Source organism: Pangasianodon hypophthalmus, chromosome 12, assembly GCF_027358585.1.
Source record: "Pangasianodon hypophthalmus isolate fPanHyp1 chromosome 12, fPanHyp1.pri, whole genome shotgun sequence".
Taxonomy (NCBI): Eukaryota; Metazoa; Chordata; class Actinopteri; order Siluriformes; family Pangasiidae; genus Pangasianodon; species Pangasianodon hypophthalmus.
The window spans coordinates 4,096,752-4,240,930 of NC_069721.1; the positions used below are offsets into that span (position 1 = coordinate 4,096,752).

The 144,179-nt window shown below is 39.2% G+C and overlaps 1 protein-coding gene and 3 long non-coding RNA genes across 4 annotated transcripts; 3 read left to right on the top strand and 1 right to left on the bottom strand.

The window, feature by feature from the left end:
* Window positions 1-1,616: 1,616 nt before the first annotated feature.
* On the top strand, window positions 1,617-80,718 carry LOC113527449 (uncharacterized). Its single transcript, XR_008302981.1, has 7 exons — window positions 1,617-1,922; window positions 22,857-22,912; window positions 66,996-67,124; window positions 72,012-72,127; window positions 73,058-73,138; window positions 77,322-77,986; window positions 78,101-80,718. It is a non-coding gene; the product is annotated as an uncharacterized LOC113527449 (long non-coding RNA).
* A 28,839-nt stretch (window positions 80,719-109,557) lies between these two features.
* sox9a (SRY-box transcription factor 9a) lies at window positions 109,558-115,752 on the bottom strand. The gene is made up of 3 exons (XM_026915800.3): window positions 114,933-115,752; window positions 114,299-114,549; window positions 109,558-114,075 (listed from the first exon to the last, which is right to left on the bottom strand). Exons 1-3 carry the CDS (start codon window positions 115,379-115,381, stop codon window positions 113,405-113,407), a joined length of 1,371 nt encoding a protein of 456 aa, XP_026771601.1. The 5' UTR covers window positions 115,382-115,752; the 3' UTR covers window positions 109,558-113,404.
* Window positions 115,753-117,094: 1,342 nt separating this feature from the next.
* LOC128319579 (uncharacterized) lies at window positions 117,095-127,884 on the top strand. The gene is made up of 3 exons (XR_008303046.1): window positions 117,095-117,455; window positions 117,771-117,841; window positions 127,433-127,884. It is a non-coding gene; the product is annotated as an uncharacterized LOC128319579 (long non-coding RNA).
* A 6,295-nt stretch (window positions 127,885-134,179) lies between these two features.
* On the top strand, window positions 134,180-141,632 carry LOC128319614 (uncharacterized). The gene is made up of 2 exons (XR_008303095.1): window positions 134,180-134,598; window positions 141,160-141,632. It is a non-coding gene; the product is annotated as an uncharacterized LOC128319614 (long non-coding RNA).
* Window positions 141,633-144,179: the final 2,547 nt, after the last annotated feature.

Sequence of the window (144,179 nt, forward strand, 5' to 3'; positions counted from 1 at the left end):
CGCACACAACATATACACATCGATGGACAGTTGTTGTACTAACCCTGAACATTTCCCCCATTACTCTGTACTCGGCGCAGGTTGCCAGCTAGAACACGGCGATGGCAGTCCCTTTCGGGTCAGAACCGGTGGTCCCGGTGGTCAGTGGCAACCTGCGATGCATCAGGTGCAACATCAGGACCAATTAATTGGCACAGCATCTCAAATGTGGGCCGTGACTTTCTAAAATGTTGCAGCCAGAGACTTTCTGTGAAGTGTCTCTCCACTACTAGCTCCCAGAATGCCCTATTGCATGGTCTCTCCCAGACCCATGGGCTGCGTTGCATAAAGGCAGTTACTTGAAGACCTATCAGACGAGCAACTGCTCCATTCTGAAGTCTTCTTCTGATATTTTGTACAATAATTTTCACAACTATTTGTGAAATTAAAATGACAATAACCTGGCCAATTTCAATGAAGTGTCTCAATACTCTTTCCATTTTACAAAGATTTGAGGACATGTGGGCCACAGAAGGTACACAGTTTGTGATCTACACAAAATTATGTATAGAAACAGCTCAAAGGCCGTTTCTTTTGCAATTCACCAAAACTTATGTGACAATTTTTTTTTTTTTTAAGGATGATGCTATCTTGCACACCATTTTTTCAGTAAAAGGCCAATTGGATGGAAACAGGCATCTGATGATGATATGGATCTGGTAATAATATGGATCTGATAATGATGGCTCTGATAAAGATGGATAACATGAGCTGGAGTTAGCTGCTAGTAAGATAGCAACAACAGCTAGCTATTCTGGAAACTGCAGAATGTAAGCTAACGAGCTAAGCTAGCAATTCACCAGCAGTGCTCAGACAGAGAGGGGATGGAGACACTCACAGTGGTGGAAGAAAAGGCACAGCTTTGGAAGACAGAAGAGACATGCAGGTGTTAAACATCACCACTGGCACTTAGAAAGGCTGAAACAGAACCTGATTTTCAGAAAAATGTTTTTAAAAATACAGTCTACATATTTTTTCAGTCACGTAAGAGTGATTTATAAGGATTATAAAGGAAATTAACACTTATGTTATAATGACCCATTGACATACATATCAGAAAACAAGCTTTTTTTCATCTTATGACGTGATCGTGCTGAGTGGGCGGAGCTTAAAGTAGCTAAATGTCAGATCTCAAATCTCAAGAAAACAGAGAAATAACTTGTTCTTCATTTTATTTCACGTTAACTGTTAAACAATGCAGTTCTTTTTGCTTCGTATTTAACCATGTTACTGAATTAAATACAATAAAGGAAAAAAAGGGGAAATAAACATTTGTCTTCTGTTGAGTTTTGATATTTTTAAGCTACAGTTTATCCAAAAGTCTGAAAAGTGATTGACGTGACAGAAATGGGCGTTTCTTCCTGCAGTGTTTTGTGAACATGGGTAGTTAATAGCACGCTGAAACTTTCCCCTGGTGTTTCCTGCAGAGAGTAGAGGTGAATGCAGTAAGACCTACATTTCCCGTCATGCTCCGGCTCCTGCTGCGCGCTGCTATTGGCTGCGCTCCGCTCAGTGGGCGGGGCTCGGGGTGAGTTTGGGAGCGCGCGTCTCCGCAGTTGACTCACAGTTGGCTGAACTGGAGGAAGGGGAGGTGAGCGCGAGCGCGAGCGCGGATTTAGTGCTGATTTTTCAGCGTGGAGTTTGTGAACTTGTGCTGCTCTTTGCATTGCACTGCTTCAGCCTTGGATATGCATGTGTGTGAGATGTAAAGGAGGAAACAGAGGCTGCTGTCATGCTGAAGCTGCAGTGGGAGTGCAGTTTGGCGTTGATTTCCAGGCGCACTGGTGATGAGCTCAGGAAAGAAACCTGAGCCAGGGCATGAGACCACAGCTCAGTGATGTGCTTCACTCTGAAGCGAGGAGAGAGCAGTTTGTCCTGACCAGGTATGAGCTTGTTTTATTAATTAATCCCTTCTGCAAACATTTACAGCATGAGCCTGAGGCTAGAGCAAAACTCTTTAAAAAGTTTGTAAACTGCACTGTTTCTTTTCCACTGGTGCACTTTAAAAGGCTTCAAGGCACAAGTTCCTCATCCTGTCCAGCACATGTGGTGAGGTTCTTGCTCTAACAAACTCATTTCATCTCAGGAAGAGTTGGTAAAGAGCTGATGAGTTGAATCAGGTGTGTGAAAGCAGAGAAAACACTAAACTGTACAGGACAGGGGCTTCTCTAGGACCAGGCTTGGGAACATGTGCCTTATTTATAGTGCTGTGCTTGTGCCTATGGCAGAACCCACAGAACCTTACGACAACATGTTTTCATATCAGAAAGGGTTCCAAGCAGAACCTTATCAGAACTTTTATCCAATGCACCTTTAAAGAGCCCTTGCAGGATTTAAAGCCACTTACAGTGCGTAACCGGACCTCAGGGTCACTGTGTTGAAGTTCGGGACTCCACCTGTGGGGCTGCACACCTGATCCAACCAGTCAGCTCATCATCAGGCCTGTTTCTGAGGAGTGCAGTGAAGGTGAATGCAAGGTTATTGGCACTGTTTCGGCACAGTGAAAGCACAGGTGCACCTTTTTTTAAAGAATGTACTGGTATATTTAGGCACCTTCAAGTTGTTTTATTGCCTCTGCTATAGATAAAGCACTTCTTGTTGTACCAATTCCTCTCTGTAAAACTGCATCCTTTTATATGCAACTGCAAATACATTTAACTACACGAATACATAGAGTTTCAAAGTCAACACAAGAACATCCGTGACATTTAGTTGACTGGGCATGGCCATGCCCCCAAACAACTGTCATCTCAAAGACATCCAAACTGACCAAATTTTCCTGACAATAATTTTGTTCTTTTCTTTTCTTTCTTTTTAAATCAGCATTTTCAGATGCACTTGGAAACATCTTCTTATTTCTGAGTATTAAAGTTAGATAAGTATTCAGTTGAATATAACCATTAATATTAATACCAACTACAAATTATTATTTAAATTAAATAGTGCATAATATTAGGAACTGATAATTTAATAGGCAAGTAATTGACTTTAATGATGTTTGTTGGTCTGATTTATTTTGGACTTTAAATATGTTGTTTCTACATCCTTTGATTAGTGAATGATAACTGTACTTCATTTAGTAAATGGAGGCTGTAGAACAGAGGAGAGCTACAACATGCAACTCAGCACACACTTCAGGGACTCTTTACACCCCACTTCTGTTCTGCCAGTAGAGGGCGATGCAGGGCTGCTCTTCATGTATATGCTTTTGTAGACTTTTTGACCTTTGTCCACCCCACCTAGGAGCCGAAATCACTTTGTCTATTAATGCCTGCGAGTAAGGGGAGACATCATATCATATATAAATACATAGAACAGAACACACGCTAGCTTCTGAACCATCTGATTCAGACCAGCTGTTTTCTGTCCGATCCATCTCTTCTGTAATTCTTTTATCTGAACGTCTTATTGAGCGTTAGTTAATCAGCACAAGTCAGCAATATGGTAAATCCTGCAGAAATATGGTATGTGTTATATTCAGGCTTGTTCTGCTTCTTGTTTGCTAAAGGAATCAGGTTGAGATGGGAGTTATTTTCATCACCATCTTTTAGCTATTGGTTAAAGCTGTTTTACTTTAGGGCACAATGTCTCAATCCTCAGAGTTTGTTGAAGCTCAGCAGTATGCTTAGGGAATCTTTGGATGGTGTTTGTATGAGCAAATTCCTGCAAGTGCTGTACCATAAACCTTGAGATAGTATCTGTCATCATATCAGCTACACTGCCGTGCCTGGGGCAGATGCAAACTGCTGTTACTGTGGTAGATGTAACTTGGCGATATCAGTGTTTCCTGAGACACCGCTGGTTGTGTTGCCAGTAAAAGAGGAAGCATCAGCGCTAGCGATTCTGGACCATCCAAAGGCTTTAAGGCCAGAGTGTCTGTTTTGTGTGTTTTCTGTATTTTTCTATGTAAGTTTTGTAGACTGTGGAGTGATTTAGGGATTGCTATAAGACAGAGGGGGTGGCACAGTGGTGCAGCTTGGGTTGAAGTGTGGGTGGAGTTTTCTATGTTTTTCCTGTGTCTGTGTATGGGTTTCTTCTGGGTTCTCCACCTCCTAAATTGCCACTGTGTGTGAATGAGTGTGTGAATGAGTGTGTGAATGAGTGTGTGAATGAGTGTGTGAATGAGTGTGTGAATGAGTGTGTGAATGAGTGTGTGCTCATGGTGCCCTGTGATGGAGTGGCGTCACATCCAGGGTGTATTCTTGCCTCATGCCCAGTGTTTCTAAGATTGTCGTGACCCTGACTGAAGATAAATGAATTAATATAAGACAAAGGCTCATCCCTAGATTATAAGTAGACTTTATTATGCTAGTAGTCTATTTGTAGACATGCACATATCACACTCAGGACACACACTGTGACTTGACATTCCATATGATACATAGTGCTCCAGGTTGATGGGATGGGATTGAATGTTTCCAGTGCAAATAAAGGGTTAAACAACTCAGATATTAAAGTAAACAAGCCCTTACTATAGCAGAATTCTACCATCCTACAACCACCACTAATCTCACATTCTAACACAAACAAATGACTATTTTAAAGAAAGGTTTACCCTAAACATACTTACAACAATATGGTGTTGTGCCTTGGCATAACCTGTATATTCTTGGGTGATTTATGAATTTAATTTAATAAGATGTACTGTACAAAGGGAATTATTCACTGACATACATTAAAGGCTTGTTAGTGACGTTGAGCAGATGTTGATGCAGCTGTACATAGATGGGGCTTTAGGGGATTCTGTTTTTGGCTCTTTGCTGCCAGCTGGTGGTCAGATGCTCTGTGCTGCTGCTTTTGATTCTGAAGAAAGAAAGAACTTGTCTGTGATTGTTGCCGTTAGTTGCAGTCAGAGCATTTCAGTGCAATTTGTGTGACTGGTGAATGTCATGCTGTGATTCGAAATACTGCACACAAAATACTTAATCAGGATTAAACCCAGACTTCCTGTGGTTCGCTGACTTGATGAGCGTTTCCGCGTAGTACCTAGAACTGCTTGATTGACAGTCGAGTGCAGAAGTGCAAGAATTTGCAACCCATTGGTTTTTTTATAAGCTACATAACATATGATCTAATGGATGTAAGGGCAAAGGGAATATTATATAAATAAAAACCTTATGTTTATTGCAAATAGGTGTTATAAACTTGCATCATATTTCTACCTAGTCTCCATTTTATTCAGTGCAGGTGTTCTCGCACTTGGTGTCTGGATTCCTCTAGAAAAACATTCAATTCAGTTCTAATTTATGTCGCACTTGTAAGGGTTTTTTTCTTTCTGATTTCATCCCACCTCCCAAAAACATGCTCGTAGGTGAATTTTCTGCACTAAATTGCCCCATGTGCAAATGAGTGTCACCCTAAAGCAGTGACTGAACATGAATAAATGACCATTTTTGTTTCTCCAACTCTTCAGCTGTCTTTTAACATAATAAATGGAAAACTCAGCTGCGGGAATTTACAGCCTTACTTAACACACCCATTCATATCACTATAATTCCCTGTCCATTATTCTGGCTACTTTATTTTCCCACATTTCATGCAAACATTAAAAAAAACCCTGAAATTCAGACCACTTTGGTGTGAAGGTCCTTCAGTGGTATTGTCCAAAAAAATAAGAAGGTCTACATGAGGAATGTAGATGAGATTGTTCCATTGTCCTTCACTTCAAAGTCCAGCTTCAACCTTGCCTTTTATCCTAACTCATTCACCCTCCTTTTCTTCTTTTTTGTATTGTGCAGTCTGTGTTCCCTATTGAGTCTGACAAGTGACTGTGTAAATGAATACACTATCACAGTATTATAGTACTATAATACCAAATAGCAGAATGTTCAATGACTCTTGACGCCTTGCACTTGACTTCTGAGGATTCATTTCATGATTAAATGACTTGTCACTTATAAATAAACACATTAGAGTTTATTAGAGAGATATTGTAGATATTAGTGAGACTATACACAATACATTTTTTTTCTTGATGTTATTTTGAAGTTTCTAGGTTTTTGCTAATACATTGTTTGTATATTTAGGTTGTGCAGCTGAGCTGCTGTATCAGTAAGAGTGTGTTATTCTTTGCTGCCATCTGCTGGCTCTTTCTGATTTTCACTTGGCTCACGCTAGTCTTTATGCTGAGGTTGCCACTGCCTGCCTGTGTAAGCAAGATCTACATAACCTTTCAGTCTTGTTGTACACATTTTACAGATATTTTGCACATGATCAATACTGGGTCGATATTACAGATGATAAGAATTAAAACTGATATAATGCCGTATTTCTGTTCCCCTGTTTTAGCCGGACTGTACTGTTAGCTCAATCCCGCGTCTCTGAGCCCACCAGAGTGGAACTTAACTTGAACTTAACTTAACTTGTCTCAAGTTAACTTGAGTCTTCTTGCTTTCTGCCAAGAACCCAAATTGGCACATTAAGTCTCAGTTGTAATACACATTAAGAACATGTGTTATGTCAGATGTGACTGTGTCTGTTGTCTGTTAATGGAAACTCAGACCACCGAAAACAGACCTTACAGAATTTACTTGTAGACTAAAAATGGATATTTCTTTAAAAATATATATTTCTAAAATACTTGACTTTAATAATTCACATCCATATCATATTCCCATAGCATTTAAAACTAGGTTACGGTTTAATTCACAGTGAGTCTTTTCTGTACAGTGAATTTCTAGCATTGTCTTAATAATAAAATTGTCTGATGTATAAAATTTTTTTTTTTTTTTTTGGAAAAACAGGATGGAACTGTTTGTAGGCCAGAGCAGAGACAGCATTTAATTACTCTTTTATATTTTTAAAATACATTTTATTTAATTTATTTAATTTAACTTTTTTAATATATTTTTTATACATCTGTATATATTATATATTTGGAATCGTTTTCCAAAAGATTCATAAGGGTAATGGGACGAGAGAGTGTTTCTTGTGATTTGGCCTACAGTCAGGTCTGTTTTGTGTTTTTCACTTCTTCTGAATATGTTGATGTCGGTTAATTAGTTTTATTCGGTGAGTTCAACACACCCTCTGACGTCATTTTCCACCTAATGAGATTTTCCATCTTGGAGTTTGTGAAAAATTGTTTTTTCATTACTCCTACTACAAATTTTGTCCAATCATCATCAAATTTATCATACGTCATCTTCAGAGTAAGCCAGAGTAAATTCAAAAAGGAATTTTGAATATTCCAAATGGTTTGTTTGTAAAGGGTCAGCAAATCTGACAGCAAAGCTGCCAAACAGGAAGTGAGGCTGTATCTCAGCAAAGACTTTGCGCACTGACACAAAACTTGGTAGGCACCTTCAGGATCATGACCTGAGGCTATGTAACAAATTTCATGCCAGCACCACCTACTGGTCAAAAGTTACAATAACGTGATAAAAATGCTTACATCTAATTGCCACTTTTGTTAGAACTTCACCACATTTTGTCCAATCTTCACCAGATTTGGCTCACATCATCTTGAGACCTGTCTGAACAAAAGAAATCAAAGAATATTGATATTCAAATCCGTTCTCCTGTAACATGCTGGCAACCCCAAAAAACCCCCCAAAACCCCCCCAAAAAACAAACAAGATGTGAAGGTGTATCTCAACAATCTATATATCATCACTAAACTGGATAACTGGATATGTATTTTTAGGACCATGCTCTGAATCTACCCACAAAGTTTTGTGACTGCACCACCTTGTGGTCAAGAACTGTAAGAACTGTCATTTTTTTCCTTATATCATTTAAAGAATTTGTGCTAAATTCACAGTTCTTTTTTCCTACGAATCCATGGAGTATGCTGAAGTGAACGCACACCAACATCTGAAATTTAAGTGTACTTCCTGTCAACCATCAAGGATTTTGTCAAAAACTGTTTTTTTTTTTTTGCTACTCTGCCTACAAATTATATTCGATCATCACCAAATTTGGCATACGTCATCTTAAGACCAACCTGGACAAAAATTATTGAAAGAATGTTGATATTCCAAATAGTTTGCCCATACTGAGCCAATAAATCTGACGGCGAAGCCACCAAACAGAAAGTGAGGCTGTATCTCAGCAATGACCTTGCACACTGACACAAATATTGGTAGGCATCTTCAGGACTATGCCCTAAGGCTATGCAGCAAATTTCATGACAGCGCCACTTACTGGTTGGTTACAATATCATGCCAAAAATGCTACCAACTAAGAGCCATTTTTGTTACTCCTCCAAATTTTGTCCAGTCTTAACCAAATTTGGCTCACATCATCTTGAGACCTGTCTAAACAGCTGTCTACTTCCATTCTAGCTGTTCAATGTGCTATTATACAGATAACACACAACAGACAGAGTTAAATATCAAATAGCATTTTTACTGAGCAATTTTCAATAAAAACCAAACACAATACAAGATAGGTATAAGTTTGGTGCAGATACTTGTGCAAAGTGGGGAAAAAAGTACCAGACTGATGAGAAAAAACATAAATATCTTAAATGTTTTTAAATTGCAAGAAAAAAATTATTAGGACAGAGCAGTAGCAATCATGACCACAGGTCAAAGTAGCAACAGACAACACCACAGGTCAGAGCAGTAGCAGCATCGGCAGCAGCAATGCCAACCTGCTACCCATCTAGACCTTTCCTCCTACAGACAGAGAATTCCACCAACATTTGTGGTTAAAACATACACATCATGAATGCGTATGTTGAATCCCTTTGTCTAAAGTTATGGCTCTGCTTTCCTGTGATTGCTTAGGCGACAGTTGTAGTGTGTCAGTGAATGTCTGGGTGCTTGGCCCCTGAAAAAGCTGCTTGCAGCTTTAATAATAATAATAATAATAATAATAATAGGAGGAGGAGAAGGATCTAACGTTAGACGGTGTAGTGAAAGTTTGAGGAAATATAATGAAGCTTTTGTTCATCTTTGTTTGAGTTACTTAATTCCAGTTGCACTTATTTCCTACTGAAAGCTGTAATCATGTTTTAATTGCCTCCATGGTGTTGTCTGCTTCTTCCACCTTTTTCTGACTTCAGTGTGGTCTGATTGCGACTGTGGGCATGACTCATGACAGGAATATGAAAAATTCTGGTTGGATATTCGCTTTTCATTTCCATAAAGTTGAGAAATCCTCTCACCTACTTCTCACCACTCTCGCTCCCACAGTCTCCTGCACAGGATTTTGCCCTGTCTCCATAGAAAATGAGTGGGAGACGGGACAAAAGGGAGCTCCCTCCATCAGTATAACCCTAAGATTATTTTCACCAACACACGTTTTAATAAAGACCAACATGTTTTTAAAACCATTTTTTCATTTTTATTTATTCATTTGTTGTTACTTTTCAATTTATAATTGAATGTTGTCAAACATCCACAAAACAACGTAGTTCCTGTTAGTACTTGCACTGTAACTGCTATAAACAGTTAACTGTACTCTCGTGAAGTTATTAAGACAAAAACGCAGCTTGTTTCTTACTGAGAAACTGCAAAGTGCAAACTTCTCTGTCCTGAAGCCTTTCCTGTGGTGCAAAACTCACTGACTGTTACAAAAGCTGACACTGAAGATTCCTTCCATAAATTTTAAATGAACATCTCTTACCAGAAAACTTCACCATAACAACAGTTAGACATTTTTTATTTGTTAAATACCATATTTGTAATCTGTTTATTGTTAATCGTAAATCATGTGGTGAGTCTGCTGTACCTGTCCCTGTGTAAGTTGTTACTGATAATGTATTAGAATGAGTGCATTAATATAAATCCGTGATAGAAATATAAACCTGTTATAGAAAATTAATCGACACCTTCTGACCAGTCAAAATCAAGAATTCAACAATGCTGTGGTGTAATGATGATGAGGAAGTAAACAATATGTTGTTGTTTTCTGTTCTAGGCCTACAGCATGTCTTTCAGTCATAGTGCTGCAGCAGGTTATCGGGTTAATTGGTGGTCATCACTGCACCCAGTTTGAATATGCCTGCTGTGTGAATGAGTTCGGCTTGCACATCCGTCCTGCATCCTCACTGCCGAAAAACATATCTTAGCATCTAAAAATATCTTGAATATTTGTCTTTATTAGATTGCTTTGAGAAAAAAAAAAGATTATTTAAGACTATTTCTAGATTTTGTTTTTTACTCATTTCAAGGTTGGCAGATAATGTAGCTTATTTCAAGCATTTATTTCTAAAGCAGAAGCAAAATTATGTGTCAACAGTGTAAGACAAGTTTAAGCTTGAAATTATTAAAATATCTAGAAACAGGCTTAATTGTGTTATAATAATCTCATAATGAGCAATATTAGAAAACTATTCCTTTATTTAAGATATCTTCTTGTGCTATACATCATTTTGTGCAGTGTTGTGTGTAATCAGGCTGAAGTGTATTAATGCTCTGCACTGTGGGAGCGTGAAACAGGGTGATAGTGGTGCGTTTGATAGGGCGCTCAGGTGCAGCATGCTGCTCATGTAATAGCAGACTTAGCCTGAAGCTATTTATGGTGCAAATAGCAATTTCATGTAATTGAAATGTAATTAACATTATGGTTGCTTCAGTTCATACTACACTTCTGCAGTTCAGTGATACACTGGGTACAGTATAGTTTACTGTAATATGTTACAGACTTTGCGCAGCTATGTCAGACTTTATAAGTGTGTAACAGCAACTAACCATGTTTTCCACCAGATGGCAGAAGTGTTCCATCAATAAAAATAAGTGAGAATGGTGTGGGTATGGAGCAATCCTAAACTCCGCAGTAACATCTGGATGCAGTATCATTTCATGTCGTAGTGAGTGGAGTGTGTCTGAGTGGAAACATTACAGGGAACAGATCTGAAAATCTCCCACATTGTGATCCTGATTGTAGTGTTTGGCAGCTCCCAGACTCGCAGTGAGGTGTGTCATCCTGGGGAATGTTCAGCACATATTAAATAAACTTGTTAGTAATCTTATACTAACAAGTACTCTTATTCCATGCTTTATTCAAAACTAATATATTTTGTTTAGTCAGTGTTTTATAAGTATACAATATTTAAACTGTTGGAAATAAATGAAATGAAATAAAATCAGCTCCTTGGTAGTATTGGTGTATGTGTTCCAGTGTTTGATGGTAGGGTGATGTGAATGATGTTTGTTATTGCATTTCATGCTTCATTGGATTGCTTGGCATTTTTCTTCCCTGTCTCAGTAAGGGGAAATTATACTTCATGTTTACTGTGCAAATGCTTTACAAGTTTACAAAAGTGTTTAAATGGTTACAGGTTAGGTTAGAATCAAACAGTAGTTGTAAACCTAGCATAAGCTATAATATCTATATGATGTTACATATTTGCTGTTTGATTGTGTTTAAATGATAACTTGTTCCTTATAAACATTTTCACAAGTTATCAGCAAATGAGTCCCATTCTCTGGATACAGTGAAACCACGGTCAGTGTGTGTGGGGCTCTACAGAGTTCAGGGCACTGTGGGACCAGTGCGCTGAGAAGACATAAGAGGTTTTTCAGTAAACACTACAGTGTAGTAGACTTGGCTTTAAACATGACCCTGTAGTACACTGTAGACCTGCGCTGAACTGCTCAGTACCGTACGATTGTGTAGAAACCAGAACTGTTCTGGCCACAAGATGGCAGGAGTGTTCCTTCCATAAAAATGTGTGTTACTGGAACAAGACCAGGAGTCCTATTCTATTTTATTCATTTCTATTACTTTTCTTTCCTCTCAGTCTGTCTGTCTGATTACTTTTATTATTATTATTATTATTATTATTATTATTATTATTATTACTAGTAGTAGTAGTAGTATTAAATAATTTTTCCCTGCATAAATCAATGGTCCATTTGCATTCAGTTCTGTCTAAAATCTCTTCCAGTGGTAATGTTTCATTGTTCAGTAACAATCTCATATTTCCTTATCTGTCTCCTATAAATCAGTGGCTGTTTTCACAGATAATTTTAAGGCTAATAATAGCTTCTAACTGGCTGATTTTGGAGAAACTCCTAACACAAATGGGCATATTAATATTAAGACTTGTATTTTTCTGTAATTCGCAAAGTTTTAGCACTAAAAACAGGTTCTAAACCTGAAAAAACCTGAGAAAAAGGGTAGTCAAAATGACTTACAAGTCTCTAAAGACCAAATCACAAACAGTCCCAAACAGCTGCTGCTGGTGATTAATGGTGCAATCAAGTTTGTGTGTTTGATATTGTTGATGTCAACGAGCTTTAAATATGTATTGTGTTGATTAATGATTGTGGATGAACTGCAAATATTATTAAACTGCATCAACCAATAAATGCCCTCTGCCACAATTCAGTTCCATCGTAGCCACTGATGAAGGCATTTTTCAGTATCTGAATATCAACAGTGATTGGCTGATGGAGAGGTTTTCACAGTAAATTCATCACATATTACATGTCATGTTACAATAAACAATAATAACAGTAATAAGAAATTGAAAGTTGTAGACTGACTACATGGAAACAACAACCAATGTCAGATGTTTGCATTTAAATTTTTTACAAACTACAAAGCCATGAAGGCACTGCAGTGCGGTCTGCTACATAAAGAGTGTGTGAATGAATCCTCTGATTATACAGTACATACAGATCCTACTATAAATACTATAATAAGGTATAGACTACGCTGACAATGTACCAAAAGCATGTTAGCCGTGTGAGGGTTTCGATGTTTTCATGTATAAAATCAGCATCATTTTTAATAACCTTGTGTAATGAGATTTTGCTGCACAAGCTGCTACGATGTTAGCCAATCACTGCGATATTCCCTCATGAAAGGGAATTCCCTAGTGAAAATGTCCTCTCGGCAGTTTTGTGACAAAGAGAAGGTTAGGAAGGAACTTTTTTAGTTTTAGTTAGGAACTTTTAGTGCCATGTAGGAGCATTCGTAGTGGTAAGATAATACACTCTATATATGTGGCCTGAAGAATCCTCAAAGAATTGTCGGCATTAAAATCCAATCATATCACACATTCTCCTTTTTCCTCCCAAAATGAGAAGCGAAACAGTCTGGTGACGGAAAGGAATGCCCAATAGCCAATATACTATCTGTAATTCAAATATTTTAGAGTAGTGTTGTGGGAGGGATATATATCTACACATATATCTACACACAGTTATACAGTGCACATACTGCAGGTCAAAGCTGCGGACTGCTAAATAGCCACTTTGAGCTAGATCCTTATCCTTCAAGTACAAGTACCTTGTTCTTCTCATGTAGAAGAAGCTCACATACATTACATTAAATCACAGGTTAGTGCTGCTCTGGACTTACATGCATCTAAATAATCTGTGAAGTGGACATAAAAGACAACACCCTGAAGACTGTGATGTGTAACCCCTGCTGCTTGTCCTGGTTCCCATGATATTGCTCTTGTATTAAATATACAGATCCAGGCTGAATGGAAGTACAGAAATAGAGTGTGTAAAAGTTACTTGGTTTATTTTAAACTCATGACTGTTTGCAAAAATCATCTGCACCTCTGACATTTTATTAAATCACCACAGGACATGTTAGCTTTCAGTATCCTAGATCAGGACTAGCAAAGTACGCAAGGTTTCACAAAAAAACAGGGCAGCAAGATATTTTAGACAAATATGTTTTAGACAAAAAGATCAACGATCTATGGGATCTATGTTCTGCAGACATGGCTCGGTCGTGGTATTTTCAACTTTATACATTTATTTCTCATTTTTCTACTCTGTAAAGAGAGACGAGTCCTGAAATTCCTCTCTCAGTGGATTAAGGCAGATTTGTGTGTGTGTGTGTGTGTGTTTCGGCATACTGTTCTCTCTAGGTTTAACTTGTACAGTATCCTTATTTGATACATAGGGATTTTGCCTGATGTGATTTTGTTAGCACGTTTCTAGCTGCATTGTGTTGTTTCTTGTATCCGTTTCAGTTCCCTGAATATCAGACATCCACATGCAGCCGGGGATTTCTTTCTTTTTTCCCCCCCCCGTTACCCTCTTCATTCCTCAGCAGCCATGAAAAGAGAAGGTCGGTATTAAATCTCCGTAATGGCTGCTCCAGCTTTAATAGGATTAAAATTCAGACAGGAGCGCGAGTCAGCCATGGCTGTTCCTGTCAGCTTAAGACCACCAAGGCTGATGCAGAATAATAATAATCATCATCATCATCATAATAATAGTAATAATAATAATAATAAACTGTTGTATTGATTAAAATGTTTTGTATAGACTGTAAACTGCTAAAAATGTTAACTGAAAAAACATACTGTACAATTCTGTCATATTTCTGTTACAAGGCCAGGAAACAAAAAAAATTTACATATTAAGAATGTGATATATCAGTTAAGATACTTCTTCAGGCAAATAAAAAAAAGTAAAATAATAATAATAATAATAATAATAATAATAATAATAATAATTACACACATTGTGTAATTCCATGTTGTATTCCATGACTCAGCAGATTTTTCTTTCTGGTCTATTTTGCTTTTGTTTCTTCAAGCCCAGTCCAACTGCATCCTAAACACCCTGAGCAAATCACACAGCTGCTTTCTTTCATCGCTACGGATTAAGCTGCGTCATGGAAACAGTGGCTCAAATGACAAGTAATATAAAGTCATTAAGTCCATCCATATCATGGCGAAATTTGTTTGCGGAGCATTGCTACCCCAATTCTAAACATTAAATGCTACATATTTGGATAGATTATTGATCTTGTAGATTGTATGTTAGCAATCAACAGCAACGAACATAAAACAAAAATACAACCAATAATAAATAAAATCATTAATAGAATAAATATGTCACAGGATGTATGGGAGAGTAGGTCCACATCTTTTCTATTCTAAGGCTATTTTAATTATAATGTATAATTGAACAATTATTGAAATTTCTGATATTTTTCAAAGCTCCAGGTGGTGCGAGATGTACAAGATCCATCTGTTGCACATTTATGAAATTTAATATATTAAATATGTAGTAACATGTAGCATATTTAATATATAAACACATGCTGTTTAGTCCCATGCTCATGCTGCAGTTTTAAAGAATTTTGTCATATTCCCAAAGGACTAGTGTGGATCGGGTGATTTGGTCATAGTATGGACTAACACTAACTCAGGCCGTAATCATCAGCCAAGACATGAGTTGGGTTTTTACCTTCTGTCTCTGCATTTTAGTTGAGCTATCATAGCTAGATCTGTCTGAATCTTGCTCTATACCTGAAACCACACCCTGTTCACCAGCTAGGGTTTTCCCCCTTTTCGTATATACTTTAAACACTTTTAGTGGCTTTTATGTTTCATATTCACAGTAAAGTAAACAATTCATTTCTACTGGTTCCTACCCTGACTAATAAAAGCTGAAGTATGTTTTTGTTGAATATAAGTAGTAGCGTTATTTGTGTCAGTAGAGGGATAAATAGTCAATCATAGTCATGTGATGTAGCAGGAGTGCATTCTCCTCTAAAGCTGCACAATCCCCACAATGCCTGACTCTTCAGGACCCACCCAGTCCTAAGACTGCTGCTAACTAAATAAACTCTGGCCAGTTTGTTATCTGCTGGTAAAGTTGGGAACTAACTGTCACCTTAGTATTTCATTTCCAGTGGCAACAGAGGATGAAAACACCTCACCTTCACCTCCCAGGCCCTTTCTAATGCTTCCTCTTGAATAAAGCTTTGATGCCTCAGTCTGCCTGGGCCTGGTGTGGGCTCCCTTGCATCCTGCCCAGTACTTGGTACGACTGGGGTGGGACTGGACTGTGAGATGGATGGTGGGAGTGCACTGCAGAGACCTGGAGCACCTGGTTCACTTGCCCCAGGGGAAATGCAGACCGGCAGTATCCTGGTCTCTCCGCGACCACAACAGACCTACATGGGACAGGTGGTCCTCTGCTAGCTGGGTTGTTATTTTTGTGGGAGAGCCTGATGCTCCTGCAGGTTCATAAGTGACAACGTAGTGCCCAGGTTTCAGCATCACCCTGCCAGGAGAAAACAGCAAACCCAGTTAAATTTAGCACTGTAACTTTAATTTTTGTGTCATGCCTATGGCACTTAAGGTGACAATTTAAAGAAAACACACGTATAGCTTTTTTCATGGTTGTTTAGTGGTGCTTGTAGACTCTGCCACACATACACACACATAGCGCACTACTTACTCTACAAACGGACAAAGGGGAAAAGCCCATGTAAATAATGGTTCAGGTGTGCTCCCTTAGCCCTTATCCATCCAGCTTGTCCCTAAATTCCTCTTCCTGATGCAGACCAACCCATGTTGAAGAGGTTGAACGTGGAGGCTCTTGAAAACCTTGGCAGATAATTTAGAAGATTCGCACTTCCATTATCCTCGCTGGAAAATTAGAACTCCAAAAACCATTGATACATGGCCGCCCCTCCTGCAGCCACCGTGTACCTGCGCTCACTCTACATAGCTCCCTGGCATTCCCAATAGTGGTGCCTTGTGATACGTTTAGCTAACTAAGTTTTTCCACTTACTATATGGTAACCACGAGAGTCATTAACAGTATTAATCAGTAGTATTAGTATTAGTGCATTAATGTGCACAATAAAGTTTTTACTTTCAACACGATTATGAAAACGTGAGTTAATTACTGGTGAGGATTACATGCTCGGAATACCTGCTCAATCTGTGAATACTTAAATAGTCTTTGAGACTTGATTTGCCAATTGCAACCAGTAGCAAAAGATTCTTTGGCGAGTTGCTTGCAATAATACAGTTGATACGGAATGTCTCTGTATCCCTAAACCCTCAAAAGTAAAAAAAAAAGAAAAAAAAAGGTGTACCTCTGATTTAACAAAATCAGAAACTTAGCTCAGAGAGGAAAATAAGAACCCTCCCTTTCTTTATACACCCTTTGGGGAAGCAACACCTCCTAATTGGGATGGATCATCATCATCATTATGTAAAGTAGGACCAAAAGAACAGTTTGAGATGGGTGGAGTGTTGGAAGCAGGGGACTGTAAGGGCAAGAAAAACAAACAATGAAAAGAACCACATAGAAATTTTCTTTCCATTTCTAAGAGTTCATTAAAACACACACACACACACACACACACACACACACACACACATACACACACTGCACAACTCAGCCTTCCTCCAAGGGAATAAAATGGAGGGTTTTGGCACCAGAGAATGAGCCTTTAAGTCTAATTGTAGTGGTGATGGAGAGAGAGAACAGATCGAAGTATAAGAGTGTAAGAGGCATGGCTCATTTTGACACACTAGTACCCATGACAACTGCCCTTCCCTAGGGACTGGTACCCCACTTTCAAACACCCACTAACTGAAGCACTTTTTCTAATACACATGCCAGAACTATCAACAACGTTAAGTATACAGTGCAGGCCATAAATATTTGGGCAGTGACACACTGGACCTAGCATTAAACAATCACTCTGAGGTTAAGGAAAAGCCCGGTTAAAGACCGTTTGCTTTATTTCATAAGTGTTTATATTTGAATTCAATGAACCACATAGAAAGCAAAAATTTTCATATGTACTTCCCCTAGTTCTGGGGACCAGAAGTTATTGGACTATTAGTTAATGCACAAGAAAGCTAAGGTCTAGAGATTCTCCTAGATGTCATATTTTTTATCTGATGTATTCTGTTGTTTTATCTGTGATAAAGGTTTGAGAGAAAAAATATATGGTATATGTTTTGTGAATCCATAAAATTAAGATCAACTGATACCATGGTGAATTCAAGAAAGATCAGAGAAAAAAAAAGAAAGGCTCATGATGGAAACATGGCCATGACTTGTGTGTGTTAAGCAGTGGGGCTGGCTGCCACTCGTGTACAGTACTGTGCAAATGTCCGAGCTAGGCTGTAGTTTTGTAGGCTTTTTGTTTTCCATGCCTGTTTTATGCCTACGCATAAGAGTTTGAGTAGAAAAATGACAAATTAAACCCGTAAGCACAACTCCAGTGTACCAGTAGCTGTAAATTTAAGATTTCTTGTTGTATTCTTCAGTTCCTGATAACACTTAAACCAATGGACCAAACATGTTAGCAACAATTTTTTGCACGGTATGAAAAATTAATGGTAAAACTGATGCTAATTATAAAACTCAAATTCAGACCTGCAAGTATTTGCATGTTGTTTGTCTTTTAAAAGGAGTCTATCCAGTTCTAAAATGCTTGTAACATTTCAGATGGAAATTACTGAGGGTGATTTTATTATCAGTAATTATCGTGTTAACTGTGCCGCACTGTGCCAAAAGTTACGACATGCACACATTGGGGAACTGAGCATTTTTTAATGCTTTGAAGGAACACTAAAAGGTTATTTCATGGGTACTCGTGTGTGTGTGTGTGTGTGTGTGTGTGTGTGTGTGTGTGTGCTGGTGGTGGTGGTGGTGTTGCTGGATCAGATCATTTTAGAGAACGCATGCTGATTGAGGCCAAATTACCCAGCATGCCCTAGCACTAATGATACCTCCAGAATGGCCTTTGCTGGCCAAGAGGGTAGAGCCTCTAAAACATCTCTCTCTCTCTCTCTGTCTCTGTCTCTGTCTCTCTGTTTGTGTGTTTGTGTGTGTGTGTGTGTGTGTGTGTGTGTGTGTGTATGTATGCACCTGTACTCTGGGATTGTTTGTGATTGCAATATTGTAAATATTAAAGTCCGTTGCATTTTTATTAGACAAATTACATTCCATCTTTTTTTGATGCGCATGAGGTTATATTTTACATCACAGTAGGATGGAACATGCACACACACACGCACACGCACACAAATAAACAAATGATTTTGTTGAACTTTTCTCATGAACCCCATGGTGCTTGGCTCTTCTTACAGTCCACAAATCTTTCCTGGTGAAATACAAGTTGGGAAGAAAATGTTTCATATAACCCATTTAGTGTGCTTAGTTTTGCACTTTAACACATAGTATAAGATTCTCTATCTTTTTCTGTCTTTAAAAACAATGCACAAAGGTGTGTATTAAGACACCTGTCTACACCAAAGCTGGAAATCCCCTTCAAATGACTTCACATCATTTCCATTGAGTGTCTGACGCAACGAGGTGCCACACACACCTACAACCAATGTTGCATTCATGCCTTCATCAGTTCGTTCTTTCATGGAGCCCAATAAAAGCACAAAAGACAATCAATATGAATTATGATCCACACCTAGCAGTGGGATGCTAACTCGTTCTTTTTGTCCACCATGATATGTTTATTTATCACACCTTGAATGGCGGGGTGTCAGACAGGAGCGAAAGTGGTGGGGGATTTTTCAGGACAAAAGAATGTTCTCAGCCCACTCATGGAGAAGATAAATTGCTGTTTATGTTTCAGGTTAGTCTGACAGAAATAATGTAGCAGTGTTTATGGTTTGGCAATTGGAGCCAGACACATCAGGGCGCTGAACGTTATTGAAGGTCATATCAGGACAGGAGATATTTTCAGCTAGTTTTAGTTGGCATGAGTCAGTTCCGCTCTGAAGTTTTGTATGTGTAATTACCTATGGCATTATCACAGGAGCAGGTAACAACGAGGAGTGATATACAGAAGTTAGGACTTAACAGTGCAGAAGTGCTATGGCTAATTCTGTTCTTGTGTAGCCAAGACTCAGTAATGAATAATGAAGCTGGCCAGAATGGAGTCCAGATCTGCTCAAGCTTCTTTTCCTGTTGCTTGTCCCTGAAGACCTAAGAGTTTAGGAGTCAGGATCAATTGCTGGAAAGGAAATGATCCACAGTGGGACGGTAGCGCTGGACCTTCCTCTACCCCCTGAGTCTCCCACCATGGCAGACACTAATGCACTCTTAGCTCTCCTCACATTACCCCTCGAACCTCAATCTCCTGGAGCTCCACAAGAAGTCCAAAAGAAGTTCTGCATCTCAGTTAATTTCTCCTGTCTTTGGCAATGCTAGATATTTTCTTGAGATTAAAATTGTCAAAGCACTAGCTCGCTGTACCTCACTAACCCTGTTGATAATTGCATTTGAGGAAAACATGGTTCTTGTTTGATTTTGCGCCTCCTCTGTCTGTTTGTTAATTCAAACCATGGAGCTCAATCAGTGCTGGTGAATGAATACTGTGATAAACAGCGGTTAAGGGTAGGTGGTATGGGGGAATGGAACATCTCACGCCTTTCTCTGGATGGGTCAGGATTCAAGAACATTATTGAATGCTTTGCTTTTTGTGACATGCAGATGACTGAGTGAGTTGGTAGCTCAAGGATTTGGGATGCATGCATTTGTAGTCCAAATTTAAAAGGATTAGGTTATCTGTTGTGACTTTTGTCTGGTTTGTCAAATCTTTTATCAGTAATAACATGCTAATGGGACACTTTCCCTCTGTCATGGTGTCAGTGTGAACTACAAATGAATATACATTGTATTATATACTGTTAAGTTGTTCAGACAGGATAACACTGGGAAGGATGCTGGATGCTAGAGTTGGTAGTTGTCCAAATCCAAAAGCTGAACACTGTGTTCTCTTTGATTGCTGGAGGGTTAATGGTCTAATGGTTCATGTGTCTGCCTTCTGGGTGAATCAGTGGAAATTGAGAGCAGCCAGTGCAAATTATTCAATTAGTTGCTCAGCAAGGCCTTGATTGCAAGGCGGGGTAAAGCGGAATGACAAATTCAGTCCTGTGTGTCAGCACTGACGATTTCTTCCAGGTAGCATTTGGCTTTGATTAACCCTTGTGTTTTACTATGTTTGATACATACCCTACATGATTTATGCCATCTCTTGGTTTTACAGCAGTGCGGTTGTAAGTACATTTTACACTTGTAAGTACATTCCTGGTAACATATCTCAATTATTAGCAATGTAAACAATATTTTGGGAAATGGACACCCAGAATTCCTTCCCTGATGGCAGGTGTGTGTGCGCAGTTACGAGAATAAGTAGTGAGATTAGGAATACGAAGGAGACTACAGTCAACTTTTTGGGTTAAAATTACAAGCTCTAACAGGACACTTATTTTATTTTCTTACTCTCAGGACAAAATGATCTGAATGACATCTCTGATTACACTGATGTAAATATGAGAAATGGAAAATCGAGCCAAACACATTATGTTTAATTCTGGAGAAATAATTTCATGTCCTCTTGACTCCAGGCAGATTGTTAGAGTTTAGGAGGAATGAGTTAAGGGGGAAAAGTCACTTTGAGGAGCACACAAGGGAAGTGTTACATTTTACAGGGAGGTGACACCAGTTCAGCGTTCAGCATGGAGGGGAAGTCGAAGTCCAGAGAAAGCGGTGACCTGAGTGAGAGCCATATTTACTTTGGAGCGCTTGTAAAGAAGTGCAGAGAGATAACGGATCTGTCTGTTTTCCTGTAAATGAATCGTTGACAGACGAAAAAGGAAACTGTCCTTTATCCTTCTGCCATCACAGAAGCACAAAAGAAACAAAAGATAAATGAGAATTTCCTCTTTCTATTCTTTCTATTTTTGAGCATCACTGGGATTCAGGTTGGTGTGAAAGATTAGACGCAGCTAGATGGAAAATTTGCTGTGTCAGAATCCATATTTACATCACACTGAGTATGCAATGGATGTAAAAAAAGATGATATGCAACGGATGACTTGCATTATAGATTTATAGATTATAGATTTACTTATAGATTTAGTATTTAAATGCATTGCAGTTTTAAGTAGCATATAATTAATTCATCTTCAGTAACCAGTAACTTTTGCTGATCAGAGTCGTGGTGGAGCCAGAGCCTCTTTCAGGAATACTAAGTGCGAGGCAGGAATACTCCCTGGATGGGACCCTTGTGATCCCATGATCCCATGATTTCCCACTACAGCCCCAGTCCTAGCTGAAGAGAAGCAGCCCCGAATGGTACTGCCACCACCATGCTTCACCATGGGTTTGGTGTACTTTGGGTGATAAGCTGACTTGGTTTGGGAGTTTCAGACGGGCTTGAATGCGTTTTTTTTTTTTTTTTTGTAAGAAAGGGCTTCTGTCTAGCCACCCTACCCCACCTACCCCATCGCCCAGACAAGTGAAGAATATGAGAGATATTTACACATGCAAGGAGTGACCAGTACATTCCAGATATTCCTGCAGCTCCGTTAATATTGCTGTAGGTCTCTTAGAAGCCTCCCTGATAAGTTTTAATTTTGTCCTTTTGTCAGCTTTGGAGGGATGTTGATGATGGCCTTGGATGGATGGATTGTTTGGGAAATTCTTTTGTATCCCTCTTCGATACCTTTTGACAATGGGATCCTGTACATGCTTTGTAAGCTCTTTGAGGACCTTGGCTTCAGCAGTTGGATAAAACTAAGAAGATGTCAAAAAAAATCCTACAGAGGCAGCTGATCTTTTTTCAGGGTTAATCAGAATCACTTCACCGATGACAATCAGTGAATTGCTTTTGAACATGAGTTTGAATGTGATTGCTTAATTCTGAGCAGTTACACAGGCCCCATTATAAAAGGGTGTGCACACTTATGCAAGCAGGCTATTGTACATTTTTTCTTTCTTTTATTATTTTTTGTACTGCTTTCTTTCTTTCTTTGCCTAAAACGTTTCTACTTGTTTTTGACTTGAGTTTTTTGGTTGCTATATATTGTTGGATATTTTTTTTTGTCCACAATAAACAGCAATTTTAACAGGGGTATGTAGACTTCTTATATCCACTGTATGTATGTGAGTGTATCTGATATTACTGCTAATTAACAGTCCCTTTCTGAGTAGGAGCGAGTGTGTTAGAGCAGGAAGAGCTCTTAAGTGTGCTGAACAAGGGTGCTCCACAACCAGGGTTGTTGGAATTCACTGCTGCTATAACGAAGTGAAAAGCTGTCAGGCCTTTCCAAGGTGTGCTTTGATTTATAATACTGAACAAATGGAAATTTTTTGTTTTTCCTACAGACTGCAGAAGATAATGAGGAAGCACAGTGTGCCATGTTGTCTGCCCTTTGGAGAGAGTGAGTAGATAACTTTAAGTTTGCTTTTTTGCACTTATGCATTTATTTAAAATCTTTGACAGATATTTTAAAGAAATAAAACATGCCATTTAGGGTTGTGATGATTTACCAGTATGTATGTAATAATGTAATACTGTGATGTAGAAATCTGAAATGATTAAGTTGTTAATGTGTAAGATTAAATTGTACGATTATCATACTGTAAACTTTTCTGTTCTCTCACTCTGGTCAACTTTATTGTTATTGTCACCAACCAAAAAAAACCGAAAGTATTTATATTAATGCAGCATTAATATGCAGTTTAATATAGTTAGTTTAGTTAATATACATTTATATTCAGTATATTGTTAGAACCGTTTATTCAAATGAGACAGAATCCAGGCCTAGTACAGAGCTGAGCTGTTCAGGAATGTGTTCATGGGCTCTATGCTGGTTCTCTGGCAGTCCTGGGCTTCGAGCTCACAACCGTCTGATCATCATTAGAAGTGCTCCCTCGCTCCTCTATCACTGCCCCCATACTGCCAAGAGCAAATGCAAATGAAAAGTCAGAAACAGTTTGAGTAAACAAGATTACTCAGGGTTATTTATGGCAGAAGGCTTTGTGAGGTAAAAATGTAGAGTTAGTGCGAAAATTTTGCTCCCTTGCAAAAATGTTATTGCAAAAAGGTCAGATTACAGCCGTCCAGAAGATGCTGTTTTAAAGCCACGGAAAAAAAATGCTGAATAGCAACTAAGGATATGTTGAGTTATTGGCAAGCTGCTGTGTTTTACTGGAAATACGTGTGCCTGTGTGTGTGTGTGTGTGTGTGTGTGTGTGTGTGTGTGAGAGAGAGAGAGAGAGAGAGAGAGAGAGATCAAATTTGTGGTATATGACTTACGGTTGGTTGTTGCAGGTGAGGGCATGACACAAGAGAAAACCTCAAAGACCTTCACCATACACACACACACACACACGCGTACATGCATAAACACACAAACAGTATCATGCAAAACATGAATTTCATAAATGCACCTGTAGTCCAGATTAAGCCACTGTGCTCAACACTGATTCAGTTTTGAAGAGTATTTTCATAATGTAGTGCTTTATGTCTGTGCTTTTCTACTAAGCTAAGAGTGAATTACAATTTACAATAATATATATAAACGTATGTGTGTGTATGTATATATGTCTATATCTATCTATCTATATATAGATAGACATAAATAACTAATTTTGTGATGTTGTGATTTATACCACTTTAGCAGTGGTTCTCAACGTGAGGTCCATGTGGATCCTCATGAGTCTGTACAACATAGCCAGACTGTTTTTTTTTTTTTTTTTTTTTTTTTGGTCTTCCCAACCCACCAAAGTTATTATAGTTTATAGTTGTTATATTTATTGAGCTCTTACGATAGTTAATAGTTATTATCCTATTTGACTGGGAACTTGAATTGAATGGGTTTAATCCCAACCTCAATAACTCTAAAACAAGCAGCCTGTAAATAATGTCAGCATGGATCTTATGTTTTCTGTTAGTGGAAAGTTCAGGAATAAAAAGCTCTATGGCTCCAATAAATAGCCAGAAATATTACTGTATACATTTGAATAATGAGCCTAATATTTGAATAGTTGGATTGTGTTAATAAAATAAATCTGTACTGGAATTTATTTTACAGTTAAAGGCCTCCCTGACTGCAAAAAGTTTGAGAGCCCCTGCACTGTAGCATAATTTTATTAATATAAATCCTTGATTTTCTTATCCTGATGTACTGCCATATCAGCTCTCAAACTCCTACCCAGTGGTGTGTTGAGTGATCATTCCTGCATAGCTATTCTCATGATAGAGCACCTACAGTCCTGCTTATATGGTACAGAAAAAAATCATGTAGATCCAATAAAGAGCTTTGTATATGTATACTTCATTGCCCAGCTTCTCTGCATGACCCTACTGATAATCACACCCTTTGAATTCCCAGAAAGTATTGCCACTTGATTCTTAAAGCCTGACAGTAGGGTGCTCCTTCACCGCCATAGGAATTAGTCTGGAGCAATATCTAAAAGATTTTCTCTACTTTTTTTCCTCCCTTCTTTCTGTTTGTTGTTCATCCCTAAGTTTTTCATTTGATCTCTGTGAGAGTCCATAAAGCCTGTGAAAACCCAGAGCAGCTTTGGGATGTTCACGCAAGAGCTACACTTTGTGGCATTTACATTTATTAATTTGGGAGACACTTTGATCCCTTGCAAGTGAGGCAGAATCCAATTCTAAAGTCTTTTTCAACACAGTCCTGTAACCTCCTGGCCATTTAAAAAAAAAATATATATATATATATATATATATATATATATATATATATATATATATATGTTTTCTCTAGCTTGCTGACATGGGCTTGTTTCTATGGTGCTGGTACTTTTCCGTTTAAATAAGAACAAATTTTAACATAAGGTGAAAAAAGGGTGATATATTTGTACTATTTTTTTTTCTTCAAGCTAAAAGCTCAGTTAGACTTGACATCCCAAGGTCAGACTACCACCAGCTGGTCTGTGAGGCCACATTATTGCAGATACACTCACCACACACTCACAGTCAGTGCCCTTTTAGAGATTAATGTCAAAAACTCTTTGTATGGCAAATACAAGTAAAACATTACTGTGGAAAAAATGAATCTTAGAATCCCATCCTGTGCTGTAAAATTACATGGGAGCAAGCAGAAATGTTGTATAGAATGAGTAGCGTGAAAAATTATTGTAGTGAACCAAATGAGAGCTTTGCGTATTTGGGTAACAATAGCCAAAGTGTGTGAAAGCCAATAGGGAGAGCTGGTTGTAATTATTTTTATGCATTTGTGGGAAGTTTTTGGCTGAAACCTCAGTTATCAAGTAGATGTTGCTCTGTCTTACCTCTAGGTACCTCTAATTTTCAATTCCTCCAGATCTTTTTTAATTTTTACTTTTCAATTCCTTCAGATCTCATTGCTCATTTATGATACTGGTATAGTAATCTTTACTGTACATTGATACGGAATATTAATGTAAAATTACTGAGTAGAGTGTAAAAAGTCAATCAAACCTTCTCTGCCTCACAGTCCTCATCCTCTAGAACTGCATGTAATGTTAAGTGACATTTGGATGTGTTATGTGAATGAAGGAATGAATTTGCCAATGATACCATGTACAGTAATACCATGTATCATTCTGTCTGGGCTTTCATTCATTTCATTCACACTAAATTCATTCATTCATTTTTTTCTTCCACTTCTCCTGGTAGGGGTCACAATGGCAACAGGTTAAGAAAGGTCAGTCCAGACTTTCCTGGTCACAAATACCAGTGCCTCCTGGGGGATCCCCAGATGTTCACAAGCCATCTTAGAAATATCAAAATCCATCCAGGCTGTACTGGATTTGTCTAAAGGTCTCTGTCCAGTGCCTGATACAGCTCCTGTGGGAGCTGACTGGGTCACCTGAGCTGGGGCCTCTCAGTTTGGAGCCGAAGCAGTTCTACTCCGAGGATTTCCCAGATGCACAGATACTCACTCTGTTGTGAAGAGTAGCTGCCCTGCAGAGGAACGTCATTTTTGCCGCCTGTGTTCTTATTCTTTTGGTCACTACTATCGAGATTAGATGCCTTAATTGAGTAATACAACATTAAGAAGTCATTGACGTCTACTAAATGGTGCAGCTATCGTTGACACTGAACAGTGTCCCAGATGTGATGGCTGCTGTGGTTCTGTTTTGGTTGAAGTATTGTCTGACAAGATTCTAAAATAGTTTGGCTTTAGGCAATATCTGTGTGATAACAAAACAAAGCAGCAGCAACAAACATTTATTGAAGACAAAACACAAACAAATGCTAAATAACTAAGACTAATCTAATCTAATCTAAAGACTAAACAAAGGATATATCGACTGTGTGTGCCTGTGTTTGTGGTCAAAACAATAGCAGTAATTGCAAATTTACGTTATGAATTTTAATGCTTAATTCTGTTAAGGTGATCAGTGATGAATGGAAGGTTAGTGTGTGAAAGAAGAAAGAATCACAAGACACCTGCACAGGCTGAGCAAGTTGAATGAAGAGTGATTTAAACGTACCTTTTTCAGTTACAAAATTAGTCATAAATATTTTGTGAAAAACGCAGTCGAGTTGTGAAACAGTGGTGAAACATTAAGGGAGTAATGAATTGAGTAACATCCCAATAAAATTACTGGCTTAAGATGTTATATGAGCAATAATAACCATGCTCCAATATCTTTATATTAGCTTAGGTATTATTGATTATTCTTGCTAGCCAGATTTGTAGGCAAAATTATCTTCAGTTCTCAGGGAACTTCAGAGGTGGCAAAGTTTTCAAAATTAGCTGCTGTGTTTAGGATTGAAATAAATTTGTGAGCATTAAATAATGAACATTTTGCAGCATAGTGGAGATTGGACTTGTTGCATGACCCGGTGTGAACAAAGACTGCGGGTCTTCCACTAATAAGAGAGAGATCGGGGTCGTCTTTATGTGGCCTCACCAGGTGACTGTTAACCAAGAGAGAGAAAGTGTCTATGGCTTTTTACCTTTTATCAAGGTGATGTATTAGGATATGTGCCTCGGGGTTACTGTATGGCTCAGTGGCAGTTTTTAGAATAGGGGAAGCACAGGTGTCTGTTATTGAAGTACAGTATATACAGTCACTGTCCACTTTATTAGGAACTGTGTGTGTGTGTGTGTGTGTGTGTGTGTGTGTGTGTGTGTGTGTATATATTGTCCAATTAACACTGAGACACTTTTCCATGTAAAACCTTCCCACCCATTCACTAATTGACTCCCAGTGAAGCCATGTGTCTGCATGAGACCCAACATGACGTATTAAAAGCATGTTGTCCTGTGGGTGTTAATATTTGCACAGCGTACTGAATCTGCCATAGGATCCCATTGAAGCCAGGTTTCAATAAAGCAGAGCATCTACAGATTTCAAAGGAGATGTTCACGCAGGCTGCACTGTCCACCGAAAACAGTTTGTATAAAATGAAAACAGTGCAATATTGCAGTGAAATATTTGATATTACTACTATTTGCTAAAATATTGAATTTCACGGATAGTGATGAATAATATAGTCACATTTGTAACCATTTCAAGAACTCGTTGCTAGTTTCTAGTAACTGCTCATGCTGGTGGAGTTTGTGACTGTTAGATGCAGACCATTTTATTTACCACGGGAATTCACCACTGTCCTTATAATCGGTGTGTACATTCCCCCCAGCGCTAACGCTAAAGACGCGCTCTGTGAACTGTATGGGGCTATTGGCGAGCTGCAGAATTCAAACCCTGATGGACTGTTTATTGTTGCCGGAGATTTCAACCATGCAAATCTCAAGTCAGTGCTCCCTAAATTCCATCAGCATGTGGACTTTGCAACGAGAGGGAAGAACAGAAGAACGGCCCTAACAGAAAGGGCCAAACTGTCCCAGGTCATCAGAGAGGCAAAGCGCACACACGTTCAGAGAATCCACAGTAGTGATGGGAAGTTCGGATCATTTTACCGACTCGAACGTTTGAGTCTCATTCAGCAAAATGAACGAATCTTTTTTCGAGTCATTTCGTTCATTTCATTCATTTTAGCAAAATATAATTAAAATGTGTTACTTCCCTAACACATCTACTACTTACGCAAACGTTGATCACACTACAAACAAGACAAAACTATAATGCTATAAGAAACAGAAAACATTAATTCATTGTTTACCTGAATCTTTAGTCTATGATTAGCTCGCCTCACCTCTTATCTGACAAGTCTTCGGGTTTGATTCGTTCGTTCATCACTTGACAGCCACATAAGCTGGCCAGTCTGAGCCGGAAAGAGCCGGAAATTGATTAGTTCATCTCTCGAGTCTTTCGAGTTGTTTGGTCTTTCATCCCGTTGCACCCATCATCATGAAGTGCTTCGAGAGGCTCGTCAAGAGGCACATTAAGACCCTGCTGCCTCCCTCACTGGACCCTCTGCAATTCACTTACCGTCCCAACCGCTGAGCAGATGACGCCATCAACATCTGGCCCTCACCCACCTGGACAATGCTCAAATGCTGTTCATAGACTTCAGTTCAGCATTCAACACAATCATTCCTCAGCACCTGATTGGAAAGCTGAACCTACTGGGCCTGAACACCTCCCTCTGCAACTGGATCCTGGACTTCCTGACTGGGAGACCTCAGTCAGTCCAGATCGGGAACAGCATCTCCAACACCACCACACTGAGCACTGGGGCCCCACAGGGCTGTGTGCTCAGTCCACTGCTGTTCACTCTGCTGACTCACGACTGTGTAGCAATGCACAGCTCGAACCACATCATCAAGTTCGCCGATGACACGACCGTGGTGGGTCTCATTAGCAAGAACGACGAGTCAGCATACAGAGAGGAGGTGCAGCAGCTAACGGACTGGTGCAGAGCCAACAACCTGTCCCTGAATGTGGACAAAACTAAAGAGATGGTTGTTGACTTCAGAAGAGCACAGAATGACCACTCTCCGCTGAACATCGGCGGCTCCTCCATGGAGATCGTCAAGAGCACCAAGTTTCTTGGTGTTCACCTGGCAGAGAACCTCACCTGGTCGCTCAACACCAGTTCCATAACGAAGAAAGCCCAGCAGCGTCTCTACTTTCTGCGAAGGCTGAGGAAAGCACATCTCCCACCCCCCATCCTCTCCATGTTCTACAGAGGGACTGTCGAGACCATCTTGTGCAGCTGCATCACTGCCTGGTTTGGGAATTGCACCATTTCGGATCGCAAGACCCTGCAGCGGATAGTGAGGACAGCTGAGAAGATCATTGGGGTCTCTCTTCTCTCCATCACGGACATTTACACCTTTCGCTGCATCCGCAAAGCCACCAGCATTGTGAATGACCCCACACACCCCTCTCACACACTCTTTACCCGCCTGCCATCTGGTAAACGGTACCAAAGCATTCGGGCCCTCATGACCAGACTGTGCAATAGTTTCTTCCCCCATGCAATCAGACTCCTCAACACTCAGGAACTGAACTGAAGGAACAGACTTACACATACCTCCAGTACTCAGTAACTGGACTGAAGGAGAACACACACATACCTCCAATACTCAGAAACTGGACTGAAGGAATACACACACACACACATACCAATATACACACACAACTGAGCATCCTTTCTGCAAGTTTTTGCACATGTCTATGCTGCTACATTACTCATTATATAATACTGTTCATAGGCTGCTACTCTTATGTTTACACTTATGTTTATACTATTTCAGCTACTTGTTTTGTACTCTTGTACTATTTGCACTATTGTCACTAGGTTCACTTTAAACAGAACTGTGTACTGGTGGGCGCTGCACTGGGACTTACTATGCCCATTGTCTGTCCCAGTAGTCATTGTACTGTCTTGTACTGTCTTGTACTGTCTTGTACTGTCTTGTGCTGTCTGCACATGTTTGCACTTGTGCACTTTATTGTATAATTTATGTAGTCCCTTGTAGTTCTGTGTTGTTCTGTATTTCTTATGTAGCACCTTGGTCCTGGAGAAACGTTGTTTCGTTTCACTGTGTACTTGTATATGGCTGAAATGACAATAAACTCCACTTGACTTGACTTGACTTAACTTGACCCTATGTTTCCCATGCAGTTTTAAAGCAATCTCCTGTGGTACAGCTGTATTCAGCATAGTAGCAGGAGGGAGCTTCCTGTCTGTGGTTGCATATTTCATACAAACACACAAGCACAGACAGATTACAGATTATAGTACCAGTGAAGCCTTCCTTCAGTCCAAACACCTCCAAATGTCATTTAACATTATGTGCAGAAGAAGGGGAGACTGTGAGCCAGGAAGGGGTTTGATTTGACCCGTTCATTTACCAACATTCAGATGTTCTGATTCCTCCACTGAAGAGTGTCTGAGTGTAATGAAAGCTCTTGTTTGTTTCTTCATGCTTAAATATGGTTTAGCGTTGTGTTTCTTGTCTTCATGCTCTTTCACATTGTTTGTGCTGAAAGCCACAATGTTTAAAAAGTAAACCAGTGCAAAGCTTTTCCTATTTCCTAACACTGTGTACCACATAAGGTATGTACAGTACAATTTCAGCCCAAGCATAATAACGTAAACTCACTCTCCAGCATCGCCAGAGGAGTAGGGTTCATCTTCTGATACTGGCTTCTATATGCTGGGTTTCCATGCCACTATTGCTCTGGCTTGCTAAAAACTTGTCTGTTGTTTAAAAAATATATATAAATAAATTTAAATTGAACATTCAGAGCTGTTCCATGTTTATCTGAGGCTTTTGCCATTCCATATCATCGGCCATGTTGTTGGTGATAATGGATTGACTCGGCAGCGCTGGTTGGATCGCTAACATACAATTACACAGACATTTAGCATGAAAATGCAATGATTTATGACAGTTTTGGCAGGAAAAAATGATGGGAATGATTCTCTCTGTGATGGATAAACCGGTGTGGTTAGAGAAGGAGATAAAGGCTAAGAGAATCACACAACACCAATATGTACACACACACACACACACACACACACACACACACATACACAAATGCATTCACAGATAAAACCAAGTTTTTCACAACCCCATCTTTCATGCTTTTTATTTTGTTACCATGGAAATTGATGTTAAGTGAGGAGAAAAAAAGAAGAAATGGGACTAACTGCCTGCTGCTTTTTTTGTGGTAGGGAGGATAAAGTGTGTATTTTTGCAGCTCTTGACGATACAAATGTAGCTGCTCCAGGCTGTTGTAGTAGGGAATGCTTGGAATGTCCCTCAGCACCCAAGAAGTGTACAGAAGTGTACACACACACAAACACACACAAACACACACACAAACACACACACACACACATACACACACACAAAAACCCTGACTGAGAACATCTACTGCACTTATCACTCTGCAAAAATCAACAGAATATCATTTCCAGGACACGCACACGCACACACGCGCACACACACACACACACACACACACACACACACAGGGGGACCATCAAGAAAACTGGCACTTTGGCAGCGTCTTATGTCCACATTGTAGGTTCCCAGCAAAACAAGCATGCCTCAATCAATTCAGCAACACATAGACACACACATGTCTGGAAACCACTGAACAGACCCACAGTTAGTGTGCACCTTTATTATTGCATAGGATTGTATTTTATGTATTATTTTATATCTCCTCTTACTTGCCATGCCTCTTTGGCATCATAGTCATCCATATGTCATTGTCAGCATGGCTGTAACTGAATCATCTGCTTAGAGAGTGGAGAGCGGGGAGGAAGAACGTGAGGCAGAAAGTGTGTCAGTGTTACCACAAAAACAACGTGAACACTGGTTGAGTTTAGCCGCGATGGCCACAGAGCTATCAGAAACCCATAGCAACAGCACACAAACATGGTGGCAGAGGGGAGTGCACGAAAGAAAAATATACACACACATGTAGAGTAGAAATTATGAGTTGTAGCTTGTTTGAATAACCAGAAGAGCGAGTCCAGCTCAAAAGTGGTAAGTGGAGAGACAGGATGATTAGTTATTGTGGGAGAAGCAACTGAATAATCTCAAGAGAGTGAAATAGAAACAAGAGAAAATGAGAAGGAGAAGAGATGGAGAGAATGAGGGAGGGAAAAGAGAGCAAGGAAGAAGCTGAACAGAGTTTGGCAGCTTGTTCAGTCGCTAGTCTCAGCTCTTGTAAACCACTTCTTAAGTATCTCAATATGTCCACCATGTCACTGGGCAGTGGTAGTAATGTGTTCCCTGGTGGCCTTAAATTACTGTGTGTGTGTGTGTGTGTGTGTGTGTGTTGGACAGAACAGGGTTCATCTGTTGGAGTTTTTGGCATGCACTTCAGATTAACCCTTCAGTCACAGAGCAGCGTTCTGGTGATGTCTTTGTATTTATTTTAACTTGTTGAGTTGCTCTATGTCAATCTGGCCATTACAGAATGTATACAGAGACTAGAGGAAAGCAAATTTTAAAAATTCAACATACATTTTACAAAGATGTTTAATTTACAAGCTTGAAAACATGGTTGGGTTCTTTCATGAGTCTTTCCTCACGGACATTTTTGGCTGCCATTAATATACATTCTTCAGACCCTAAAAAGTGCAACATGATGTCCCACAAGATTCTGTTTTAGGCCCTCTGTTGTTTTGTTTTTATATCCTGCCCCTTTCAACACTGTTGGCTATTCTGTGGAACCAAAAGCTACAGTTAAGGATGTTAGTGTACCCATAAATACTGGTTTATCATTTACAATAAACTATGTTTGTCTTTATTTAAGCAACATAACCAAAAATGACACCCTTTTTCAAATTATAGCTGCTGCATGGTAATTAACACAAAAATCATATTACATTATATTAAAATGGGAATCTCGATTCATTTTGCAATGAAGATTGATTTAAGGACAGTTTTGATTCTGCAGGAAACTGGTGCATAAAACAGTGCAGCTATTCCTCCTTATTCACATAGATGTTGTAGCACATGACCTCACGTAGTCTACAGAAGAAAAAAAGACAAAAACAACACGGGAAAACTGTGAGTGAATTTCAAAATGACCCAAATGCCCATCTGTAATGATTAGCAACAAATTTGTCTTAAACAAATCTGTTACATACCGAATATTAACGTCCCATTGTTTGTTACTAAACAAACAATGACTACATGAATGAACTGAGTGAGTGAATCATGGCTGCATTTTAGGAGGACACACTGCATTCTTGACAAGCTAATATTATTATAGTTTTAAACTAAATAGCAGTTATTTTTGCTCCGGATATCAGCTTTCGCAGTAAATCAAAATGCAGACCAGCTAGGAGAATGTAGCTACCACAGTGTGCTACAGTAATGTGGGAATTTAATAAATATACATTTTGTTCCTTCTAAAATTAGTCAAAGAATCAAGAGTATAAATCATGGTCTCTGCTAAAGACCAAAAAAATTGGGATTTCCGTTACAAGAAGAATCAGGGACAGACCAGGGATGCATCAGTACAGATACTGGTATTGGGTATTGGTCTGATAGCATTTACTCGTACTCATACTAGTAAAATATGCTTTGATAGCAGCATCTGATACTGTGTGCATTGCTGTGCTAATGAACAGACACAAAATGAAAGCAATCTGTACATATTTCACAAATAAGGATGGCAATAAAAGCAAAGCAAACTGAAAACTATTTGTGAAAATATCAAGAAAAGGAACTACAGCATCTTACTATGATATAAATAACCTGATAAAACATGTTATTGCGTATCTTTATTAGAGAGCGTGAGGGCAGCTGACCTGAGGGAGCAGAGCAGCATCAGTGTGCGTGGTCATTAAAAATGAGTGGACGCTTCTGTGAATTGCGCACCAACAATGCAGAGAATGCAGAGAAACTGTCAGGCATGAGAGCACTTCAATAGTGCGAGCACTGAGACACATGCGCTTCCTCTATCTGTGCTATATATGCTCGTGACTTTATAAAAGCAATGTAGCAATTAATGCATTCGTAATTAAACGCACACTAATCACTAGAACACTGGTATGTGTTGATGGTTTGAAGGGAATAAAGGAGTACTTTTTTAGTTTTATTGTGATTGTTTTTATCTGGCCTAACTGTTGTATCAGTTTACATGTACAGTGCTGCAGACCTTGAACATCCTGTGGAGAGAAATAGAGATGCATGCTCCAGATGGAATTTTCAAGCTTTACACGTTCGAAGGGCTTTTTATGACACTGAATTTGATTTGTAAAGAAGTAATTTTCCTGTCAGCAGTACAAGCTTACTGCTAAAATATTTCTTTTATTCATCATTGCTTTACAGTCTTGGGCAAGTCCTGCTTTCCTGTCTTATAACAAGTTGCCCACTCTTGCACGTGTCATGAAATTGTCTGGGAGGTGGAAATGGAGAATGGATTGCACGTCAGTCCAAAGAATTTGTTTCTGCCTGAGTCTTTATTTTGGCACTTACAGCTTGGCATCATTGCCCGTCTCCTCTTCAGTGCTATGAAGTGCTTCATGTGAAACCCTGCCTCCAGGGAGCTGAAGAACCTTCCATAGTATTCCATCAAATAGAAATGAAAAATTAAATGAAAAACTGAGTTGAAGTTGAAAACCAGAGGAAACTTAAACATCTTGAAGAGCTCACAGGTAGTACAATAAATCTATGAATGCTTCAATAGAGATTTACAGGGTGTCCCAAAAGTCTTCATACATAGGGAAAATTAACACTTTTTAGCACTTTTTTTTCTACAAATCATCCTCTATATGATTGCCTTTTCTTTGTAAACACACACGGAGTCGTGTCTCTTTGGCTCCCAGTTTTGTGTGTGATGTGATGCTCGCTGTGTTTCCTGTCAAAGTCCATCGCAACCTTGCATCAGCTTCCCGATCCAGCCTTGAGAATGATTTTAATACGGACGCACTGTAGATCTCAATCACAGTTTAAAAAAACTACAAGAGGTTCTGATGAAGCATCCCCTGTGACTCTGCTGTTTCCTCTGACTAGACATTCAAGGACACTAAGCTCTGGACAGCACTTCTGTTACACCTAAATGAGTCTCTGGTGAGGTGGGATTCGGTCTTGTTTAAGTCCTTGAAAAGAGAAACAGTTGTCTCTTTGAAGTTGTTTTTTTCTTCTTGTCTTTCAAAATATTATTTGAAATAATATCCATTTAAGTCACATTAACCAGTAAAGGCATTTTGCATTGCTGTACATTATTGAAAAAGAAGGAGGGGTTAAACCATCTCAGGCTCCTGAAGGACATCCCTTTTAGTATTCAACTCAGATCAGGCCTCAAGTCATGCAAAGGAGGAAATAAATATTGCTTGGATTTGAGCTTCCCCCATTACTACGTAAGCATAACAACTTTTTTTTCACCATCTTTCACCAGCTACATCCACATTAATCCAGATAGACCAGAAACTGCATTTTCGTTTTAAAACACTCTCCGTCTACACTGGTGTTTTCAAACATTTTCCAAAAAATTGCTCATCCACACTGAAACATCTGAAAGCGTTTACATCCCTATACTGCGCATGCGTAAAGACATAAGAAGCTTTGGCCTTATTTTCCGTCTCTTTGAATTGATGCAGCAAGGAAAAGGAAAAGCAAGGAATCGAGGAAAAGCACCGAGTTTTTTAAATGGACAGACGAAGAGGTGGAGTTGTTGCTGCGCTTAACCCAAGACTATAAATTTGTTTGTTTTCATACAAACAACTTTACATGACGGCATCACATGGCTAAAAATACGTCACAGTTTGCTCAGTCCACACTACAACGCGAAAACGGCGCTTTCAGATTTACTTGGGAGAGCGTTTTTGAAAAGCTCCGTTTTCGCTGGAAAAACCTCCATCTCAGTGTGGAAGGAAGGTCAAAATGTAGAGAAAAACATGCGTTTTTAAATTTATCTGGATTAATGTGGATGTAGCCTAAGACGTTACAGTATTCTACTGAGCAAGAGCAACGGCATCAAATTTTATGTGAAGTTGGGTAGCAACTTGATATGGAGAGTCAGCTTAAGATACTCCACAGTCAACAATCCACCTGTCTGTCACCGGGAATGTCCACTGCCTTTCAGCAACATGGCAGCGATTCTCTGTAGATTATCAACTTGTTTATTTCATTTGGTTAGTCCAGGTAATGACTGTTAATTCTGTAAGGATAAAACACCACAGGTGTGCGGTTATAGGAAAATAATCAATGATGGCATGGTGAGAAGTGGCCCAACTCGAACAGAGTTACTGTTACCACCCTGACGTTTATTATTTTCCAGTAAAAGAATGTCACAAAATATTTTATTCCTCTTATGCCACAGCAATTTGCCAACCACATGTCATTTTTATCAGTTTATAGTAACATTTAATGTTGTTTTACTTGATTATATCAGCGATTATACAGTCGTTGCCTCACAAGCCTTTCTTTTCAATTTAAAAGATTAATAAAAAAATAATAATAGTAACAGCTTAGTTAATTAGACAAAAATGCAGCTTATCATATTACTGAATACTTCCTTTTCTGAAAACCTAAAATTACAGTTTTACCTCTGACTGACACTGGAGATGTTAAAGAAACCTCTCGTCACAGAAAATTTCACCATATCAACAGTTACTGGTTTATTAAATTTGTTTTATGTGTCCATCATGCAAGGTCCTGTGCAAGTTGTTGCTATAAAAATGATAACATTAGAACAAGTGCATTAATCTGTTATTTACCTTGCAACTGGAACTACTCTCTTAGCTGCTGTTATAGAAAATTAATTAATTAATTAATCACGTTCTGCCAAATTATATTTGGAAATTCAGCAACAGTCACTGTGTTGAATTTCCTTATACTATAATAGTATAGAATCTGTAGACCTTCTGTAGGAAATATGTGCTCTGTTGATTAAACTCTGAGAGGTCTGTAGATGGTTTGGTGACTGACTGAGTGTCTAAATTGGATTATCTCAATAAAGTGCATTAAATGTGCCCACTGCTACCTCCTGCTTGTGAACCTCACTTTAACCATTCATAACTTCACATACTAGTTGGTTCTTTTGAATTGTTGTGAGGCTGTGTTGTGTAACATAGTCCTTCACCTCACTTGTTCATCATCATTTAGTCTGTACTTCAGCAAAATATACTCAAGACAACATTTTTCTCCTTTGTTTCCAGCTGGATAAATTAGAGCAGTCATGGTTTATTCAACAACAGTTATTCACAGTTGCTTTTTACGAATGCATGCTGTTATTTTGATCTTTACACACTTGCGGTAATGGGGTTTGTCTTGAAGTAAGTGGTACTTTGGCTTAACACAAACACACACTCTTGTCCTCTCACGTATTAGTTAAGCAAATTCGTGTTGGCCACATCACACATGGTCTTACTACTCTCTGTTCTGTTTGAGATCAGTAGATCAATACGTCACGACCCACACTATGCAAAGTTTCCTCTGTCGTAATTAAAAATAATAAAATATCAAAAGATACAGCAGAGCACATGGAAGTTAAGTTCCCTGAATGCAAAGCTATTAATCTGGCTGCTCATTGATCATTATGCTGGAAAGGGAACGGACACACAGTCACAGCTCGTAAAAAAAGGCAGTCTCACTCATTTAGTTTGCTCTTAATTAGCAGCAGGGTGTCCTCAACCCTGGAACACTAGCTGCAACTGGAGCGTGAGAGGCTTTAAAAAGAAGAAGAAAGAAAAGAAGGGGAAAAAAAGAACTTCTGCCACTTGGCTTCTTATAAGTTATTTAAAATGGGTTCTGTAATGTTCCAGTGGTTTTGTTCTTGCTTTACTGCTTAAAAAGCTGGCTGACTTTGCGGAAGTATGGTGCAGATTTTCGTTCCTGCTGCAGGAGAGCATACACAAACATATGCACACACGGCCTCATTTATCAAACTGGATCCAAAATTCAGTTAGTTTTGGAAAAATGTTTGTATCATTTGAGATCTCCTGAGGTTGTTTAAATTAACATATAAGGAGACTCACTATTGTGAACCTCCTATTGATCCGCTTCAAATCATATAATTGGTGATGAGTTACTGCAAATGTATATAGAGATTCAGGGCTGGGAGGGTTACTTTAAAAATGCATTCTCTTACAGTTACAAATTACTTCAGAAAAAATGTAATCAGTAATGTAATCCAAGTATCACAATATGAAAGTAATGTAATCTGATTACTTTTGGATTACTTCAAGGCCACATATGTAAATAAAGTCAAGAGAAAAGCAATATGAGCAACATCAGCAACATCACAAAAGCATTTCAGAGAACAGCTTCAGAGTTTCAACTGAAGTTATGATGGAAATGAGAAGTGACACTGGAGCACATATCTGCAAGGGCAGTGACCAATTCAAAATTTGAAGATCGAAAATATTATTAATTTTCATAATATGCGATAAGGTCTTAGAAGCTTCGCTATACGGTATGTGCTTACTTAAACACGTTGTTATTTGTTTAAAAGTTTGATTCAGTTCTTTGTACATTCTTTGTACGTTTTGTTCTTATACATTCAAATTTCATTAACTACTGTTAACAAGTACAAGGAAAAAATCTCATTCCATCACACACAACATTAAAAAAAGTCTATACCATCTACGTGTACACTAGGCTATTTCAAAGTACATGTTGATCAAGGCTGAGATCACCGATCGACCTTGGGGGTTTGGCGAGAGTTCCACTTACTGGCTTTGACAGAAGGCATCCCGTGTACCGGGAATGGATGGAGTGGAGGGATCGTGGGGGGAGTTGTGTTAATTTCTACCAAAATACAGGACGTTCCCAGCTAATTCAGCACAGCTGGCAACCTTACCCACAACAGTGATCAAGCAAACCAGGAGATTTCAAAACACTAATGCCAAATAATTTTAGCTAACCTTGCTAAAATGATTTCTGTGCTTCTCTAAATTAGACGTCGAGTCCTTCAATAAAGACAGCGTCTTCACAGCTCGAAGGCAAAGTTTGCACTGTACTGTGATGTTGTGTCCATTTTCTCCTTTACAGACAAAATAATTTCAAAATTTTCATGTCTGTGAGTTACAGGAAATTGTTGAAATTGGACCATTGGATATTGAAAAAAAGATCACATGGTCTTCTTCCAATTTTCAACTGCCCAGTTTGGGTGAGCCTGCGCTTGGCTGACAGGAGTGGAACCCGATGTGGTCTTCGGGCTGGTTATTTGCGTTATCGTAGTCTTCCTCGAAACGGGCTGGCCATTCTCCCCTGATCTCTCACATCAACAAGGCTGCCACATGATTGGCTGATTAGATAATTGCACAAATAAGCATGTGTATTAAGAGCATGTGTCCTAATAAAGTGACCAGTGAGGGTGTAACCTATATGTAATTTATCCTGTGATCTTTTATGTTTCTGTGTCTTGTTACTAACAGTGTATTTCAGTGAGGTGGCCGAGTCCAGTAATCATAAACCACAAAAATACACACATAAAGAAACTATTATACTCCCCACAAAAGAAAAAAGGGAAAAAGGAAAAATCCATTAATAGTCAGTAAACATGCTCTTGGAACAGAATTACCAAGTAGTTTTGTTTACAACAGATGTTGCACCTACTAGGGGAAAGGTACAAGTTTTTAGCTGTAACTACTGCTACGTTAAAACTATGTTACTTGTCGTAACTGTTAATTTTTATAGTAGGCCATAAACTCGAGCATAATGGCCATTTACATTCAGAGATCTTACATTCTACTGATGCAACTGGCTGCAGTTCATTAAATAAAAGTGGACCAATGGTTTAAAAAACTAAAAAATGAATCTTTCCAAAAAGAAACTTAGTTTCTTTAAAAACATAAAACATTTCTTTTTTTTAAATCATGTGTCTGTTATAGAGATTATGTCCAGGTCATCTTGACTGCAATTTATGAATGACTGGAGTTTGTAAAAATGTTGATTTCACTTGCTAAATAAGTTGATATGTTATTTACCTACCCAACTTTGCCTACGCCTGCCATCAGGAGAATCCTGAAGTATTGCAGACATTTTTTGTCTCTAACACGTAAATAATATTTCTTTTATTTGTAAAATTAAGATAAATTTGTAAGAAAGGTGAATTGGTACTATAAAAAATAAACTGCAAACAATCTGTACTCATAAAAATTGATATAAAATCTAGAAAGAGCAATGAGCTAATCTGCACTATGTAGTGAAGAGAGCATGAGGGTTAAGGGTCAGAGGGAGGGTGGGTGGATTATATGTAGGGTGTGATATGGATATATGTGTATATATACAGTACTGTACAAAAGTCTTAGGCACCCCATTTTTAAAATACAAATTCTGCCTTTATTTGATGTCTTCTATTAAAAAAAAAAAAGGGTGACGAAGTCTCTAGAAAAACTGGGAGAATCTCCAAGATGCTCAGTAAAACGTACCAGCAATTTTTCTTAAAAACTGAACAAATGTTTATTTTTTTAATTTTTTTTTTTTTTTAAACAAAGTGTTGTCACACCAAATATTGACTTTTCTTAGTTACTGCTGTTTACTAATCTTTATTTTTTATGTAGAAATATTGAACTTCATTATTTTTGAAGGAATATTTTCTTTACAGCATTTCTTAATATGTGCCCAAGGCTTTTGCACAGTGCTGTATATATTACAGACATTGACAGTTTTTACTTATTCAGTGTTATTATACAGTGTTTTTTTTATTCTTTCACTCTCTCACACACTCAAGATGGTGTTCTCCCATAGATATATGACATGTTTATATGAAAAATCTCAGTGCAGCTGTTGTCAATAGTTATGGCAGATCTTTAGTGAAATCCTTATGGTAGAAAAGTAAATTAAAAAGTTTCCTATAAAATCATCTTCTTGTCTTTATCCACTTGTTTATGAAGAGCAGCGGGAAACTGCATTCAGTCTGTCTGCACCAGGGGCATTATGGCAGTGATTTACACCAATCATCTTTTAGCATAATTCTTACTGACGTCAGCTACTAATGGTGTTATTATGATTAACTGTTTGGCATGAAAAAAAGGACGCAAAAGAAAACAGCTGGGAGTGTAGCAGTCCGTGCAGAGGGAAAAGTTGGGCAGTTTTTGAAAACCTTCCAAGAAAAGTAGTATTGCAGACTATGATGCCAGGCTGAGTGTTCTCGATGTTTCCTGCTTGATTTTCTGTGAGCTCTTTTTCCAAGAACTTCATGATGCAGAGAAAGCAGACTAAATATGTGTGACTTTTAACAGTCTCCATATTCAGCGTGACTTAATGACTAAATGACCAGCCAATCTGACAAAACACGAGCCCTTTAAAGTAGAACTCGACAAAGTGCAACCGCTTGAAAATACCACAAAGCTCCGAAAAATCAGATGTGACATGAACCTACTAGATTCACACCAGGAGCTAAGCGTTGTTTTGCTTTGCTAAGTCGGTGTGTTAATTTTTGTTTTGTGTGTTGAATGATATGGATATTTATTCCATTCCGTTATTTTAATTTAATTCCAATTCTGCAGATATTTTCTAGCGTAGGAGAAGTGCCAGATTTAATGAACAAATCTTGGACTGCTGGACTGCTGTTATCTTAGGCGTTTTAGATAATCAGTTGTTTTCTAACAATGGTAAATCAAAACTCTAAACCTTTTCGTAGAAACTCTCATTGCCAAATTGTAACATTTGGAGTGATATAGCTGATGGCTCAGCTCTGCTCTCCCCAGCCTAATTCTACTGTACATCATTATTTTGATTATTTTCATTAATTGAATATGATGAAAATAAAGCTATTGTATTCTATTCTATACATTTAACAAAGTTGTTACAACAAAGTGCCTATAAATAATTAAATATAAATAAATACATTATGAGTGAATTCACTGTCATGTTTATGGGTTTGTTTGACATTTTCATGGCATCAGTTATTCAGGGCATAAATAACAAGATATAACAAAAAAGATATAAACAATGCAACATATACACACAACCCAATGCCAAACTGCAGACAAAAAACATCAGCATACAATGGGGAAAAAAGACGTGCGTGTGTGTGTGTGCGTGTGTGTGTGTACACACACAGTGGATATAAAAAGTACACACTCGAGCACATTTTAGGGAAAAATAGGAAAAATAAAAAAGTTACAATAACCTGGTTGCATAAGTGTACACACCCTTTTATAATTGGGGATGTGGCTGTGTTCAGAATGAGCAAATCACATTCAATCTCATGTCCAAAAGTAATTATTATACCCAGTGAGATTATTCTGATTAACCCCAAATAAAGATCAGCTGTTTCTGTAGGATTTTCTTGATATCCTTTTGGTTTCATCTGACTGCTGAAGCCATGGTCTGCAAAGAGCTGATAAAGCCTGTACAGGGCCTCACTGTCGAAAGGAATCGATCAGGAGAGGGGTACAAAATTTTTTTCTAAACATTAAATGTACCATGGAACACTGTGAAGGCCGTCATCAACAAGAGGAGAAAATGGAGCACCACAGTGACATCACCAAAAACAGGACATCCCTCTAAAATTTACAAAAAAACAGGAGAAAAACTTACCGTAAAGAGCAGTAAACAGTAATAAATTAAACAAAGTCAATATTTGGTGTGACGATCCTTCGCTTTAAAAAAAAAAAAAAAATTGTATCTCAGGTACAATTTGTGCAGATTGTGCAGGAAATGAGCTGGAAGTGTTACTGAGCATCTTGCAGAAGCAGCCACAGTTCTTCTGGAGACTTTGACTGTCGACTCGCTTCTTATTTTCGCAGTGAAACCCAGCAGCCTTCATTCTGTTTTTATCTGAAAAGTGTCTCTTATGGAATCTGCTGCTTTCTTTACCGACATACAAAATCTTTTCTGTAACATTTAATTTTCTGCTGGAAAACTAATGTTTGGAAATATAATATGTTTTTGTACTTTGGGCCTGGTGTGATGAATCACATGTTCTTTTACATCACGTGAACAGCTGGGTTGCTTACCTGGGGAAGAAATGGCACCAGGATGCACACTGCAAATATTGTTCAGGAATGGTTTGAGGAACATGACAAAGAATTCAAGGTACTGACTTGGCTTCCAAATTCCCCAGATCTCAATCTGATCGAGCATCTGTGCTGGACAAACAAGTCCGCTCCATGGAGGCCCCACCTCGCAACATGCGGGATCTGCTGCTAAAGTGTTGGTGCCAGATACTATAGCACACCTTCAGAGGTCTTGTGGAGTCCATGCCTCGAAGGGTCAGAGCTGTTTTGCTGGCACAAGCGGGACACAATATTAGGCAGGTGGTTTAGCTGATATGTGTGTGTGTGTGTGTGTGTGTATATATATATATATATATATATATATATATATATATAATGGGAATTTGGTGACACTGAATTGGCAACCTGAATCTAAACTAAGATCGAACAAAGATTATAGACAGTAGTGGAGTAGCATAAGGCAAAACTAAAACGTTAATCAATCATCTTAATCCCGATGAGCCAAGAAAGAGGGACTAAAAGATTCCCAGTAGATCTATGGGACTTCTCAGAAAGAAAGAGCTTTATCTACTGAGCACACACCAAACAGATTGTCAAGCCTGAGCCTGTTTGCCTGCTCCTTGGCAAAACTTCACTGTAAATCACTGTAAGTCACTAAACCTCTGATATTCATACCTGTACATATACACTAAACATTCATTTCATAAGCCAGCTCTTGGGAAACGTAGGTGCCACATGTCATGTGGTTTAAAATGGCAGTCAGTGGTGATTTTCTCATTTATAGTTTGCAAAGATCCATTTTTACTTAAATCAGTGATTTACCGTCTTTCTTCTCCACTTCTTGCTCATTCATGTTGAAGAATATCTCCCATTTAAAGCCATATTAACATGATAAAGATTTGATCTCCTCTCAAAAAAAGCTAAGTGAACCTTTTTTTTTTGATGATGAACTGTGGTGGACTGGTCATTTGTCAGAAACAGGAGACATGAACCAGGAAAAAAGCTTAACCAACATGGGTTTCTCAGTCAGTGGGAAATGTAATGACTATAAAAATGTGTATATGATAAACAGCTTCACCTGTTAGAAGAAGCCCTTATGACTGAAACTGGTTGTAAAATGATTGGCAATAATAATCTCTCTCTCTCTCTCTCTCTCTCTCTCTCTCTCTCTCTCTCGGTCTCACCACCACAGGTGCTCTAATCAGTTACAACTGAATGCTACTACTGTGAAGTGGAATAGTTGGATATCTGAAACGTTTTCATGTTTCTGTGTGAAAATGGATACGCGTCCTAGTCCTAGACTTAGGTCTGTCTTTGTGAGTTCTGTTTTATTTGTTTCATCTGTTGGTCTGGCCTCCTGTTTAATTCTCAGTCTCTCTTCACAAGTAAGAGCAGCAAAAGGCTTTTTTTCCTTTCAAAATCAGGCAATTTAGCAGTGCATAAATTAGCAGTGTCCCCCGTGTCATGCTAAAAATCAGCTAAGCTGTGAACTAGCTAGCTAAATTTCACTAAAGAAGGGAGTGATATTTATCTAGCTAGCCCTAAAAAAAAATGCCTACTTGTATGTGTATAAGCATTCTGACTGGTCAATAAGGGTGCTTGCAAGAACCTAGCCGCCTTCCAAGCTACCAATGAAGACACCAGCAAACATGAGATCAGATGCTTTAGCTGATCACCAGACTGGCAGGGTGTTCGTAAAGAGCCTTTACTGTCACCAAGCTAACACGGCGTTCAGAGTAAGAGCGGTTGGCAGTGAAAACATTCTTTAATTTTAGAAAGTATGTGGTTTAAATTTGCCTGTTTATTATTTTTTGACAATAATAACCACCAGGCGGGTTCTGCTGTGTGGATCTGGTTAGCACGACGCTTGTCCCTAATCCGATGCAGCATTCATTCAGAATTCAGCAGCTCGTGTCCTTGCTGAGGCAGGAATAGGTTTTTCTTATCTCACCCTTAAACTCCATAATAGTCCATAATATCCGGTATCAAATGTTTTGATGATGATGGTGATTATTATTATTATTATTATTATTATTATTATTATACTGCTGTATAACTCTACAGGAGCCAGCGCCAATGAAACATTGTCCCGTGTCCCGTGTCTGCAGGAAAATAAATGTTCTTTTTTGAAAGAGAGTCTTTTAGCTCTCTGCTAATTCTAAACTAGCTCTATTTCTCTTCCAAAGTTATAACAGCAAAAATATGGCAAATTTATTATTAAATGCAGTAAAATATAGAAAACTAGGTGGTTTTCGTAGAATATGTAAAAGTACATTTATTTTGGCCAGTGTTTCTATTTAAGGCAACTGAGACAGGATACGGTGTAATCTAAGCACTTGATGGTATTCTGGCAGTCATTTAATTTTAACCTGATACCTTCCCATCACTAGCTCAGAGCCTTAACCACTGAGGTACCACTGTATCCTTAAAATGGAAACTGAAATGGAGAGAAGAAATAATCAGACAAAATGACAAACAGAGAAACCAGTAGACATGGCACAATAGACATGGGCGGAACACGCCGTTAGGGTTTTAGTGCCATGCAAAACTAAACGTGGAAGTACTTTGGTCAAAATAAAAACAGTTTGCATATTAGCCGTTGGAGACGTTAATTGTGTCATTATTTACCCACCCGCTTCGTCTTTCTCTGTACCACACCGCCATCAGCAAACTGAAATGTAATCTCAAGGGGAGGAAAAAAAATGTTACATTATTTACACTCAAGTTGGAATCTTAATTCAAATAATTAACCCCATCGGGCTGCATCCGTCTTTAGTCCACGCTGTCTAAAATAAAGTTTACCTCTCTCTCTCCTGACTATCGGCACCATTTACGCAGAGTTCGCACCCAAACACACACACACTTTATTCTTTCCAGGAGGCGCAGTAGCTGTCCTGTGGCATGGGTCACTCATTCTCCTGTCTTCAATTCATTTTCAGCCATGATCCATGCCAGTGCTGTTAACAAGAGCTCCCTCTTTTTCCTGTTTCTTTCAATCCTTCCTCCTGCCATTGTTCCATCATTACTAACCCACCCACTCCAGTCTTCCCAGCATCCCATGCTGTCATCTAATTGTACCCCCGGTGAGATGCCCTGGCAGACGTATGCACACGCGTTTTTCATTTTTCGCTTCACATGCTGCAGACTGATGATGATTACTATTGATGATTTGCTGCTATTTATATTGCAGGCTGCGTCGGTAACGTGGCAAACCTGTTGGCATTTCTCAAGGCCCGTTTTAATCCTGGTGCAGAAAATAACCACTATGACTGTGCACTCTGAGCAGAAGGATTAGATTACTGTGGCTAGATTACTATTTAGAGTTCAGTATTTTTACTTTGCCATGGCTCTGGTATCAGTGTTCATCCTTTTCTGATTCCTGCACTTATGATCACAGTTGCTCTATCTTACAGTTCCTTACTCACAGCTCCATAATGATACCCTGGAGTCTACTTACAGTATGATAACTTTATTATTTACTGGAACTGATGTAAATAGACTTTAGGTTTTTTTGTTGTTGTTCTTTTTACACATTTTATTCTTGGTTCTTGTGTCATGGAATACTTATTACTCTAAAGCACCATAAAACAGTCACCTGCTACTTAATGCCCTTTGCCTTTCTCTCAGCCAGTGGAAAGATTTTTTTTTTTCACTGCTGTTTTCTCTCGCTGGGTTTCTTCTGTCTTTTTGGTGTAGTCGGCAGGAAAAGCCCAGAGCACCACGCCCTTGCACCTCATTGATGCTGACGTCTTTTCTGCTCCTTCATAGGTACACAGTGAGAATTGGATTGAGCCTTGTTACTATACTATTATTGTGTGGAAAACGGATGAAATTAGAGCTGGTACTGAGACAGAAGCTGCCTTAGAGAGGAAATGCAGCCTCATGTTGGGGTTTAGGGGAAAAAAAAGTAAAAAGTAAGGAAAAAATCCAGACAGGATGGGAATAATAAGATAAGTGCTCATTTTGGAGGGTTAGATGGGGAATCTGTAATGGCTAATCAGAACCATGTTAAGAGCTTTGTTAGATTTGGACATATGATTTTTAAAGGATTAATTATAATTCCACTACATGAGCCATCTGTAGAGTTTAATTTCCATTTCTCCTTCTGTTTTGTCTTTCACACTCTGAATTTACTCTAGTGAACAGAAGATCTGTGTGTATACCTGGACCATTTTCGCTTGAGGGGTTTTGCCTTCTATGTACTTTGAAATAAGGTCCAAGTTGAGGATCCAGGACCTCCCGTATGACTGAAGGTTTAGGTTGGGAGTCAGAGAATCTTTGTGATTTTGTTGCAGTGAAATGTGGTAGATTCTGAGAGATTAAGACATGCAGTCATTTTTACTCATTCGAACCTGAACATCTTTAAAGCAAGTATTAATTTCATTCCTTAAAGAATTTCCTTTCCTTTCCAGTAACACTACATTATTTTTCCAGACCAGAAGGAACATTAGGTAAACTCACATCAGGTAATTAGCAACTAGCTAGTAAGAACTTGGCTAATTGCTAATTAACTAACTGGCCTGTAGTGCTTTGCTAATTAGCTAGCTAATTATTAAGCAGTATTTCAAACAAACTTGCTCTTTTCTTTTCTCTCAAAAGTTTCTCTAAAGTTTAGCATGGCACAATGCTAATGTCTAAACTGCATTTTAATGAAATAAAGCAACACACCAGGATTAGGCTAGTAATTCCCAAATACAGCGCTGTATATACACTCCCACTTCACCTCTACACCATCTACGTTAGCTATGCTAGTATCTGATGATTAGCAGTCAGTACTCTTCATTCGTACAGATATAATGACAGACGAGTGTGAACTCTTTCTTGGCTGGAAAATCGCCTGAACAGTTTCACAGGGCTGAAGTACTGGAGGAGGAAAGAGATATGGATATGGAGTGAATATGGAGTGATTTTACAGAGGAAGAAGACAGACATCCTTCTTTATAACTAGTTTTACACATGATTTTTTTATGATCACATCTGTAAGAAAACTCGTAAAATGATCTTGTTATTCCTATTGGCGTGTACAAATAATTAGTTATACAGTTTGACACATGATAGGGTTGTCACGGATAGAATGGATAGTGTGAAGAAGTGCAACCCAAACTGTCTAAAACAGTATTTCTCAAGGTGAGGAGTGGGGTACGTGCCAGTGCTGGAAATTACAACTCCTTCATTATCAAACATATTATATTTATAACTGAGTTCTTAACCTAAACTTCTTATAGTCATTAACCTATTTGACTGATCAGCTAAATTGAATGTGTTCACTCCAAACCTCAAAAACAACTAGGACCTACTTTAGCCTACCTTATTAATTGTTAAGAAATCGTTAACACTGATTAAAACTTTTTTTTTTAAATATCACCTGATAAATTGCATGCTAATGGAATCTTGCCTTTTTGGCCTAAAAAATAAATAGCTTATTCTTTAGCCTTAAACCTATAGGCCTTAGTCCTATAGAGCTACAGCATATACATGAACACTAGACTTTTTTTTTCAATTGTTAACTCATGTTCGTGCATGTAGCTAATTTGCAGATGTGATATTTAAATGAAAAATTAAGTTATTTTCCACATTATCATTGGTTAAACTATTTTGGGGCTTGATTAGTGTTATCCTGTGCATTGTTTGTTAAAAAGAGAGGAGGCATTGATATAGGAGGGCATGGTAGTTTATCTTTTTTTTTTTTTTTTTTATTTTAAGTGGACCTCCCAAGAGTCATTACTACGAACACTGATCTTTTGTAAATCCTCCCGTATGTTCTTTTTCATGTAAAGGTAAGTCAAATTTAAGGAACTGCTTGAGCTATAGCAAAGTGGAAAGGAAAGATTGAAACAAGCAGGAGGGAAGACAGAGAGCTGGTGATTAGGAAATGGTTAGGAATTGTAACTGCTGAGAGGCTTGGCTTCCAAACGAGGTGTGGACGCCAACAGTAAACAAAGCATCCTGGCAAAACAATTTGGTGCATTACAAAGGGAACAGGAGTGATGAAAATGGCAGCTCAGACGCCACAAGAGAGGGCTTTGACAGGAGTGGGTGTAGGGGAGGATGCTGCTGATGAGAATCACTTGCACTGCGGTGGAGTTTTGGACAGATTTTTTTCCACTCCTACATCTCTCTCCCTGTCTGTCTGTCTGTCTGTCTCTCTCTCTCTCTCTCTCTCTGTCTAACTCTCTCTCTGCCTCCCTTCATTCTTTCAGTTTCATGAGAATGATATGCAGTAATGCATATTCTGCTCAGACACATGCTGACTGAGAGCTCAGATGAGTTTCATAGCTCCTGCCAGTGAAATTGTGTAACACAGACATGGTAGGCCAGAATGAGTGTGCGTGTGTGAGAGTGTGTGTTGACGATTGTGTGTTCAGACCGTGATGTAAGCTGTATTGGTACATAACAGGCATGGTAAACCATTAAGCTGCCAATCAGTGTCTATCAAGCATCACTTTGTGGCCAAATAAAATGGAGCTCTGTGTGAGTGTGGGTGTGTTTGTGGTTTGTGTAATTTCAGTGGTCTTATTTTGTGTGATTGAAAAATAGGCCTTATTTCTGTCTCGTCCTTACGCACATTACCATACACAGGCACATTATCTTATACAAACCAGCTCCGTGGTTATATAAAAGCAGCTCTGATAGTTGTGTTGGTGAAGTTTTCTGTGAGATGATTATTAAGCATTTTTGGAAGGAGTCGCCAGTGACAGTCAGAGGTAAAGCTAAAGTTTTCAGACACAGGAAAGTCTTCAGGACAGAAGACGCTGTGGTTTCTAGGCAACATGATAAGATTTCAAGATTTCAATTTGAAGAGAGAGAAAAGTAGAGGCTGGTGAGGGAATGACTGTTTATAGTTGTTATAATGTAAGAACTAACAGGAACTAACTTGTTTTGTGGATGTTACATGTACATGTACATGTACATGTAACTTTAAATGTGTTGGGCTGTGTCACACCACCCCATCATTGATTATTTTTCTATGAAAGCACACCCCAATGTGTTGTATCCATTAGCTTGCAAGATACGACTTCCTGGTCACTTTGGTCACATTAAATGTAAATGTCATCAAGTTGAAAAAGTTAGCCTTTTAGTCTGGCATGAAGCTTATTCCACAGGTTGGTGGAATAACGCACGCTTTTCTAACGATGTTTAATGCAAATATCACGTGTGCATGTATGCATGTTCTCCTTATAAGACCTTAGTTCCGCTGTATTCTATTAGGAATAACTTATATAATAGTTATAAAATGTTCGTTATTTAGTATTGAGCATCTGAAACACTTTTTGAAAATGACAGAAGTAAGCAAAAAACAAAAAAAAGAAAGAAAAAGACAAGCAACAAGACTTTTCTCTGGCATCCAGGTGGTGGAATGAACTTTCCCTGGTTGTCTGAACAGCTGAGTCACTGAAGACCGAATACTAATAATAAGACCTACCACTTCAGGGAGCACTAAATAAAAAAAAAAAAATGTAGTGTTTTTGTTGCTGTTCTAACTTCTCCTCTCTAACAGAGCTTTAGCTCAGGTAATATTCATAGACCTGGTCTGATTTGTAGAAGCATGAGGATATGTTTTTGATGAAGCCCAGGCTTGTGCAGTATAGCAATATTATCGTCCCTGCATGATATTACATTGCCATGGTGTCCAGTGAGGTTTATGCTGATTATATTGTATTACTAGACCTGCCAAGCTTTACGCATTTTGTGCAGGAGCTCTGTAATTTAACATCAGTGTATGCTAGTACAAATGTCAGTGCTGGGATTTGAATTCACCTCATACTGGACAATTACACAGAGCCTTAACCAATGAACTGAAACTGACAACTGTGTCTTTCTGGGATTTATTTATTTATATAATTTATTCTCCTGTGTTCTGGGCAGGTATGTTGGCCATGTACAAGCCTTCTCCTTTCGCCATGGCCACTTCCATTGTGCTTGGGTCTACATGTGTACCCATATTTCCATAGGCTATGCCTTTGGGAACTTAGGGCCAGGACACATTAAACCAAGCACTGACCCTCTGTAACCTCCATCACATTAAATATTCATTTTCTCTCTAATTTGATTAAACAAACATTCTCACCTGGACCCAGAAACTGTGAGGGATACTATCCAAACTAAAAGCACAGCTGGAAGCACAGCCCCTTTTTTCCAGTAGAGGTGGAGGTCGGTCACATTTCATTGATCCGACACCAGTTTGATGAGATAAATAAGGCCAAGAGAATTTTTTTACCCAAAATGCAGAGTGTCCACCCGCACTTGCACACAGCCAGATGTGCAGAGAGGGGTTTGAACAATGACAGAGGGGTTTGGCAGCTTGTTCAGTGTTCCTCTGAATTTACTAACACTGACCATCAGGGTTATGATGGTCAACAGTGGTCCTACAAGGTCATTGGCCACTGCAGTATGGTTTTATCTCTAGAATAGTTCAGTGTAAAAGTTGCTGCTACTACTACTACCACTACTACTATTACTATTACTACTACCACTACTACTACTACCACTACTACTATTACTATTACTACTATTCCTACTATCACTACCACTACTACTAATAATAATAATAAAAAAAAATGCATTTGGTTTGTAAAAGCTACCACATGTTCACACAGCACATCTTAATCTCCTAAACTGTGTAATCTTCATCAAAGTAAATAGAATCATATGAATTGATACAGAAAAGGGAAAATCTGAGACTTACTCAATGCGAGTGACTTTCCCTTGTACCTCAGATGTGTTGCAGATGTGCATCTATGAGGCAAAGCCTGAAAGCGAGGGAGAGTCTGTGCGTGTGTTTATTGATTAAAGTGTGTGTTTAGGCCTTCTCTGTCTGTGTTTGTACATACACACGTGTGCCTGTTCACACACATTTGTTTGTTAATATGGTCTAAAATGAAAGATCTTTCTTAAACAGACAGTGAGAGGAGCAGGGTTTGTGGTCAGAGATGAATTATTGAAACAGCGCTCCAAAAAAACCTCTGGCCCTGGAACTCAATCCACTCATTTACATGCATACTGAGAATGGGGTTTGTCCAGATCCAGCTACACACACACTCACACACACACACGCACACACTGTTCCGCAGGGAAAGTTTCATCAGTCTGCAGTCATCAGAGCCTCTGTTTTTTTTGGGGTGAGTAAGCAGACGACTGTGAGATCCTGAGATCAGGTTGCGTAATCATACGCAACATTCTGCCTTGTGGCTCCAAAGCATGGGTGAAAGTTACAGTCGTGTTGTGAGATGGATACCACTGATGGAAACACAACATTTGTTTCAGGAAGATTCATACAAGTACTCCCTTTTACACTTTGTCATATATTCTGTCTGCTGTGTTCCATTAGAAATAGCGTTGATTGAGCTGCGATTGCTCAGCCGTGCAGCTGCTAATGCGTCAGTCCAGTCGTTTTTTCACTCTACACATTTGCCTTTCCATTTTTTTCATTTTGTCCTTTAATTTTCCCTTGGTTTCTCCGGTGACTTTCTAGTTGTTATTAAACATGATGCTGTTTTATATTTATAACATTGTGTTATTTTTGATTTCAGACTTTTGCATCAGAACTTACAGAGTCAAGGGGAGACATTAGACTCTTAGTAGAAATGGCCACATTTAATTAATTTGAATTAAAAGTAATGTAGACCAAAACTTTCATATTGTAAAGTTTTGCAAAGTTAAAGTTATGCATGCGCTATTTGTCTGTATGTGGGCATGTTCTAGTTAATGTGTGTTTGTGTGTGCTTGTACATGTCTGTATGTGTGGAAAATGCATGTGGTTGGCTTGCAACGATGGAGATAATCCCCTTGCGTCCTGTTTCCAGATGTGTGGAATGGTTACTAATTGTGTAAGACTCCCTGGGAGACACTCGTTCCTCCCCTACTGCTTCCTCCATCCTTCTCCACTCCACTGAACGTGAGCAGAGAATCACTCTTCCTGTTCACTTCTCTCTGCACCATTTGCACAGAAAGTTTACAAGGAGGAATTCACTCATTTCTCCAATTATATGCCACATGGACCTTCTAGGAAGAGAGGGATAGTCAAAAAATGCCTAGAGATTGAGCAATATGAAAGAATCTCAAACGCTCAACACCAATGTGTTATAAACAATGTTGATGTGCATCATCATGAGAAATTGGATTCTAATAATTAACGAGTTATGATCATGTGCATTAAAACTATGAAATATTTTATATATTTCCTCACAATTGTGCATGTGCTAGTAGTGGTGTGAATTCTAAAATAAATTCCTAAATGAATTCAGATAGCAAGTTGGATGGCGAGTGAAAAAAACCAACATGGAGGACAGAGTGTCTGTCCTATTAGTGATACAATATAACATGATTTAAGAAATGTTGAATAAAAATTACTTTACTACAATATTCCAATATTGTAATGTAACTAAAAATATAGCTGCAAGCAGTGATTGGTGGGCCCAAGCACCACGGGTGCAGCAGTGCGTGCTTCATAAGCAAGTGTGGGCATGTGGATGTTATTATTTTGCATCAATGACCATACATGTGTACACTGAGCCACATCACATGGTGTACAGTGGAATTACACAACACTTCCTGAAGGTGTATGAATTTGTTAATGACTATTAATGATGAGCCTCACTTTCTGTTGCTAGTTGAAGTGCTATTGGCATGTGCATGTGGTTGTACTCCATCACTGAATGGACAACTTTGGGCCATGTTGCATGGTGTGCAGTAGGATTATGCCACTCTTCTTGTTTGTGTGGTGCACCCTTTGTGCTTGGACCCTAATAATAACGTGTCTGTTTAGGGGACATTCACTGGTACGTGACGTGAAGTTGCACAAGCAGCTCAAGTTCTCTTGATTTTCTGCCTTTAAATCCACAGTGAAGGTAATCAACCTCCTCATCACCAGAGTTGTACCAATCATTATATCCTCTGCATTACTGATAATTCAGCTGTTCATCTTCAGTAAGCGCTGTGTGCTGGTCAGAGTTGTGGTGGATCCAGAGCCTATGTCAGGAACACTAAGCATGAGGTGGGAATACATCTTGAATCGGACACCAGTGCATAGAGTGCATAGCAGGATTACTGACAATAATAAATCTTATCAAATTACCAAGCTAGGCAAATTAGTTGCTAAATCAATGTGTGAAAGTACCCTAAGTCAAAACTGTTATCAAGCTGGATATGAACAGATTTTTGTCCTAAATCATTTACACAAGAAATCTGGTATTGCATGGAAAACCCATAAATTCAGAATTTTTTTTTTATCCTACTCATGCTTTCGAATGTGTGTAAATTTACACTTATGGAGGTAAACCCCGACTTGATTGACTTCAAATCATAAAATTTGCCTGGATTACTGCACTTTTATATCTGGAATATACTGTCAAATTTAAATGGCTTATTTTTATTACATTTACAACATTTTACTTACATTTACAACATTTAGTAGAGTCCCTTATCCAGAGCAACTTATAGAAGTGTTTTGGAGTCAAAAACACATCATCGTGCTAGTTCACTAGGTCAGGGACTAAGAGTCCCATCAAGAATATTGTGTAAAACCTTTTATATTATTGGTATTAATTAAAGAATACACACAAACACAAACGTGTAAATTAAGACAAATGAAACAAATCATTCCATTATGACAAAAGACATGGCGCCGTAAAAGTGGAGGACAGGCTGGTGAAACAGATGTCTCAGCTGATGGAAGATTTAGCACTTGCTTTTTATTAATATTATGTATATTAGCAGGAAATTCAGCTTGATCATTCTCACCCCTGCTTACATCCCACCTAAAGCAGACAAGGCACATATACTGGACTGTCTCTACAACACAATAAACAGACTGGAGAATTCACATCCTGAGGCTGCCTTCTTTGTGGTTGGAGACTTCAATAGGGTCGAAGAAAGTTCTCCCTAAAAGTTCTCCCAGAATTCTGTGCGAATTCTGTCTTCAGCTACATCAGTAAGTGCACAGACGAGATCCTTCCAAAAACCTCTGACTTTGCATTTCCCAACCAAATGCCCTGCGTTAATGGAGAGGTTCGACCCAAACTGAGAGAACACACTGATGCCTACAACTCTGGTGATGCAATGGCCTACAAGAGGTCCAGATATGACCTTGGTCTGTTTGTGATCCCCACTTGCTTTAAGAAGACCACCATTGTCCCAGTTCCAAGAAATTCATCTCCTGCTGGAATGACTACCACCACGTGGCACTAAACTCTGAGTGTGGTCAAACCCTTCATTTGCTCATCCCGTCCTACCTCATTAGATCCCCCTGCAATTTGCATACCTTGCCAAAAGGTCCACCGATGACCCCGTCACTCTGGCACTGCACATGGCCCTGGAGGGGAAGAACAACTATGTGAGAATGCTGTTCATCGACTACAGTTCAGCATTTAATACCATAATTCCTGCCAAGCTCATCACCAAGCTACAGGACCTGGGTTTGGACAGCTATCTGTGCAACTGGATCCTGGGCTTTCTGACAGGTAGGACACACGTGGTCTGAATTGGCAGCCTCACGTCCTCCTCTCTCACCCTGAGCACAGGAGCTCCCCAAGGCTGCATGCTCAGCCTCCTTCTGTACTCCTTGTTTACACATGACTGTGTAGCACAACAAAGCTCAACTAGTATCCTTAAATTGGCAGAACACACCATCACTGTAGGTTTTCCATGTGTCAACTGTGCAAATGACAAATAAAACACTTTGACTATATTGTCATTACCATCTTGGTCTACACACATTCAAGCTCTCCAAACACTACATAATCCAACTATATCTGGCCTAGAACCCAGGCTTTGCTGAAGCATTTCCATCCGTTATCAGAGCAGCACATGCCAGGAGTAAAGTGTGAGGGTTATCACACTTTCTCCTGCAGCCTGGCACTCTGATGTTATGGACCAGATCCTATTATAGCCACATGCAGGGCTTTGGACCAACAGCTCTGCAATGAATCAGAGAGATGAAACCAACAGGAGAGTATGGGTTTTGAGAGATATAGAAAACTATGGTTGTGCCTTCAGTGTCAAGTATTTATTTAAAAGCAATTTTTTAAGCAAGTGTATTTAAATGAATGCCTGACACCAAAACCACATACTGTAAACAACACTAACGAACAAAAGCTAGTGGAAACCAAGTACATATACAGACAGGAGACATATTAAAGAAAACTCCTGCCTCTATTATGCTGTGGGGAGCATAAGGGGCATATTTATTTATTTATTTACTTATTTATTTATTTATTTATTTATTTACATGTATTATTTTGGTGGCATTGTTTGGGTCTACTGGTCTAGATTTTCATCATATATGCACGGATCAGCCATAACATTGATTATCTCATTACAATGGCACATGTCAAGGGGTGGGATATATTAGGCAGCATGTGAACAGTCAGTTCTCGAAGTTGATGTGTTGGAAGCAGGAAAAATGGGCAAGCGTAATGATCTGAGCGACTTTGACAAGGGCCAAATTGTGATGGCTAGACAACTGGATCAGGGCACCTCCAAAACAGCAGGTCTTGTGGGGTGTTCCTGGTGTGTAGTGGTTAGTACCTACGAAAAGTGGTCCAAGGAAGGATAACCGGTGAAACAGCAACAAGAGCATAGGTGCCCAAGGCTCATTGATGTGCGAGGAGAGTGAAAGCTACCCCGTCTGGTCCGATCTCACAGAAGAGCTACTGTAGCACAAATTGCTGAAAAAGTTAATGGTGGCTATGATAGAAAGGTGTCAGAACACACAGTGCATAGCAGCTTGCTGTGTATGTGGCTATGTAGCCACAGACCGGTCAGAGAGCCCATGCTGAAGTGGAAGAAAGTGGCCTTGTCCAATGAATCACGTTTTCTTTTGTGGACTGCCGGGTGTGAGTGTGTCACTTACCTGGGGAAGAGATGACACCAGGATGCACTATGGGAAGAACGCTAGCTGGTGGAGGCAGTGTGATTCTCTGGGCAATGTTCTGCTTGGAAGCCTTGGGTCCTGGCATTGATGTGGATGTTACTTTGATACGTACCGCCTGCCTAAACATTGTTGCAGACCAAATACACCCCTTCATGGCAGCGATATTCCCCAATGGCAGTGGACTCTTCCAGCAGGATAATGCACCCTGCCACACTGCAAAAATTGTTCAGGAATGGTTTGAGGAACATGACAAAGAGTTCAAGGTGTTGATTCAGGTGATTCTATTAGATAAGGATGGTGGGAGGTTTTACACATATATTGTCTTTTTCTTACACTTTCAGAAAAAAGGTACAAAACTATAGCTTTCCTTGATGCTGGCCAGGTACCCTTTAGGTACATTTAGTGTATTTCATCTGGAAATGTGAATGTACTGCAACTAGGTACATAAGTGGACCTTACAGATACCTGTTGTGCCTTTAATTAGCTTTAAGAGTAAAACTTTAAAAGTACCATACATGCACCTTTCCAGGGAAAAGATAAAGGTACGACAGATGTGCCCTTGAGAATATCATTTTAGTATATTTTAGAATGAGTGTATGTTTCATGTGGCTGTTTGTACTGAACCACTGTGTTAGCTGAAGTAGCCGTAAAGTTGGTTATGGATTGTGGCATACATGCTTAATCATGTGTACGTCACCAGGCTATGGCATGCAGGGGAAGTACACATTTTGTTAATTAGAAAAAATCTTGTTGGAAGTTAATTGCATTAAAAGCAACATACATATGCAGGTTGGTATGTTCTTCCCCTCACTTCCTCCTCAGTCCTTTAAAGCTTTAAAGAAGAAAACTGAGTTGTTGAGTTGCTTAAAAGAAACTGAGTTGTTGTTATTGGTTTAAATTGTAAAATATATACAGAAACAAAATGGTTACCATGTGGTAAAATATCAAAATATTTCATAAAATATATATAAAATGTATTTAGAAATGCCGTCTATCTTTATACAATCTTTAATAACTCTAAATGAAACAGAGGTAGACATACTGTTTGAGGCATTGAAAATTTTATAGATATGAAATATTGCAGTTTATACCACAACACTTTTGAATTCTCTGTTTTGATTAGTCAGAAGGTGTTGATTAAGTTTCTATAACAGCAGCTCTGACAGTAGTGCAGCTTCAAGGCATGTTTCAGAGGTTTATATTAATTCGCTTGTTCTAATATGTTATTGTTTCTAACAGCTTACACAGGGACTGGTATTAAAAAGTATATTAAAAGAATTAAGAAGTAACTTGATTTTATGAACATTGCACAACAATAAATGTAACTATAAATGGATAAAAAGTATGACATGCCATTCTTTAATAAATAAAAAAATCTTAATAATTGGCAAATTGCTGTGTTATAAGAGTAATATAACACACTTCAGGATGTGGTGTTATTGGAAATGAATAAACTTCACACCACCCCGTCATTAATTATTTGCCTATAACATCATGCACACTGTGTTTTATTCTTTACATACCATCCATGTCTACTACTGTATTTTTCATTTTTTCAAAACCTGTTTATTTTCTCTTTAGTAAGTACAATAAAATATTTTTCGGTTAGAAAATTTCCCTTACAAAATGGTGACAGTCTCTCAGGTAAGATCTAACCCAGATGATCACCTCTCCACAAATACCACCATAGTTCTCATGCCTCTCCAAGAGAAGATTAGTGTACTAAAATAAATTGAGGGATTTATGTTGGTCTGTGGTTTGCCAGTAGAGATGGATGAACTGTTCTGAACTCATTCATGAACTTTCTACATGTCACCAAAGCGAATAGCAAAAAGGATTCAGCTGCTCTATGGGGCTCAGTAATACTACTCTCCAACATCTAGGATGCTACACCAGGAGAGTTTTCATTGTTAGATTCCTAACCTTGCCATTAAAGGACGTTGCTGTTACTGCATTGTGCTGGACTTATTAGAGGTATATTACAGGTGTGAATAGACAGATGGGTGAAGACTGGTTTTGTGACAGAGGTGCATATGGGCCTGATCATGTTCATGTTCACCCTATTGGCTTTCCACGCTCCTTATTTTTATCATTACCTGCTCATGTTCCTGTTTCCATCTCTTTATTTAAACTCCCTGTTGCCCTCTCTTCTTTGTGAAATGTCTTTACTCCCTCTGTTTATCTGTTATTTTCTGTTTTTACACCAGTTCTTTTAGGCTCTACCTCTCCAGCAATAGAAAGGGGCACCACTGGACCACAGGGTATTATTTTGGTGGACCATTGTTAGTACAGCAGTGACACTTATGTTGCTCCAACTGATTCACTTGTACCAGCTCCACACACACTGCCATGTCATTGCCACTGCTGTATGATGTGGCAAATGATATTTGGTCAGTGGTAGTAATCCCGAATAGAGGGGACTGACAGCATATGAGCTGCAGTCACTAACTGTCCATCTGACCTGCATGGACCTAAACGGCATGGCTTGTGAGTGTAGTTATATTAGGTAGGTGTATCTAATAAACTGACTATTGAGTGTGTATAATCACACATCTGCTTTTTTTTGCTAATCAAAACATTTTTACAAGTGGCAGTTAGCACTTTGCTCAGAGTGTATTCAGCTGCTCTGTGACACAGCATGAGCAGCCGTTTGAAAAGTTGAGGTGGCTTCGTGTGTCTTGGTGGAAGCATGTGTTAGCCTTCACCCTAGCTGTCATGTGACAGGGGAGAGCTTGCTGGTGGGTAGGAACTGGCAAACAACCAATTTGGGAGAAAATGTTGTAAAAAAAAAAATGTAGGTATGTGAAAGTTGGATCAGAACTAAACCGTACCAAGATCTCCAGAAGCACCGAGGGGCAAAGAACTCTGTGTAAAGTCATACAGTGATGAATGGACTTATTTACAGGACTGTGCTTTAGCGAAGGAGCATAAAGACAGAAAGATGGAGCGATAAAGACTGCGAGATGGATGAGACTGTTGACAAAGTGCCAACTGCAGATGGAGAAGGAGAGGGAATGAGGTGGAGAGGCAAAATTCCCCAAGTTTTAGCAGAAAAAAAAATGAGTGCAGGAGCCAGCAAAAGAAAGGAAAGCCGACTCTTGTCTCATTTCGCAGACACACTAATCCATCCTTTCATCTGTAGCGTCGCTGCCGTCTCATTGCTGATAGAGGCGTCGCTGGGGCAACATTGAAAATAAGGCCGACTAGCCATGATGTCATAGCTTGGATGGCTTAGCAAGTTTGCACTCACTGGGGGGAAAAACAGAGAAAGCAAGAGAGCGAGAGAGTGAAGATGAGAACTGTGAGAGTGAAGATTGTAGTACAGTAATGGCAGAAGGGCTGCTGTATCTTCTTCATCATACTCGTCCTTCTGTGCTAACTGAGCTCAATACACTTGTAAAGGTTGCACTTAGCATAATAAAAGTGAACCTGGCACTGTGCAGCCTAATCCAGAGCAGGATTGTTGGGATTGTTGTATATAGCGAATGTGTAGATGATCATCTTTCTGTGGAGGAAAAAAAAATTGGCAAAATTTGAATCCTTACTCTATTACTATTTCACCTTAATTACTATATAACCTTAAATCTGACTTTAATCTTAATCTTGGGGATAAAAGGGAGTTTTCATGAAGCTTGTATTTATAATTCATTATAACTGTGCAGATAATTCCTTGATTGTTGATTATTTTCCTATAATAGCACACCTATTCCTTACATAATGCCTCATAAACTCCAGTAAAGAATCATTTTGTAATGAATAGCACCGAATGACACTTAAGTCATTTTATACATTGTTCCATAAAATGGTTCTTTATCTTCAGATTGTTCCTCAAACATATGAATTTCCTCTCACAGTCGGGACTAAAATGAGTATGTTATGCATACAGTAGAAACAGATATTGTGCTTATTTTTCATCTCTTTTTTTTTAATCTTTTTACAGGAGCTGATGAAATGCAGTCTGTCAGTTTGAATCAACGTACAAAATAACGTCTCTCACTGCATCATCTTGGTGACAATGACGAAGCCCATGCTCTTCACCTCCAAAATCTTGAGCTTGTCTCTGTCCAAAACCACATTTCACTGGACACACACAGACACACTGCACATTTTAATTCACTGGAAAGATGAAGCTGTCTAGAGAGTGTTTCCTGTCACCACCTTTCAAACTTGTTAAACACATGGCACTTGATGGCAGCAGTTAGGAATGTCGCACTGCTAGTTCTTCATACTGGTGACAGTGGAATAAGAGACACACACTCACTCTGTCTTTCTCTGCCTGTCTCTCTCTCTTTCTCTCTCTTTCTCTCTCTCTCTCTCCACACCTTCTCTCCATCTGGCTTCTGTTTGTTTGCCTTGATCTGAGCAGTCACGTCTTCTCAAACATGAGGCGGTTGACTACACAGAGGTCCAGATGGCTACACGGGTACAGGAGCACCATACTACAAACACACACACACACACACACACACACACACACACACACATGCACGTGCATCACAGCTCTGGGATTAAAAAGATACTATTACAACTGCTATATATACTCACCCTCCACTTTAATAGGAAAACCGGTACACTGCTTATTTATACAGTTATCCAATCAGCCAATCATGTGGCAGCAGCACAATGTAAAAACTCATGCAGATACAGGTCTAGAGCTTCAGTTAATGGTCACATCAGACATCAGAATGGGGAAAAGGTGTGAACTCTAAAGGAGTGACTTTAAACGTGGCATGGATGTTGGTACCAGATGGGCTGGTTTGAGTATTTCATGAACTGCTGATCTTCTGGGACATTGAGTGAGCAACAGTTCTGTGGGTGGAAATGTCGTGTTGATGAGAGAGATCAGAGAAGAATGGCCAGATTGGTTCGAGCTGCCAGGAAGGATATAGTAACTCATGCAGTATAATCACGCCTTACAACCATGGTGAGCAGAAAAGCATCTCAGCATGCACAAAACATTGAACCTTGAGGTTGATGGGCTACAACAGCAGAAGACCACACTGGGTTCCACTCTTGTCAGCCAAGAACAGCAATCTGAGGCTATCATGGGCACAGACTCACTGAACTGGACAGTTGAAGATTAGGAAAAAAAAATCACCTTGTCTTTTTCCAGTCTTCAGCTGTCTGAGTCTGTGCCCATGATAGCATCATATTCTTCTTCTTGGCTGACAGGAGTGGAACCCGATGTGGTCTTCTGCTGTTGTAGCCCATCCACCTCAAGGTTTGAAGTGTTATGCATTCTGTGATGCTTTTCTGCTCACCACGGTTGTACAGAGAGCTTATCTGAGTTACTATAGACTTCCTGTCAGCTCTAACCAGTCTGGTCATTCTCCTCTGATCTCTCTCATCAACAAGGTGTTTCAGCCTGCAGACAGCACACAGGATGTTTTTTTGTTTTTCGCACCATTCTGTGGAAAATCTAGAGACAGTTGTGTGTGAAAATCCCTGGAGATTTTAAACTTATTTTCGCAGGTTTGCACATGTGGACTTTTCAGTTCAGACCACAGGTTTTGAATACGATTCAAATCCAGAGAATGAGACCGTTAAAAACATTGAGGTCATCATCTTGTTGAAAGCTCTATCTATGGCCAAGTCTGAACCTCTTGGCAGAGGCAACCAGGTTTTGGGCTGAAATATCCTGATGCTTATCAGAATTCATGATACCATCAGGATGTCTTCACATCATGTCTTCCCTGATCCAGCTAAACATCACTGATCCTTCACAGAGTGTATGAGTTTGGTTTCTTTGTACAGTCCCCCTTTTTTGTGAAATATGCCAATGGTGAAAAGGTTATTTTCCTTTCTGTCCCATCTGACATCTGGCTCCAGTGATGAACGTTCAGGTGCAGCGTTTTGTGAGGTATTACATAACTCTTCCAGACAGCTTCTTGTTGTGGACATGGAGTCTAATAGTTGATTTCTAAAACGTATCAACCCTAATAAACAATTAAATATGCAATTCATCTCTGATTTTTCAGATCCTGATTGTGATTAATGATATCAACTGCGTTTTAAATTAAAAATATATTTTTATATCTATGTGTGTCTATTGTGTTGGAAGTCATTTGGATTTCCTTATGGTGATGAATGACTAAGTTATTTTACATGTGAAACCTCTTCTGTCTCCCTCAGTAAAGCAGGCATTTGACTGTAGACTGTTGCTGGAGACTAAGAGCAAATAAAGGGCAAAAATGAATTTCTTTTGGCTTCCTGGTGAATCTTTTTCTTTCGATAAACATCTGATTCACACACATCCCACCCAGAAGCCCTGAGTACTTTTTAGTAGATGACGAGTTTTAATGAGCGTGAAGTGGACTGATAATGTTTGGGAAAGTTAATCTGAGTTCAACATCTTTATAGTTAGCTAACATTTTGTCATCACTGCTCTCTGCAGTGTCTGCACTTTCTCAGCCTCATCTAGTCACAACTCAATTCATGCTGCTCCAATAGAAATGAATGAGCAGCAGAAAAGTGACATCATTTCAGTAGGATCTGATTGTATGAGTATGATGATGTCATAACCAGCCCCTTGCTTGCACTCTTTCTCTCTTTTCTCTCTCTCTGTGTGTGTGTGTGTGTGTGTGTGTGTGTGTGTGTGTGTGTGTGTGTGTGTGTGAGAGAGAGAGAGAGAGTGAGACTGGTCACTGCTTAGCCATGCGTTGTAGCCCTCTTGCTGTGTTTTTGATAGACAGATTCTAATATAATGCACATCAACACCACAAATATAGTTTTCCAAGAGCATGTATTTGTCTCACTCCTTACAGCACGGGCTGGTCTTTATTTCAGAGTAATTAGGAACAGTTCAGCTCGAATAATCAAATTCATCCCTTCTCATTTGCATGTCCTCCATTTGTCTCTCATTGCAGTCTCTTCCCATGGTACATTGTACCACAGATGCAGTGTCAGAGCAGGGCGAGGGGCTCTCAGAACTTCATCAAAGAGAGAAGTTAATGAAATGAAATGAGCCAGGACGTGTGAAAGCGAGGAAGAGGAAATAAAAGCCGGATGAGATTTTCTCAGTCTCAATACTCAATGCATTTTGTCTGAAGTAAACAAATGTCTCCCGCTTGCTGTCTCTGGAGAACTAAGCCTTGCCTGACTATGCGTTTTTTCCTAAATCCATTTGTAATTAATGTCTGACCAAATTAATTGGTGAGAGAGAAGGAAAGCTGTAAGAAGGCCTTCAGTCTATTCAATCACAAAGAAAAAGAACATTCTTCCACATAGCTAGAAAGTTAGATGATATTTTTACTTTTTTTTTTTAATTTCTTCCAAAGTTATGAGTGAAATAATGACATTGAATGCAAAGGTGATCACAGTGTTTGAGCTTGAGCTGTTCCTTCAAGTGCTATAACAGTGGTTGCTGCACCACAGGTCTCTGATCAGGAGGGAGAGAGAGAGTGTGTGTGTGTGTGTGTGTGTGTGTGTGTGTGTGTGTGTGTGTGAGAGAGAGTGTGAGAGAGTGAGTGAGTGAGTGTGAACGAGTGTAGGGCACATTGTATGTCTTATACACAGGGATTCTCAAACATTTTGCAGCCTGGGATCCCTTTAATTCAGGACAGATTTATTTAAGAACAATCTCCCACTATTCAAACATTAGGCCCAGTATTTAAATGTGTACACTAATATTTTGACTATTTATTGGAGCCTTATTGGAGCTTTTTATTCCTGAACTTCAATTCACATTAGATCCAAGCTGACATTATTTATAGGCTTGTTTCTGAGTTAGATTTAGATTAAACCCATTCAATTCAGCTGACCACTCAAAAACAACTAATAACTGTACGAACTCAAAAAATAAAAACAAAAATATCACAGACCCCCTGGCTGTGCTTCATGAATCCATGGAGAACTCCAGACCCTATGTTAAGAGGCTCTGCTATAGAGTTATAACACTGTTCCCTCTGCCCTCTGATTTTCTGAGTTTTCCCTTTTAATCTTTAAAACTGTATTTATCGGATACTTCAGTTCTCTTAACGCATGAGTCACTGAGGCTTGTGTGATTCATCCATATGCCTGCTTTCATTGAAATCTCTATAAATATAAATCTTACCTATGAGGCAATAGATTCCTGTTTGTTGCCACATAGACACTGTTAAATGTGGGAAATGGTGCATTGCTTTTGGTTTTTAGGATTTGTACGGACGACTTGTCAGGCAAATTGAACTGATTAATATAACTGGCATGTCCTCCACTTATTCGGAATTATAGAAGAGGATAAAAGCCAGCTTATTGCGACATGCCCGCCATCCTGACGTGAGAGAATCTGTGGAGAGATTTTCCAAATAAAAACAAAACCATGTGCATGTATTATAACGACAATGTCAAACAAACAAAAGTTCATGCTGTGGAAAAAGTTATGAGTGCTCAACGTGTTTTCTCATATCCGTGTTATTGCTGTGGTTTTTGACAGTTATAAATCTTTATTCGGTATCATCACACACAACACGGTGAGAAAAAACACACACAGTCATAGTATATACACAATGTATACTCTGTGTACTGTAAAAATATATACTCATAAACTGATGGTCACAGTCCATTTAGCACAATGTGGAACTGCCATGAGGTAAAAAATGAGTTGGAGAAGAAGCCAGAGTACCAGTCCCTAAACACTGAACAGATATCCTGTGCCTACAAGTGATCCATCACAAACACATGCATACACACTATACAGATTGGACAGGCAATCTGTTTTGCTTTATGGACCACATCAAATCAGGGAAACCTACATACCACAAACATTCTCACCTTTTTAATTGAAGTTTGGCTGCCATGCTGGGCTCTAGAGCAGTCCTCCAGATGGCCACACACTCTCTCACTCTGCCCAACGCTACTGGCAGTGACAAATGATGATAAATGTACATTTACTGCTCTTATTCTTTTTCTCAAAATAAAACATGGAAAATGGCATTCAGACAGATTTCATCCCACAGCCTGGACAGGAGACACCATGCTGGCTTTTAACCTTTCACAACTGGCAGAGAGTGGAGGTGTGTGAGAGGACAGAATATTCTGGACATTACTGTGCTGGGTTATGTGGAGGGCGTACACACTGATCAGCCATAACATTAAAATCACCTGCCTAATATTGTGTAGGTCCCCTAGTGCAACCAAAACAGCCCTGACCCATGGAGGCATGGACTCCACAAGACCTCTGAAGGTGTGCTGTGGTATCTGGCATCAAGACATTAACAGCAGATCCTGTATGTTACGAGGTGGGGCCTCCATGGATCGGATTTGTTTGTCCAGCACAGATGCTCGATCGGATTGAGATCTGGGGAATTTGGAAGCCAAGTCAGTACCTTGAACTCGTTGTCATGTTCCTCAAACCATTCCTGAGCAATATTTGCAGTATGGCAGAGCACTTTATCCTGCTGAAAGAGGCCACTGCCATTAGGGAATACCGTTACCATGAAGGGGTGTTTGCAACGATGACTGGTTAGGTGGTACGTTTCGTATGTATGTTACATAAGTAACATCCACATGCTGCATCCAAAGTTGCATCATACTGCCTCCACCAGCTTGCCTTCTTCCCATAGTGCATCCTGGTGATGAACACGTGATGTAAAAGAAATACAAGAGATTGTTGTCACATGCAGAGAGTAATCAGTAGTTGTCAGATATTCCTGCAGCTCCTTTAATGTTTCTGTAGGTCTCTTGGCAGCCTCCCCGGTAAGTTTTTGTCTTGTCCTTTTGTAAATTTTGGTGGGATGTCCTGTTCTTGATAATGTCACTGTGGTGCCCCATTTTCTCCCCTTGTTGATGACGGCCTTCACCGTGTTCTATGGTACATTTAATGTTTTGGGAATTTTTTTGTACCCCTCTCCAGATCGATTCCTTTTGACAGTGAGGCCCTGTACAGGCTTTGTCAGCTCTATGCAGACCATGGCTTCAGCAGTCAGATGAAACCAAGAAGATGTGAAGAAAATCCTACAGAAACAGCTTGTCTTTATTTGAGGTTAGTCAGAATAATTTAGTTGATGATAGCTGTATGATAATTACTTTTGAACATGAGATTAAATGTGATTTGTTCATTCTGAACACAGCCACATCCCCAATTATAAAAGGGTATGCACACTTATGCAACCAAGTTATTGTCACTTTTTTATTTTTCCCTAAAATGTGTCTGATTGTTTTTCACTTAATTTTTATATGTTGTAATTTCACACTGAGGGTGGGAAAAGTTCTGACATGATTTATCTTGGTCATTTTAGCAATTTTTATAACACTTTTCAAGCACAGTCCAGTTCTGTGCTTGGATTACTGTTGGGATGGAGTTTCACACATGTCTATGTGGATGTCCTCTGGGTTCTCCAGTTTCCTCCCACCTCCCAGATACATGCCAGTAGCTGTATAAAATAAATTGCCTGTAGGTGTGAATGTGTGTGTGCATGAAGCCCTGCGAAGGACTGATGTCCCAGGCATTCCCTGGATAAGCCCCTTGATCCACTGCAACTCTGATCTGGATAAAGTGCTTACTAAAGACGAATTAAAATAAAGGATGAAACGGCAGGTACATATTTGCCTATTAGTGATTAGTTTCATTACTCACTGCCCCCCACCCCATTTATTCATGGCCAATTCCCACCCATCAGACATCTCTCCCCATCACACGACAGCTACTGACCAGAGAGGGCAAAGGGCTATCACCTGCTTCCTCTGAGACATGTGAAGCAAGCCGACTGCATCTTTTCGAACTGCTGTTCATGCAACGTCAGGGGGCGGCGTAACACTCTCAGAGGAAAGCACTATCCACACCCACAAGCTCGCAGATGCCCATTGGCTAGTGTTACTGTGATTGATAGGAGTGAAAGTGTATGCTCCCCTCCCTCCCTCCCTCCCTGAAAGCATGGCCAGTGTTGCTCTCTAGGGCTCCCAGCCACAGATGGCTGTGGTATTACCAGGATTCAAACTCACAACCTTCAGATGAGAGGGCAAACACGTTTCTGTTGCGCCACTCTCGAGCCCTAGGTTTGTTATTTTTTACCATTTGGAAATGTCATAAAATCTTCAAGTCTGCATTTGTGACGTGTACTTTAGGGGACTTTACTGTATTCTCATGAACAGACATCTGCGTACAACTCCCATTTTCCGTATTAAATAACATATAACACTGCAGTTGCATTCCAAAGTACAGTTATTTTGCTGAGGAAAAATGCTACAATATCTTTAAAACACACTTAAGTGGATTAGTACTAGCCATCATACTGCAATATAGCTAGTGTTAATCAGTTTCTGATCTTCTTATCACAGTACACCATAACACTGATGTATCCTCACACTTCTACACTTATTACTGTAAACTTGATTGCATTTGACTCGAGGTTCCTTTCCAAACCCTGTAATGATCTCATGGACTATAGCAAGTCATCTTAAAAACCAGAGTATCCCTTTAGCAGGCTGCACATGTATGGGATTATGGGCCGTTTGTGAGGAGGGAGATAGTGTTACCCCTCGCTCATTTTCCAGCATTTAGCATTCTACCTCTCCGCCATTTCAGCCACAGGCTCGAGTTACTCGGCGCACGGAGAATTCTGCCCAAATCCCATAATCCATCCGTTCCAGCCTCCTGTGCTGAGTTGTTTCTTTTCCGTCAGAGGCAGTGGACTATATCAAAACACATTGTGCAAAAAAATAAATAAGTAAAGTAAAGTAAATGACTAATAAAAGTTGGTAAATTAATAATCAATCGTCTAACAAGGAGAAAACAGGATGGAGAGAACTACCATGTCCTCTTCAGACTTCATTTTCTCTTTCTTTCTGCTTCGGTTCTTTGTCGTTGAAGCAGCCTTGATTATAATAATGACGACTCAGCGATTTCTCTCTCTCTGTTTTTCCCCATCTTTTCTCCTGTGTTCTGATCAAAGGCAGCTTTGTCTTCTTCGCTGTGCTGTAACTCAGTCCGGAAAGCTGATGGGTCTCGGATTGTTATCAGAGAAACCGCCTGATCGTCCTTGTACTGTGTTTTGGAACACAACTTCTGAGTCACTTTACCAAATCTTCAGCAGTTCTGAAATGAACTCAGTTTCCCTTCACATTCAACTCGTCTTTGTGCAGAGTTGATATTTTGGGGATTTCCTATGATAAATATTATTTATGGATGAGCAAATACAACCACTCCCAATACTTTCCACTTAAACTTTTAAAATGCTGTCTGTTTTTTTTTCCTGGTCTTATTCCCATCTTTCTCCCTTATGTGTCATTATTCTACTATTTTTAGATTTCAAAGCGATGAGACTCTACCAGAAGTCACTCTGTATTTATATTGTGTCATTTACCCTACATTATCTCTCTAATCATAGTTAATGTTTTAAAAATAATAACCAGAAGATTTTAGTTTCAGATCCACTGTCAGGCTCTAAAGTAATGTTTCAACCATCAACTGCTCTGCTTTTTTTACAGCCTGTATTCTGCCTCAACTGGAAGCTGCTTTGGATAATATCCTCTGCTGCATTAATAAATCTAAGTCTGTATATATATATATATATAAATAAAACTGATTGAAAAGATGGAGTAATTGAGGCATGGCTCTGATTCACTGTGATGTTTCGTGTATCTCTGGGAAGCTACAGGGGTCAGAGGTTAATTCTGAGGTCAGCTGAATATTCTGAGAGTTCTGTCAAAATGGGCGCTGATGTAAGTTCTAAAAGTGAACTTGTAAGTGCTGGGGTTGCACAGATGGTGTGTGTGTGTGTGTGCGTGTGTGTGTATGTGTGTGTATATATACACATGTGTCTGTGAGAAAGAGTAACTGGGAATAATTAGAGCCTCTGCCAGAGGTGGGAGGAGTGGACACACCTCACTGCAGCTGAGTGTGTGTGTGTGTGTGTGTGTGTGTGTGTGTGTGTAGTAATTTGTAAATCATGATGAAGCAGTAGGCTTCACTATATAAATGCCATAAGGCTGGTAATAAGGTTTCTTGGATAGTTTTCTCCTCCACTCCCATTCTGTTTAATTAATATCTAATGTCTGGATGCAGAACCACACTTTACTGACGTAAAACCTCAAACAATGTGACTCACTCAGACGTGGAGCAGGAGTGTGTTACGTGTTCCGACATAATCATTGTCTTTTTTTTTCCTCTTTTAACCCTATTTTGAAGATTCTTCTTCTTCATCGTCTTCAGTAAGTGCTTTATTCTGGTCAGGGTTGTGGATCTGGAGACTATCCTGGGAACACTAGGCCCAAGGCAGAAGAATTCAACATGGATTGTAGGCCAAACCATCACAAGGCACCATTCACACAGTCCAGCTAGTGGTGTGTATTTAGGTACTGTAGTTAGGAAGAAACAAGAATTTCTGGAGGATGTCCCTGTGGAGAACATCTGAAACTCCACACAGGCATTAACCCAGACTGAGGCTTGGGACGAGGACCCTGGAGCTGTGACCCCACTTCACCAATGCTTTCCTCCATCCATCCATCCATCCTCTGTACTGCTTATCCTACACAGGGTCGCAGGGAGCCTGGAGCCTATCCCAGGGGACTTGGGGCACAAGGCGGGGGACACCCTGGACGGGGTGCCAACCCATTGCAGGGCACAATCACACCCACACCCATTCACTCACTACAAACTGTTTAGAGACACCAATCAGCCTACAATGCATGTCTTTGGACTGGGGGAGGGAACCGGTGTACCCAGACGAAACCCCCGAAGCACGGGGAGAACATGCAAACTCCACGCACACAGGGCAGAGGCAGGAATCAAACCCCCAACCCCAGAGGTGCAAAGCAACAGCACTAACCACAAAGCCACTGTGCCCCCTCCCAGTGATTTCATTCTTTTTAAAAAAATTATGTTTGGAAGCATCACGTCCAAGCATAGAAGTGAGTGAAGGTCCTATTTACAGTTCTAACCGTTTCCTCACAACCTCTCACTCAGTAGCACAAAACATTCACCCCTGAGCTACCAATGTCTCCATACAAGTATAGCCCTTAACAAAGAAATTAATTAATAGAATTACAGTTTCAGAATTAAAGACTGCTGTAGAGCAGTTACTTCCTAAAGATTAAACAAAACTGGATTAACTGGATTAACAGGACAAAAAGTAAACTAGACTAAAACTTGTAAAAATGCCAGGCACATTAGCACTACTGATGCAACGATAGGTTGAATTTTCTCTAAGCTCTCAGGAGGAACACATTCTACTGAAAATCAAAGAGGAGTTGCATGACACATGAGCGTACTCACTTCTTAAAGCTTTATATTAGCCAAGTGTGTGTGTGTGTGTGTGTGTGTGTGTGTGTGTGTGTGTGTGTGTGTGTGTGTGTGTATGTGTGTGTTCTGTTATAAGGCTACATTAAAACATTTGGCATTCTGCCTTAGTCTAAATCTCCTCTGCAGTCTTTCCACTACTCATCTGCTCGTCTTTGCTCACCTCTTTTTTGTTTCACATTCTTTCCTGCCTTTTCTTCTAAAAAAAACCAGACCTATAAACATTTAGTCGTCTAAATGATGTCAGCGATCGGATGTGATGAATTTTTACTCATCCCACTGTGAGTTTCTCAGTTTAAATGTGCAAAACTACATGGACTTACTACAGAGCTGTTGATTCTTGATTATTGTTGCTTATTTTCACAGCGGTTGTGTAAGGAATGAGTATTATATAAATGCTTGTTGAGTAACATTAAAAAAAAAAAAAAAAAAAAAGCTTGGACGTATACCAGACAGTACCCGGAAGAAAATTGCCTTTGGGTTCATGCTGCTAAATAGAAGGAAAAAAAAAACCTTCAAAGTGATTTTTTTTTTTTAAATAAAGAGTGGGAGTGAATGATTTTGGACTGAATTATTTGACAAGCAGTAACCAAATACTTGGGTTAAATATTGAACTCTGTGTTTAAATTCCAGCGTTCCAGAATTCAGGTCACACTAATAAGAGGTCCAGTAGCTTTACCGTTAAACATACACAGAAGGGGAAGTGACTAGGTGATCAGCTGTCCTGGTGCGCTGTGACAGCATTTCTGGTAAGTAGTGCCTTGTTTCTTTAAACAGTAGTGAAGTGAGTGGGAGTGAGCAGCGCAGAAACATTCTGCAGGCAGTTTAATAAAAAAAACAGAAAAAAATAGAATAAAAATAAAATGAAAACCATATCTATTGATAAAAAAAGCACCCCTGGTTGATCTTTAATAAAATAGAGTTTCTTAGAGTTCTTTAATTGTAATCCTTGATAAATTGTTTGGTATAAAAGAAAAAAAAAACACTTTATTGGAAAATAACTTTAACTCCGCGTTACATCAGGCTGCGTCACACCACTGTGTCTTTGATTATTTCCCCACGACAGCATGTCCCCAAGTGTTTTATTCCTTATCAGGTCAAAATACGCATCCTGTATTAGACTTGGAAACCAATGTCATGCTGTGTTGGATTCTGGGATTGATTCACCATACTGTATATATGATATATGCTATTTGTATACATCAAGCATATATGACAATGACAGAGTTTTTGTGATTTTGCCTTTATACACCACCACAATGGATTAAAACTATCAAGATGTGATTGAAGGTTCCACAAAAATATGGCATTTACAATTTAGGAATTACAGCCATTTTAAGCAAAGTACCTCCATTTTCAGGGGCTCAAAGGTATTTGGACAATTGACTGACAAGATCACATCTTGATAGTTTTATTTCAAATCCATTGTGGTGGTGTATAAAGGCAAAATCACAAAAACTCTGTCATTGTCCAAATACTTCCGGACCTGACTGTACATATAACATAACAGTGTCTTTAGGTTTGGTTGTAAGATAGATAGATTGTTGATAATTTTTGCAGTTTGAGTTTGCAGTCAGGAAACTGCTTTTAAAACTACTAAACATTTAGTTTGGTAGGGATCCTATATATTTTCAGGATTATGATTATTTTTTGAGCACTGTTGACTCTGTTTATTGCAGGTTTATGGTAATAAGCACTTCAGCATGCCCATACATCTATCATGTCAGCACAGGCGAGACGATCAGACATCACGGAGCCAGGTGAGCGTTTCCCCGTTTCTACTCCCATTTGTGGGTTTTGCTTCTTCATTTTGACTGCAACGTGAACTTCCTGCCCCAGCACGAGAGTGTCACTTTCCTGACAAACAAGGCTCTCCATTGTCTTGATATGTTTTCTCTGCTTTAGCTTACCTGCATTAAAACAAGCAGGCCAGAGTCTTGTGGTTTTCTTTTCCTTCTTTAACCTGCCTAACAATAGCACTGAAATAACAGTATACTGGATATCAGTGTGTCTCAGGTCTTGAATGAAATTTGTAGTTATTATAGGATGTCACAGTCTAGGGAAGGGGATTTTCATGAATGAAATATAGATAAAAATTCTAGTGGTTGAAATGTAGACCTGTAGATCTGTAGTGAGGTCTTGGGACACTACGAGCTGCCAGAACAGCTTCAGTGTGCCTTAGCACCGATTCTACCAATCACTGGAACATCGTTCTTCCAAAAGATATCCCCTCAGCTGTTTTGATGATGGTAGTAGAGAGCGCTTTCTAACCCATCACTCCAAAATCTCCCATAAGTGTTCAGTTAGGTTGAGATCTGGTGACTGTGAATGCATTTGATTTACATCATTTTCATCTTCATCAAACCATTCGGTGAGCCCTCGTGCACTGTGAATGGGGTGAAGTCACCCTGGAAGAGGCCAGTCTCATCAGTTTCATCATAGGATAAAGGTGATCAGTCAGAAGAAATTTGTAATGATTTGCAGGGACTATTCACTCTGTTACCCAAACCATGCCGGCAAGATAAATAAATGCCCCCACACCATATCCTTTAATTTGTCCCGTCTGTAAACATGGTGTCACTCCGAGGACGGCGTAATGTTACACCTCAAGGATTATTAAAGTCAATCACTCTGAAACAGTGACAAACAAAGGTGAGACAATATCTTGTGTTTCAAAACTACAACCACTTTGGTCTGAATGTGCCTTCTTTTTACCGTTTTGAACCATACACAGGTATTCCATTATTACTTTTTTTTTTTTAAGGAAGATTTTATCATGCTAGTCATGGCATTACATTTATTGATATGATTTTTATTCAAACCAAATGTAAATCCAATGACCCATTCATGTCATAATTACACAGTCCTGCGATTCCAGTTGTATCATAATTATAGAATCAGGGCCAAACCTATTAAAATTCCATGTTAGAGGCTTGATGTTCAGGATGTTCTCTAATCAGAAGGTCAAGCAGTTCCATTATATCTCATCCATAGAACGGAACTCTGTCCCCAATTTCCACCAAGCCATATGTTTATAACGAAGGAGGTGACAAGAGTCTGGCCAGCAAACTTTTATTGTAATAAGCATGAAAGGGTGATTTCATTTCAGCTGAAATTCTGTTGCTAAATGAGGGCGTTTATGTGACAAACACTATTGTATGGCGTTTGGCTCATGTGCTTCAGTTCATAACTGGTTTCTTGAATGGTGTTTGGCATTGGTAATGGTTTCGATGGCAATATTTTAGTTGGAAGATGTCTAGGAAGTCACTGTGGAGTCTATGTTATGACTAATTGTTGATTTTAAGATCAGTGAAGGTTTTTTGTTTTGATTTTGAAAAGTATTGTGAAACCTGCAAGCATTACAAGCATTACAGCAAGCATTGTTAACCATCCTTGTTGACATATGATTTTTGGATTATGTTTAGAATTTTTAAGAGGTGTACGTAGTGCCAGTTGTCGATACACCCAGTTAGTTGAAACTGCTCAATTTGAGTTGCATCAAGGTTTTCCAAGGATTGCTAACACATCATTAGACCACAACAGCAAGATGCCTCGCAAAAACACCCAATGAATAATCACTTAACAAATAAGCTTTTGTTTTCTCAACGTGCATTAGCTCAGTTTAAGCAATTGCAGCAATCGTGTCATACTCACTGTACCATCACATTTCCAATCACTAATGACTGCCCTCTAAAGTAACAAATGGCGTCACTCTCGCTGTAAAGTGGCAGATGCGTGCTTGTTTCTTAGTTGATGAACTGTCTATGTGCTCCTGCCACTCATCTTCACAGCCCAATAAAATTGTTGTGTCATCAGTAGGGCCAGACCCAGTGCAGCTCCATTAGCTCTAAACACTTGATGAGTTCTCATGTATTTTACTGGCAAATTTTCACCTGCATCCTAAATGCTTTAAATGCTAGTTTCTGCTCCTGTTCCAAACTTCCAAACCATAAGCAGTTTTATTTGATTACAGTGACGCACAGCAAGTTTTTCTGAGACGTAAACTCTAGTTTAGTTCAAACATATTGTAGCTGTCCCTCAAGAGGTAATACTAGCATTCATTGGTATAGCTTTAGTTAAAGAAAAGTTCATGTGTTTACAAAGAATATTAGCTAATGGGATTCACAAATAAAATCAGTTTGTTGCTCATGTAGGCTTGGTCTCCAAAAACCAGCATGTCTGATCTGAATAAGAGCTGAAAAGGTATGGGAAAAAAATCACATTATGGTAACTTCACTATATCTGCAATATCTTACAATCTCTCCTTAGAACATCACATTTTCAATGAAGGCATTATTAAATGCTGTATAATATAATTGTAATAATAATAATGCCACAGCAGCAGTACATGGCTATTTTTTGGTTAAACTTGCTAGAATATTTGTTGAAATATACCTGTTGAGAACATTTATATCCCCCCTTCAGATTTCCATCACAGTCTTAGAATAAGGTACAGTCAGATAGTTCTGTGATTTTAAGATATTGAGCCATAAGGTTTTGTATTTTGGTGTAAAAGTTTTTATATTTTGTTGTAATCAGTTGCATGTCACAACGCATGCAACACAATGCATTTATAACAACACAAACTAATTTTTGCTAATAAAGTCAAAAAGGACCTTAAATTGCAGGGTTTTACACTGCAAAAAATTTCTTATATACAGACAAATTTATCTAATGTTTCTGAGAATGAGATTATTCTAAAGCAAATATATAACTATTTAGTATTTTAGATGCTTTTACAATCTTATTATAGGAAATAACTGACAAATTTGACTATATTCAAGATATTTTCACTTCCCAAGATATCTTTTTTGCAGTGTATATATTTGACAACTATGCAGTCTATCTGAACAATAAAGTTCAAGGTGGGCAGTTGAGGGTTAAAAGTATTTCTCAAAGGCCCTATAATAGTTCTGAATAGTTCTGAATAGTTCTGAATAGTTCAGTTGCTTCAATGATGTAATCCATCAATGTGCAGTTGATTTAAATAACCCAAAAGCCAAGAATATATCAAGGAAATTGAATTCCAACTGTCAGTTAATAAAGTAAAATCCAGTTTTGTCCAGAATCTGTTTAGCATTAAACTGCCACACTACTCTCGTGTTATATTCTTGAAAGCAGCTGAAGTTGTTAATGTCGATATGTCATGGGCACTTATCAACATTTCATGGAAGTTGTCAAAATATCAGAATGGTTTGTGGGTGACGTGGGTGTGGAAGCTGCATGTTATTGAGATTTTGATTTGGTACACTGCTGACAGGGGTGTAATGGGGTAACAGGGGTCACGTGATGCCATCCCACCAGTGAAGAGCTCTCTCAGTGCTATTGGGGTTATGTGTTTGTGTGTATAATGCAGAATGAATTTGATATACAAAAAAAGGGGCATGAGAAATGAATGTTAGATTCTTTCAAACAATGAGATTTCACACCGTATTCCAGCCACAGTGATGAGTCAGTCACACTGCACATTTTACACACACAAGTAATGCGTTCTCTGAAACTAGCCCTTGTGTTGTCTTAAGGATAAAAAATGTTTAACAGCAGAGAAAAACCTTTAAATGATCTTTTTTTCAACCTGAAATATTTGTTCATAATTCCATGAAAATTGTCTTAGGGTCATTTTTTACCCGGCAGTTATAAAATCGGTTACGCACCACAAAAACCACAAAGACACACACAAACTTTCTTGTGCATGTACAGCATCTCCCCTCCATGACCCCACACATGACTCAAGTTCACAGACAAACTAAAAATAATTTCAGACAAAATAAGCAAAATTTGAGACAAAATAAACATTTGTTGAAAGCATTGTTTACTGATGGGGAATGCAGTCAGAGGCTATAAAGGTGCCGCAGATGAAAGTACCCCCAGTTCTCTCTTTGCTGAAGCCATGACTGCACGTTTCAGTGCCCAAAAGGTTGTAGATCTGGTTTTTTTTTTCAGAAGTTCAGGAGGGACAAGAGAACAATGATTCAGAAGAGGAGGATGTATCTGAAGAAGAAGATAGGGAAGAACACAACCAGAGCATGAGGCATTATCTTCAGATGAAGAAGAAATCCCCCAAGCTGAAAAAGAGACATTTTGTCAAAGAACAGGAAAATGACATGGTCCTTGACACCATATGACAACCAGGGCAGGATGCCAGCACAAAATTTCATAAGGATGACCCCATGGCCCACAAGACATGCAGTTGCCCATGCCCAGGACATTGCTTAAACATTCTACATGTTCATCACACCAGCCATAAAAAAAAAAAATCATCCTGGAGATGACAAATTTGGAGGGTTTCTGTAAAAATTGAGACAACTGGAAAAGGATGGATGAGATTGGTCTGCATGCCTACATAGGGCTGCTAATCTTAGCGGGTGTGCGTAGGTCCCAAGGTGAGGTTACGTCTAGTCTCTGGGATGCAGAGAGTGGAAGGGCGATTTTCTGTGCCATGATGCCACTGAAAGTCTTTCACACTTTCACAAGAATGCTACAATTTGATAATCATGAATCAAGATCTGCAAGAGAGACAAACTGGCAGCCATCAGAGAGGTCTGAGAGAAGTGGGTGGAGCGTCTGCCATACCTCTATAACCCTGGGCCTGAAGTAACATCTGTAATGTAAGTGATTTTCACTGCTAATTTTATTATGTATTGCTGTAATATTGTTGATTTATGTGATTGTTTTCTGTGACACTGATACTAATTACTGATAGTAACCTCTTTTGTTAAAAGGATGCTGTCCTTTCCGGCAGAGTATGCCCAGCAAGCCATCAACGTATGGCATCAGTATATGGGTGGCCTGTGACGCACAATCCTGTTACGCTTGGAAGATGCAAGTCTACACAAGGAAGCCTTCCAGTGGAGCCCCGGAGAAGAACCAGAGGATGTGGGTTGTGCTTGACGTGACAGATAGACTGAGGGGGCACAATGTCATGTGTGACAATTTCTTCACCAGTTATGAACTCAGCCAGCAGCTCCTGAAGAGGAAGATCACCATGTTTGGAAGAGTTAGGAAGAACAAGCCTGAGCTTCCCCCTGCACTCCTTGCAACAAGGGGAAGAGAGGCCTTCTCATCATAGTTTGCCTTCAACCCTACCACCAGACTCTAGTTTCGTACTTGCCAAAGAGGAACAAGAATGTGGTCCTCCTGAGCACACTGTACAAAACGGCTGAGATCAGTGATCATGAGGCCAGGAAGCCAGCCGTCCTCATACAATGCCTTTGTGATATGGAACAAGATCAACCCTACCTGGATGCCTGATAAGCGGAACAAGAGGAGGGTGTTCCTGGAGCAGCTGGGAAAGCCACTTTAGTATCCCCATACATTCAAAGAAGGGAGCGCCTCCCTCGCACAGCAGCCTTTGCAGTGCTTGTGAAAGCTCTTCAGGGGGCTGAATCCTGTCCAGATCCATCTGAGGCTGCAGCTGAGGCTGGCAAGAGGAGGAGATGCCAATTCTGCCCCCCAAAGAAAGACTGTGAAACAAATACTATGTGCTGCACATGTGAGAAATACATCTACAAAGTCCATGCACACACATTTGCATACTGTCCTACATTTACTAAATAGAGTTGATTGATTTATGTTCTTCAAGTTTTTGTTTTGTATCTATTATCTTATTTTATTCTTATTTATTGTTGTTGTTTATACACTTTGTGGGTGGGGGAAATTGTTAAAAAAATGGGAAGAGACTAGTATTTTGTAGTTGAATTCCTTATTGTACAGAATATAAGAATATATCACTATGTTGCCAGAACTGTGAAGAGCTGGGGTGTGCAATCTTTTCCACAAAGGGCCGGTGTGGGTGCAGGTTTTCAATCCAATCAATCAGGAGCCAAAACCTGCACCCACACCAGCCCTTTCTGGAATAGATTGGAGACCCCTTGTGAAGAGGGAAGACCCAGATATATACCCAGATAAAGTTTGTGATGAAGTTTGTGATGAATGACAGGTTTCTTCATGGAAAATAGATTTGGGGTTTAAAATTCAATTAAGCCAGCTCTTGGCATTTGACTAACTATGTCATGAAGCTTGGTTGAGATGACGAGCAAAAACTCCCTTGATTACAGAAGGACAAGTTAACAGGAAAGAAGGGGCTCATCCCTGATTTAAACATAGGACCTCTAGCACTCAAAGCAAGACTCATACCCCTAGACCAAATAGCCTACTAGCCTGGATTGGCTCAAGCCACTTTTGTTTTTGTTAATTTCCTTTTGCACAAATGTCCTAACATAGACACGACTCTGGGTATCCTAGAAAGGTCTACTCTCCTTCACAATTCGGTTCCAACCTTAGTCCATCACACTAGACATTTCAACGTATTTTTGCTTTTGTCTTCAGAGAGCAAAGTGACATCTGTGAGCACTGGTTTAATTAAAATGCAGTGGTGACGTAGAGTGTTTGCAAGTTCTCATCACCGAAATTGGTACGCCAAGGTGCTAACCAAGAGGTAGACTAAACCTGAAAGGGCATTCCCTTGAAAAGAGTCTTCCCTGAAAATTCAATTAAGCTGTTTTATTTTAGGAGTTTAGTGAAGGTGGGTCATTTTTGACCCTTAGGACAAGTGGAGTATACATAATGTTAAGACTACACAAGGGCTATATAAACACAATGACAATGTAGTGAAAAGGGATCACATCAGTTTTAGCCTTAGTCCAGTACCCTGTCCTGATCCAATGTAAGGTTCTTCTATTTGTTTTTAAAGCTCTTTAAATGGGCTAGCCCCCTTCTACATTGTAGACCTTCTTTCTCTATACTTAGCTCTTAGGTCTCTGAGGTTTTCTGACCAGTTACTCCACACTGTTCTACAGTCTCAGTTGAGGCTAAAGGGTGACCATGCTTTTGCAATCACTGTGCCAAGGCTGTAGAACAGACTACCCCATGATATCAGGAGTGCCTCATCGGTTACCATTTTAAAATCAAAACTAAAGTCATATCTTTTCACATTTATTTTACTTTTGTTATTGTTATTACTATTATTGCTATTTTATCTTTAGCAGTATTATTTTATTTATTGTGTCCGGTCTGTATTTTCAGTTTTATCTCAGTTTTATTCTTATGTCTGTACGGCACTTTCGGCAACTATAGTTATTAGTATTGTTAGCATGTGTTATTCTGGTTTTAACTTTGTTTTGCTACCCCGATTTCTGGATTTTGCCTATTTTATGTATTTTGATGATTGCCTGAATCTCTGCCTGTTTCTGACCTTGATTTTGCTCCACGTTTTGTATTGTTTGCCTGGTTTACCTACAGTCAGGTCCGGAAGTATTTGGACATTGACAGAGTTTTTGTGATTTTGCCTTTATATATCACCACAATGGATTTGAAATAAAACAATCAAGATGTGATTGAAGTGTAGACTTTCAGCTTTATTTTAAGAAGTTCCACAAAAATATGCATTTACCATTTAGGAATTACAGCCATTTTAAGCAAAGTACTTCCATTTTCAGGGGCTCAAAGGTATTTGGACAAAGTGACATAATTGTAAATATAACCATAATTTTAATACTTGGATGAAAATCCTTTGTTTAAAGGTAAACATACACCAACAAATTCAAAGGTAATTGAATTTACTCAATTCAGATGTGAGCATTGAATTGAATTGCCTTAACATGGTTTGTTTTGTACATCCAACATGATTTGATGATGTATAATCAAAGCCCTGGAATAAAATCTAATTCCACATACTCACCTGCAGGCTTTAATGTAGGACCCTGATGTTGGGAGATGATAATGTTACCCACTATGCTATCATACTACACAATGTTACTTTAAGACTGTAGTCATATCTCACTGTCAACAGCCTCATGAGATTTTATAACAAAATTGAATTGCGTTAATACTGTATCAATTAATTACACTCTTACATAATTCAAACCGGATGACTAGATATTTGTTTAAATTAAATTTAGTATACGTAATGAAAGCATGTTTTGATGAGAAACTAAATATTTTTACGTAAATTATATATAATATTTTCTCTTAAATCTGACTGTCCACATATTCCCCTTTTTAGTATATGAGGACACTTTATAGTTGTTTTCTTTTTTTTTAATGCAAAAGTGTTGAAATTTTGTATCCTCCCCCCCCCCCATATACTGTATATTGTCAATATTACTACTTATATATTACTATATTACAATATTACTACTTATATATGCAATATATATTACTACTTGTTTGCATTTATTTTATTTATTATTAAACATAGTTTCTAATAAGTATTTATTTGTTCAGGCAAAGGCAAGTTACACTTCCTGTTATCTGTGTGGAAAACTTTCATTATTGTGTGCAATGTTTATTTTGTACAATCATATGCCATTGCCCATCATTTCTGAATGGCACTATATGCCTTTATCTTACGTGGCAAGCTTTGCATGGATGTTGAGTTTGTTCTGTTCCTGTTGTTTTGTGTATAATGTGTGATGTTTATATAGTTACCTTTTAGCCCTGTGCCAATATTACATTTTAATATCAGGATAACAGGCTCACCTCTTGTCATGGTTTACAAAATTGTTGTGATAATGTCTTTATAAATGAATTTTACATAGACTTGGACAGTTTGCTTTGCCTCAATATGAAGAAATCTACTATCACATTTGTCCAGAATTTCTTAGAAGATAGCACTTTGAGGCTGCCTTGTGAATTTGACAGCTTTATTTAAAATTGACTATTAGTTCAATCCAGCAGGCTGAAGGTCACTCTAAGTTGCGAGCCCTAGACATGCGTTGATGATTAGCAGTGTGTGGCCTGGACTTCTGCTCATCCAAACCAATCCCAAGCTCCAACAGAACCTTGCGGCAGTAGTTTAGATAAGCACATTTTCATCCATTTGTTTGATTTTCTGTCTTGGAGAATGACGAAACAGATTCCACTTCCTTTCATCTGACTCCTAAACACCGAAATGTGGAGAGACAGTGATGGAGAGAGAGAAAGAGAGAAAAGTCGTGCCCTGCCGCATAGAAATAAACACACTCGTGAAGACAGATGACAACTCGTCTCATCACTAATTAGTCCCTCGATTGAAAGTCAGGAGCGGGGTCCCCTAGAGCAAAATCAGAAACCTTCGTGTGCATATCTCCTCCAGGACAACTCTGGTGAAGTCATCACACCTGTCTGTATGTGGTCAAACATGATATGCCAAGTAGCAAATCAAATTGCAGATTTGCAGATATTTCTGTTGTATATTTTCCAATGAGCGCACAGCTGTAAATATTTGACGCCATACTTTTTAACCAGCTTTCTTTCTTCTTCCATTTTAAAATTCAATGTTTAAAGAAGACCCAAATAGACATCAAAAGCTATAAATCTGACCATGAGGGTAAAAGAAGTGCTCCACATTGTGTTCTGCCATAGGAAAAAAAAGTTTCTCATAGACAGCAGTGATATAAGTGTAGATTCCTGCTTAAGTCTCATGTCTCTCAGCTTTCTCCCCCATGACAGAGCTAATCTCACACATTAGAGAAATACAGTGTGGTTTTGATGCTAGTTTAAATATATGGAGAAACGTTTGCTAGTGTACTTTTTTATGCTAGCTTTTCTAAGCATATTTGGAAAGAAGTATACTAGGTGATAAGTACATTACATTCCTGCTATTATTTTAGTTGTAGATGATATGCGTAAAAATATGTTAAATACGCAGGTCTTTGTATTTATTGTCCAGATTAAATTATTTGTTATTTATGTATTAGTTAAGTTTTAATCTTGTAATATTCTTAACTAATATGTCAAGAATTCATTTTTATCAAGCATTTAAATTGTATTTGGAGAACAAATTGCAAATCCATTTTACTCTATAATTTTAATTTGATTTTTGCTAAACTGCACCTGAACTCTTTGGCCCATACTTACATAAATAACTTGATTTAATAAACTAACCAGGAGAAAAGTTTTATTTAATTATTTTTTTTATATACATGACATAACAGGTGGGACACATGATCTGTCCATCTGTCTGTCTGTCCTTACATCCTGAAATAGTTCATAGTAAATGAGAAAGTACATTTCAGCCAGACTTTTTTTTTTTTAATCTAAAGATTAGAATATTGTTCTGCTTTATATCTCTGATGGTGAAAATATATTCTGCCAATTCATGCTTACTTTTTAGTACCTCATATATCACTGGGAGAGAGGTGCTCACACCAATGATTTACAATGTGCCCAAAGGTTTTTCTTGCTCACCCACCAAACGATTTTTACATTCAGAAAGCAAGTATAGGAACATAGGAAAAGCCTGAGCTTACTGAAAGGGACTGGATTTTTCCGTGTTTAATCAAAATTCTTATGCTTATTTAATAATAATAATAATAATAATAATAATAATAATAATAAGCATTAAACAATTTTGATTAAACATGGAAAAATACAGTGCTGTATATATTAGCTCTTTGAGAAATTCTCTCATGAAATTTATTTAAATGTATCTGAATATCAGTTCACACCCTAACTGTTGTTTTTATATATATATAAATATATTTCCAATCATCCATCACCAGTAACCTGTACACTTCTAACACAGTGTTAATAGCTGTTAAATAATGACACTCACTTAATATTGTTATTATAAATTATTAATTTAATTACCAATTTATTTAATTATTATTTTTGTTGTCATCTCTTCTGCTTTCATTCTATAAGAACAAAATTATTGTGAAGGATTTATAATAATGGTTAGTGATAGAATCCTGTTTGAGAAATTCAGTGAACAAAAATCATATTAAGTGTTGTGATAAAACAGTTCTTCCTTGTGGAATCAGACATTTGGTCTCTCCAGATGAAATACTGCCTTAAAATGAAGCATTTCTATCACTCCCTTCTTCTTTCACTCCCTTCATTCTGGAGCAACAGCTGCATGTGTGGATTTCATCTCCAGTCCTGTTTTAGTGTGAAAAAAGTGAGTGGTGTGGTTTTGGCTTGCCGACTCCTCAGCAGATGTCCTGTGTGATGACCCTTCAAATACACAAAACCCCTGTCTAAAAAGAGAACATGCCTGTTTTTTTTTTTAATATGATTGGCTCTACTTTTGATCACTGGAAATGGACATCAATCTTATTTTTCAGAGAAGATATATATAAAAAAAATTTATAGCTAGACAGGACTTCTAATAGTGTTGTCGTGGTATTGGCAGTTAAATGAAATCCTGTCTATTCATGCCTTTTCAAGCCTTTCATTATTTGCTGTCATCAGGTTGAGAGGCCAGTGCAGCAGGAGTTGTGGGAATGGCCTGCCATTCAGGGTTTGTGGAATTGAACTGGCTATAACTGAAGCCTTGGCTTTCTCCAATCTTCTTGTGCTTCTCTGGCTTGATCTTTCCTCTCTCATTTTCGGTAACTTTCCCACCACATTCTGGGTGTGTGGCTCACCACCATTAGACACAGGCTTCTCAAAGCTTTTAGCACATGTTCTAGGCTTTGCATTTCAGTTTCAGTGACACAATCAGTTAGTTGATAATTTTAAGTAAAATAATCAAATTCTTTTATTTGGTTTGAGAGTCTTGAATCAATTAAGTTCATTTGAGTAATTCTGATATCTTCCGTGATCTTCAGATAATTACTTCCTTGAACATTTCGATTTCAATTCGATGATATGCCTGTGGTTTATGATGTAAAGTTGTAACCCTACATAAAGGGTCCTGGGTTTAGTTACTAAAACAGTTTCAAATTTATATGTGTGGAGTTTCTCTGTGCTTTTGAGCACAGAGCTCTGTAGAGGGTTGTACAAACGGAGGTGAGGTGAGCTCCCCTCTCTCCAAGACATCTACACCAGGAGATACATAAAGAGGGCTTTGAGGATCATAAAAGTCCCTAGCATATAGTATATTATATTATATATGTGTATATGAATGTCTATTGTTTTACTGCATTGTTGTTGGTTCTCTGCACATAAGAATTTCTCTCACCTTTTATACTTAGTAACTGTGTAAACTGTGAGGTGACAATAAATCTGAAATCTGTGCAAGCTCTCCCCTTCTCCAGGTACTCCAGTTTCCTAAAAACATCTCCCAAAAACATGCCAGTTGGTGGATTGGTTATGTCAAATTTCCCCTGCGTGAATGTCTGTGTGTGTGGTGTCATGTGATGGACTGATGTCAAATATGAGGTGTATTCCCACCTCGTGCCCAGTCTTCTGAGATAGACTCCAGGTCCTCCATGACTTATAATGGGTAATGGGGTTAGGCTTGTGTGATAGACAGCACGTTGCAGTGAGTGCATCAGAAAGCTCATGCAACAGCATGGGACACCAGTAATTTGTCCCAGCAGAGACTCTGCAGAAGGCCAGCTTGGTTAGCCACACATTTGGATGGAGTCCTTTGCAACTGGACAGTACTGTGATTGGGCCAGAAAAGTCTGCCAGTGCAATGACTGACACACCGAGCCAGAGGATCAGTGCAAAGCTGCCACTGATGTTTAGTGTTCACACATGTGCAAGTGGAATGGCGTCCAAGGAAACCAATTAGTGGCACATTTTCAGAGTGTGTATGAAGAGAACACTCTCCTGTTTTCTGTCTGTCATTGTACAGTGGGAGCTGTAAGAGCTGAAATGGAGCAGAAAAGAGACACTGGTCTAAAGGCCCCAGGCCTGCTTCATTAGCAAATTGATGGTTGCTCTGAAACAAGATTGGCCTTTGGTACATTTCAAAATGGTGATTAAGGTCATTCTGACACTTACTAGTACATTTGTTGTCCCAACCAACCTTTTGTGTTTGTCCCCATCCTGCAGTAGAGATAGGTAACTGCAGTAAATTTCTCATTCACGTGGTCTGAGATGGACTGGCATCCCATCCTGGATGTGTTCCCATTTTGCCCCCAGTGTTCCCATGATAGGCTCCAGATCTACCACAACAATGACCAGGATAAAGGAGATACTCAATTGCTGCATGGTTGTTGTCTATGAAGAGAACTCAGCGCTCAGTTGTGAAGTTATTTAGGACCTAATGCAGGTCAATACTGATGTATTATGTTTTTAATGTGGTACATGTTCACTACTTCTCATTAGCAGAAGAAAATACAGCCTTTTAGAATTGAAAACTTTCCCATTCTACATCACCAGCTCTTTAGTGCCACCCGTCAGATCCTTTTACAGTCAGGTGTGAGGACCACAGCGTGAGAAACTTTGGGTTTGGAAACATTCCCAGAAATGTAGTGTCTAGCCTTCCCTCTATACCAACTAGACTGGTGAAACTGGGGGAAAGGCTAATATGCAACGTCTGGATCTTTCTATGCAGCCATCCACTAGCATATAACACATATCAGTGTTTGACACTGAATTTTCCACATGTACGCTGCACTACAGACTCAGTGAAGCTTTCAGTGCTGAGATTGGCATACAGAATTTTTCATGCTGCTTCTGTGAAAGTCCATTGGTCATATTACATTTTTCAAAATGTGGAAGATTACAGCCAATTATAGAAGTGGTGATTCACACAGTAGTGGTCACATAGTGGTTGTCATTAGCAGGGAGGAGAACCATAACGGACAGTTATGTATAAGAGAGCATGAGAAATACTGGATGGTGTTGAATGCTACTATTTCTGTCCGTCATAAACATGACACATAGCTTACCGCAAGTCTTCCTGTACATTGTGTGCTTTGTGTGGTTATATACAAGAATGTGTAAAGTTGAGAATCATCATTAATGTGGAGAACGCTTTTACCATGTAGAGGCTGTGACACTCGTATGGACTCACATGGGGTGTGTACTCAGGTGCAGTTTAGCAAGGTCCACGTATCATCTTTCCAAATCACACTTACTCTCTAGGCTTTAGTCTTGGGGGGAAAAAAGACAGATCACTTACAAGCAGGTATGGATCATGTGCTGGTATCAGCATTACACATTAATAAGTATTAAAGTTCGTTTCTCTATATCAGTATAATACATAACGATTCAAAGTAGACGGCTAGTGTGGTATGTTACCCTATCCATATAAGCTGAACCAGCGATGTTCTCACTATAACTTCTGGATCAACTTGATATGACATCCAAACTGAATAATCATTTCTGACCCAGATCTTCTTTCATTCAGACCTCATCTTTTTGACAAGCCAGTAGATGGAACAATGCTTCTCTGTACAATTTGGTCCGCTGCCGATCAACTGCTTCTTCACATCCACTCTCTTGACTGGCAATGGAAAGATTGGGCCAGGCACTGGCTCGACTCTGAGTTTCAGTTCTGCTCCCTACGTCCCCAGTGTACCAGACTGCCAATTCTGAAAGAGCTCCATATCCACGAGTGCTCCAGCCAAATGCCGAGCTTGCTTGCTTTGACTGGGTATTAGCTGGGCGTGGCGGCCCGAATTTGTCTCAGCTAGCCGAATGGGAAGTGGCAGAGGGTAACCGCGGGACTGATTCAATTTGCCATTTAGCCTCGATTCCCCATTCTAAAAGTCCTTTCTTTATTGCCTGACCATAATGAGGTTTTGTCTTCAATCAGGGATTGACAGCATGTGCTCAATAAAACATCCTGGGAAAATGGGCTTGGTAAAGATATGGGTTAGGTGCCAGGCAGTGATGGCAGCAGCATGGTTTGAGAGCATTTTGCCAAACCGGCTTCTGTTGAAAAGGTACACTCAGCCCTCTTCACACAAATAGAGTTGTTTTCATTGAAAAGGGGAAAATATGACAGCTAATGCAACCCCGCTGAACACTCAGTTACTTGTATAACACACAGACGAATGCACAGTGCTCCCACCCACCCAAGAAATTAGATTTTATCCTGGAATATGGAACTGATTTTTGGGGTGGGACTCATTCTGTCCTCAATCGTTGGTTTTCAGGATTGACTGGTTAGGGACACCCACAGTTTCCACCACTTTACACCATTTTGGTAATGATTATGTTATTGTTTGTTTAAACACACACACACACACACACACACACATTCATCTCCAAGTGCACTTGGAGAAGTACTAGCATAACACTGTGTACGTGATAAAAGATTATAATCATAAGCAGCAAAGAGTCATCTTTATAGTATTCAGGATACCCTTCAGTTTGATTAGAGGTCAGTGTCACTGAGATATACAGGTTTGACACGTCTAACACGTTTTGATAGATCTAACTGTCAGCTTCCCCCTAGAAAAATAAAATGCATCATCATGTTTGCTGGTACTGAAAAAGACAGTTACATCATTTAAATTAATGTCTGCTAATATACGCCAATGATTTTTTCTCTCCAATGATGTAATATGCGTTTTGACTCTTATTCTGTTCTGTGGCTGAGCATGTTGACTATCAAAAGGGAACTAAAAAGATGCTCTTTCCATGTTAGCGTGGTAGTGTACACCCAGTGCCTGGCAACAGTGTGGTGGCAACCAGCAGACCATTACTGAGATGCTAACTCAATTACCGTCTGTGGCTACGCTGGTGCTGTGTCCCCTTCTTGTGGCTCCAGCTTAGGCTGACCCTTGTCCAAAGTGGCTCCATGTAGCCTGCACTTTCCGAACTCACTGAGATCACGGAAGCCGTCTGACGCACTACAGCAGTGCAGAATCAACACTGCTTAAGTCAGTAAACACAGACAAATCCACAAAGTGATGCTTGGCTAATGCTGAGTAAATGTGACATTGTAAATATACAAGCAGCTATTTTCTAATATTTTAATTAACCACTACATCTTTAAATATACATTATATTTTTCCTTCTGAGGAGAGACTGCTGCTGCTGCTGCTCTTTGCTGAAGGGATTGTGCAGTGAATTCATTCATAATAATATTAATATTATCAGGATATAATATTTATAATCTATATGTAAAATCGGTCAATTTTTAAATGACTGCATGAATATGGAACTATGAACCCTAATCATCATTTTGAGAGTTCAGTAAATGTCTAGGTTTAGAGGTGCATCAACACTGTTATTGAGCTAATTTAGACAGGACAAATCCTTAGTTGATCCAACATTTCATTTTTACAGTGTTTTAATGTTGTACAGTTATAGTGAGATGCCATTAGAAGTTATTAAAACAACAGAAATATGACTTAGGCAATGATTCTAACAAGCCAAAGTAAATCTAGCATGGACCTAGTCATGGAAGAAATGCACAACAGATGTGCTCTCCTCTGTCCAAAATGCAGTCAGATGGCTCTATCAGTTCCAGCCCTCCAGGAACTGTTATTTAACATTTAGCATACTTTATTCCTCATCTCCTGCTGTTCGATAGCAAGATGAATTTAATTTAGTTTATTATGAACCACACTCTCTTTCTCTGTTTTAGTCCAAAGCACTGTCTTGTGCCTAAACCATTTTATGATTTTCCCTATGCAGCATTTTCAGTCTGGGAAATTCAGAGACATTGAAATTCTGAGACATTCAGGTGATAATGTGTATTATCATATAGAATAATGTTTACATTACGTAAGTACCAAACTTTCTGGACTAGTTGAAGCTTCCCTTCTTGTTCCACGAGCGTTACTGTAGACCCCCCATGACCCGTCTCATTACACTGTGCAGCTCACACTCGGTAGGGATTTGCCCTTTAAGCCCATATGGCTGGTGCTTGGAGCAGATCAACTGCAGATCAGAGAGTAAGTGTTAGGGCTTTGGTCCAATGCTAATGGCTAATAACAGGATAAGAACCAGATGAAGGGCTGGATTCTTCAGTTCTCCTGCCACACACCTGGGGAGAAGGGCTCTGCTTGGAGACATGGTTAAAGAGCTGTAGCTTGTGGTGGGTTAAGAAAAGAACCACAGTGTGCTCTTTCTGGCTCATGAAATTTCACAAGGTGATAGGGCACAGGAGAATGACATCATATGAACGTACAGATCAGGATTGGAGATCACTGCTAAATCTCACCGACCTCTTTCTTTTCTCATTACCATGTAATTATAGCAGTATTAGATTCCGAAGGAAGTGTGTGTTGGAGTCATTTTTGCGACTATTTTTTTGAACACATGCATTCTTCTCTGTTTTTGATATAGACATTTTGACTTGCCATGTTTATTCACAGAGCTTTCAAATTTCTAAATGATTTCAGAGTAGACAGTGCAATAAAAAATGTGTGTTCAGCTCATAGGCTGCTTGAGTATATTTGTTCTAGCAATATTTATATCTGCATCTTTTTTTTATTTATATCATTTTCCTCCTCTGCTTTGGTACTTGCTTTCTTGCCCTTTTCATCACCCTTCTTTTCTCCATCACTCTTTGTGTGAAAGGCACTCCACGCTTCCTCACCTCTGCCAGAAAACCACTGCCACGCTTCTGTTGTGAGCAATTCTCTTCCCATACGTTCCTATTTGAAGAATTGCATATGACAATGATTTCAAAACAGGCCAGTTAGCATTGTTGAGTGTTCTGGCATATGTGGATGTTTGTTATTCCTTTTGGCCTCAGTATCAAACTCGACTACTTTCATTCTTGGCACTGAAAGCTCCCGCAAATGAGTCCACTGAAATCTTACCCCTTCACTGGAGTGAGAGACGTTGTATCACCATATGCAGACATCCAGATGTGCTAAGACTGTGGAAGTGACAATTATGGGTTAAAGCCTGAACCTTTGCTTTACCTCTGATTGTTCAAAGCATTGACACTCATGACTCCTTCAGACTTCAATTTTTGTGAAATCTCAAACAAAACTCGGAAACTCCTACATCTGCTTTACAAACAGTCACACTATGCTTTATGCACTTTAAAACTAACTAGATGATACACGTATAGGTGTAGCAGTTGATATCTTTGTCTTTATTTGTATGATTCTTCTTATCTGTTTATAATTATCTGTTTTTTTTGTATTACAACAAGAACCATAAAGTAGATATTAACTTGGCTAACAAGTGTATTATGCTGTTGCAATGGTCAGTTTTGCAAATGAAATTTTTGAATTAAAACTGCAACAACATCATGGAAAGTACAACACATTCTGGTTAGCTTACACTTTTGCATATTGGAGCATTTCTACAGATGATACAGCATTTTCTAAAGCATCAAAATAAACTGCAAATCAAACATGAAATTTATTTAAGAAGGCCTCATTTGTTGGTAGTGTTCCTTAAGAGCTCGTCTTTTTAAAGAAGTAGTGCTGGGTTGTTAACACTGATATCTGAAGTAATAGATTCAACTTAATTTATCCTCCAAAAATTATCTATAATATCCTTGCAGTCTCAATCTCTGATAACGGAAAGTAACATGAGAAGCCACTGAGTTGTCTAGCCTTAATAAAGTAAAAAAGTCAACCAGTCCATCACAGGGCACCATGCACACACCCATTCACTCATTCACATCTATGGGCTATTTTGCGTAGCCAATCCACCAACAAGAATGTTTTTGGACAGTGGGAGGAAACTGGAGAACCCAGAGGAAAGCCAGGTGGACACAGAGAGAACATATAAAACTCCACACAGACAGTAACTCAAGCCCTCCTCCATTTTCATTCCATGCAAATTTAGAGATTGACTTAGAACTGCCATAAGGGTGTGTCCTGCTCCCTCAACCCTGGACCAGAGAGGACACTTTTCAGGAGCCCTGATGGAATAACATGCTAAGAAGTTTCCGTCCATCATTTTCACCCCTTCATCCTAGACTAACAGACTCCTACCACATGATTTAAATGAAGTGAAAAGAAGGAGCTCTCATCACCAGAGTGTGTTTTTTTGTTTCTATATGGGCCATGGCTCCTGGAGGTAATTATTTGTTGTCTGAAGTTTTAGAGAGGAACATGATGAAGTTCGTTTGGGAATGTGAATGCTATTATGGCGTAGGAAGGATTGCCTGTAAGCCTTTTCGGGAGATAAGGATTGAGACCAAGGTGGCAGATAAGGTTTCCTTTGGTTAATATCCACTGTACATTCCTGATAATCCCAGTAATGAAAACCAAACTCTGGGGAGAATGGCTTTAGCTAGGAGGCAAGGTTCTGAATGTCGTTTGCCCATGTGAGGAACCTGAAATGCTGCAGAGCGTTTCAGAGCCCTCCCATTTTCACTGGGCCTTATGCTGGAAAAGGAAGGTAGGGTGGGGGTGGACATGTCTAAACCCACAAGTTGGAAAGAGGGATAAAAGTGAGGACATGTGTGGGTCGACTCTGATGGACACACAAGCATGAGCATGCTTAGGAGCGGGCACATGTGGTGATAAGTGATCAGCCGGCAGCTGGCTGGCATGACGTCTCCTGCACCGAGGCATTCTCAGTGGGGTTAGCAGGGCTGAGCTGGGGGCACGTATCCTCTGTAATATGCCATCCAGTCCTGTCATGCTGCCTTGTGACGAAGTCTCAAACTGACCCAATTAGAGGGAATGTGATCCTAGGAGGGGGAGGCCAGTGTTTCAGCACAGTAGGCCCCTTACATCTACACATAAGGGTATGGAGAGAGGCCCACTGACCAAGAAGGAGCAAGCAGGACAAAATGCGAAGAATTGAGATGTTGAGAGATGATGGAGATGTGGAAAACTGAGTGAGAAAGCAACAAATTTAGAAGTAGATGAAAAAAGAATAAGATGGTTACAATTAGGATATCTTACACATTTTAAAAGAAACAGACCTATGAGTTGAATTTACCAATTCTAGCCACTGCAGCTACTTATATACTAAAACTGCAATTAAAATACATTACAATCGGCAAGGACAAATGACTAATGCAACGACTTGACTAAGCCATCCAATTCTGTTGTCTCTTATTGTTCAAATTCTTATGTTTACATCTTGTATTACTGTTTAGAGATCCAAAATACTAAATGTAGAATCTTATGTTGGTTTAAAACTTTATAATGATCATTTTTCAAAATTTAGTGTTACACAGAAAGCTTGTAATGTCCAGAGCTTATTTAATGTTTCATTTACAAAAAAGCCCACAACTCTTCTCATTTACACACTAATCTTACAACAATCCTGTGAGTACACATTGAATACATTTAGCAAACATGTTGTATTATTCCTTATGTAAGTGGTGGGTGGTGTGATGCGGAGTTACTGTTACCACCACAGCGTTGACTATTATCTTATAATAGCACTTCCTGAAGTGTTTTATTCATCTTATACCGTAGCAATTTGCCAACTATTCAATTATTTTATTTATTAAAGAATACTCCATCATACTTTTACCCATTCATAGTTACATTTAAGGTTGTGGAATGTCCACAATATTAATTAATTCCTCTTATCTCTTATAGAAGCTATAAACTTTTGTTCCCTTAGCAGCTTCTCCTTTTTTCTTTCTTGAAATCAATAAGGCGCGAAACATAGCTTGCATTTTCCTGAGAAAGAATACTTTCCTATATCAGAAAGCACTGACACTGGAGACTCCTTCCACAAATGCTAAATAAACATCTCCTCACAGAACACTTCACCACATCAGTGATTATACATTTTTCTTTGTTAAATAACCTTTAGAATCTGTTTATTATTAGGTTTAGGTTATTTGGAGTGTCCACCATACAATCAACACCTTTTGAGCAAATCAGTTGTGAGAATTCAGCAGTGTTGTGGTACGAGATCGACCATTTGCTTCCCTGACATTGTAGTGTGCCTCAACACTGTCATATCTTCGTGCATATCTGAAGTGCATCTGCTCTTATGACTGAAATTCTGATGTCATGTCCTAAAGGCCAATCATAATGGATTTGACAATAATTGACAGGGTTACGCGGATGAGGTCATTTCCTGTCAGTGATGTGGCCTGCCTCTCTAGGGGTGGTCAGTGGGAATTCTGGTCTCTGTATGGGGGCCTGTCTGAACTGTCTACTGGCTTGATGGATCGGCTCCCAAAGTTGGTCCTCATCCATCACTTAGAGTGCACACACACACATACACACACACACCTGCTTGGTTAGTTTTTAGAAGGTTTTTACCTACGTGTTGTGCCATATATATTTTCACCTGTAATGAGCATGCCTGAATATTGCTGCTAAGTGATTTACATATGATGGTGTGTGTGTGTGTGTGTGTGTGTGTGAGAGAGAGAGAGAGAGCGAGAGAGCGAGAGAGAGAGAGAGACATTTGGTCATAGCACTATATACATGCAAAATGTGCATCTCGGTTAACACAATGAAAACATCTAATAAAAGTGTTAGTGTTAAAAGATCCGAAATCACAACAATAATGTTAACAATAGTGTCTGCATGAATGGCACCGAAGACAAGAAGTAAAAAGATTCTGTGGCTTGAATTGAAGCATTTGGTCTTCTAGATAGATGGATGGATAGATATATGGATGGATGGATGAAGTGGGGGAGCAGAGTGACTTTGATTAATGACTACTCACAGCCTGCTCACAGCATGCATCCAGTGTGTGTCAGGCTGGAGAAAGGACAGTTTCTGCATACAGTGCTCTGATTCTCTCTCTGTCTCTGTCTCTGTCTCTCTCACACACACACACACACACACACACAAACACACAAACACACACACACAGAGTCTGGGTATCTGACCGTTACTGTTGATCCATGAAAAACATTGTCATTATCTTCATAATCAGCATCATCACAAATCTTCGTAAGTTTTAAAAGCCTTCTGAGACTTCTTCTATTTTATTTCTTAAAAAAAGCTGCTTCTCTTTTATTTCTCCTTTTTTATTCTGCCATATGTCATGTAGCTTTGCTTGTACAGCAATTCCATCAAACTGAGTTAACATACTCAGTTTGCCAAATTATAATGTAAATATGTGTGAAACACCAAAAAGAGTTCAGGTCGTTAGATGATTTTGAAAACTATTTTGGATATAATGATTTTAGATATAAAGGCACATGAAAATCAAACGTGTAAAAGAACCAGGTTGGCCATGTAGGCTGATTGTTAAAGTTTTCATTTTAAGGATAAGGAGGAAGACTCGATGGGAAGAATTGAAATGTTTAGAGATGATGGTGAAAAGTGAATGCGGAAGCAATGAATTTAAAAGTAAAGAAAGAAATAATCAGATGGTTACCTTTGGGATTTCTCGCCACAAGAGCTGCGAGAGCTACGAGAATAATATCCTTAAAAATAACCTGAAAAAAACAAACTTTATAAACAACTAAATTCACTCTCTAAAACACCTGGCTCTGTTCAAACATACTCAGACATAAAGTCACTTCTTTATTTCTTCTTCAAAAATCCTCTAAAATGGGCTAAAATATGTTGCAAAATTACATAAAATTACTAAACTACAAAGAAAAGCAAAAAAAAAAAAGATGAAGCCTATATTTGTATATAGTCTGATACCACTCAAAATATTGGAAAATACTGAGAGAGATGATGAGAGATGTGTGTGTGTGTGTGTGTGTGTGTGCACGTGCATGTGTGTGTGGAGAAGTGAAACAGAATCAGGACAACAAGCTTGTCACTCATGTCTTGCACCCTTCCCTCTGTCCGTCACTATGACAAATGAGAATTTCATCATCGAGCCCCCCTGATGAGAGACAAGAGGGAAAAACCTGGTGTGTGTGTGTGTGTGTGTGTGTGTGAGTGCGTAGGTGTGTGTCCACCCCTTCCTTGCCACATGCAGTAAAACTATGCACTATGAAGCAGAGGTTTGACAGATGACCTTTCGTCCAGTTTTTTCAGATGCGAGAAGGTCAGCGCTCATGTACTGCTTTATTAAACACTGAACGTAACAAGCACTGAGCGTTTCCTTCAGCTCAAACCAGCACTGCTTATTAGCATTACAGAACTATTTTACAGTTTTTAATATTGCTGAATTACACTACAGCTACTCTGTGGCATTGTAGATAGATAGATAGATAGATAGATAGATAGAGACAGACATATTATTGATCCTTTAAGGTTAATTGCATTGTTAGAAAAGACTGAATATAGAGCACTAAATTTATAATAATTGCTAATAAGTAAAAATAAAAGTATGACATTTAATAAGTAAAGAATAAAATATGAAGCTGTGTGCTGTTATAGGAAATTAAACAATGATGTGGAATGTGGAATGGGGTTAATGATACCACCCCAAAATTGATTCATTTCCTATAACAACACATCGCTAAGTGTTTTATTGCTCTCATACCACAGCAATTTGCCAATGACTGCATTTTTATTCATTAAAGTACAACAATTTTATCCAGTTATAGTTATGTTTAATGCTATGGAGCGTCAGCAAAACGGGTTCATTCCTGTAATCACTTACTTTATAGCAGCTATAAACAGGGTCATTCCCTCATCAGCTTCTCTTTTTCCCTCTCTAGAAGTTAATAAGACAAAAAAATGCTGATTGTTATATTGCCAAGAAATGGCAAAGCCCTCCATCCTGAAACCTTTCCTATGTTTGAAATCATAAATTTAAGGCTTTACTTCTGACTGAAACAAAGCGCTGATACTGGAGACTCCTTTCCAAAAAATGTTAATAAACATCTCCTTACAGAAAACTTCCCCATACGAACAATTAGACAGGTCAATCATTGATGTTACGTGTGTCACTATAAAGGTCTCATTAACACCAGTCGTTAACACCACATGCTAAAAGCTAAATCACACTGGATCTGAAACCTGCCTAGCTCACACAACACAGCATGTTTTCATTTTTTTACTTTCTCCCACATCGTTTTTTCCTTTTCTCACCTCTTTTAGCATCGTCGCTCTCTCACCACTCTGCGCTTTTTAATTAAGCCTGCAGCGCTCGAATGAGATTTCATATCCCAATCATTTTAACAACTTTCAAGTCATGGCCCGCTTCATTTACAGCTACAGTGCGGGTGAGTAATCCATCCATTTATTCTTCTAATCCTCCATCTTTCTGTTTGCTGCTCACTTTAGTGGCGCTCATGTTCGGGTGAAATCACCAAGAAGGCATTCGAATATTCACACAGCATGGAGACTTTGACTTTTAAGATTCCCTCAATGCGTCAGATTACCATATTTAAAAAGAAATTAGAGCATACAGAGAGAGAGAGAGAGAGAGAGAGAGAGAGAGAGAGAGAGAGAATACACAAGGACAGGGAAAGAAAGAAAGAAAGAAAGAAAGAAAGAAAGAAAGAAAAGTGGATGAAACAGGAACAGAAAGAAGAAGGAAAGAATGGACACATCCAAACATCTGTCCTCCTGTACTTTATAACACTTTATAACACTTTATAACATTCCTCAGCCAAACATAGTGATGTCATTGACACTGACATTCTGTGAAGCTCTGAAAAAAAACACTAGATACTGACACACACACAAACACACACACACACACACACAATGGTAACCACTCTTGCCCCGTTTTTAGCTCTCTCTGTCCATCTGTTTCTGTGTGTCTCTGTCTCCCTGTGTGTGTCTGTGTCTCTGTGTATCTGTCTGTGTCTCTGTCTCTCTGTGTGTCTGTGTCTCTGTCTCTCTATGACTCTCTGTGTGTCTGTCTCTCTATGTCTCTCTGTGTGTCTCTGTGTCTTTCTGTCTCTGTGTATCTCTGTATCTGTCAAATTCAAATTCAAATGAGCTTTATTGACATGACTGTGTTGTACCACAATGTTGCCAAAGCATCGATCAATACACATTTAGTATATTTTAAAACAGATTTAAAACCTGTCTCTGTGTCTCTGTCTCTCTCTGTGTGTCTCTGTGTCTCTAGTATCTCCCTGTGTATGTTTGTGTCTCTCTGTCTCTCTATGTGTCCCTGTGTCTCTCTGAATCTCTCTGTGTGTCCTTGTCTCTCTGTGTCTCACGATGCGTTTCTGTGTTTCTGTGTGTCTCTCTGTGCCTCTGTGTGTCTGTGTATCACTGTGTCAATGTGACTTTGTGTGTCTCTGTGTCTCTCTTTGTGTTTCTCTGTGTCTCTCTGTGTTTTTGGGTCTCTATATGTCTCTGTCTCTCTCTCTCTCTGTATGTCTCTCTCTCTCTGTGTCTCTCTGTGTTTCTGGGTCTCTGTATGTCTCTGTCTCTCTCTCTCTCTGTATCTCTCTCTCTCTCTGTGTCTCTCTGTGTTTCTGGGTCTCTGTATGTCTCTGTCTCTGTCTCTCTCTCTGTATGTCTCTCTCTCTCTGTCTCTCTGTGTGTTTCTGTATGTCTCTGTCTCTCTCTCTCTCTGTATGTCTCTCTCTCTCTGTGTCTCTCTGTGTGTTTCTGTTTGTCTGTGTCTCCCTGTGTTTCCTTTGTCTCTGTTTCTGTATGTCTCTGTCTATCTGTGTGCCTCTGTGTCTTTGTCTCTTTGTGTGTCCCTCTGTATGTCTATGCCTCTTTGTGTCTCTGTGTCTTTCTGTATCAATCTGTGTGTCTCTCTGTATCTTTCTCTCTGTCTCTTGTCTCTGTATCTCCCTGAATATCTATGTGTCTCTCTATGTTCCTCTGTGTCCTTCTGTGTCCCTCTGTCTCTCTGTCTGTCAGCGTTTCTCGGTGTGTTTCTGTGTGCCTCTGTATCTCTCTTTCTGCCTTTGTCTCTCTGTGTATCTCAGTGTATTTTTGTGTGTCTCAGTCTGTTTCTCTGTGTTTCTTTGTGTCTGTGTCTCAGTGTGTTTCTTTGTGCCTATGTCTCTGTGTCTCTGTGTCTCTCTGTGTGTCTGTGTATCACTGTGTCTGTGTTCCTCTGTGTCTCTCTGTGTTTCTTTATGTATCTGTCTCTCTGTGTCTCTCTGTGTTTCTATGTGCCTGTGTCTCTCTGTGTCTCTGTGTTTCTGTGTGTTTCTATGTGCCTATATGTAGCTGTGTCTCTGTGTTTGTCTGTGTATTACTGTGTCAGTGTGGCTTTGTGTGTCTCTGTGTGTCTCAGTCTTTCTGTCTCTGTGTTTCTCTATGTATCCGTGTCACTGTGTCTATCTGTGTTTCTGTGTGTCTCTCTGTGTTTCACTGTGTGTCGCTGTGTTTCTCTTTGTCTGTGTTTCTTTGTGTGTCTCTGTCGTTCTGTGTCTCTTTGTGTCTCTGTCTCTCTGTGTTACTGTGTCTGTGTTTCTGTGTCTCTGTGGTTCTCTGTGTATCTGTGTGTCCTGTCTCTCTGTGTTTCTCTGTGTTTCTCTGTATCTGTGTTTCTCTGTGTTTTTATGTGCCTATGTATCTCTGTGTTTCTGTGTCTCTTTGTGTACCTCTGTGTGTCTATCACTGTGTCTCTCTTTGTATGTGTTTCTCTGTGTCTCTCTGTGTCTCTGTCTCTCTGCATCTCTCTGTGTTTCTGTGAGTCTCTCTGTGTTTCACTGTGTGTCTCTGTGTCTCTCTTTGTCTGTGTTTCTTTGTGTGTCTCTGTCATTCTGTGTCTCTTTGTGTCTCTGTCTCTCTGTGTTACGCTGTGTCTGTGTTTCTGTGTCTCTGTGGATCCTGTCTCTCTGTGTTTCTCTGTGTTTCTGTACCTGTGTCTCTCTGTATCTGTTTTTCTCTGTGTTTTTATGCGCCTATGTATCTCTGTGTTTTCTGTGTCTCTTTGTGTACCTCTGTGTGTCCGTGTATCACTGTGTCTCTCTTTGTATGTGTTTCTCTGTGTCTCTGTGTCTCTGTCTCTCTGCATCTCTCTGTGTTTCTGTGAGTTTTTGTCTCTCTGTGTATATCTGTGTCTCTGCATCTCTCTGTGTTTCTGTGTATCTCTGTGTCACTGTCTCTGCTTCTCCGTGTATCTATGTGTCTCTGTGTCTCTCTGTGTGTCTGTGTCTCTCTGTGTGTCTCTGTGTCTCTGTGTCTCTGTCTCTCTGTGTCTGTGCTTCATCCAGCACTTGATTGCAGAGTAGCTTTTACACTCAGTCGTAAATATCAAAAACAGGGACCATGTGGTTACACTATTCTGGCATTGAAAAGTGTATTCTGTTTCTCTTTCTCTCTCTCTCTCTCTCTCTCTCTCTCTCTCTCTCTCACACACACACACACACACACACACATACACGCACACAAGTCTCAGCTGTTGCTCAGTTTATGCCCTTGTGATGAAATATCGATGCCATGTTCATTCATACTCGTGCTTGAAACTTGAGATTTTATGAACTTTCTACAAACGTATGAAATAGAAAGATTAAGTGCAACCTCACGTCTTTTCTTTACCTTTCTGCATCACCTGTGAGCACTGATGGACTGACATACATTCTTAATGTCTCAAAGGGAGATTATTTGTGAATTGTATTTGTGAAAAATATTGCAGGACAAAAAGTGAAGGGTCACTTTAATAGAAATGTCTGTACCCTTGCTTGTTTATACAATTATCCAGCCAGCCAATCATATGGGAGCAGCACAATGCATAAAATCATGCAGATACAGGTCAAGACCTTCAGTTAATGTTCACCTCAAGCATCAGAATGAGGACTAGAAATGTGATCGAAGTGACTTTAACCATGGCATGGTTGTTGATGCCAGATGGACTAGATTGAGTATTTAGAAACTACTGATCTCCTGGGATTTTCACACACAACAGTCTCTAGAGTTGGTGTAAAAAACAAAAAAACAAAAAACCTCCAGTTATCTACAGTTCTGCGAGCAGAACTGCTTTGTTGATGAGAGAGATCAGAGGAGAAAGGCCAGACTGGTTTGAGCGGACAGGAAACCCACAGGAACTCAAGTAACCAATCTTTACAGCCATGGTGAACAGAAGAGCATCTCAGAACAACTCATTCTCACAGAAAAAAAAGAATTTCACATGCAACTTATCAGTAAGACCTTCTTTATGCTGAATATCAACATTCTGGCACATGCTGCATAGCAATGTATCAAACTTTCACTTGAATACTCTGTATGCCACGTTCTGCACCAACATATTTTAACCCAACTAACCTCTACCACTACACAATTTGAATAAAAAGTGTGTTTATTTATATGTAATAAACAATTTTACCTCTTTTTCTACATTGACCATATGTACTTTTCACGACCATATGATTAGGCTTACTGGGCTCATGAACCTTCTCCTTTTCTCTGCAAGGACAATGGGGCTTTTGCAAGTCACGTGGTAGCATGGTACGGTAACACAGTTATTTTCAAAATGCAGATGGTGTTCACCCTGAAAATACTTTTGCCTACTGAAAATACAGAGACTTTCACTTTTTGAAGATATCTGTGTTATCATACCACATTACCAAATGACTTGCAAAAGCCTGATTGTGTTGGTAGAGAAGAGGAGAAGGTTCATGAGCCTGGTAAATCTAATCATATGTCATGAAAAGCACAAACTTTACGCATGAAGTGGGCTACACTCAATATACCACAAGAGGATTAGTGAAGTCGGGCACTGATGTTGGGACACTCAAGTTCTTTATAAACCTTGCTTTGTGCACAGGGCCGTTGTCTTGCTGGAACAGGTTTGGGCCCCTTCGTTCCAGTGACGGGAAATCTTAAAGCTATAACATACAAAGACATTCTAGACAATTCTAGGCTCCAGACTTTGCTTTCCAACAGTGTGGAGAAGACCCACATCTATGAGTTTGATGGTCAGGTGTCCACAAACCTTTAGCCATATAGGGTATGTAGGTCCAGAATGTGGCATACGGAGCATTTGAGTGAAAGTTTGGTACGTTGCTTTGTAACATATGCTTGTGCCAGAATATTGATATTCAACGTATAAAAGGTGCTGCATATAAGATGCTTGCAAATGTGTTTTTCTGTGAGACTGGGCTGATCAAAACGCACAATATGCAGAACCTTGCAGCGATGGGCTTCAACAATAGACCACATTGGGTTTGGCTCCTGTCAGGCAAGAACAGGAATCTGAGGCTATACTGGGCACAGACTGGAAAACTAAAGATTGGAAAAACATCATCTGGTCTTTGGTCAATCTTCAACTGTCCAGTTTTGGTGAACTTGTGGAACACAGTAGCCTCAGATTCCTGTTCGTTAATGGTTTTTTGTTTGTTTGTTTTTCACAATATTCTGTGTACAGGACATAAGGACTCACTGAATGACTTGATGAAGATGAAAACGCTATGATCTTCACAGTCACCAGATCTCAACTCCTGAGCACCTGTCAGAGATTTTGGAGTGACATGTTAGGCAGCGCTCTTCACCACCACCACCACCACCACCATCATCAAAACACCAGCAGAAGGAATATCTGTAGGAAGAGAGGTGGTTATCCCTTCAGGACAGACCTAGAGACTTGAACAATCATTGCAAGGTGCGTTAAAGCTGGTGGGACTTGGTGGGCCAGCACCTTATTAACACACTGTGTGTTTTTTTCCTTTACTTTGACACCTGTGTTATGTGTGTGTCTAGAAGTACATCAAGTTAGGAAGAAAAGTGGATCAGTTGGTGTGACACAGGGGCAGCACATCTGCTAAAGTGTGTTTGGGTGTAGATATGTGTTTGTGGGGGGATTGTGTGTATGTGTGTGTGTCCGTGTCTTATACACACACACACACACACATACACACACACACAGATGGATGGGGAGAGATAAGGAAGTGATAAATTGCTGCATCTGTTGACCGAACAGCACATGGCTTGTGTTAATCCCTTCTGATTTATATACTGTCAGGATGTTCACCCTTTAACACTCTGTGTGTGTGTATGTGTGTGTACACATGTTTAGTGGATCACACTTCCGATCAGATGGTGCCTGCTTGTTGCTGTCAGTCATTTCAGGCTGAATATCAGTGTCAGTGCAGAGGGAGCAAAGCGTTATTTAATCATAATTTCACATTTTCATCAGACAGCATTCTCACTGGCAGCATGTGTGTGTGTGTTATTAGAGCTGTGTCTTAGTTTCCCACAGCAATGATGTTATACAACATTATACAACCTTTTCTATAACTAAATTCTTTTTAGTGTAATTTGACCTTTACATTTACTTATATGCCAGACATTTTCATTTAAATGAGAGAGGATATAATCCACGCAGGTAACAGTTAAGCGCCCAAAAGATGTAGACGTTAGACCTGACGTTCTTCTGATATCTAGTCAACTACTGCCTCCCTTTTCCAACATCTCCTCTTTATTATTATTTTTGGAATTAGCACTTAGCGTTATTTGGAAATGTAAATGCTGCTTTTCTGCAGCAGCCGTTGCCCGAAGCGAATGTGGGGATTTGCCTCGTCTGCTTGGCACATCCCGAGGGAACTCACATCCTACTGTGAAATAACACAGCGCTGCTGGCCATTTTTCTCCCGCCTTGAAAGCCCATAAAGTCTTTTGCCTGTCATGGTGAAAGGCTCTCGCCCAAACAGTCGGCCTTCTCGAAACTCCACCTACCATACTCCCTTTAACTCAAATAAACCCTTTAACTTCACACCTCATGCACTTGTACATGTGCTTTTCAGGATTTCACTAATGCTGGTCATATGGTTCGCACAAGACAGATTTGTTTCTGCAATTCTGCCCCCAAACCTCTGAAAATAGAAAACGTATGATGAAGAAATGCCTGAGTGGTTTATTCTTGATTTCATCATTGGTGGTCTTTGCCTTATTGCACCACCTGCAGATGTCTTTACATTCATACATACACTTCAGAACATCCAGGTATAAGAAAGAAAGGAATGAATGAAGGACTAGATGCTGTACGTAAACAGCATATTGTATATAATTCTGCACACCCGTGCTGTATGCTGTCTGCATGGTGTCCAAAGTCCGGCCCCAGGGCCAAATGTGGCCCGTGGACAGATATTAACTGGTCCTTCTCTGTTAGAATGTATGATCAGTGGCCCGCCAGCAAACACACTGTCATTTTTCCTTTCACCTGATGATGCCAGCAGTCTGAGTTAACACAGTTAGCTAAATTACAATTTAATTACATTTTTTTCTTCGACTACACCTGCAAATGAATATACAGAATGATATTTATTCATGGCTACAGACAAAAAGTCCAAAGTTAAGAGTGAGAAGGAGCAATTTCAAAAGAGCTGGAAACCACTATGCATGGAAAACCCTGTGTGAATTATTAAAAAACGAAAGTGGATTTGCAACCAATTTATTAAATATGACAATTTAATTTATGATAATGTTATTTGTCCAATTACTTCTGGTCCCTGAAATAGGAGCATAAACCATATATAAAAAGTGCTGTAATTCCTACACTGTTCTGCTGATATGGAAATAAATACTTTTAAAGTAAATCTGAATGTATGCACACACACACACACACACACACACACACACATGCACACACAGTTGGAGGTGGAGCTTCAGGCATGGTCTTTCTCTCAATCTTCAGTTATTTTAAGTCCTCTAAGATGTTATTCCTGCACATATGGACAGATGCTCAGGCTGGGGTTTGTAGAGCTGATCACAGGATGTGTGTAGTAACTGGATATGTAAGTGTGCAACAGAGATGAAGGAGCTGGGTTAATGAATATGAATCAAATTTGTGGTTTATTTCCACTGGGATAGGAGATGTGTAATTTCCACTAAATATTTTATTTTAACTGTTACTCAGTTAGCCATGAGTGCGGTAGCATGTTAAAAGTCCCTTTTCTGTGCTGTATATAACAACACTCGACTCTCTTAAACCCTAAACTTCACGTGGATGTCAAATGTGGACGACAACGTGTTAAAATACATACATATAAATGAGTTTTGAAAGGTTCTTTCTCTTCTGGCTTTGTGTTACTGCTGCAATGATTCTCTCCAAAATGATGCAAATTTTCCATGTGACACTCAAAAGGGCGAATTATGACTTGAATACATTACCCAGAACTCTCGGTTAACCAACTAGTGAACTTTCTCTTTATTTATGCGTTTTAGTGAAGAAAAAACTCTTTAACGATGTGATGTCCATAACAACGGGAGCAGGGTCTGTCTATCGTAAGGAGTTAATGTCAAGAAGGTGATCGGTATTGGAGTTTTAGTCCTGGCTTAATGTTCTTGGTCATTGAAAAATGTTTGGGTTCTGCTTTTTAACACAGACTCCTTGCATTCGATCAAATCCTCTGAAAAATCTCAGGACAAGTCCTAGAACCACAGAACCATTTCCCATGTGGAACACTGATGTAAATAAAGGACAGTTTTATTAAGTGCACCTGGTTTAATTAAACTGATATGAATCAGATCTACTATTAGGATGGATATCATTTGATTGAAAAGAAACTGTTATTTGGTTAAGTTCAGTTTTGAACTATTAAGTGTTTAAAACTTTGTAAGGTACATTCAAGAAAATACTATGCAAACTATGGCTACTGCTATGCTAACTCAAACACAGGAGAAAATTAAAGTTGGGCATTTTTGTAACACAAACAAATTCAAATGCAGAATTTTCCTCGTAGCATGACAAATATTAACAATAGCATTAGCATTCTGATTCTAGGAACACATAGCAGAAAATTGAGAGATTTACTTTTGTTTTTTCAAGCTTATAGCCTAATCTATTTGCTCCATAGTACAACCATATGCGCTTGCTAACTATCAGACTTTGCAGATTTATCAGATAAATGAATATGACTGGTACAGATTAACCTCACTTTAACTAACACGATTCACTCTTAGTACCAAAGGTGCAGCTTGCTAACTTGCTAACGTCTTGTACTATGTGTGTTTGCTGCTAGGAGATGAACAAACTGCCGATTCCAGCTTGTGTGGCGTGCATTTCCTTTTCTTTTTTGCTTTTTTGTTAAATGTTTGGCTGGCTGTCGCTGTATTGATGTACAGTTTCCTTTGAGGCAGAGCGAAGCTTTCTGCGAGCTGCACCATTTTCAAAAGGGAGGAAATGGGTTCGTGCTCCAAGGTCAAACGGTCCCTTTTGTGGTGCTCCTGGGGGACAATGACGATGGGATGATGTGATGTGGAGGCGAAGGGAGGGGTTATTAGGATGGAGGCGGCTGCGTTTTTCCAGAGTCAAAGTGGAAACGAGAACGAGAGAAAGGAAGATGAGGAATGGTCCTAGAGAACTTTGATTACTTAACATTGTATATGCTCAAAAAAGAAAACAAGTTTCGACCCAAGACGTTCACTGAATTGGCAAACGCTTGCTCCTGATGTTTTTAATGAGTTCTCTTCAGACCGAATAATTTCAAACATTGTATTTTCCCCTTCAATGAAAAATGAGGCCACAGAATAATTACGCTTTCCTTGTCATCAGAATATTTTCTCTGTGGGTGTTTTTGGAACGATACACAGGGATGTGTTGTGTCCAACACCCACGCACACATGCACTTTGTAAAATCATTCTTAATTAAACCTTGTTTATTTATTTATTCCAATTTTCAGCATCAAACTACACGCCTGATCCCAGTTTGGGTTATCTTTAAGGATTTGTGCTCTTCTTTGGAACTTTTTAAAACTATATTCTTACCGGACTGGGAAGTTGCCAGATTCTGCCTCCCTTTTCCCCCCAATCTTCTTCTTTGTTGTTATTTTGCATTTGAAAGGGCCACCCATTGGGCTTGGAGGGGAGAGAGTCTCTGCGAGCTGCCTGTTTGGAATATTAATGCCTTTCTCTTGGGAAAACTGCCTACGGGATGAGGAACGAGCTGCTCCGCTCACACCATTCCCACTTCCGCTCGGCTGTACTCAGAGAGAGAGAGAGAGAGAGAGAGAGAGAGAGAGAGAGAGAGAGGAGGGGGACAGAGATAGAGAAAGGGAGTGAGATCTCAGGGTTATACACGTCTGTGAGTTGTTATACAAGACTTTCAACTTTTCTGTGATCTAAGGTCTTGAAATTCTTAAAACTTTATGAAATGCGTTTATCAGGGGAATGGATGAGATTACAGATCCTAATCTATGGAGATGTTTCTTCACTCATGTGAGGGGCTTCATCATTTCTGATCTTCAGGCATTAATCTTCGAGATTAAAACATTCTAGTCACCTTGATTTGCAAATACCAATCATTCAAAATGACTGAAATGACCAAAAGTCTTCATAGGCATATAACAAATTTTCCTTTTCCAACACTTTAACCATTAAATAAAACCTCAAACAAAATAATGTGACCATTTTACTGGTAGAAAGATTTAGGCAGTGGGAACACGCTGGCAGCACATCTACTGGCAACAGAGGTGATGATGACGACGATCATGATGACCATTCTGGGGGATGGACAGAGCCAGAGACACCGCCCTCAGCAGGATTTGGCCTACGCTGGGCCAGACCGAAGAAAACAAGCCATGTGAACAGTTTCATCAGCCAGGCTTTTGAAAAGGCCACCGTTTCTCCATCATGAGAGGGAGAACCATTTCTAATGGCTTTTTCAGATGGCAGAGCTTACGTCTTTCTGCAACAGTCATCTCAGTCCTTCATTTTCACCCCCAAACAACCCTCCCCCTTCCCCGTCTCTTGACGGTTCACATGTCAGTCAGCACAGCCAAACAGATGTGCTCACTCCCCAGAATTGACAACAAGCTTTAGACATTTCTATATTTCCACAGGGAACTAAGTACTATATGCACTCTGACATTGATCTGTTAATACATTTGCCTCCAGTGACATATTATAATAGCAGAAAAACAGTATGAATTTCACGTTTGCTGAAATATGTTTATCCTAGTATAAATTCCATTTCAAGTTATTTAAATTGAGTATGAATAATTAAAGAGTTATATCAGCCAAGTGATTAATGTTATCTGCTAGTGTCCAGCAGATTGTAAGTTCAAATACAGTTGGAGAGTTAAGTCCAAAAGTTATGTCAGTATTTACGTGGTTAAAGCATATTCAGACGCTGCGTAAATTGATTTTCTTTTTTTCGGATGATGCAAATTACCTGCACATAGCTCACGCATCCAGTGTTGCCAATTGTTTTCTAGAGAAGAAGTGTCTGAGAAGGATTTTCATTATCACACTTATCACTGCATGTGGTTTAAATGAACAGTATGACCTCTACCCTCCCTATTTGGCAGCTTATAAAACAGCACTTGATCCAGCACATCCTATAATTTTGCAATTTATTTTTTATATGGCAACTTCATGAAGCCACTTCATGAAGATACTAAATCGAGGTCATGAAAACATAATGTGTGTGCTGGATGTAGGTTTTTTTAATCACTGTTTTGAGTTGTTGAATTAATAATACAAGAAAATGCTTTTGTTAATTCAATGTGCTCTCCTGTGATGAGAACATGCTACATCTGCTATATGCACGTTTTATGCTCGTTTTAAGTCAATTCTGAATACATTATTGAATTTATTATCTCATTAAAGTGGCACCTGTCAAGGGGTAGGATATATTAGGCAGCAAGTGAACAGTCAGTCCTTGAAACTGATGTGTTGGAAGCAGGAAAAATGGGCAAGAGTAAGGATCTGAGTGACTTTGACATGGGCCAAATTGTGATGGCTAGATGACTGGGTCAGAACATCTCCAAAACTGCAGGTCTTGTGGGATGTTCCTGGTATACAGTGATTAGTACCTACCAAAAGTGGTCCAAGGAAGGACAACCGGTGAACCAGCAACAAGAGCATAGGCGCCCAAAACTCATTGATGCGCGTGGGGAACGAAGGCTAGCCCGTCTGGTCTGATCTCACAGAAGAGCTACTGTAGCACAAATTGCTGAAAGTTTAATGCTGGCTATGATGGAAAGGTGTCAGAACACACAGTGCATCGCAGCTTGCTGTGTATGGGGCTGTGTAGCTGTCAGAGTGCCCATGCCCCTTTCCACCGCCGAAAACACCTACAATAGACATGTGAGCATCAGATCTGGACCATGGAGCAATGGAAGAAGGTGAACATTGCTGCAGACCAAGTTTACCCCTTCATGGCAACAGTATTCCGTAATGGCAGTGGCCTCTTTCAGCAGGATAATGCTCCCTGCCACACTGCAAAAATTGCTCAGGAATGGTTTGAGGAACATGACAAAGAGTTCAAGGTGTTGACTTGGCCTCCAAATTCCCCAGATCTCAATCTGTGGGATGTGCTGGACAAACAAGTCCGATCCATGGACGCCCCACCTCATATATATATATATATATATATATATATATATATATATATATATATATATAATGTGACCTCTGAAGATATATGGAATTTAATTCTAATTCTGTTAATTTATAACATTATTAAAAAATTTATTTGTAGTATAATTGTGTTTATGTTTAAATTTTACAATAATCAATAATCCAATGTATTTGAAGTAATACAGATGTTTAACGTTAAAGAAACACTGTTCTCTGTCAATTTAAAATAATACAGTGCAACACAACTATTTTTTGTGGTTTCAATATTAAGAAAAAAAAGTGCGATCATGATTTTAGCCATTATCATGCAACCTGTCCATGAATCATTCAGCATTCATTTCAGTTCAATTTTATTTGTACAGCGCTTTTAACAATAATGTGACATTGCCACAGAATGAACAAGTCAGAAGTGACGGTGGCCATGAAAAATTCCCTGAGAAGACATGAGGAAGAAATGTTGAGAGGAAGCAGACTCAAAAGGGAACCCGTCCTCTTCTGGGTGACACCGGATCGTGTGAATCATTACAGTATACGGTTATAGAAGAGTCAAGTCAGACAGTTCTAAGTGTGTTGAAAGGATACGGAATGTTTATGATCATATTGTTAATGATTCTGGGATGAGCGTAAGAAGTATCCGGATGAGATAATTCACTAAAGCATAAAAGTTAGTCTTAGGAATAAGCTATTTTGGGGAAATGCTGATCTTTGTATCATCCACGTGGGAGCATCCACAGCAGCAGAGATTGAGCCATAAGTGCAGAAGTAGAGTATCAGTATGAATCACACACAGGTCTGGAGGGTGAGAGAAGTGTGCCAGGACCTGGCACTGGCATTGCACTGAGAGAGAACAGATTATTTAAAGAGGTTTGCATAGGGAGAGTGTGTAAGAGCAGACTGTAAGCACAGACTCCAGCAGGTCTAGCTACAGTATACCAGCGTAACTAAAACTAAAAGGCACCAAAATTTGGAACGACATCAAACACAACATAAAAGAGAACAGAAAGAGAACAAAAAGAGAACAGTGAGATTTGGGGTTTATACAGTAACTGGCTGATGGACATTTTATTTTTTATTTTTTTTGCATTTCAGTTGTTGGCTTAGTTTATCAACTACGATCCTGAAACATTAAAGCAAACTTTGTGTTCTGTTAATGTTAATGTTATGAATATTATATAACCTTGTATTCCCAGTGATTAATAAACATACTGTATATAGCCAGTACTGAAAATTATTAACGAGCTCTCAAATACTGTGTAGTATTATTTAAAAACTAAAAACAAACACAAAACAAAACAAAACAACAAACTTACTACAAACATGACCATAGATTCTAACCAAAGTTTAGAAATTAGCATAGGCTGAAATACCATGTGACAAACTATAGGATTGTACATTAATATTATCTGGCTTTAAGGCTATGACATTTCACTATGGCCACCCCACACTATCTCTGTGGCCCACCTTGACCACCCCGTCAGCATGTTCTGAAGCCGCCTCTGCATTGTTACTATAGAAACAATAACATATTACAACGAGCACATTAATATAAACCTGTGAGTTGCTTGTTGCTAAAATTACTGTCAGAGCTGCTGTTTTAGAAAATTAATCAGCACTCTCTGACCAATCAGAATAAAAAAGCAGTGCTGTGGTATAAATATGTGTAACTTTATAACCTAATATACGGTATGTAGCTTAAATGGAACAAGCCTTAAGTATGTGCTATGTGGAAGCACCTGAACATAATTTACTTCCATGTAGTACAGGAGTAATTGATTTAATACTCAATATTTATATTTAAATCAAAATTCCACAAAATTCCATTATTTAAATCAGGTATGAATTATCCACCACAGTGTTATATTGGAGAGAGTTCAGTGCGTATGTATACATGAATAACAGACCCTTCTGCTGTGAAACAGCTGGCGATGGTTGACCTCTGACCTTTCCCTCGGCCAAACATACACTGAGGCCCATCTGCTCACCTTAGCATGTGTGTAACATATCATACACTCTGTAAATACTGCAGGAGGTGTGGAGGCACATTTTCAACTTGCAAAGGCAGAAAGATAATCTGATGTTTTAATAAAGTGAAAATATCCGACTGTAGGTTAGGAAGTACACAACTGTGATCTGACATCCTTATTGTAAAGTGAAGTGAATTCCGATGAGGAAGCAGAACATGAAGCATCGTATCACGTTACTAGCCATTCATTTATAAAGTGTCACTCAGCGCCGCGTTGGTATCCAACGCTGAACGGCAACGTGAAAAACACTTTAATATTACTTTCTGTGTCTCAGTATTTCCTTTCATTGACCTTTAAAAGAGGAAAAAAGTACAATATGTTTGTTCTGTGAATGAAGAATTAGAAAAGCAGGATGGAGGAGAAAACGTAGAGCAGATAGAATTCAATTTTTCATTTTCCTCATTTTTAGATTTTGACTCTAAAAACTTCTGGCATTTGGAAATGTCTTAACAAGTTAACCAGTTAGGTTTCAGCTTCTGTTATATTTATCAACTACAGCAAAACGAATAGGAATATTAATAAATAGGAAATGTACATTTATTTGAATTTGTGTAATATCAGTTTAAGTATCTTCAGGCCTTCTGAGTCGATTCTGAGTTCAGATCACTGTACTGCTCTCCGCGAGGGTTTCCTGTGGGTTCTCCACCTCCCCATATCATGCCAGTAGGTGGATGGGCTTTGCTAAACTACCCCTGTGTGCATGAGTGTGTGAATGTGTGCATGGTGCTCAGCGATGTTCCCAGGACAAGCTCCAGATCCACCACCATCCTGACCAGGATAAAAATCGCTTACTGAAGACGAATGTTTTAAACAGCACATCTCCCTTCATTTTTTAATTAAAAAACGAAAGTAAAATAATTACTAACTTGTCATAATGTGGATTTAGTCTAATTCCTTCACCTCACTTTCTGTCTCACTTCAATCGGTTTGGATACTTGAGCTGATAAAATAAATAAATGACCGAAAAGAGATTCGGAACATTTATCCTTCAATGGTTATTTATTATGTTTCTGGATTTGAAAATTTAAAAAGAAACAGAAGCTACACTTTTATTTCAGAGATTTTTTTTACTTTTATTGCAAATATAATAAAAAATGCAATTATTTAAAGAAAATCATGTTAAGTCTGGTGAAAGAAAAAAAAATGTTTGGAAGATGTAACAACAGGAATAAGATATGTGGCATGGAAAATTCGATCTTTGAAAAGATTTGATGTGAAATCTCTGGTATCTCTATAAACAATCACACACACAAAAAGACAGTTACAGCTTCAAACAGAGCTTCAAAAAAACTTCCTGATGGAAGAAAGCTGACAGTTCCAGTTCGATCAGCCTTGACAGTACTTCATCATCAATTCTGGCTAGCACAAAAGAAGGAAAAAAAGAGACAAATAAACATTTAAAATAGAGACATCTAGATATGATAAATAAACATGATGATTACAGAACTGTACCATATTAAGTAGCAACCCTTCCGGTTTAATGACTTGGATTAAACATTACAATATCCAGAAGGGTAACTTCCAAAGACAAAATAATTAGTTGCTTACAGTATTAATGAATACGCTGCACTTAATTAATCTGAAATAAAATTAAGACTAATAAATAAATTAGAAGAGGTTAAGACTGAACAGAAAAAAGGGAGTCAGGGTGGAAAGATGAGACCAGTACAACTGTTGACTGGAAATAATGACATGGGGTCAAAGGTCACTTCCTGCCACTGTCAGGCACTAAGTAAATTCTCAGCTGCACATTCTACCTTGACAAAAAAACCCACAAGACCAGGCACTGATGGTGCACAAGGCAGACATGTCATACAAAAACATTAAAAATACACCACTCTAAAGCATCAGGAACATTTTTAATAATCATAAATACAAGAAATAACCAAAGTGAATTGAATGTAGGATGCAACGGCATGAAGATCCACTAGCGCAGCAAACAGAATCCTAGAGGCCGATAAGAAAATGCCATGAGGATGACTAGGCAGGACTGCTAAGAGTGGTTTAGTAAAAAATAAACCGTTTCCCTACAGAATAAAATCCCTATCAGCTATGGAAAAGATAAGAAAACATACACAGTACATACTAAAGTACAATAATTAATTAAGTCCTCACAGAGGATTCTTCTTTTCGCAGAAAAACGTTTCTCTTTTCTCGCAATCAAAGCTAAAAATATATATCTAATTGGCATCAGGCGATTTAAAGATGAAAAAGGCACGTCGTGAGCTGCTCTTTTTTAAAGACCAGCTTTCCTTCCAGTCTTCCTCTGGCGAGTATTCAAGTGTGTGCTTTACAGGAAGAGTGATGGAGGGCCGCTATGTGGGGCCATCAGCCTTGTTAAATAATCTTCACTGCATGGGTACATATCTGTGCGTGCGTGTGTGTGCCTGTGTGTGCGTGTGTGTGTGTGCGTTCTCAGGGTCTGGAGAGCTGTGTGTAGACAGGCTGCTGGTCCCAGTGCTGGGGGCTGTGGCCTGATTGGGTCTCGGTGATGGGGGTGTACATGGGCCTCTGGCTGGGACTCATGTAGTTAAAGGTGGAATAAATCGAGCTCTGGCCTGTTGAGTAATAGGACGTCGCGCCGCCTTGCTGGTCGGTGTAGTCGTACTGCGGCCGGCTGATGCATGATGGGAAGGCAGAGGATGAAGTGGAAGTGGTGTAGTGCTGCAGGTTAAAGGAGCCGTAATGGCTGGGACTCAGCTGCTCGGTTTTGATGTGCGCTGTCCTCTGCTGGCTCTGATCCTCACCAGGGCTGGCAGCACCCACCTGAGGGCTGGAGCTCGGGCTCTTGGCCATCCAACCGGTGCCCGCTGAACCCATCCAGCCATGCCCGGGGTGCCCGTTAGGTGGCAGGTACTGGTCAAATTCGGCCACGTCAAAGCTCTCCATGTGTGAGATGACGTCGCTGCTCAGTTCACCCAGGTCCACGTCGCGGAAGTCGATGTTAAGCTGACGCTGCCCGCCAGAGCCAACAGTAACTCCGATGCCATCCTGGAGCGGGCGGCCCTCGCGCTTTGGCTCACTTTTGCCTGCCTGAGCGTCAATTTTGGGGGTGGTGGGCGGAGTCGGGGGACCCTGGGACTGGCCTGTGTGGTAAATACAGTACAGTTGAACCCATCTGAAGCAACACTTGCAATAAACTAACAAATTCTGGACCAGGATTCAGAATACCTGAATACTTCTTAATTTCTAACTGCATTATTCATAGCCTCATTATTGTATTATTTAACCAAAGACAACATGGAACAATTCAATTAGAATTTAGTTATACGTTAAAAAAAAAGCCACTTGGCAGCATTGTCTCCTTACCTGACTGCTCGCTGGGGGAGTGCACCTCTCCCATGCTGGATGCTGGAGAGTCGGCCTGCTGCAGGGCCTTGAAGATGGCGTTGGTGGAGACGTGTGTGTGCTCCGCACCCTCTTCCCCCTCGCCCTGACCATTCTTGGCTGATTTCCTTCGCCGTGGCTGGTACTTGTAGTCAGGGTGATCCTTCTTGTGTTGCACACGCAGGCGCTCAGCCTCTTCCACGAATGGACGCTTCTCCACGTCGTTCAGCAATCTGATCAAAAAGAACAAAAATGAACAGTGGAACATTTAAAACAATATTTCAGGCATAAAGTGTTAACAACACTTTAAAACACAACTGTGTTACAGAGCAGAACCTGTGGTATTAACACCCTACTGAGCACTGCAAGGGTTAATTCAGCACTGGAGGAGTTATGCACTCAGAGTGAACTGAGAACTTATGGATGCGCTGTTAGACCTGAACTATATGACTGAAATGCTGCTGTGTGAGTTTGTTGCTGACTGCTAACATGAGCTCTTAAATCACAGCTGCGCCATCCTCCATAACTTCATACCCAAAAACAAAAGACTGCATCCCTCACAGTTGCCTTTAACTAACACAGCTTTAATAAATTGCTCATCTCCCTGCTGTCTTACCTCCATAACTTGCCCAGGGTCTTGCTCAGCTCGGCGTTGTGCAGATGAGGATACTGATCTGCGAGTTTGCGGCGCGCGGCCTGCGCCCACACCATGAACGCGTTCATGGGCCTTTTCACGTGCGGCTTGTTTTTGCTGGCGCCGTGCACGCGCACCGGTACGGGCACGAGCGTCCAGTCGTAGCCCTTGAGCACCTGCGACACGGCCTCGCGGATGCACTGCGGGAACTTCTCGTTGTTCTCGTGCTCGTCGTCCACGTCCTTTTTCAGCTCGCCGCCGCTGTCGCGCGCGCGCCCACCGGCGCTCTCCACGTCCGAGCACGAGCCCGAGCCGGAGGCAGACGGACACGGAGACCCCGCCGAATCCTCGGACATGCTCGGACTCGGTGCGTCCGATAGGCCCTTCTCTTGCTCGTCCGTCATCTTGAGGTAGGGGTCGAGGAGATTCATACGAGACGCTTTACAATAAAAACTCACACCCGGTGAATGCGGCTCGAGACGGCCGTGAAACAGTCCTCGGAGTGTTTTCTCACTCACTGACACTTTCAGCGCACCTCCGACTCCTAACCAGATTTCACACCTCAATAACTGCAAGGATTTCTTTAAATATACTTTTTTTCCACCCGGACGACTTGAGCCGCGTCACAGCGCCCGAAATCCACTGATGCGCGTGAAGTCGTTTCACTCTCGCGCTCTCGGGAGACACTTCAGCGTTTCAGTGAGCACGCGAGAGAAAGCGCTCCTCTCTTCGGGTCCCGCGCGCGCGTGCTGCTTTATTTCCAAATGGAGTCCGAAACCTGCGCTACGTGAGAGGCGCGCGCGGTCTTTATAAGATTGGACGAGCTGTGAGGAGCGCGGTGATTGGACGAGCTCGGAGCTGCGCGCGTCACGCCGCCGAACCCGACACTTCCCTGGTCTCCACCTCCCGCTTTCAGGTTTCCATCAGCATGAGGCACAACTGCGCTTTCCGCTGCGTTCTGCAAGCGCGTGCGTGTGATGTGCGTGTCTACAGAGCAGCAGACTGTCGCTCCGGGAAGAGGTGCCTGCAGCGCGCGAGCCGCTTCCTCTCTGCCCTGATGGCCAGATTCAGTGGTTTGTGACTGTATAAAATAACGGTAGACGTTTTACTCCAGTCACATGAACTTTATAGAGACTAAACTGTCACGTGGCGCTAACAGACAGCGCGCTTTCCGTGAGCTCAGCCTGCTTTGTCATTTATTAGCGTTTCCCACAAACCTCCTGACGTGTAAACACAGCCGTGGTGTTTGTAGAAACCATAGATGCTCCCAAAATCCGCTGGGACTGAGCTCTGGTGTACTTTTAAAGCTCGTCCACAGGGGGCGCGAGCGAGCTAAAGAAAACCCCGCGAGCACGAGCACTCGGAGTGTGTGTCATGAGCAGCTCACACACTCCTGTTCACTTTATACTTGTCTGATAGGTGCCACGGGAGAGTGTCGAGATACTCAGTGTATACGTTTAAAAATGGAAAATATCTGCAATCTCTCAGACAATACACTCTTCAGGAATTTCTCTCCATTCTCTCTCTCTCTCTCTCTCTCTCTCTCCATTCTCTCTCTCTCTCTCTCTCTCTCTCTCTCTCAGATTCAGATTGAAGTAGCTTTATTGGCATGGTGAAAGGCTTTACATTGCCAAAGCATTGGTATCATTACATTACAGACACACACATTTACACACAATTACACACAATTAAAAAAAATGGTTCAATAAAATAATAGCATCTCTCTCTCTCTCTCTCTCTCTCTCTCTCTCTCTCTGTGTGTGTGTGTGTGTGTGTGTTCAGTGTTGTGTAGATTGTGCAGTAAAATGACCAGAAGGCATCTTCAGAAAGAGAGCGAGATACTCAGCTGTACTGGAAGATCACATCATTCATAGCATGACTGTTTCCTTTTGATTTATTTTAGGGTCCCTCATATCCAGGTCTGTGGTGATAAGTTTAATTACCCCCCCCACCCCCCCAACACACACACACACACACACACACACACACACACACACTCAGGCAGCGGGAGAAAAGCACACTTCTGGATGTTGTTACCTTGTTTGCTTGCTCAGTGTCAAGCTCTCGCAATGCGGAATCAGTCAGTAATCCTATCTGGCCCGCCACCTTAATTAAGGCCCCACTTCCAAATACAGAAAACCAACTATGCGAGTCTCGATTCCTCTGTACCTTGTCATGCTGCGTTTATTTACACTGACCGTGCTTATTTAAGTTATTCACTTGAAGCGCAAACAGAACAGACCTTCTTAGTACTCTTGTCAGCCGCACATTCGTTCTTGTACTAGCAGTACCTTGCTAATAGGAAGGAGAGGCTTTAGTTTATTTTAAAATGGCATTTAAGGAAACATCGTGCTCGGCCTTTTCAGCAGCTAATCTCATAATATATGCTTTTTCAGTCTATTAGGAACAACAACACGGCTTTTACACGGTGAACTCAGGAACCGAAGGAACGTCACGCAGCAGACGCAGCAGAGTGCCATCGCTGTGAGCTTGTAAACAAGTTTAGTATGTTCTGTCTTGTGAATAATTTATTAAAAGTTTATATAAAATAGTTTTAATAGATTCCTGACTTGGTTTTTAAACAAGCACTTTAATTTAACTTTAATTAGGGTTAATTACTGTTATTAATGTGTAATATAGTGCGATAGTGTCCTCTGTTTATTCTTAGACCTGGAAATCTGTATCATTCATGCTGTTTTGTTACTAGTGTGTGTAACACTGCTGAGTACCAGCATACAGTGCATCCTGCTTACTGCCAAAATAAGCTGCAGACGTATTATACAATATCATTCATTCATTCATTCATTCATTCATCTTCAGGAATCATCCTTCCTCCTATTCAGGGTCGCGGAGGATCCAGATCCATTCCCCCTGTGAACACCGGGTGCGAGGTAGGCATACACCCTGGACGGGATACCAGCCCATTGCAGGGCACAGTGCACACACACACACACACACACACACAGTCACACTCATTCACACTTAGGGGTAATTTAGAGTCGTCAGTCCACCTAGCATCATGTTTCTGTGAGGTGAGAGGAAACCAGAGAGCGTGGAGGAAACACACAGACAGGAAAACTTGCAAAACTCCGCACCTGAGGATGATGGAACCAGGGACTGTACTGCTAACGCTACTCGCTGTGTCACCATGTCTCTGTTACTGTACAGATGAATGGATTGAAATCATTTTTTTGAACGTTGAATATGAATGCCAGCTGGTCAAAAAAGTGATAATATAGTTTCATGTTGTGTATATTAAGTATATTTTTGTAATTAATAGATGTAAACCGGATAGTTTTTATGATGGAAGGGATGCCTAAAAATCAGTGGCTTATTGTGTTTTTATTTGAACTCCTTACTTTTTTTAAATTAATTAACAAATTAAGTTTCTATACCAATACCTCAATATACAATAATGCTGGCTGTGATTCAGATCACTGGTTTATATAACAGGTTTATATCCAGGCTCCTTCTTGTGTTGTTTTCTATAGTAACAACTCATTCACAGGGACTTGTATGGCAGTTAGTCCACCCAATCTAAGACTAATAATAAACGCATTTTATAAAATGTGGTGTTATATAGTCTTTGATATGGTGAAGCTTTCTATAACGAGATGTTTATTTATCGTTTATGGAAGGAGTCTCCAGTGTCAGTGCTTTGTAACAGTCAGTGCATTTTCCACCATGGGAAAGTCTTCAGGATGGAGGTTTTTTTTAATTAACATCAAGAGAGAAAAAGTGAGGCTGGTGAGGGAACAACAACATGGGGTCGGTAATAATAAATCCGCATTGCACCACCCTGTTGTTGATTATTTTCCTATAACAGCACACCCTGTTGTGTTTCATTTTTTACTTAATTTCGATTACACTGTGTCATAGATTCAAATTGATCAGTGTCCGCACTACTTTTCGGTCTAACCTAGGTTCTAATTTTGAATTTATACTAGATGCAGATACACATTGCTCTTGTCAATGGCCTGCTTAATACTGCACCTTATTACTGGTGCCTCTGCCTGGTCTTTTAGGAAAGCCTTTGGTCAAACTGGAGAAAAAATAACTTCTTGGCCAAGGCCTGAAATGCAAAAGAGCTTGGGAAACTTCTCATCTGGACTTGGAGGTGCAGTGTGAAGGCCCAGTGTAAACAGTAGAGGTAAATCTCTAACTCATGCTCGCCATTCCTCTCCGAATCTCGCCAACGTGCTTGAGGAAAGTTCTCACTTTTCAGTTGTTATCCTCTGAAGAAATAGTAATGTTCATCTCGTTTTGTTGTAGTAGGGAGTAGAATTGTACTGGAGTGTGCTGATGTGAGTTTGAGGTGCGAAGGATCTAGGGATCTCAGTTATTAGTGGTTCTTTTAAAATAAGTGAAATTTGTGATTTATGACTGTTTGCCCAGTAACAGCAGATCAGAGAATTTAGACTGTTTACTTACACACGTCACTCTGCTCAGTGGGAAGTTCACATCGGCCTTCAGACACCTCTCCGGCTGTTCTTACTTTATAGCTTACATCTATTTGACATGGTCTAGAATAAGCCACAGTGGATGAATATTGCACTTTTATTTAGAGTGTGATTTAATCACGTAACAGCGGCCATTTATCAGATTAACTCTCATTATATAACCAACAGCAGGAATACTATTACATAACCAGACCCACAAAAGCTCTTCCCGTGTTTGGTGGTGATCCTGATGGCACGTCTGTGTGCACAGGTGTGAGGCAGAGTAAGAGAATGTATCCTAAAATAAACTGGGAATTGTTTTTGTAATATAAATATGATTTTTAAAAGTGAGTTTTTCTTGTTCATTAAGGAATTGAACTGAACACACAAGGTTTCATTTTGGAGCAATGATATTAGTACACTCCTAAAGAAAAAATAAATTGTGTCAAATTGACTCAAATGATATATCAGGGTCAAGAATTTAAGTGCAGTATATAAGCAGCGAAGAAAGCCAGTGCCAAGATAAAAGTACTAATGATAGCTCCACACTGTTATACATCCGTCTAGGAAAGATATGAATCACTCCTTCTCAGCGTGCATACACATGATGCAATGCACGAGCAATCAGCTAAGCCAAAGCAACTAATGAATTACAGTGTATAACATTATCCTGCAATCATCCAAGTTTGCATTTTAAGGAAATGGAATTTCTTGAAGTGTATTGTGGTCTAAAAAGCAAATAAGAAATTTAAGATAGATTTAGCCTAGCCGTTTTAGTTGCCTTGGATTGTGCTCCAGTAACCATAGAGCACACTTCTAATGCTTCCTGTGATAACATACTGATGGGCTAAACCTATCCAGGCTCTGACTGTAGTGTATACTGCATTAACCTGTAATATTTTAAACATACAACATATAAGCGTTGTGATGTACATCCGCATCAAAGTTGTCAGAAATTACTTGCCTAAAACCAGGACCACACCTCCTAATTCAGATAAAAACATTTAGTTCCCATTTTGTTTTTTGATTTCTTTATTTCATGCACGCATGCTTTCATTTTCTTGGACATGATTTTACAGTTAGCCGAGGTCATTCACCTTTAGGCGTCTCGGGTAATTCAATTTCTAACGCCGTCTTCTTCATTTAGGGCTTAACATGGTCCATCTGGAGATCACACTTTTTAAAATTTGTTTCTCCAGATGGACCTTGTATAGCTCCTTTACAGGCAGCTAGAAAGAGGTAAACATGAGGTTCAAAAGGTCTGCATGGGCTTGAGAATAAGTTCTTACTTGGGGGTAGACTGACACTCAGCAGACAGTCTCCGGCAGTCTCCTCTTCTTCAATGTATAATGAAAATGCGTATATTAGATCATACACAAATGTTCAACAACAGTAATGACATCATCAGTCATGGAAGGAATTCGGTCCTCGGGACTCACTTCCCTGCACTCCCAGCACACCTGAAGCAGCTCATGGTGGAGTTCAGGGTAATTAGCAGTGTGTTTGCAGTGTGTTAAGGACACTTGAATGTTGATCCATTCGATATTGATCTTTTCAGGCATAAACACACCTACACCATCGATGCATTTTCTAACGGATGCCAAAAACTGCTTGTGAAGATATCTTTGGGTAAAACTGGAAACTGTGCAAGGCAGTGGGTACTCAGTATGGAGTTTGGAAATCTGGATTTTAGGCCATATAATCAGTAAAAGTTGTCGAGTAAACCAGTTTTTACACAACATATAAACTTATATATTGATTTAGGAATACTTTGCCACACCAACTTACACCAACTTGTTAATAGTGGTATGTTACTTTTTTCCATGAAAAATAGTTCTGGATCCAAGTTTTGTTGATGATGGTGGTGGAGAGAGCTGTCTAGACCACCGCTCCAAAATAGGTCTTCAGCTGGGTTGAGATCTGGTGACTGTGAAAGCCATAGCATACGGCTGACATCATCTTCATCTTCATTCAGTGAGTTCTTGTGTTCTGTGGAGGGGGGTGGAGTCATCCTGGAAGAGACCACGCCCATCAGGATGGAAATATTTTACCATAAGATAATGGTAATCAGTCAGAACTTTGTCTTAACAAGACCTTTGTATTGATTTTCAGTGACTCTTTCCTCTAAGGGGACAAGTGGAACCAAACCATGCCAACATATAGACAGGAGTCAGGTCCATAAGTATTTGGACAGTGACACAGTTTTCATAATTATGCCTCTGTACACCACCACAATGTATGTGAAATGAAGCAATCAAGATATGATTGAAGTGTAGACTTTCAGCATTATTTCAAGGGGTTTAACAAAACTATTGCATTACCTGTTTAAGAATTACAGCCATTTTTAAATGCCTGAGTCAGTCACATGATCCCAGCCCAGTTGTGCATGCTTTTCATTTCCTGAAGACAAAACTGAAGGCAGAAAGACCCACAAACAAGCAACAATGGAAGGCGGTTGCAGAAAAGGCCTGGGAAAGCATCTCAGGGGAGGAAACTCAGCATTTGGTGATGCCCATGGGTTTCAGACTTCATTGACTGCAAAGGCTTTGCATCCAAGTACTAAAAATAATCTTTATAATTATAATTTTGTTATTTTGTCCAATTATTTTTGAGCCTGTGAAAATGGAGGGACTCTGTAAAAAAATGGCTGTAATTCTTAAAACGGTTAATGTGATATTTTGTTACACTTCAATCACAAAATTAGGAAAATTGTGTCACTGTCCAAATACTTATGGACCTGACTGTAATACATTATATTTACAGCATACAGTATAACCAGGGTAAAAGAGCACAGTGTGACAAATAAAGATGAAAAGTATATATGTATAGAGTATATAAGCTTTGGTTCAGCTCCATATCAATGAGAATTTACAGTGCTGACACCGTCTCCAAGAAGGAGTGAGTCAAAGCATGTGGCTGTGGGTAAGAAGTAGATTGGCTTTTATGATGATTTTAGGACTAAGTAATGATGGCATCTAATATGGTATTGCTTTAGATTTCACTTTCAAAAGGAAACTATGCTACAGGTCCAAGGCCAATGTTCTTCTCCTTAGCTTGCAAATTTTAACTGTATATTTTATAATTAGTACATTCCAAAGAATATTACGAATGTCTGTAGAAAGTCACATGGTTGTAAATGTAATGATTTCCTTTAGTCATTTTGTCAGTTTAGATACACATAACCCACAGGAGCGGATTATATTTATGTTGGGTATCCAGGGTGTGCTGTGGTGCTTGAAGATTATACAATGTTAAATAGACTCTGGTCTTAATAAAATGGAGAACTTCACTATACTTGACTATATCTTTCCTTAATAATCCAGCTATTATGATGTTTGTGTGTGGATAATTTTTTCCCACTGCCTGTTAATGTCTGAAAATCAAAAGCGCGTATTTGTCATGCAACCGCCACTGAATTCACGTCACTGCGGAAATCATGACGGCTAACATTCGGCTACGACTCAATGTGTGACGGAGCTCTTTACTCTTTCCTTTTCATTTTCTTTTCAGACTGTAATGAATTTCTTGGTTACACAATTGCACTATTTGACCATGTAGTACACAGTTATAGAAGGTTTATTTATAATCGCACTATCCGTTATCACCCAGATGAGGATGAGTTCCTTTTTGAGCCTGGTTCCTCTCAAGGTTTCTTCCTCATATTGTCACAAGGAGAACATGCGGAACTCCACACAGACAGTAACCCGAGCTCAGGATCGTACCTGGGACCCTGAAGCTGCGACGCGGCAACTTTCCCTGCTGCACCACTGTGTCTCCCCTAGCCATAATGTGTCACAGTTTTTTTTATTGCGGATATGGATGTCTTTTAGGGCGCACTCACACTACGCCCGCTTTCCTTGTCCCAAGCATGATTGTCCCCCCTCCCCACTCCTCCGCTGGCCTGCACTCACACTGCACTTAACGTGAGCATGCTTACGTCATGTGACTTTTAGTTTTGAAGAAAACAGGAAGAATAGCGCTCTCGCACACTGCAATGGAGTCCATCATTGTAACGTTGCTTACCTTTTGGCTTATTTAGAGCTGTTTGGGGCGCGGTGACACACGACCCTCTCACATGCCTAATAGATTTATCATTTATGCAGAACATAAATTATGAGTACACCCTTACAAGATGCACACGTGTGTAGGTTTTATGGTAGTTGTATGTTAGTGGTAGTGAATGTTATTTGTCTAAATGTTAATTTACAAATTCAAAAGGTCACATCTAATGTGTGGTGTATGATAAACCTTTGTGATACAGCAATTTCTGGATCATGAAGTTCTCCAATTCATTAAGATTTGTAACAAAGCCATAGATACCTCTCTCTCTCTCTCTCTCTCTCCCTCTCTCTGTGCGCGTCTGTCTCTCAGCCCCTAGCTCTCCCCTTGCCCCATGAAAGGGCCTTTTCTTTTCGGCAGAGCCACTGTGATACCTGTGCATGCCAGTTTAATGAAGGAGTGATGATATCCAATGGCTTTGGCCACTGGCCTGGTCCAACCCGCAATCATTCCTGCCCTGTAGGCCTTTTTCCATTTCCCCACGCGAAGAAGGAGTGCTCAGACCTTAAAAATAGTGTGCATCTCAAAAGCCTTTGAAAGATGACTTTGAACGATGATTTCTTGTGAGAATTATTTCTAATAAGTCACAGGTCTTTGCTAAAACTTAACGCAAATCATTAAAAATGTAACACCTACAAGGACACGGTAAAGTGTTGGTAAAATAAAGAGTGTGTATTCAGTAACTGGCCAACAGCAAGGTAGCTAAAAAGCCAATCTGTAATTATCAAACTAGAAAAGGTTACTTAACAAATATGTCCACTGAACATGTTCTGCAGAAGAACATATTTAGACTTTATTTACACAGTCATCCGAGTTTCTGAATCAACACTCTGTACAGTTATGTAATATTGGTTGCATTTGTAAATGAGTGTGTTCAAGCTGCCACACACTCGCAGTAAATTATGGGATTACCTGTAAGGAAAACATGATGGTGCATGCTGTTATAGGAAAATAATTATTGATAGGGTTTTGTGTATCAGGCTGACATGAAGTATGATTATTATCCTTTAACATTACATCCCAAAGTTGTTTTATTCTATTTATATTACAGCAATTTGACAACGATTACATATTTATATTAATTAAAGAACAACATGCTGTGCATTGTTTTAGTTTATAGTTACTGTACATTTAATTACCTTTAATGTTGTCGAACATCCATGAAACATGTTGACTATAAACGTCCTCAACAGCCTCTCTTATTTCTCTCTTTTCTCTTTCTAAAAATGAATAAGATAAAAAACTTCTCATGTTGGTTAGAAACCAGAAAGCGTCCTCTATCCTGAAGACTCTCAGGTGGTGGAAAGCTTACTGACTGTTAAAAGCACTGACACTGGAGACTCCTTCCATAAATAAAAATCTTCCTTACAGAAAACATCACCATATCAATGATTATAGTCTTGGTTTATGTTGTTTGTCCACCCTACATGTCCGTGTGAATTAGCTGTTACTATAGAAACATACGTATTAGAGCAAGAACATGAAGCACCACTGCCAGAGTCAATGCCTTCTAACCAATCAGAATTCAGCAGTGCTCAACAGCTATCAGGAAATTGTTTGAATGGTAGAATATGTACACATTCTTGCATTTTGAACCTTTTTGTAAACCTGAAGTTTGAGTAAGGACACTAATTAGATGTGAATTCCAGGGTCTGAAACAGCAGTGCACTTCTCACGTGGCCAGACGTGCATTATTGGGCCGGCCAGGCTTTACTTAAACGGGCTCGTAAAAAAAGTTATTATTGGTCCATTTTAAGTCAATCCTGGGCTGCCTTGATGTGGCCCCTAAATATAAATCGTTTTTATTCCACATTAAGTTTGACGTATTGTATACGACCACACCAGTCGTTATTTATACGCTTCCAAAGGCTGTATTAAAAACATTCACTCTGACTGAAATTTAGACATTTCATTAATATATGGCAAAGACGTCTTTGTACTCAACGAAAAGACCTGCTAACAAATGTTAAGACTGATAACAATAAATATAATAAGTGGCCATGTAACACTGTGGCTCAGAGCGCTGGTGCAGGAGCAGCAGCAGGAGTACCCCTGCTCTACACGTTTTAGCGTTTCCCCTGCTCTAACACCCCCATGCTGATTCAGTAAGTGTTTGTAAATTAGCCTATCAGTTGTGATCAGGTGTGTTAGAGCAACAGAGACAGCAAAATAGGTATTGGGAGTCCCTAATTTAACACAATCACACTAACTGCTCCCTACTAGCCATGCTATCATTTTTTTTTTTTTTTTAAGCATATTCACTTGAAAAACGACGGCAGCTGAAATGGCCAAGAAGATAAATACTCAGTGGGTCGAAAAACAACTTTTCAGACCTATAACTAACCTTGTTCCACTAATAATATGTCAGCTCAACCACAACAGGACCTCAGAGATTTTGCATAGGTTAGAGGAGCGGCCTTGAGGAGTGAAGAAAACACGCCATTAGTTCTCTCTGCCCAGACAGAGGCTAATCGAGAGGAAATGGAGACGCCTGTGTGTGCCAGGGTCACATCCTCATCAGTGTTATTGAAGATGTCTTTTTTTGTGGATGAATGGAGAGTCTGCAGTTCCTGAGTACTGATACTATAAGGAAAGAGGGTGAAGTTAACTGTACTGTACAGAGTCAAGCGCAGAAAAGCTGGAGCAGCACCGAGCCACAATAATAGGAAACAGACACTGTTAACACACAGACAGCACATTTCTAACCCGTGTGTTCGGTCCCATAAAACCATGACATGTCTTTAGATTTTTATAGCAATACAAATGTAAAATAATAATAATATTAATAATTAATTAAAGACATATTGTATGTTCATCTCAATTTTTAGCAATGTAAACTATATACTTTAAGGATACATGGTAGCTCGTCTTCTGTGTGTGTGTGTGTGTGTGTGTGTGTGTGTGTATATGTGTGTATGTGTGTGTGTGTGTGTGTGTGTGTGTGTGTGTGTGTGTGTAGGTAGGCATATTTTTATATCTTGGTGGATAGAAATACCTGAGTTTGACTTAGTGGGGATATAGCTCCTTTGAAAAAACAAACAAAACAATGTTGTCTAATTTATATATATATATATATATATATATATATATATATATATATATATATATATATATATATATATGAAATAAATCTTTTCCGCATTAATTAAAAAAAAAATACAGATACGACCCCATTTTGACCCCTTTAAGCAGGTTAAACATCATGAATAATTTTTTCCTCATCCCAAATGTGGTTCATCCTCCAAATTATATTTGTTCTTTGTAGTTTAATATTACAAGTAAGGAACGCTTACAACTCCCAGTTTAGCAGTGTCTAAAGCATCACACTCTGTTCACGGACTTCCTGACACTAAGTGACACACGGAGCAGGTTTCTGATACTCTGTAACACAAAGACAAAAGTACATTGCATAACTAAACCAGTAGTCGCTGGCATCTTGAACCCAAATCACATTTCTCAGCAAAGAGTTTATCATCACTGTACAAATATCAGATGAGTGTGTGGCCCAGAGTTAGAAGGCAGATCTTTAATATGTTAGAAGTGATTTGAATGATAATAAAGTTCCAGTGTGATTTGATTTATTCTGCTATTTTATGGAATTGTTTGTGTACAAATAATGGTAGTGAGGAAATTAGAAACAATGAGGAAATGCTAGCTTTACTCTTCCATTACTTGTTAGAGGGAGATGAGCAAACTTCAAATATTAAATGTGTAGACTGATTGAGGGACAGTGTTTTGCTGTAAGGGGAACACTGTGTACATTTCCAGTTTGGCCAAACTATTCCTTAAGGTGCTGTAGAACCGTGGACTCCTGTTTCTCTATATAGACTATTTCTTAATATCACATATATGGGTTGATAAAGAGGAGGAATCTTGGGTGTCTTGCCATCCACCCCAGCCTCTCATCTTTTACCTTCTGATCACAGTCAATGCCTGTAATTAAAGTGTTGAGGTCACTGAGCCTGACCTTCTTTTCTTCTGCAGAGCAGAGCTAATGAAGCACGCACGCTTCAGGAACGGCCTCAGCTGAAGAAAAACAGAGCAGTTCGACTCCAGAATGGTTTGCTGCTGGATGGATCGTACTCAAAGCGCTGGGACGCCAGGTAATCTTCCCAAACACATGTTTAGCAGAGAGTGGGAGCTGAGAGACAGACAGTATAAAATTTACAATATTAAACTCAACTTTAAATCATTGCAGTCACCCTGGTCAACTGGAAATCCCTAGCGCTAAGCCAAAGTAGCTGGACTTATCTTAAACATGCGTCATCATTCATACCGGATAGTAGGTATACATAAGGAATAAATCACTGGTTATAGGGAAATAATCAGTGACAGGGCGGTGTGATGCTGCCTGATGTAAAGAGATGTTACTCTTACCACCCTGAAGGTTAATCATTTTCATATAACAGCACACCTCAAAGTTTATTCCTCTTATAGCATAGCAATATAATATATATAATATAATATAATGTCAACACTAACCATGTTTTAAAGAGCAGCACATCATACCTTTGGTCCATTTATAGTTACATATATAATATAATATAATATACTATAATATAATATATTAGAGAGAATGCCCATGAAATGAGTTGGTTTAACACTTACGTTATATTAAAAAACAAACTACAAACAGTCATTCTGTCATCAGCTTCTCTTTTTTCTCTCTCATGAAGTTAATAAGACGTCATGTTACAGATAAAGTGCAAAGTATAAACACTTCTGTAAAACTGTTACGAAGCGCTCACACTGGAGACTCCTTCCTTAAGTCTTTTTGTTTGTTAAATAATAATTATACATTTTTTTAAGCTGTTTATTATTAGTCGAAAATGATGTCGAGTGTCCATCATACAAGTCCGTGTGAATGAGTTGCTACCATAGAAACAGCGCATTACTATAAACCTCTGATTTGCTTTACATCTTCTGACCAACCAGATGAAAGTATTCAACAGTGCTGTGGTATAAATGTAGTTAATAACAGTTTTATTTATTTATTTATTTTTTAAATTTTTATTTGTTTTATGGTATGAATGATTATTACACATTGTATACAGAGTTGCTTAAAACACTTCTTTGCTAATGTTAGTGATTTCAGATGACTAGATTTCCACAGTAAACATTTAGAATGTAGAAAAGGTGACTTTAGTGGTACACAAGTCGTTAGTTTGTCAGTAATGGCTGTCCATGGAGACATTTATATATACTTTGCATCCAACTAAAGAAGGAGATGGTATAAAACTAATATAATAAAAATGTTGTTTTGTGGACATTTATGCACAAGTGTCTCTAGAAAAAAAGCTTTTATTGGACTAAAATCCAGGTTTCTTAATTGTTTTCATAAAATCTGATAGCATCTTTCATCCCGTATAAGATGCGGTAGTATGCTGTTTGCATGAGTACTTGAATAATCTGGTAACTATCAAGATCTCAGCACCACAAAGATCATTAAAGATCATGATATGCTAGAGCATACATCACACTTAACACTTTCTCCACCTGTTAATATGATCTGAACTACAATAACTACATTGCTTTCAGTAAACTGGTTTATTAGTGTGTATGCAGTCTCATGGGTATGCATGCAGAGATGTGAGTGTCTGTACAAACACACACCACCACTGACTCATCATCTCTCCGTCACTGTCTCTCCAGCCCAGAGTAACTATAAATAACATTAATAGAGGTGCGGTGATATTCGTGCTATATTTACAAAGGAAAGATGATCAGAATCACGTCACTGGGATGGAAAACAGTGAGTGATTTCACACACAGGCTGAATGCATTTTAGTCACGGAGCATCTTTTAGACATTACCAAATGTAATTGATTCCAGTGACTGATTACTACAGTTAAGAGGCAGGAGTTTGAAACAGTGCAGAAGAATTCTATTTCAATTGCAATTTTATTTGTTTAGCACTTTTAACAATGGACATAGTCACAAAGCAGCTTTCGAGAAATCTGGAGGAGCAATCCCCTAATGAGCAAGCCAGAGGCGACAGTGGCGAGGAAACATGTTGGGAAAGAAAGGTTGAGAGAAACCAGACTGAGAAGGAACCCATCCCCATCTGAGTTAGCCTGGAGAGTGTGCGTATAAATCATTACACTATACAGTGATATAGAGAAAAGGCCAACAGTGATGAAGCGCCGTGAGCAGCAGTACGTTAAGGTAAGTGAAAGTGAAATGAATGTGTGAGTGTATGTTGCATGAGAGACTGGGTTCAAATAGTTTAAATTTTACAACTAACCTGGTCAGCCCCATCTTCCATAACCATCTGTGGGTCTGCTAGTCAAAAACTATGGCCTTGTGTTTAATCCTCTAATACTAATAAAGCACCTTGATTCTCTCTCTCTCTCTCTCTCTCTCTCTCTCTGTGTGTGTGTGTGTGTGTGTGTGTGTGTTTGCACAAGCTTATTGAGAGCACTAACTTTATAACTATACTATGTGTGTATATTAGTACTTTTCATTAAGGGAGTGACTCTGTTTTCTAATAATTATACACACACATGCTTACATACAAAACCATGCAAATGTCTTTATGTTTATGCATGCAGGCTGTGCAGTGCAGTCAAAGTGGTTATTACAGATGACACTAACATGATATCCAGCAAAATAAATAAATAAATAAATAAATAAAAGTGGATTGGATATCCAATTGGATAAAAAAAAAGAAAGAATTCAATGGGATCCTGTAACCAATAGAAAAGACTGGAAGCTAATTTAGAAAACATTTTTTTTTTTTTTTTGGACCTGGAAATGTTTGCATACAAACATTTTTTGGGGATTGTTTTTTATTGTATTTATACTTTCTTCTTTATTATATTTATTATAAATGATTTTTGTGTGAGTTTAACTAAATACAGAAAGCTGCAGTTTTGTGTGTCATGTTTTCAGCTATGTATTTCTTCCCTGTATTTTTTTTATGTGCTTCAGTAAAAGAATAATTTCAAAGCTTAGTACTTTTAAAGAAAAAAATACTAAATGAATATTAATATTGGCTTATACTGAAGGTTTCAGTATTAGTATTGAAAAAATGAAGTGGTATCTGTAGTGTTTGTGTGGAACAGCTGCACCGCTCTAACAGCCGTCTCTGGACAGCAGGCAGCATTGTGTCGCATATTAAACTCATCACGCAGCCACGTTTGAGTTTCTTATAAAGCAAATCTCCAGCCTGAGTCTTTCCAAACACGACGCATTAGCGAACGCGTCAGTATCAGTGACAGAACAAACAAACCCCAATGAATGTCACTCTATTTCCGAACAGAACCAACGCTGTTTCACACTCAAAACATTTTCTCCCTAAACTGAAACATAACTGTAAAATAACTCTGTTTTTCCTAAAAGGGCAATCCTCCGAGACCTCGTGTCTCACTGCTCCGAAACGCATATCACAAACATCTCACATCAAAAGTCCTCAGCAGCCAAACTTACTGAAGTTTGCATTAAATTACCATTTCTCAAAATAAACCTGTTTCTGATTAAAGGCTATCATAAACACTGACATCTCACTGGCTAACATGGAGTCTAGCACGCAAAGTTTTTTTTTTTTTTTAAATTTATGTAATATTTAAGAACTAGGTAAGTACTTAAGAAATAGTAAATAAATACAAAATGACCTGTATATCATCAGTTCTCTGGAAACAGTAGACTGAGTCCTTTCAGCTTTCAGAGAGCTTAAAGAAATGGACTTTATTCTCTAAGTGTAAAATCATAACCGTAATATTAGCGGTAATTAATTCTCCTGTTGGGAAAATCTTCATCATTAGAGATGAAACTGATCTGATATGCAGGATCACAAAATGCTGGATCAGATAACAGAGAAAAAAAGAGCAAGTTTAATCTGATCCTGTACTAAATGGAAAATATTGGAATTGTATTAGAAAAGGATTTTTTGGAACTGGAAATATTTTCATCTAAGAGACGTGATTATATTTTTTGTTAGGATTGATTTTATTATATTTATACCTTATTTTCTTTATTACATTTGCCATGTAAGTGAAAGAGTTTAACTGAATAAAAAAAAATCTATGGCTTTTAGCTATATATTTTTTCCTGTATTTTTAAGTGAAGTATTTCAATAAAAATATTTTTTAAAATATCATTTTAATGCTTACTATTTTTTATAGAAAACAAAATCAATGGGTATCAATATCAGCTGATACTCAAGCTTTCAGTATCAGTATTTTTTATCAGAAAAGAATAAAAGTGGTATCTGTTGTTAATTGATAACTAATATAAATAATAATAAATAATAAATAATATTGATCAGCACACAAAATAAAATTCAATAAAAATCAAATATTCAAAAATATAAAAAATATCAGACATTTATGATGGAAGCATGGAAAACACAAAAAATAATGCAATGATGTGTGTGTGTGTGTGTGTGTAAAGGATTTCTGAAGTATGAATATGTGTAATATAATGTAATACTGAAATTTTATCTGTAGCTTTTGTAAGAATTTCTTCTTTTGTGTTTTCTTATTTCTGTCATTTTCATCCTTGTGTGTGAAACAATCCGGGGATAGATGCAGACAGATGCTGAAGTGTCACACACTTTCCCTCCTCGCTACACACTCAAACACGTAACACTACATTACTGCATACATTTTCAAAAATAAACACTGCATCTGATTATTTCAAGGAAGACGATGTGAAGATGATGCGCCAGAATCCTCGTCCAGGGTTAAACGTTATTGCTGTTACAGCTACACTGCTCAGTGTAAAGAAACAAATCAGAGATTATAATAAAAAGAGTCATTAATACACACAATAATTCATGGGTGCAAATTTATAATAGTGGTTGATTTTAGCTACTAGCATTTCTTACAGCTCTATTTAAAGGAATCACTCTGGCCTGTTAGAATTCCTCTGAATCTGTTCAGTAACTGCAAGAGCACAAAAATAAATCAATGCAGAAAAGTTTCCACCTTTCTGTCCTGCTAAATAGAGCTGATAAATGAACATGGGATATTTGTGGTAATCATTTGTGGTAATCCTTATCAGTCCAAATCCTGTAAAACTGCTCAGAGTGAAGCATGAAGTCTAACACAAGCTCCTCTTTGCTTTATTTCACAAGTTTTTTTCCCCTCCTAGCTTTACCTTTCAGACTACTGCATGCAGGGGTGCAAGTGTGTGTCTAATGCTTAATCTATCTGATAAAAGCGTCACAATAAGAAATATATAGCTAATGCCCCTCTGATTAATAGTTAGAGTGGCGAATGCTGTGTTTTCCTTTTATTAAGCGCTGATTAATATTCAGTGCTGGAAAAGTTAATATAGTCTTTTGTTCGCTCGTATTCTGCACGAGGGCTGGAGCGTAGCCTGAGCCGACACAACGCACAACGTCTGGTTTAAATTACCCAATGAGCTCAATTTCATTCACATTCTTGGCACTTTGGGATTTTTTTTTTCAGGTGAGTCATAATTGTCAAAAATTAGGTGTCTGCGAAAATGTGGATGTCAGAAAAAGGGGGGCCCTCGTTACTTTAGTCAAATTTCCTTTCCGGCTAGAGTTCTCCCTCAGCGTTAAGCAGAACGGAGCTGTTTAATTAGAAGGAGACACACACACACACACACACACAAAACAGAGTAATATGATGTGATGAATCTCTCTTCTTTCTCATGTAGAAAAGCAATCACATGTCCTAATATTGTGCCGTTTGCTTTTATGAAGGTTGCCAGATTGGCTCCTTGTCTCAGTCTCCCCAGTCATTTGCAGCCGTAACTAATATACTGAGAGGGTTGCCAGGACGTCTCATTAATGCTTCCCTTTACACTTGTCCTAACATCTTGTCTCTTAAACTTGAATTCTTTCTAGTATCTAGTATATTATCAGGAATCACTATGTTCTTGATATACATGAAAAATTTATTAGGAATTTATTTTAATATTTGGTCCTAGTGCAGCACATCAGATCAAACACAGTCAGAATACTCATAATCATACTCATATTCATATTCATATTCATATTCATATTCATAATCATACTCATAATCATACTCATAATCATACTCATAATCATACTCATACTCACATTCATACTGACAATCATACTCATAATCATATTCATAATCACAATCATACTCATAATCATACACATACTCATAATCATAATCACAATCATACTCATACTCATATTCATACTCATAATCATACTCATAGTCATACTCGTAATCATAATCACAATCATACTCATACTCATATTCATACTCATAATCATCCTCATATTCATAATCAGAATCATACTCATACTCATACTGATATTCATATTCATACTCATATTCATAATCATACTCATACTCATACTCATATTCATACTCATAATCATACTCATACTCATAATCGTACTCATACTTATAATCACAATCATACTAATTATCATACTCATACTCATAATCATAATCATAATCATATTCATATTCATAATCATACTCATAGTCATAATCATATTCATATTCATATTCATAATCATACTCATAGTCATAATCATACTCATAGTCATAATCATATTCATACTCATATGTTCCACAGACAGTAGGATAAAAACTAAACAATAAGTAAGCAAAAAAGAGCAGCTGTATGATAACTGAGCTGTGCACGTGTCTATCATGATGAATGAATGAATATTCTGTAAAGTACAGAGAGAGAGTCTTGTGTGAGAACCTGAAGAGGACCATAATAACAGCAACACAGCAAACAGCAAAGAGTGATTCTAATCATTATTATTAATCATTAGTAATTATTCCACTGGCTACAGTGGCTGTGGAGCGACTGAGGGCTTAGCACTAGGAGGCGTGATATGATGTGTGAAACAGTGTACAGTGATGTTCTCCTCATGCAGGTCAGTGTGGGTTTCCTCCGGGTTCTCCGGTTTCCTCCCACTTCCCAAAGACATGCTGATAGGTGGACCGATGCCACTAAGTTGTCCCTGGGTGTGAATAAATGTGTGTGTGTTACATGATATACACGAAAGTTGAAAAAATGGTCCCTGGGTGTGAATAAATGTGTGTGTGATGGCCTGGCGTCCCATTTAGGGTGGAGAATCCAGAGGAAATCCAACAACCATGTGGAGAACATGTGAAACTCCACACAGACAGGAACCCGAGCTCACGATCAACCCGGGAACCCTGGAGCTGAGAGGCAGTAATGAGGTACTATTTATTTCAAAACTATAAGGCTATTTTAAATTTCAGATGGGCCGCCTGTTTTTTTTTATTTCATCCTGAATGGAATATATGGAATATATGGAATTATTTCATCCTAACTGAACTACATGGAATATAGCGGATAATAAAAATAATTATTATTGCTAATCATTAATTATTATACCATCTAAAAACTTTGAGCTTTTATTTGCTGCAGTGAGTGCTAAGCGCTAAGAAGCATGCTGTGTAAGTGTGTAGACTCGCTACAGTAGGCCGTCTGCCACCACACAGTGAGTGTGTGTGTGTGTGTGTGTTGTGTACTGGCACACACTATCAGATTCCACATCTCAACTTCAGAATGTTGAAGGTGAAAATTTCACAGCATCTTAGTGAAGGATGGAGTTGATTTAGCAAAAGTAATGGCAGTGTTGCAAACTTAACTGTCTTGTTAGCGTATTTGCACACAGCTAGCACAGGTTAATGTATTTGCACGCAGCTAGCACGTTAGCGTATTTGCACACAGCTAGCATGTTTGCGTATTTGCACACAGCTAGCACGTTAGCGTATTTGCACACAGCTAGCATGTTAGCGTATTTGCACACAGCTAGCACAGGTTAATGTATTTGCACACAGCTAGCATGTTAGCGTATTTGCACACAGCTAGCACAGGACATATTCTGGCCATTTACGTGAGTCAGCCAGCTGTCTGTAGATGCCGTTTATTAAACATACTACATAATATTTAGCTCTAATGTACTGTTTATGTTGCTATAAGGTAGTATTTAGTCCAGAGGTGAGCATTTAATTTTTTATTGCCAATGGCATATTATTGCATGAGAAAATAACCTTTTCTCTTTCCATATGGAGGTTTCCTTCTGCACTAGGAACTCTGACTCACCAACGTTGGTCATGAGAAAGCACGAGAGAGAGAGAGAGAGAGAGAGAGAGAGAGAGAGATAGAGACAGAGAGCGAGGTGCTTATTATAAAGGAAAAAGTCATACGTCACACTTTTCGCCCGTGCTGAGTGGCTTATCGTCCGGCTCCGCGGCACCCACTTTGTTTTGCAGGTGACTCTAAAAGGACAGGTCTAACAAGCCCGCTGGGTCGGAGGGCTCTGAAGGTCAAGCAGTGTGTGAGTGTAAAGACATTACACAGGCTGTGTGTGTGTCAGAAACACCTAGAGCATTTCATTATGCCCTCTGAGGAGCCTCCAGGAGGCCTGTTCTCCCGCTGGTTCCTTCCTCTAGTCTCCTGGTAGCAGTAGATGGCTTTACACATCACTTTCGGCTTTTTGATTTTCTTTTTTCACGATGAATGAATTCAACAGCAGCATTGCCATGTTCTGGTGGAATCAAGCAAGAAAATGGCGGGTTCTCCCTACGTTCTGCTTCTCCTAATGTCTCCTGTGGACTCCTCAGCGTTTCCTCTTTCATGCGTTTAGATACATTTTCTCTTGTTTTCACAGCAATCTGCCAACACTGACAATTTTTACTGATTAAAGAATGCCACACTGTATGTTTATCCATTTATAGTTACACTTAATGTTGTGGAAGATCTGCAAAATGTACGTTATAGCAGCTATAAACAGTCGTTCCCTTACCTGCCTCTCTTTTTTTCTCTTTTTAGTTAATAATTTAATAAGAATAATACACCCCGTTTTTCTTGTTACTAAGAAACCACAAAGCCCACTGTCCTGAAAGACTTTCCTGTGACGGAACTTCCAGCTTACTATTACAAAACACTGACACTGGAGACTCCTTCCACACATGCTAAGTAAATGTCTCCTAACAGAAAACTTCACCATGCCACTGATTACCGTCCACCATGCAAGTCCCTGTGCAAGCTGTTACCATAGAAACGATAACGTATTAGAACGACTGTCAGAGCTGTTGTTGTAGAAAATTAATCAACATCTTCGGATTAATCAGATTCAAGAATTCAGCAGTGCTGCGGTATAAACAGCCATATTGGATGTTTGTAATGTGTGTGTGTGTGTGTGTGTGTGTGTGTTGCACTGTGTTGTACATTTTCCAGATCTGATTTTCTGATTTCTAACAGCAGCATGTTTAATATTTTTACGATTTGAAACGAACAGTTGTTTTTTTTTTTCTCTCAGGTCTTATTTTACAGTAGTTTTTTTTGTTTATAGAGCACTCTTTCAGTTTCTCCATATGATTTACTGTTTTAGTTCTACATGAAGAGCGGCTTCATGAACAGTTCATTATTTTGTTTTGTTTTGAATATAGCTTTCTTCCATTAGGTACATTAGCACAGGTACCAGTGCGTACGCTACATGGCTTTCCAGTCTCAACGTTGACACATGGTTTTTGGTAAAAGTGGAAAAAAATGCTGAAAGGGATATTTATGCGTTAGTGAACTTTATTTTTACAAGGTTTAAATAAGTCACCCTGCGGCTGCTGTAATTTTGTGGTTTATTTTCGGAACTTTTTTCCCTTCTACATTTGTATGGACTCTCCATCTATTCCACTTCTTCTCACCTACAATATGTTGTATTTTGTATTTTAAACTTCTCGGCTGTAAGTGACTGGAGAGTGGAGGGATGTGGAACACCATCGTTACAGACTAGTTTTGGCAGCTTTGCCTAGTGACACTTACTGAAGCACTGAATATCAAAATGAAAGAAAAATCTGCTACGTTCAGTAGAACTGTGTAAATCCGAATGCTGTAGAAATGAATCGGTTTAGCATCGGGCTAGATTTAAACGAATAAATTCTTTTTTTTCACTGTGGTGTTTTGGAACACGTTTGGTGTTAAGACTTGTACAATGTACAATGTTTTTAAATCACTTTTAAATTGGCATTTTAAGAAATGATGCAGTAAAGAAGTGATGTGAAATTTTCAATTTCTGCCTCTCTCTCTCTCTCTCTCTCTCTCTCTCTCTCTCTATCTATCTCTCCTGCTCTCTCTGTGTGTGTGTGTGTGTGTGTGTGAATTTTCATGATTTGGCTATATCTCTTTCTCTTTCTCTCTCTCTCCCTCTCTCTCTCTCTCTCTTTCTGTGTGTGTGTGTGTGTGTGTGTGTGTGCGCGCATTTTCATGATTTGGCTTTCTCTCTCTCTTTCTCTTTCTCTCTCTCTCTCTCTCTCTCTCTCTCTGAGTTTGTTTTCATGATTTGGCTTTCTCTCTCTCTCTCTCTCTCTCTCTCTCTCTGTGTTTTCGTGATTTGGCTTTCTCTCTCTCTCTCTCTCTCTCTCTCTCTCTCTGTGTTTTCATGATTTGGCTTTCTCTCTCTCTCTCTCTCTCTCTCTCTCTCTCTCTCTCTGTGTGTGTTTTCATGATTTGGCTTTCTCTCTCTCTCTCTCTCTCTCTCTCTCTGTGTGTGTGTGTTTTCATGATTTGGCTTTCTCTCTCTCTCTCTCTCTCTCTCTCTGTGTGTGTTTTCATGATTTGGCTATCTCTCTCTCTCTCTCTCTCTCTCTCTGTGTGTGTGTGTGTGTTTTCATGATTTGGCTCTACCAAAATATCCTGACTATGTAGAAATCCCAGACAAACCCGGTAGAACCTACGGTGTCAGTAACAGTAAGATGGGCCTGAGGGGGTAAAGTGTTTTATAACAGCGTTGTGCTTCTTTGATCAAAACAGAAGAGTAAATCCACTCGTTTGTGGTTACTGAGGTTTAGGTTAGGGTTAAACGTGTAGAGTTAAGAGGTGTAGAAAATTCTTAGTATATATAGGTAGTTACACTATACACATTACATACATATAATCCTATGTCCTGAAAAATCACAGAGACAAGTGTGTGTGAGTGTATAAAAGAAACTTGTGCTTGAGAGAGCTTAAATAAAAAGCTCTGGTGATCTTTAATCATTCAGTTTGGGTTTAAAAAAAGACTTGAATCTTATTTAGATTTTATCTGAATATCTGGTCATTCTGACCCGAGCGTAACAAGCTAAAAGGTGTGTGATTGCCTCTATGCCATGGTGAAGGGCTTTTGTGTAATTCTGTTTGCTTTTTGACTGTTTGTGATTGTGGATGTTGCACTGGTGGCTTTCTAAATTCAAACACTCACGCTTTTCTTCTTTATTTGTTTACCTCCTGCGCTGAAGGTCTTATGATCTCATGACTTATTTTGAGCTTGTGACTCGTCACTGAGGTAGAGCATCTAACACTGCAATAAACTGAATTATACCACTGCACTGATGAATGTTTCAACCTAATTGGTCAAAAAATTTTGATTAATTTTCTAAAACAGCAGCTTTGACAGTAGTGCTGTCTGCAGATCACAGGTTTATATTAATGTGCGTTCATAATAAATTATCATTTCAGTAGTAACAGCTCGTACACAGGGACTTGTAGGGTAATAATAAACAGATTTAAAAAAAAATCATTATTTAACAAAGAAAACAGTATAATCATTGACACTGCTTTGTAAGTTTCCTGGGAGAATCTTCAGGACAGAGGACTTTCCAGGTTCTACGTAACATGACAAGCTGGTTTTTTTTTTTTTTTTTTTTTTTTTTCCACTTCTAAAAGAGAGGCTGGTGAAGGAACGTCCGTTTAGAGTGATAACAGAGACTAACTTGTTTTACAGACGTTCTACAACATTAAATATAACTATAACTAGGCAAAAAAGTATATGTCATTCTTAAATTAATAAAAAGATGTAATCGCATGTCAACTTGCTGTGCTATAAGAGGAATAAAACACTTCAGAACATGCTATTTTTGAAAAATAATGAACATTGGGATGGTAAGAGTAACTCGACGTTGTGTATAGCTGCATCACTCCACCCCGTCGTTAATTATTTTCCTGGAACAGCCTTTCTCGAAGTGTTTCATCTCAATATATAAGAACATCATAAAGTCTTGCTTAAAATCTTTCTGTATTTTTCTCATTTAAATTATTTAATGTAATCACCTTCCACTTTTCAAACCTCATTTAAAAAAAAAACTGTAAAATATTATTTTTTTAATGCATTATATAATTCGTTATTAAAATTGTGCTTAAAACTAATCTGGAATGTAATGTACATATTTAATGAACACACTGTTGGATGCGCAGACAGACACTCGGAAAGTGTTAGAAAGTGTGTGGGTGTGTGAGAGAGATTTGTTAGAATTTTTGTTAGATGCTTAGAATCTAACGAGGTGGTGGGTGTTTATAAAAGAGTGCTGCAGTAGAGAATTGGATTGTTGGCCAGTGGCTCCTACAGTTACGTTAAAGCAGAGCCGTGCTCAGTGTGTCACATTTCTGCTGTCACACCTTAGAGCTCCAACGTTTATATAGTTTATTTTAGGGACTATTTTTATCGTGGATAATAGTACGTGCTCCAGTTTTGCACTTCGCAGTTCCCGTAAGGACATTTTCAATAAGTACAGATATTACTGGTGAAGAGTCAGTCTAATAGCAAACATATTACATGATATACACTAAAGCTGAAAAGGTAATACTGTGCATAAATAATACAAGTTCTCACCACAACATAATCTTCTTTGTGAAACACACACACACACACACACACACACACATACACATACACATGCCCACACACACATGCGCACACACACACACAAACACACACACACAGTCTGACAGTCTGGTTTGGCCGAGTTCTTGCCAAGAGGTAATTGTTTCCATGCTGTACAATATATTACAGCGCCTTTTTTCTGGCTTGGAGAAAGCGGCACTCGTCTGCTGCCAGACTCCGAATCGTCACGCTGACCAAACTTTTTTCATACTTTTTTTTGCACTTGCTAACAAGCTTTTTTTTTTTTTTTTTCAATTCTAACTTCACACACAGCTTAACACAGTAGATTATTTCAAATAAAAATGCATAAAACACTGCTGCAAGCAAATCCATTAGCAGCATCATAAAAACTATATAATACAAGATCTCGTAATTGTGTATACATTCTCATGAGGTCTTGTGGTGAGTAACGGGTGATCTATTTGTTGTAGTGTAATTAGTTTATTGCTCTTCGGCTGATTGAGGTTCCCATAACTCACATTATTTAGCATGAACATACCATGAACTTCAGCACTGATAAACAATAATAACTTTAACAAAGTAAATAACACGTTACTTTACAATGTTAACTGGCACAATTCAGAATTGATGCTAAAAACGTTCCAATATTTACATCTGACCTGAGCTGACCTGACCAACATGTTTAAATTCAATTTTTTGCTAATTTATCTGGACATTTTTTAGTCATAGAGAAAAATAAACACGAATCAGTGCAAATGTATTTATTGCATATTTAAACAAATGATAATTAAAATGTGTTATTACTTTGTTAACATTATTAATTAATGCTGAATGCAGCGATAATGGTTTGTTAATTTTAACAAATGCAATAAAAAATGTCAGTTAAGAGAACTTTGATGTAAAGCATTGCCTCATTAACTTATTATTATTGCAGATTACAGAACAGCACAGCTTTACTGTATAGAATACACAGTGTGATAAAAAATACAAGGGAGACAATGAAACTTTTTTTACTGGAAAATTGTACTTTAATTCACAGCTATAGTAAATGTCTTCTTTGTCTTCTTATTTTGCTTATACTGTATGTTCACTTTAACACTACAACTTGTCCTCTCAGCTGATAAATCCACTGCATCCAGGAAAACATCCACCAACTCTACATGGACAAGGAAGTGTGTATAACGTAGGAGAAGACGTGACACTGTCTTCGGATGGACTACAACTCAGTGTGTGTCTGCAGGAAGACTCTGTGTAATGCACTCATGAATATCTGCATGTTTGGCCTCACCTGTGTACTGAGCTTGTGTGTATTGTATGTACTGTATTGTATGATTGTATGACCTGCTTTGGGATTACAGAGACACACTGCTACTGCTGTACATGCTGTGTTAGGATCCCTCTGTGCCAGGACATCCACACTGGCACTCTTCTCCCTGATAAGATCCTCTAGAGCTTTATTTGTGGTTCAGAGACATTTTGTGACTTGGAAAATGCCCAGCTGAATTTTATATTAGGTTTGGAACTTGGGCATAATTCACAGAATTTCTGTAAATAATGACCTGTAAATAAAGATATTTCTGTCTCTTCCCATTGAGAAACATTCAGTGCACCTCTAAAAGCAGCAGGGATTTGGATGCTTTGGCTTGACCCTTATGTTTTTCTTGATTGTGGTGGGAACATGGTGGTCTGGGTCTCAGCAGCTGTTTGGCTGCACTGCCGTGTCATTAGCCAATCACAGCACGGCGATGTGGGTGCAGCGGTGATGTAGCTGGCACGCTGCGTTGGCTGTCGATGATGGAAGCAGGGAATGTGGGAGACGGAAAAGAGGCGGGACAGCCAGAAGGACTTCGGAGCTAGCTGTGGTGCTCGAGACGCACAGAGTTTCAGCTCCTTTCTTTTTTCCTGTTTAACTGTCTACAAGTTTTTCTTCAATAGAAAGTAATGTTTCTTGACAGTACTTTACTTTCCAGGATTGTTAAAGGGCAGAAAATTCCACTCATACAAATAAGTCATTGTGTCTAAAGGCATAAAGGTTTAGTGGCCGCCCTTTACTGGGTTCTGGTCTTTACCAATCAATCACTTATTAATACTAATTTTATTACTAATGTACATTCTTAGAAAAAAAAAATTCTACCTAGCATGCTAAAGGGTTCTTTGGTTTGTCCCTATATGTGGAACCCTTAAAGGTTCTATGTAGAACCCTACAACATAGTTTCCTTTTAACGAGAGGTTGCAAGTAGAATTTATGTGAAAAGCAAGAACTGTAAATAGCCAGTGAGTCCCTGAGGAGTGTATATGTAATATTTTAAAATCTGATTCAAAGTGCAGAAGTGTGCAAGAAAACAAAAATATTTCAAATCAACCACATGAATAAAAGACATTCAGTATCAATCACATGGATGACTTGTGAAAGTAAAATTTTATATGTAAAAGTAAACATTATGTTTCAATAACTGCTATATTTTTTCCCAAAATTACTAAATATTATGACTAAATGCTGAATAAAATTATTAAATGAATATCTGCATTACTGAATACTGAAAACTCACACATGATTGTGTATCATTTAAAAACATGACACTGTGAACAATATTTTCAGATTTACAGATTTCAGATTTCAGATTTCTTTTTTCCTCTTTTTTTTTTCAACCATGCAAAATTTTAGTTCTTCATTTTCCTCTTGTTGTCACTATCATGGTACTGCAATTAGGAATTGATTAAATTAGAATAAGGATGGTTAGATAAATAAATAAAATAGAGTAAATTGTTTCAGTCCATACATGGTTCAGGACAAGTCATGCTCATCATTAGTGATGTCACTTCCTCCACATGTCCACAGTGCTTGGTCACTGGCCACTAAACACAGTCCAGCTGCTCCACTAGATCCCTCCATCATAAAGCTGGAACTTGAGGGCAGGTCATGTGGTCTAATCGAAGCCTGGTTTTGGTGGTAAGCCTCCTACGGCCTGGAGGTGTCAGGGGTTACCGGGGGGAGGTGTGGGATTCACAGGCCTAAATTTAGGCCCATTGTGGTCCTGTGCTGCGCTGCTGCCTCTGGGCGAACTCTATGTTGATCCAGGTGACTTAGCTTAGAAGAACCTTCTGGTCTTTGCTTTAAGAAAGTACCAGCACTTATTGCCACCACCTGTACGTGGATGTTGAGGAGTGTAGCACATGTAGCACATGTATAGATGCACAAGCAACCCAAAGTGCTAGACTTAAAAATGCCCAAAAGTTAGACTTTATTTTCTCCTTATTTTTGTTCTTGCTATTAGATGAAGTCAGTATTTTTTTATTTGAAACAAATTTCACTGCCTCCCAACATTATCAGTAGAACTCATTACACTGTTTTTTTTAATTAATGACTGGTTTCAGCTAACCTTTTTTTTTTGTGTGTGTGTGAGTACGTGCCGCTCAAACGATCTCATGACATTTGGACATTGTGTAGCATGATGGCTACCCAAGAAAGGATCAGTTGTAATGAAAATTATGAGCAATCAAGATATCTTAGCCTGAACAAAGTGCTACGTGTTTTCTTGTAAATCCACAATTACTACAGAAATTGGGTGTATGCACACAATCCCGCCTCAAAATACGCCTGACTGCCCTTTGGTTAACTCTTTTTTTGGCTTTATGGTGATTTGTGTGTGGGGCTGTGTATGTGTGGGGCTGTGTGTGTGTGTTTGTGTGTGTGTGTGTTCCTGGCTCTGTGACAGATTACACCCCTGCATGTCACTGACAGAACCAGGGGCCTGCTGTGTTTGCCTTCTAGCTCTTTGCAGAGGAGCACCAGGACCTGAAAGGGTCATCTGGTTCTTCTCCATTGCAGCTCCCAAAACATGCAATTTAGCACTAATGCTAATGGTGACCACCACCATGGTGGGATGTAGTAATAGCAGTAGGTTATTATATTCTACCTAGTCGACCACATAGGAAGGACTTGTGCAGAAAGGGTCTCAGAAAAAAGCTTGGTCACTCGGTCATCTACCTGGATTGGAGAATGTGTAATTTGCAGTGATCTTACTTGATGATTTGTGGGTGAGTGTACAGCTCACAAACAGTGGTTGTGGTTAGTTTGTCCTGTGTGCCATTGGGTGTAGCAGTGGTTTGTGGCAAGCACCAAAAAAATTAATCCGC

Excerpts from the sequence above, each read along its gene's own strand:
- sox9a (XM_026915800.3), bottom strand. The coding sequence starts at position 115,381 with ATGAATCTCCTCGACCCCTACCTCAAGATGACGGACGAGCAAGAGAAG. Across the intron at positions 114,550-114,932 it reads ACCCTGGGCAAGTTATGGAG|ATTGCTGAACGACGTGGAGA; the intron begins GTAAGACAGCAG and ends CTTTTTGATCAG. Across the intron at positions 114,076-114,298 it reads CTCCCCCAGCGAGCAGTCAG|GCCAGTCCCAGGGTCCCCCG; the intron begins GTAAGGAGACAA and ends TTTACCACACAG.